Source organism: Nilaparvata lugens, chromosome 9, assembly GCF_014356525.2.
Source record: "Nilaparvata lugens isolate BPH chromosome 9, ASM1435652v1, whole genome shotgun sequence".
Lineage (NCBI taxonomy): Eukaryota > Metazoa > Arthropoda > Insecta > Hemiptera > Delphacidae > Nilaparvata > Nilaparvata lugens.
Window position 1 is genome coordinate 3,664,497 of NC_052512.1, and position 144,179 is coordinate 3,808,675.

A 144,179-nucleotide genomic window follows, 5' to 3' on the forward strand; every position below is an offset into this window, starting at 1 on the left:
ATTTGACTACATACTGTGTAAAGCCACGTTTCGCCTACACTACAGTTGTCAACAAAATTTTGTTCACAAATAGCCTAGTTTTCTTCAAATAGTAATAATTATTTTTTGTAAAAAGAACAAGTTGCTGTTTTTTAAAAAAATAGCTACAAATTTCCGAAATATGTTGAAATTTCAATTGAGAACACTGGTGCAAAAAGTGCCTCAATGGTTACAGGTTTCTATACCCTTAAAATACAGTATAGAAAAATTGCTCTTATCAGCTGTTATCTTGCTTATCTATAACTGGCTTGCATACACACTTTTTAGGATTGATGATAAAAATATTCTAATCTATTAGCTCCAATGACAATAGAGTGACCTTGATTAATCCCATGGATTTCTTGGTGTTAACCTTTAAATTTAAGTGAAAACTTGAAAATCTCCATTAAAAAATCGTTATGTAGTAAATAACCTACTGGAAATTAAGATCACCAATATTTGAAAGGTGTATAATTTGGTTAGAGATAAATAAACAACTTGGAATAATGGTGAGTTAATACATCGATTACTGATTCTCTATTTACATTCTGTACTTATTAGTTAATTACTTAATTTTCAATCATGAATTTAAATTATCTGTGAATTTATCAATATATTTTATTATTTGATTTGTTTTGCTTTTCAAAGTAAACATAACTGCAATAACAAAAATATTTAAAGAAAGACATTCCTATTTTTTTAAATACTACGAATAGCTTTGTTTCATATCCGTATTTTTTTACTAATGAAATAGAACTTTAATTTTAAAAAACACTTATGAAGTAAAAATACACTTACTGTACCGTACTAGGCTATATTGGTAGTGACGATCGTTTTGACCTGGTGTGGGTCATAATCATACTGTAGAAACTTAGTCTAGAGAGGCCACCAATAGTAGGTTCAAGTGCATTTTTACTTTATAAATGTGTTTTTAAAATTTAAGTATTATAAATTGTTTTTTAATTTATGTAGAAAAGTGAAAACTCCCTACAAGCAATTAGGGCATCTTTTCGTACAGTTTTGAAAGTACCCACCTACCTGCTTTTATGCACATATTGCTAAAAACAACTTTGTTTATACGCTATACACTGTTCAATTAAAATCAACCCTCTCATATCAACAGATAGATCAAAACTTCAGCTTTATCGCAAATATTTGCGGTGAGTTGAATATAAAAATGTTGATTATTATTTAAGCTGTGAGGAAAACGATTACAACAAACATACGGTACATAAAAAGTCAAACGTATGAATGCAGACATGTACAGACAGACGAACGTTTGCGTGTGTTGCAGAATTTGAACGCCTAAAGAGGAATGTTCCCTCCGTCTGTCTGCATAAATTCGTCTGTTATTGCTGAATGCGTCTGCCTTAAAGTGTGCGCTGTAGCAAACTGTACGCAAATAAACATTATAGGCCTACTGAGTAACTTTAAAGCCACCTTTACACCAGAGTTTCAACTAATACTTCAAAACATTTTGGCATTATGTTGCCAATTTTTCAATAAGCACAGCAACAATTAACTTGTTTTGTACTAAAAAAATTCACCACTTTAATAAAACAAAAAACTATTATCAGTAAACAACATTTTGTTGACTACTTTGGTGTATACGTGGCTTATGAGAGGTAGAGGCATTGAAAAAATCAACAGTTCTGGCTTTGGAATTAATTAGGTACCGGTAGCCTATATCGGTTTATACGGATTTTCAAGATGAATGATGTGGTGTGAATCTACATTTATCTGCCTGTTTATTCGTATCTAGATATTCTATTAGCTTGAAATTGAAATTATGTTGATTAGAACTAAAGTGAGGTCTACCCTTTAATGGCAGTAGAGAAAGATAGGAGAACAGCCAATTTTCTGCCTTGCCACTGCCTTCTATAGCTGATACCGGTATATCTGATGTGATATCAACTGCTCATTCTTGTTCAAAATAATCAATTAAATTTTTTTTTCGGCTAGAAAAAATATTTTTCAATGATCAAATCATGAACTTTCGTTATTTAGATTGGATATTTTGTCAATCAACTATATTTGTACCTACATAGTTGAAAAACTATCTGGAAACATTGCAGAGGTAGAAAAGGATAGCGCTATCTGCTTTGTTGAATGATAGAGACAAGGATAGCTACTCCAATGTTAATCAAATACTGCCATTATAACGTGGACCTCAATATATAGGTAGACCTCCGCTGTAATTCTCCGCTTCAATTTTGATGTTGTTTGGAACAGGATGAATTGGAAAACCGCCGAGAATCAACTGTTTCCGAAGGCAGAAGAACTTTGCTCAATGTTTCAAGCACTAATTTAATGATGGTTGGCCCTAACTTTAAAGTTGGTCGCAAAATTGGCAAAGGAAACTTTGGTGAAGTTCGTATGGGTAATTGACAATACATAAATAAATATAATTGTATTGCCGTTCAACATTACAATAGTTATGGACAACGTCAGAAATTATATTTCACATATACCTATACACATAAAATATATGTTTATGTATGACACAACATTAGTTGTGTATTAAACACTGTACACTACATAAACTAGGAATCACGGTATATACAAGAAGAAATCACGCTATATATAGGACTGGTAGTCTTCTTCTATATACAGTACCGTGCTAGAATTTAATCCCTACTATATTTATTTATTTATTAGGCTAGCACTTTTTTATTACTTTTGAGAATTCACTTTGAATATTTAGTTCATGAAAGATAGGGATGTGTCCTTCCCTATACTGAGGATAACGTTATAATGACATTATTCGATAAACAGTGATATTTATTTATCCATCCTCAATTTATTAGTCAACGGGTTTCCCCAAATATGTCTCCTTTACAATAAAAAGTTTACAAATACAAATGATAAAAAATGAAAGAAATGATACTTATGCAAAAATAAATAATACAGATAACAAAAATTTATTGTAACTAACTCAGGAAATACAAAGATTTTAAATAATCATGGAAAAAATATGAAGAATTCGACAAAGCAGATAACGCTATCCTCCCATACCTCTGCAACGTTGCCATATCGTTTTTTAACGATGCACATAAGCTCTGCCTTGCCACTGCCTTCTATAGAATACCTATAAGCCGATTCCAGCATATCTGATGTAATATTAACTGTTCATTCTTGATGAAATAATCGTTTATTTATATATATATATTTTTTGTGTAGTTGAGAAGTTAATATTGTGGTAATTATTCATATTGAATGAAAACGACTAAGAAATTGTCAAAAAACCACAGATTTATTGATACTTAGAAAGACTCAAGAGTTTATCAGCAAAGCAGAACATTGACATCCCATTTGTAGCCAAAATGCCACCAGGCTTCGATTTGCCTCGTAAAACATGGTCGGCATTGAATAGGGTACGAACTCATCATGGTAGATGTGCCTATCTGATGCATAAGTGGGGGAAGGCTGACTCCCCTTTCTGTGAGTGTGGAGCAGTCCAGACTGTGAGACACATAGTGGAGGAGTGTCCCAGTTCAGCATACACGGGTGCACATGAAGATTTCCTGGTGGCTGAACCAGCATCAATAGCCTACTTAAATACCCTGGAAGCATGCCTCTAATTTCCAGGTCAAAAGTGACTAAGAAATTTTCATTCGTTTTATATATGAATTTTCTATTGTTTTCTTTTTTTTCGAATTTTGTGATCATAAATGTGTTGTGTATACTGCCATACGCTAAATAAATAAAATAAATAAATATATGCTTATGCTTTTTTCAGGCCCAGTTCAGTAATAAAACACACAAACAACAACATATAGACTAACTAATGAATCAAACGTACATATAGGGTTCATAATATTCAACATAAATATGTCTCGTCGGGTTTTCTTCATTTTTGGTAGGTCAAATGCCAAGCTCTCTCACAGTCCCCTCCAGCCAAGACATGGCACGCTCATCCGCCAGGTGAATACCATTGAGTCCCCCTTATTCATAGGAATACAGTGGGCAGTCTTCGACCAAGTGCTGCATCGTCTGCACATCTCCACAGGTGCAGTGGGGCAGTGGTGCAGTGGCTATGCCCCAAGTAGTCTGTGCTTGAGCACACCTCTGCTTGACATAGCACTCTGATTTTTAGCGTCCGAAAGCGCTTCACAAACGAGAGTAGAACCATAAATAGCTTTTTATCATAGAAATCAGACTGCTATGTCTTAATTTAAGTATTCAAAAGTGAATAAAATATAATAGATTATTTCAACATGAATAAACAGTTGATCTTGCATGAAATATACCGGAATCAGCTATCTTCTATATAGTAGGCCGTGGCAAGGCAGAGAAACGCTGTTCTCCTATCTTTATTCAATGGCATTATATACTAGTAGTTCTGTGAACAGTAAACCACACGCAGTATTCTCATCCACAAGTACCTGATTGAAACTATAGACCTTATGGAAATACAGCAATAGACTGGCTTCTCCATACATCTGTGTACCGTAATCACTTGTCAGCTGATGTATGATGAATAACTCTATAGACTGATTTTTACTCTAATATTGCCGTATGAAGGAGACTCCTTTTTCCTTTTATATTATCCTTGAAATGCAAAATTTCCAAAAACCTTGTACATACGTCGACGCGCAATTAAAAAAGGAACATGCCTGTCAAATTTCATGAAAATCTATTATCCTGTTTCGCCATAAATGCGCAACATATTGCCGTGCTACCAATTTTTCCTTAAACGGTTGGATTAGCATTTAACACCTATCACCTAAGGAAAGTTGTCGGCTCCAATAAAATAGATTCTTGATAAACTGTGAATGGATCTATTGCCTATGAATGAGAAATCCAGTTTTCAGAGCAAATTAACTTATAATCTTCAGATGAAAATTTTGGCAAAACACAGAAATATACAAAGAACAATAACTTACAAGCCTAATGATTTCAAGTAACTACGAACTAAAATACTTATCTAGTTTACAGTTGAAACACAGTGGCTATTGGCTTTACTACACTAATAGCGAATTTTGCACAAAAATTTATATAAACTTCAATCTAAAACATTAATAAATTCATTTAAACAGACAATAACTCAGAGCACAAAATTATACAAGCAACAGCCAGCCATGTTTTTCAGAAGAAGATCGAACAGGAAAAAGACACAAGTTGCCAGTCACGAAGACAACGCCTCCCACATTATAGACACGTCACCAAAATATTATAATTTACAAGTTTAGAATTCATATTCTACATCTGTTCTCAATAAAACTTTATTTTGAAAATGTTATTTTAAAATTTTTTATATATATTCTATTTAAATAAACTGTTTATCCAGTAATTTGTTAACCCTGCCTCGGTGACATTATGGAACAATGCAACAAACATTTACGATAATAAATTCTCCATCAAAAAGTTTATCCGTCTATTGATAACTCTGACATTTACTATAAAGTTCCATAGATCTCGAATTGAAGATTCGATTCAAATGTGAGAAGAAAAATGTAATATTACAAATACCCCCCTCTTGACATAAAAAAATTTTACTGTTTGAAAATTTAAAGAAAAAAAATTACATTGACCCTAATGAAAATTGTTGAAATTTAAATTTGAGAACAGTAACAATTTTTTCTAGAAAAACAATACATGTCACCCTAATGAAAATTGTTGAAATTTAAATTTGAGAACAGTAACAATTTTTTCTAGAAAAACATTACATGTCATCCAAAAATATTGAAAATTATTATAAAAATTCATCAATAGCGTTTGTTATATGTTTCCAAACAATATTTCAAAATATAGAATATCAATATTACTTTTGATTTAGCTTTATAATTTAAAGAAAAATATCTCAACAGAAAGTTTAATATGTAAAGAATAGTTTTTTGAAATTGCACATAAATTTAATAGATAGAAAATTTAATTTTTATTGCATAAAAAAATTTAGTATGTTGAATGAAAAATTTATTATTATTATTATTATTTTTTTTTTTTTTTTTTAAGTGAATTGATGAATTGTTACATTTAATTTTCACATAAAAATTACAATAAATCAAAAAATGTTCATTTCTTTCACTATTGACGCGGTTGATTTTATTGATGCACATTTTGGAAAACAGTCCGTTAAGGCACTCAGTATGATTTTCAGTTAAGTGTGACTCCAGTGTGATGACGTTAGTGTTGGGCTGATCTGGATGCAGGTAGTGTTGGGCTGATACTTGTAGTCGACTGATGCATATCAAACTCGATACAGGTGACATCTCAGTTAGCATTGCTTCATGTTTGTAGTAGACGGCTGCATTCCAAACTCGATACAGGTGACATCTCAGTTAGCATTGCTTCATGTTTGTAGTAGACAGCTGCATTCCAAATTCAATACAGAGTCACATAAATTTTGTATCATGTTTGTAATTATACAATGTACATTTCAGGCTTGAAATGACAATGTAATTCGTTTTTTGGAAAAGAGATAGACGCTGCATACAGGATTAATTTAGGTGAGGATTAATTTAGGTAAGGTTTGGTTTTTTGATATTTTCAGCTTTCAAGGTTTAGAGTTCTGCATACAGGAATAATTTAGGAGAGGATTTTTTGAATCAATTCTTTCATGATACTGTGACTGTTCTTCTGAATTCAAAGTTGTGAATGTGAACATGGATGGCAATTACCTCCAGGTAATGCAGTAGTGTTGAAGTTTGAGATACAGAGTCAGCAATAAGCATTGGCATTGCTATTTGTGTATGCTTTGGTGTCGGCTTTGGCATCGGCGTTGATATTGGCATTGGCGCAGGCATTGGCATTAGCATTGGCGCAGATTTTGGCATTGGCGTAGCTATTGGCATTGATTTTTGTTGTTGGCATTGGCGCAGATTTTGGCATCAGCATTGGCGCAGGCATTGACATCAGCACAGGCATCGGCGTAGATTTTGGCGTAGGCATCAGCATTGGCGCAGGCATTGGCGTAGCTATTGGCATTGATTTTTGTTGTTGGCATTGGCGCAGATTTTGGCATTGGCGTAGCTATTGGCATTGGCGCAGGCATTGGCATTGATTGTTGTTGTTGGCATCAGCATTGGCACAGGCATTGGCGTAGCTATTGGCATTGATTTTTGTTGTTGGCATTGGCGCAGATTTTGGCATTGGCGTAGCTATTGGCATTGGCGCAGGCATTGGCATTGATTGTTGTTGTTGGCATCAGCATTGGCGCAGGCATTGGCGTAGCTATTGGCATTGATTTTTGTTGTTGGCATTGGCGCAGATTTTGGCATTGGCGCAGATTTTGGCATTGGCGTAGCTATTGGCATTGGCGCAGGCATTGGCATTGATTTTTGTTGTTGGCATCAGCATTGGTGCAGGCATTGGCGTAGCTATTGGCATTGGTGCAGCATTGGCGCAGATTTTGGCATTGGCGCAGGCATTGACGTAGCTATTGGCATTGGCGCAGGCATTGATATCAGCACAGGCATCGGCGTTGATATTAGCGTAGTTATTGGTTTAGGCTGCAGCGTAGATTTAGGCGTAGATATGTCACACTAGTTTGAAAATCACCCAAATGTTCTTAACACTCTTCATGGCGTTCACTTGTTACTGATTTCGAGATTCACATGATAACTATTTCAATGTTAATGTCTGTGCTGTACCTGTTGTCTTAAAATGCTTATAAACTAAGAAGAAAAACTTGATTAGGCTATCCATACAATCTAATACACATAAAATTAATTTTAAATATATATAAAATTGAAATTTGTTAACATCTTATTATACAGTCAGCAATACATAAATTGTGAAATATGGACATATCAATGATAAATTTAAAAAAAATCATTCATTTATTCACTGTTCAAATATCAACATTTTAATCCATTCTTCAAAATAGAAATATAATTTCATAACACCCTGTATCATTATCAAAATTGTAAAAAACAAACATCATAACAACACAACAAAAATTTAATTTCAATACATATTTCAATAATTTCAGACATTTGGTCTTCTATTCAATCATTTCATAATATATTTGCATTTCATTATTATTTAATATAACATTTCATTTATAGCATGTTCATTTCACATTTATGATTTATCATTCAGGGTTTCAAAATTATTTAGTTTTAATTTTGTTCAAAAATTGTATAAAAAGCAAATTATTTAATATTGTTAATTATCGTTTGTTGGATACTATAGTTTATTTCGACTCTTCAATGTTCTAAACACAAACTACATTTCATGACAAAACTTTACTATCAATCATTAAACAAGAAACCATTCAAAACATCAATAATATTTTGCTTCAAAGGCAAACAATATTCATAATTAATCATCATTTTGCATCTATGGCAATCAACATTATTAATCATTATTTTTGCATCTATGGCAATCAACATAAGTAATCAACACAAAAAATATTATCTCATTACTGCCTCTCTAAGTCATAACCTCTGTTATTCCTTCTTTAGGCAATAATGGGTTTCCATCTCAAAAAACAATCACATACCAGCAAAATTCTAATCAACAAACCCCACTAAAAATTCTACATACACTCCAGCATCCATTTCAAACGATAATCAATCATATCAAAATTTATAGAACAAACAGTTTTAAAATTTAAAAAAAAAATATCAATTACAAAACACTTTAGAAAAATTTTAGCCTTTAACTCATTTCAATTGATAATATAACACAACGTTTTAAATTAAACCAATTATTTTTTAAAATAATTTAAAATTTAAAGACTGTATAATAAGTATAAACATTTCAAGATTATAATACAAAGATGATCAAGATGAATAATGGGTAAATAAGTTCCCTAAAAAATACAAACAAGAGAAAAAGAAAACTGGGTAAATAAATTCCCTAAAACAATACAAAGAAGAGAAAGATTAATTAGAGCCTATCCTACATGTCAGTACTGAACTTTCATGAGGAAGTATATTTAATAAAATATACTACTATGGAATTTTGTAAATTCCAAGTATGACTCTAATTTGTTATAATTGTGAGCTATCACTCCCACAAAAACAACTGGTGAAGGAAAAAATATGTTGACTATTGTGACTGGGTGGATAGTTCCTAGATGTCTGTAAGGCAATGTGATAGCAGACTCTAGTATCGGACCACAAAAACAAAAGTATGCAAAAGGTTTTACAAACATTTGTTGTTGCAGTCATAAGGTTTTTATATCGCAAACAAGTAGGTCAGATAATCGAGTCCAGCCGTATGTGGTTCACGCCCACACCTCTAAAAAAAATCACACCTACTTGTCTACCAAAAATCCAAAGTATTGGACAGCAAAGAAAAAATAAAATGCAAAATGGGTTAAAAGCCCAGAAGAAAACTATAACCTAATTACATATGGCTTATGGCACGATATGCAATGAAAGATGAGAACATGGGACATAATTGCTCTGAAAAACCTAATTACCTAATATGATACCTGAAAAAAATAGACATGATTAAAATATGTAATACATGATGAAAAAATATACCGCAAGCAAACAATTATTTACACAACAATGGATAGATTTTAGAAAAGTTAAGTTTTATCAACAAATTAAAGATTAGGAAAATAAGCTACTATTTTAACTTCCAAAATTATTTCAGAAAAATACAAATTTAAATGACTATGGACAAGATTGGTTAAGATATGCATCATAGAAGAATTTTACTGAATATTACACAAAGACAGGAAAGAATCGAAAATTGAAAAGATTAAGGGCCAAGAAAATAGGCTACAGGAAAGAAAAAAGATACAATTATGGACTCTTACCATACGTAGTATTTACGGTCATTGCTATTCTGAATCCCGGCATGACACAGGATTCCTAATCATTGTGTGTTGGGGAATACCCTTTCATCATGTGATTCACTGTCATCATCTTGTAAGTAAGCAACTTGAAACAACCTTTGAATACTAACACATCGATGGAGACTTTGCGTTTTGTTTTCTTCAAGAACATGATTTTATTGTTCATGGGTTCATTTATTTCAACCAAGCAGTTTTGCCTACAAAAGTTCGTCATGTTCACTTGAGAATGCATTGCATACACCTTTTCAATTTTCAGTTGAAAGTTGAACTCATCAACTTGACTCAAAGCAAGATTCATTTTGTTTACATTTTTCCTAACCTCTACAGAAACCTGTCTCATGTAATCATTCATTTTATTTACTGTTTTCCTAACTTTCGATGTAGTAATCTGATCCATAGAAACATTCGATTTGTTTACTGTTTTCCTAACCTTCAATGTAGCAATAGTACTTTCTTGATAGTTGACTTTCAATGAAGACAACTCCCTACCTACTTCTTTACTCAATTCTACTATCTCATTAGGGTTGATTTTTTCAACAACAGTAACTAGGCCTACATTGTCAGAAACTTGAATGAGCTGATCTTGTATCTTAACACTACTATTATCATGCTTCAATTTGTTTTCATCTTCATGATTATCTCTCAATGTTTCAGCAAATTCTTGCTTCATATCATCAAACCTAGCATTAAACTTAGCATTTTGCTCATCAAACCTAGCATTTTGCTCTTGTTTAAAATTATCAAACAGTTGTGTTAAGGCAGCTATTAACTCATCATGTTTATTAATAATTTTTATCACTCATCGATATTAATATTGGTCAGAAAAAGAGCTACTGTACCTATCTGCGACTTTAGGTTTCTATATCCATATTTTAGATGAATCTCCTTGGTACTGTATAGATGTAGAATATTGCTGGCCGGGTTGGTCTAGTGGAAAGGAGCGTTACAAACTTCGGTCTGCTAGTTCTACCTGTTTCGTAGGTTCGAATCCTGCCGAAGGCATGGACGTTTGATCATCGCATCAATTCACAAACGCACTTTCCATTACCCACGCACAAGAAAAAATCGCATTAAATAAAAAAGAAACCTATAGGAACGCAGAACGCTCTCTGTCTCATTCACTTCATTTTTTATTCTTTATATTGATTCAAACAATAAGTAGTCTACATCATTGAAATGATAGGGAGAGAAAAAATAAGGTAACCTTGTGCTATTCCTCTCCCAAATTTAGATAAGGTTACACATAGTCCGAAATAGGTTAAGTCTTGTGGTTGTTTACTTCACAAAATTTTCAGTTCTTAATTATTTTCACAAAGTAGATTTTTATTTTCACTGTCTCTATATATTGAAATGTATGTCTCTATATAATTATTATTCACTTTCTCCATTTACTATAATTTTTTCGTTCAATCGGTTATAGTTGTAATATACCACCTACAAAGATTTTTTTGATCTTGTAGAATTTATTCAATAATTCTTGTTACTTTCTGGCAGGTAAAAACATCTACAACAACGAAATAGTTGCTATAAAACTTGTAAGTATGATTTCAGTCATAAAATTAATTTGTTTAATACCTTGAAATTAATAATAAATGAGCATATATTTCTAGTATAGATCATAGATCCATATTCATAGAATAGATCATAGATCATTATAGATATTTTATTCTATCGTTTAAGTTACGATCGAATAGCTCTGTACCTACATCGATTCTATTTTTCCATATTGAAGAGGAAGAATATATTTTGAAATAGTTCTGGTTATCTATGAATATTATAGATAGATGGAAGGAATAGAGTGAGAGAGAGAAAGAGAGAAGGAGGGAGAGGAGCGAAAAAGAGGAAGGAACGAGAGAGAGAGAAAAAAGAAAGAGGTTGATTGAGCGAGAGAGAGATACAGAGAGATAGAGAAAGAGGGATTAAGAGATTTTGAGAGGAATAGAGTGAGAGAGAGAGAGAGAAGGAGGGAGAGGAGCGAAAAAGAGGAAGGAACGAGAGAGAGAAAAAAAAAGAAAGAGGTTGATTGAGTGAGAGAGAGATACAGTGAGATAGAGAAAGAGGGATTGAGAGATTTTGAGAGGAATAGAGTGAGAGAGAGAGAGAAGGAGGGAGAGGAGCGAAAAAGAGGAAGGAACGAGAGAGAGAGAAAAAAAGAAAGAGGTTGATTGAGTGAGAGAGAGATACAGTGAGATAGAGAAAGAGGGATTGAGAGATTTTGAGAGAGAGAGAGAGTGAGAGAGAGTGTGAGAGAGAGAACGAAGATTTTCAAGCCTGTGTGTGAAAAAGAGTCTGTTCTTTATGAGGAAAATACACTTTTGGTAGCGTGAGATATGGATCATTTTTTTGAATAAGTAGGCTTAATATTATTATACAGAGTGAGTCACATGTATGGGAACCCTTCAATAATCGATTACTCTACCTTTTGACATATACAACTGGTTTTCAACCCCTCATAAAGGGGGTGACTTAAGGGTTGTAACTCGAATATTTTAAATGTATAAACACCTATTGTATGGTAGGTACATAATTTTGAAGAGCTTTTCAAAACAAGAAGAAACATCAATAAAAATGTTCTATGATATTTGTATCCAAAATGGCAGCTGATTGAAGTTTCACCAATCATTTCTTAAAAAAACTAAAACTTCAATTCATTCTGGATACAAGAATCATATAACATTTTTATTGATGCCATCTTTCTTGTTTTAAAAATTATTCACCACACGATGGGTGCTTACATTTAAAATATTATAGTTACAACCCTCATTCCATTAAAAATTAAAACATCAATGAGCCTCCATTTTGGATGCAAGTATCATAGAACATTTTTATTGATGTTTCTTCTTGTTTTGAAAAGCCCTTCAATAATATGTACCACACAATGGGTGTTTACATTTAAAATGAGGGGTTTGAAATTCAGTTGTAGTCAAACGGTAGAGTTTACGACCAATAACTTATCCTAAAAGTAACAGTATTTTATCTACAACAGTCTCCAACTTATTGACGGGTTCCCATGCATAAATGACTCACTCTGTATATACTTAGTACAGTATAGAAAGAATATAATTAAAACATGAAATTAATAATATGTGTATTTAAATACTAGTTTGTTACTAAAGTTTAGTTATTATAGGTCCACATTATAATGACAGTTCAGAAAGAAAGGATAACAGCGTTGCCGATTCTCTTCCTTGCCACTTCCTTCTAAAGAGGATAGCTGAGACCGGTATCTCTGATGAAACTGTTCATTATTTTTAAAAATAGTAAATTATATTTTATTCGGCCAGAAAATATATTTTTCAATGATTCAATAATGAATTCCATAAATGAGATTGAATATTTTGTTAATTAATTATTTCCACATTGTTGAAAAACGATCATTATATGGAAAAACGTAAATTATATTTTATTCGGCCAGAAAATATATTTTTCAATGATTCAATAATGAATTCCATAAATGAGATTGAATATTTTGTTAATTAATTATTTCCACATTGTTGAAAAACGATCTGGAAATGCTACAGAGGTAGAAAAGGATAACGCTACCTGCTTTTCGAATGATTGACAAGGATAGCAAGGGCAATAGTCTATAAATCAAATGCGGCCATTATAACGTGGACCTCATTATATTAGGGTACTTTTTGTGTTTTTGTGTTTTGCTTATTTGCATTTCCACAGGAACCATTTAAGACCAAGAATCATCAACTCCAATTGGAGCAGAAATTTTACAGAATGATTGCATCCAATGGTGAGTAGGCATAAAGTTCATTATAGTAGGCATAAGTGGAATAGAATAGAATAATAATAGAAAAAAAAACGTTTATTGAATAAATAAGCTATCTTAAGCGAACCCTAAAGAGGCTGCTTGACAAGGTATCATATACAAAAATAAATAAATTAAAAAAAAATATATATATATTTACCAGAATGTGGTATCTCAGCATGGAGTCCCAATTTATTACGGGCCATATAGATCCTTATATTCCAGGGACAGCGCGTAGCCCTTTCAATTGGGTGGGCTAGAGACATGGTAGCAAACTTCAAAGGACTAGAAATAATATCCATAAAAGGAGTAATAACTATAATAAGGGATACCTTATGTTTGACCGGAATTTTGAATTATGTAATATTGTGGAGAATTAAATTCTGAACATTCAAAAAAAAAAATCAGTATGAGGAGGATTTGTTTTTTAAACAGCAACTTCTCGCAAACGTTTTTCATCTTTATTCACACATTAACGTATTGGCAAGGCAGGAGTTCATTAGTTCAGCGCGGGAGCGTTGTGACAAGAAGCATCTATCACCCAGCATGGTGAATCCAGTTATTTTGCAAACGGATTTATTCAAGCTGGAGAAACATTATAAATTGCAAGGATATCGTCTAGCTGTGTCGTTAGAGGAGCTGCAGCGCTACTATGAACTTCCCCTTACTACATGTATCTTCAGGGATGAGGCAGTTGTGTTGAGCTTGAAGGTGCCATTAATAAGCGCAGACGGGCAGTATCAGCTGTTTCATCATATCCTGGCGCCGAATACTTCAGGAACCAATCGTGTCAGCTGCCGACGAAGGACTTCGTGCTGGCTAAGCGGGTGCGAGACGGACGGATGCAACTTATCTCCGGTCGTCATTTGTCTACCTGTCAGCCGCAGGAGGACTTCCTCTGCTACTTACCAAGGAGCCTGAGGGATGGTCACATTTCATCACGGTGTATGGAGCACGTTTTGTCGTCGCCGGATCTTCGGGAGCTACACCAATTTTGCCGGTTGGACTGTAGTCCGGCAGGAGAGGCGATGGCTGTTGTGGAATATTCACCTACGGAGTACATCATTTCCAATATTCAACAAGGATCTCGTATATCATGCGAGGATGGATCGTCTCACGCACTAGAACCTCATCATCCCGGAGCGACTTATCTGGATCTTCCATGTAGCTGCTCTGTGGAGGAGAAGAATCACGTGGTGGTACGTGCTACGTTTCCTTATGATTTAAACCTCTAGTATTCCTCAAATTCAACATTATTTGCCTTTACATTTGGTAAAGCTCAATTCCCTCAATTTTAATGTTTTCAAACCACACGGAGGGCCATCTTTCAATAACATTAGTGAAATTTTAAAGGATGATATTCATTTAATGATTCCTGAAATCATTGTTCATGATCGTATCTCTTCAAATATTTTCGAAAAAGTTGAATTACCAAATAGTTGGGATAATATAGTTAATTCTACTAGCTTTGTTTTTTATATTGTTTTCGGCTGGTTAATGTTACTGTTACTGCTCTTTGTTATGTGTTTATTTAACTATAAAATTGTATATTTTCAATCTCGTAACGTTTAACACGGCTAAGCCAAGTATCGTTATTAGGGATACTTGATTATTGAGCTTCTAACATTCGAGTTTTTAAAGAGTCTTTTGTTTTCAAAACGTAGTTTCCTCATTGAATTGTCTTATTGTATTTTATATAAATTATTCTCTTCTTAATAATAGGTACTTACCTAAGTTGTCATATCCATATTTTGTCATTTGACAATATCATTTATTTTTCTATTTTTGGAGCTGCACAACGCAGGTGCATGATTATAGGTTGAGAAGTAGATCTTGTAATGATTGTTTACCATAGTAACTATGTCACGACAAAATGTTTGTCGTAGTTTTGTGTTGTAATTAATTTGTTGTTGTGCCTACACAGAATGTTCCATGTCAATCAGTAAATGTTTTGTTAATCTAATTATTGTTGCTGAAAAATTTTGCTGTCAGCATTTTTCGAGTCAATATATGATTTTATAATTTAGTATAGATTAGATTGTGATAGCATAAAGTTGATCTGTGGTTGCGGTTTACACTATTGTTTGTAGAGCATGGATTTCCTTATGTCTTTTTTTGTTTTATTCGGAACCCGGGTTTAAGACTGAGTGTCCAGTCTGCCGGTGGGCGGCTGATATGTCATACATGACATCAAAACCTATTCTATTTTTGAAATATTATTTTGTGAATTGGAAATCTGGTCGCGGATTTCATTATTAAATGTAGATAATTGATAAAGCGAGAAGATATCCAATGTACAAAGATGAAACGTGTGTTTTATCACGTTTCGTGAAGGCAATATTATGATTTTAGCTCCATGCTATACAAACAAGATTGAGTCGACTTTTGGTCTGTGAATCAAGGCTGCATGGTTTTTCACGTAAATAGATTTCGAATTTTTTTTCGAGGCCCGTATTCTTTAAACCGTTTGTGAAGTCATTGCTTACCTGAAGGATTCTGTCTTGAGATTTCAATTATAGGCTGTCACAGTTCGGGCAGTTTAAACCTGCATAGTTGAGTTTTCAGGATTTGAATCTTGTAGGGAAATCTTTTGTTTTATTCAACAAATCCCGAATCCACGACCCAGAGTAAGAGTTTCAGGTTAGTTTTATTTATATTTTACCATTTTCCTGGTGTTTATCCGGGAACTATCATTTCCCAGTCGAAAAGACTGGGTGGCGCCCAAAAGGAGCCATATATATTGGCAGATTATTTATTGAATTTAATTAATTAATCCTTATTTGATTATTTTTCAAATTTTGAGTTTCTTTACTTAAAGAGCAAGTTGACAGAAAGTTCATCTGTAAAAATTTCAGGTGCACTGTACCATCTATGCAAAGTTTGATTTTAGATTTTCAATTATCAGGCTTGAGATGCAATTTGAACAAAAAATTTCAATTGAAAAAGATTGAGCATGGAAATTTCTACATTTTCACCTAGAATTGAAAATAAGTTCGAAATTAGAGAAAATAAGATTATTCAATTGCAAACTGTTGGCAACTGTTGATTCTATTAAATCATTCACTATGGAGAGATAGCAGACTTCGTGTGTCTCCAGCGTTATTGTCCTGTCACCAGCTGGCTCAGATCCTAGAAAACTGGACTTGAGATGCGCGGGAGCACTAGCGTCAGTTGATCAATTTTCATAACGGCAAGGAAAGTTGTGTGAGTGCACCACACCAGATTTTTTCTCATACACTTTCAATATTATTTTTTTATCCTGAAAAAAGACGAAGGAGTGAGTTGTCCAACGAACTTGACCTGTAAAAAGGTTCGAAGAATACGTGTTCAAAATTTGAAGCTGATTGATTAACTCTCTCTAAAGTTATTGTAGAACATACAAACAGACGGACAACGACTCTGCATTCAGTAAATCAAAAATGAGAACTCGCTAAAGCTCGTCCAACGAGAGTGAGATGATTAAAAAGATGTTTTTTGTGAAGAATTTGAAACTTGCCATTCAAGTATCATTGATTACAGTGATTTTGTTTGAAAATTACACCTCGAGAATGAGAATGAAAAACATAAATTGAAATTGAACACACAACACAACGGTAAAATTACACCTTTCAGATGGCTTTCTCCTTCACGAATACATTATTGAATAATTACTATTCATACCACTTGAATACTTGAATATTCTGAAGAGGGGATCCCGTCTCTCGGAGGAGACGATAAGCCGTCGGTCCCGACTACCTAAAAAGTAGTCGTCATCTCTCATCATCATTCCTCTCACTCATTACTCAAGCACAAGCCTAAGAGCTTATATGAACATCACCCTTAGTATTATTATTATTATACAGAAAATAACTATTCATTATTGAATATGAATTACTGGTTTGAAGATTCCTCATTGATCACGGCTGCATCTCAAGTGTGAGTGATATTGTAGATTTCGTACCAAATTCGTTTTGAATAAAAATACTATGGTGTGGTCCACGTTATAATGGCAGTATTCGATCAACATTGGTGTTGCTAATCTTGTCTAGCATTCGCCAAGTAGACAGCTCTACCACGAAAAAGCAAACACACTAGAAAACAAATAAGTTAGTCTTCTTTTTTTGTGGCTCTACCCTTTTCTAGATCTCCAACGTTGCCAGATTGGTTTCTGACCTTAAATGAGAAAATTTATAATTCAATCATTGAAAAATATGTTCTTGATAAATGACATATAATTGATTATTTTGAACAAGAATGAACAGTACATCAGATATACCGGTATCAGCTTTCCTCTATAGAAGGCATTGGCAAGGCAGAGAATCGGCATCGCTGCTCTCCTTTCTTTTTCCACTGTGTACGTGGACTTCACTTTGGAGTTTTACAACACCTGTTGATTTTCATTTAAATTTAATATTTTAAGTTGGTTCTTGGTAATGACGATTTACTCCTGCAAAAATAAATGTTATTCGTAAGGAAAATGAATTTTCTCATGATTGAATAATAATGATAGATAATTAAATAATTAATAGTTCATCATTGGGTGAGACATTGTTACTATTCATTATTATCATTATTATTATTATTAATAGTTCATCAATCAAAAAAAAAAAAAAAAAAAATCATAACATATGATTGAATAAAATTTAATCTCATCTTCATAAATGAGATTAAATATTCTCGTAATAATTTAGGTATGATAGAAATTGATTGAAGAATGGTTGGACGTTTTAGCAATATTGATGTACCCATATTTTTTGTTTTGCAGCTCACAAGATTCGAGCACATTCATAGTAAAAGAATTGTGTACAGAGATGTGAAACCTGAAAATTTTGTGATTGGACCGCCATCTTCAAGAAAGGAGAAAACAGTGTTTGTCGTAGGTTAGTAGGGTAAGTTTCAGTATTCGGAAATAATCTAGATACATTTTCATAATAATTACTATTTGACTGTCCTAGCATTAGGCTCAATTTACTCGTAAACTGACGGGAAAATATAACTGAACAAAATGTGTTTAGAATTGTGTTCTACATCAAAAGGGGTTATTATTCATTTTTATGTTTTCAACTCGAAAAAAATTGAATATCTCCCAAAGCGTGCGGTTGACGGGAAAATGTTACTGAACCAAAAGTGCTTAGAATTCAATTCTACATCATAACCAGTGATAAACATTGCTTGATCCTTCCTCCCTACGCCGCGGGGGTGTAAGTTGTGCCAACTGGTGCTTTGTAGGTGACAAGTTGTCGGGGTGACACCTTGACGCCAGCGTGCAAGGTGTCATGTAGACGTGAGCCATCCCCGTCTACTTGTCTCCTTTCTAAGGAGGTGTCAACTAGTCGAGGGGACACCCTGACGCGAGGGTGCGAGTTGTCAAGTTGTCGTTTACGGTCATGACTAGTTGGCACCTTTGGTCCAGTAGGTGTCAAGTAGTCGGGGTGACAACTTGACGGCAATGGTATATTTTTACGAGGGTACAAGTAGTCGTCTATGGTCAAAATGACCAGGTGTCAAGTAATCGGGGTGACAACTAGATGGCGACCCAACCTTTCAAACTCTTCAAGATTCCACTCGGTCAAGTTTTCAGTTTGTCAAGTTCCAAAACAGACCCTTGCGTAGCACTGGTTACCTGCTAGTTATTAATAAGCACTAGCTCGCCCGGCGAACTTCTTACCGCCAAAAAGTCAATGTATCTCATGTCACACTTGACTTTATTTGGTGAATCATTAAATTTATCTGACAATCAATATTTTCATTTTTATCTTAATACGGACTTCCTATGTGCTTAGTCATGCAGCATTTATTATTCCGAAAACATATTCTTCTCTATCAGTTGGAAGCAATATCTATTAGTAAAGTGTTGAATTAAAAAAATATAGGTTAAATCAGTGTTTCAAAGATGAATTCAATGTGTTCATAGTATTGTTGATTGTCAATAGATTGTCCAGGAATAATATGCGATGTACGATGAATCACAAAGAATTCCATATTCTTTCCATCTTCCATTTTAGGATAAATATAAGCTAAACTAAATTGAAAAAAATAGATTATTCTGTCATTCTTCAGTAATTAATGATGCACTATGACAGTACAAATCTCTTTCATTAGGTGGATAATTTTTCCCAACATTTTCCTGTTTCTCAATTATATGGGACTGATAATAGATTATTTGTATAGTTCTTCTCAGGAACCATTATTTACAGTTGGTACCAATCAACTACACTTCAACTCCAAACTACTGATTTAATACCCAGTACATAATTTATCACAGGGTGACCTGTTTATTACAGCTGGTAACTTTAGATGCTAAATCATATTATCACAACATGAACATCTTTCCGTTCTTCCATTGCCGCTCGGCCGACAATTTCGAAAACATATGTCTGTGAAATGAATTAATATTTAATTATTATTAGCCCCCCTATTAAAGTTTCTGGTCAGAAACTATCCCCAATATTCACACAACATATTCCCAAAGTTTCATGCCGTTATGTCAAGTAGATTTTAAGTCTATAGGGAACAAACAAACAAAGTAACACACAAACAGACATTCATTTATATATAGGGATGAACAGTTAATATTGCATCCGATATACCAGAATCATCTATCTTCCATAGAAGATAGTTGCAAGGCAAAGAATTGGCAACGCTGTTGTATCTTTTTCACTGACATTATTTTGTTCTTCCAGGCCTCATAACTCTCCAACAATTCATCGTGAAAAATAAATGCTCATCTTAGTATTAAATTCTCTTTGATATGATGTTTTATTTCTCTATTCCAAGTTTCCCTTACATTGTTATAGCAACTTTAGAGTAGGGTGCTGACTTTCTAACATGGACCCAACTAAAGACTCTTTTTCTTTTTCTTCTTCTTTTTCTTCTTCCTCTTCTTCTCCTCCTCCTCATCCTCCTAATCCTTATCCAATCCTCCTCCTTCTTTCACTCCTCCTGTCGTCTTCTTTTTGTTTTCTTTTCTTCTTCATCACCACCTGTATTCCTCTTCTCCTTCAATTTCTCTTCCTCCCGTCTCCTTCTTCTTTACTACCTCTTCCTATTCCTCCTCGTCCTTTCTTATTCTCCTCGTCGTCCTCATCCTCATCCTCATCCTCCTCCTCCTGCTCCTCCTTCTCCTTCTCTTTCTTCTCCTCCTCCTTCCCTCACTCCTGTCTTATTCTCATTCTTCACCTGTTTTCTTCTTTTTCTTCCACTTATTCTTCATCTTCTTCTTCTCCTCCTCCTTCTTCTCCTCCTTTTTCTTTTTCTTCTTCTCCTGTCTTCTTCTTCTTTTTCTTCTTCTCCTCCTCATTCTTCTTCTTAAACTCTCAAAAAACTATGTATTATGCTACTTCTTCATCATCTTCTTCTCCACCTCCTCATCCTTCTTCTTCTCCTCCTTCCTGTTCCCCTACCTTCTTCTTCTTCCTCTTCCATCTTCTGCTCCTCCTCCTTCTTCTCCTTCTCCTCCTCTTACTTCTTCTACTCCTTCTTCTCCTCTTACTTGTTGTTGTTGTTGTTCTTCTTCTTCTTCTTTTTCTTCTATTTCTTCTTCTTCTCTTGTTTTCTTCTTCTTCTTCTTCAGTTGTGTGAACTATTGTCTGTTGGCAGATTTCGGACTGGCCAAAGAGTTTATGGACGAGAACGACGAGCACATCCCCTACCGGGAGCACAAGTCGCTGACGGGCACCGCACGCTATATGAGCGTCAACACTCACATGGGTCGCGAGCAGAGTCGCAGGGACGACCTCGAGTCGCTCGGTCACATGTTCGTGTACTTTCTGCGCGGGTCTCTGCCGTGGCAGGGCATCAAGGTGGATAATGTCAAGGAGCGCTATCGGCATATCAAAGAGATCAAACGCACGACGCCCATTGACGTATTGTGTGACGGATTTCCAGGTATTATACAGAGTGAGTCATATGTATGGGAACCCTTTGGAGACTGTTGTACATAATAGTACTGTAAGTTTCAGGATAGGTTAATGGTCGAATACTCTACCTTTTGACATACAACTGAATTTCAGCCCTCATAAGGGGGTGACTTGGGGTTTTAACTCGAATATTTTGAATGTAAACACCCATTGTGTTGAACATCTTTTTGAAGGCCTTTTAAAAACAAGAAAGATGGCATCAATGAAAATGTTCTATGATACTTGTATCCGAAATGGTGGATTTAGATAATACTGCCGCCATTTTGGATAATAGAAACATAGAACATTTTCATTGATGTCATCTTTCTTGTTTTTAGAAGGCCTTTAAAATGATGTGGTACCACACAATGGGTACCGTATTCACATTTGAAATATTTCAGTTACAAACCCTCATTTCTTTAAAAACTAAAACTTCCATCAGCCATCATTTTAGATACAAGAATCATAGAGCATTTTTATTGATGCCATCTTTCTTGTATTGAAAAGGCCTTCAAAATGATTCATCTATCACATGATGGGTGTTTACATTACTTTAAAATATTCGAGTTACAACCGCTCATTTCATTAAAAATTAAACCATCAATCACCCCTTATGAGGGGTTGAAATTCAGTTGTACGTCAGAAGGTAGACTATTCGTCCAATAACTTATCCTGAAAGTTACAGTATCTTATTTACAACAGTCTCCAACTTATTGAAGGGTTCCCATACATATTTCAATTTCAATTCAATTCAATTTATTAAAAACTCACAAAACAAGACAAAACAAATGTCTGACTCTATTCTCTGTACAAAATAACTTTTGACTTGAGATGGACATGCGCAGCAGAGAAGACATAGAGCGGTAGGGATGGTAGGGAACGGCGGCGATGTTGCCGTTTTGAACCGGCCAGCGTTCTCTACTTTCTAGTGAATATTCAATCGCTCATGTTAAACTTACAAAGTTTCCTCTCTTCAAGCACTGACTTGACTGAGGCTAATCGACAAATAGGCAACTGCGCTTCTTCCTATTGCTCTATTCATCACTGTAATTGGCTGATCTCCCTCCATTTCTCTGCGCCGCATATTCCTCCAAGTTAAAAGTAATTTTGTATGGAGTATAGACTGTGACTATTATTGCTTCGCTTGAGTATTTATCACATAATATCATAAATAGAGTCCTGAAAATGCATTATATAGCCTAATCATTTAATTTAAAAATATTTTTTCTTGAGGAATAAATATAATTAATCATTTTTAAACAAGAATGAACTGTTAATATTATATGAGATAATACTGGTATCAGCTATCATCTATTGAGAGCAGTGGCACGGCAGAGAATCGGCAACACTGTTCTCCTATCTTTCTCCACTGCCATTATAATGCGGACCTTACTATAGTCTTGTTCACACCTCTACAGTGCCGTACTAATTATTCTAGTTTTTTCTTAAAGTGAGGTCCAAGTTATTATGGCAGTGTTTGATTAGCAATGGTATTGCTATCCTTGTCTATCATTCAACAATGCGGATAGTGCTATCTCTTTCTCCCTTTGCTCTGTTGCCAGAACGTCTTTCAACAATGTAGAATTAATAATTGATTAACAAAATATTTCATCTTACTTATTAAAAATCATTATGAATTTATTGAAAAATATAATTTCTTGCTTAATAAGATATATTTGATTATTTTAAACGAGAATGAACCGTTAATATTACATTAATAAACCTGTATCAGCTACCGTTTATAGAAGGCGGCATTGAAAAGATAGGGGATCGGCAACGTTGCTCTCCTATCATTCTCCACTGCCGTTATAACATGGACCTCACTAATTTTTTTAATAGGCCCAATTGAGTATTTTTTCTAATATCACTAGTTCTGTTTGCACCGTTCTAATTTCCTTTCTCTTTCATAGTACTAATTGAGATTTTTTGAAAAACTTACAGAGGAAATGGCTAACTTTTTGAGGTACGCTCGAAAACTGGACTTTTTTGACAAGCCTGACTACGATTGGCTCCGGAGACAATTCAAAGATCTGTTCGAACGACGGGGTTACAGCGATGATGGCATCTTCGACTGGACCGGACGCATTCATAATAATTCTTTCTCCAATCCTCGTGCCTCCTCTTAAAAATTTTATCTTTCATATTAGGAAAAAGAACGAATAATAATTTTTCAATACAAACTATTTTCTTTTTTTTACTTTTTGTGTAGTTGAGAAGTTGATATTTTGGTACTTATTCATATTAAATAAGAAAACTAAGAAATTGTCGAAAACCCACATTGAAAGTTAGAAAGACCGGTTTCGGTTGTTACACTATATTGTCAATCTCTGATATTTTTTTTATCTATTGCTATAGTAAGATCCACATATTTGATTGACATTGGTGTTGCTATCCTTGTCTATCATTTGACAAAACAGATAGCGTTATCCTATTCCAACTCCACAACGATGCCAGATCGTTTATTTTACGATTTAGAATGCTATTAATCAGCGGATTATTTTATTTGATGTCAATAATAAACATTTATTATATCATCATTGAGAAATATATTCTCTCGACGAATGTAATTGATAATATTTTATAAAAAAGAATGAACAGTTGAAATCATATCAGATATATCGGTATCACCTTTCCTCTGTAACAGCCGTAGATCATAGATTCAACATTGAATTTGCTACAAAAATTGTCCAGTAAAATTTTGTTATATCGACCTCAGTTTTAGATATTCTGAAATAGACCCACTTACCGTCATTAAAACGTCAATAACTGGAAAGCTATCAGTCAAAATCTGATCCTAAGGATATGATTGGAGAGAGGAAGAAATTTCCCAAAAGATTCATATCATTTGTTCCTTTGTTTCAACGATTTTGAACTTTTTATGTGTGCTCAAAGTTGAAAAAGTACATTTTATTTATTTGTCGAGTTCAAAGCCAAATTTCAAACCGGTTTTCTCAATTTTTTTTTCAAGGTAACAATAAATTTCTATCATGAGAAAACTTCATTTCAAAAGCTTTCGAATGAGTATGAAGGAGTATCTAGGGAGATTTGAACAGTAGGTAATGACAACTGCAAATATCTATGGTATTTGGCTGTTACACCTTTCGTTAGACATTCTGTATACCGTCAAACCGGCTAACTTGGGACAGTTTTCAACTTTGACTTGAAATTCAGTTCCATTATTATTTTAATAGTTTATTTCTCCTGTGCTCAAAACTTAGGTCTTCAATAATACTTCAAATATATACATTCAATTTCATCATTATTCCAACTTGTTCTGCAGAGGTTGGGTAACTTGGGACACCAATATGATTTGCCTGAAATAATACAATTGAGTGGTTGAAGGCTAACTTGGGACATTAGATTTTGAATAATATGTTTCATATTCATAATAAAAATACTTCAACTGTAAAATAATTGAATAATTGATAGAATAATTGTGTGTAATAATTGAGTGTTCACAATAGAAGTTATTAAAGGCTCAATTTCTAGGTTGGAAATAGAAGATTGTTATGACTGTAAGTCATAACTTAGATACTTAGAAAGTATCTAAGCTGTTAATCAAATGTTCAAAACGTTATTAAATATTTTCAATGATGTGTTCCCAACAAATCTACAATGCCAGAACTCGCAATGAATTGCACAGACAGCTGGTAAGTTGGAATTGGAGGGAAGGGGTTAAACTGTCCCAAGTTAGACTACTGTCCCAAGTTATCCGGTTTTACGGTACGGATGTCATTACTCAATCAGGTAATATACAGGTAATTAACAGGTAAATAATTGGATTTTCTAAATAAATTTATTTCTTTTTTCAACACAACATTATCACACAAATACCGTACATGAAGAGGAAAACATGACAGATACAACATGAACCTGAAACAAGGTTAGCTCACCAACTTAATCAGAATGATAATATAACGAATATATTTGTACACAGTAAAAGAATCAATATTATAGATTTATCAAGAACCGGAGAATGGGTGGTGTGACACAACAAGCATAATACATAGTTGTTCGAGAGTTTAAGAAAAAGAAGAAGGAGAAGAAGAAGAAGAAGAAGAAGAAGAAGAGAAGAAGAAGAAAAAGGAGATGAAGAAGAAAAAGAAGAAGGAGAGGAAGAAAAATAATAAGGAGAAAATGAGGAAGATGAAGAAAAATAATAAGAAGGAAAGCTAGGTTTGTATGTTATTTAATTTAAAGTGATATATCGAGTTTCTAGAGTCACTGTTGCTTGAACAATGCTACACATTATTTATTCTTTATTGATACAATGATACACATTACATAATAGGCTACTACACATTCATAGAGATACTAGAATGTTTAATTATAAGGAAACACTATTGTACCCTGAATCCAGTTACAGTACACACACACTTACATTGTTAGACTTTTTTATTTTTTGCCGTCCTTATGAATCAAACATCATCTGTTTAATCTAAAACAAAAGGGACGGCAAACAATCTAAAGACCCATGTGTGTATCAAATCAAACACAAATAGTTTCCGTGATATGTCCTTTCAATTTTGAAGGTATCTCCAAGGTACTGTAGTGATTATAAGAGAATATTATTTTAATATTTAACACCAATATGGATATTCTAAACTATCACTAAACTATCCTCCAGGTACAATGTAGCCATTGAATATAATAGAATGCATATTTATTATAATAGAATAAAATATGTTTGCGAATTTCTCCCATATCTTACAATGTAGGTGAGCAACTCGGTGTGTCACATTCAAGTATCATAAATATATAATAATATTTATGTAAACAGCTGTTCATGTAGTTCCCATGCTACAAAATAATTATTTTCTCCTTACTTCGTTACTAAAGATATTTTAACTTTGTTTATTCTGTGATAATGCTATTGTTAAGTTGTGTCCTTTCAATTTTGAAGGTATCTCCAAAGGTACTGTAGTGATTGATAGGACAATATTAATTTAATATTAAACACTAATATAAATATTCTTAACTATCACTAGCCTACCTCCAGGTACAATATAGCGCCATTGAATATAATAGAATACATATTTATTATAATAAAATAACATATGTTTGCCATTGTTTTGTGTTGTTTCAATTTTGAAGGTATCTCCGAAGGTACTGTACCCAGGCAGCACAGAAATGTTGAAATAACGTTAGAAACACGTAATACCTTAACGTTGAAAAGACGTTTAAATTCAACGATGAAAACACGAAAAAATGTCCGCCGTTTCCACATTATTTTCAACGTTGAATAATAGTTGAAAAAACATTGTAACAACCATTATTTTCAACTATAAATAGACGTTGAAAGCACGTCGTGACAACCATTATTTTCAACTATAAATAGACGTTGAATTAGCCATACTTTTGAACCGGTACCTTATCAATTACATGGTAATATTTCTAAAATAACTAATTATAATAAATACATATTTATTATAATAAAATAACATATTTTTGCCATTGTTTTGTGTTCTTTCAATTTTGAAGGTATCTCCGAAGGTACTGTAGTGATTAATAGGAAAATATTAATTCAATATTAAACACTAATATAAATATTCTAAACTATCACTAGCCTACCTCCAGGTATAATATAGCCATTGAATATAATAGAATACATATATTTATTATAATAAAATACCATATTTTTGCGAATTTCTCCCATATCTTACGATGTACCGTAGGTGAGCAACTCTGTTACAATGAGCAACTCTTTGTGTTACATTCGAGTATCATAAATATATAATATAACATATATGTAAACTGCTGTTCATCCAGCTCCCATGCTGTTTATTTTCTAGTTACTTCATTACTAAAGACTTTTCAACATTATTGTTTATTCTGAGATAATGCCATTGTTTTGTGTTCTTTCAATTTTGAAGGTATCTCCGAAGGTACTGTAGTGATTAATAGGAAAATATTAATATAATATTAAACACTAATATAAATATTCTGAACTATCACTAGCCTACCTCTAGGTACAAGAAAGACATTGAATATAATAAAATACATATTTATTATAATAAAAAAACATATTTTTGCGAAATTCTCTCATATCTTACGACATAGGTGAGCAACTCTCTCTCAAGCTGCGTACAGATTTACGCGCCGCGAACATGAGCAATTCACTTTTAATCAGCTGACTATATCTGTATTTTTACAGTAACGGTAAGATACAGATATTAAAAGCTAGGCATCAGCTGATTAAAAGTGAATTGCTCATGTTCGCGGCGCGTAAATCTGTACGCAGCTTGAGAGAGTTGCTCACCTATGTTGTAAGATATGAGAGAAATTCGCAAAAATCTGTACGCACCTTTACAATGAGCAACTCTGTGTGTCACATTCAAGTACGCTATCATAAATGTATAATATTATACATTATGTAAACAACTTTTTATCTAGCTCCCATACTGTTTATTTTCTGGTTACTTTTTTATTAGGGACTTTTAAACTTTGTTTATTATATTATGTTGTTAAGATGATTAACATTAAAATTCGATTTTCAAACATCTGAACATCGTCGTCAATTATTATTTTCTCACAGAGTCAATAATATAAATATATAGTAAAGAATACATTATTTTTATCTATACTGTACATTTTGTTATGATTATAATAGAATATAACTTTATTAAATTTAATCAAAAAATACATTACTATTTAATACAATACATTAGTAATAAAATAATTCCAATAATAACTAGATTCTTATAATCTTGAAAATACGTTTTTCTTTAATATTCATTTACTTTGAATTTTCTGTACCTCAGAAATAGAAGGGCGTAAGTTTGAAACGGCTGATTTTGCAGGAGAGCCCAAAAAGTATCACACTCCCAGCCGGAGCTGAAAGAGCGTAAGTCGAATCAGCATTACACTTACTTGTGAGTTCAATGCTCACTGGACGTACACTCTTTCATCTCTGGCTATCTTCAGAACAATCAACTGCAGAGGACTTACGTTATCTTGAATCTAATGCCCGGTTTCACCAACCTTGATCAAATATAGCCTAGCCATGGTCAATTAGACCATAGTCAAAATTTGATCACTCGTTCAAACATACAACTGTTCCACCAACCTCGGGATTGATCAAAACTCCGTTGGTCAAATCTGAACATGGTCAACTCTTGTAGCTGTACTTTTCTGAAGTTGGCTAACATGTTTGCTGGCTTGCTATTGGCTACATCTGATCTCGATGGATGTAAATTAATGAGATATTGCAATTTTTCAAATGCTAATGAATTAATGATTATTATTAAACGAAAATTCAAATTGAATTCTGTAATATAGTAAATATAGTAACACTCCATGAAACTTATTAATATCAGTTTCGCTGTTCATATTCAGAGGATAATTTGCGCTGAATGCTCTTTTTACTTTACCGTCAGGCCGTCAAAAATTCAGATTACTGTAGTCTACTTTTTTCTTTAATAAATTACAGTACTGATTTTTCTTCGTATTTATTATTTCGGGGCAGGCCTTCTGGGCCCCCTTCTTATATACGCCTCTGGCACAGACGTTTTGTATAGTTACACATCTACATTAATTTATAATAATATTTCAAATATGAATTGAATACTTTCGTACAAAGAGATTTACAAATCACCATCAATTTTTAATTTTTTTTATGAACAAAAGAACATTCCAATTCTAATGAGGTATATTGAAGCAGCAAGGTTGATCTAAGTATTGAATAATAAAGGCCTACTGTTTAATAAAAGAGTAAAGCAAATCTTTTTCAAAATCTTCCTTTATTTTCTATACTATAATAATTTACTAATTAAAAGGTTCCGAGAACAAACGTAATAAATAACTTACTACAACTATTCAATCGCACTAAAAACTTTTCAATTTTTCATTGTGTCAAAAACCTAGTAACCTACAAACAAGCAAGGAAATTGATCGAACCAGTCTTTTGACCGTGTTCAAATAATCTGATAATCACCTGTTCGGCGGCAATCAAACTTAACCATTGGTTTAACCGTGGTTAAACTTAACTGGTGTTGGTGAAACGAATGATTATTTCTGATTTGACCAGCTGATAGACTTTATAACCATGTTCAAATGCCTTGACCAAGGTTGGTGAAACGGGGCATAAGAGTTCGAAAATTTGAACAAGATATACTAAAAACTTACGTATCTCTTTCCTGTATAGGGCTACTTGTAATATAAATATAAAAAAAATAAAAAACACCAATAACCCCATTTTTGATAGAATCATGCGAATTTAAACCCAAAATTTACAGTCCTAGTTCATAAAAACATATGAATACATTAACATATGATCAAAATAAGAATCTTCCAGTAGTATTTATTTATTTAATTCAAATAACTTGAAAATGGCATAAATGACCGAAACATGTTGTGATAAAATATTTAAAAAAAGGGTACTGAGATTTTTATTTTCTTTATATTTATAAAAACTTACGCTCTCAAGCTCTGAGGTACATTTTTTAACACTTGAACTGTGTTCAAATCACATGTGCCAGTTCATGGACAGACACACATCTCAGTTTTCTGAAATGATCTTCTTGGCTGCACCTGGTTACGAATTTATAATATTATTATTATCACAATAATTACTGATATAGTTCCACCCCATGTCATAAAGGGCTGCTCTGATTTGTTTGTAGAACCACTTGAGTTCATCTTCAATCTAGCATTGAAAATATCCAGGTTTCATGCCGATTTCTGAAAGTAATCTGATCTGATTCCCATTTCCAAAGCTAGAAGCAGACAATCTGTTCAAAACTAATGTCCACTTTCTATTATTAATTGTTTTGAAAAATGTAGTTATAGAAAAATATTCAATCATATAGAATGGTGGATTGCTGATAGCCAGCATGGAATTTTTCCAGGCAGATCTACAGACTAACTTATTGGTTTCTGGAGTGTTTTAGCTTGTCTTAATGCAGTAACTCGAGTCGACTCTTAAAATAAATTGTCTCTTTGATGCTTAAAAGAACACGATTCTATTCGAGAAATATTCATAGTTTGGTTTTTACTGTCAAGCGCCAAAGGGTGAAGCTAATGCCTAGGAGACTGGATCCTGAGAATATCAAGTATATCAAAAGGAAATTGGGCTTCCAGGATAGGGAGGTTGGAAAGCGATCTATAGAGACTTGGATATTTTCGCAAAACTGATACCACTATGAGAACTAGCGACAAAAACTATCCTGTATAGGATCTTTCTGCAAAGATTTTCAAAACATTACGCAGAAGAAATCAATCAAAATCAAAAAAATTTGATTGGTTCTTCAACAACAATAATTATACAAGAAAAAAACAAACTTTCAGCAAAAATATAAGAAACCAATCACCTGCAAGGAAAATCCTGTGTGTAGGTGAGAGTTGCTAATACAAATATTCAATATGAGTCATTAATAACTTACATAAGATGAAATAAGATATGATATAATATAATAATAAAAGAAGATAATGATGATTGAGTGGAATAAGGGTGAAAGAAAGACAGGAGAAAGAATGAAAAGAGAAAGAAAGAGAGCTGGCAAACATACTATTGAAACAAAGATAAGAGTCACTCAAAAAGTATGTCCTCGATTAAACTGGAAATTATCCATTCAATAGTTAAGCAATGTAGCAGAATTTTAATTAATATGCTTCATTAAGCAATCTGGAATTTTATTGATTAATTTATTAGCTAGTTGAAAGTATTGTCTCCGGCAAACATTAAGATCCATTCTTATATTTTAAAACCTATTTCTGGAAGGTCGTAAATTGAGGTTTTGATTCACGGAATAGAAAAATATCTTTATTATTTCTAATTAAAATTATAAGGTTTTTAATATATAATTGACGGACTGTTAACACTTAGAACTCATTGAATAAATAGTTGGATAAAGACGAAGTTCACCTAGAATAGTTTTAATAATGTGTTTTAAAGCTTTTTAAAATGTGCATTCAAAGCACCCCCTAAGCCCAAATGCCATATTATAGTACAGATTGAGCATAATTATAAGTAGTAGATTAGCTTTGTTATTCTAAGAGTATTTAGTTCTTTGATTTGATGAAATTTGTAAATTAGAAATCTTATAGTTTTTTGCTCTTGTCAATATGGCAGTTCCACCTTAGATAAGGATCTATTTTATACCTAAATATTTAACATTATCTTTTATATTAATTCATTGAATAAATAGTTGGATAAAGACGAAGTTCACCTAAAATAGTTTTAAAGCTTTTTAAAATGTGCATTCAAAGCACCCCCAAGCCCAAATGCCATACTATAGTACAGATTGAGCATAATTATAAGTAGTAGATTAGCTTTGTTATTCTAAGATTATTTAGTTGTTTGATTTGATGAAATTTGTAAACCAGAAATCTTAGTTTTTTGCTCTTGTCAATATGACTGTTCAACTTTAGATGAGGATCTATTGTTATACCTAAATATTTAACATCATCTTTTTTATCCATCCATTGAATAAATAGTTGGATAAAGACGAAGTTCACCTAAAATAGTTTTAAAGCTTTTTAAAATGTGCATTCAAAGCACCCCCCCCCCAAGCCCAAATGGCATACTATAGTACAGATTGAGCATAATTATAAGTACCTAGTAGATTAGCTTCATTATTCTAAGATTATTTAGTTGTTTGATTTGATTAAATTTGTAAACTAGAAATCTTAGTTTTTTTCTCTTATCAATATGACTGTTTAACTTTAGATGAGGATCTATTGTTATACCTAAATATTTAACATCATCTTTTTTATTTATTCATTGAATAAATAGTTGGATAAAGACGAAGTTCACCTAAAATAGTTTTAAAGCTTTTTAAAATGTGCATTCAAAGCACCCCCAAGCCCAAATGCCATACTATAGTACAGATTGAGCATAATTATAAGTAGTAGATTAGCTTTGTTATTCTAAGATTATTTAGTTTTTTGATTTGATGAAACTTGTAAACTAGAAATCTTAGTTTTCTGCTCTTGTCAATATGACTGTTCAACTTTAGATGAGGATCTATTGTTATACCTAAATATTTAACATTATCTTTTTTATTTATTCATTGAATGAATAATTGGATAAAGATGAAGTCCACCTAAAATAGTTTTAAAGCTTTTTAAAATGTGCATTCAAAGCACCCCCAAGCCCAAATGCCATACTATAGTACAGATTGAGCATAATTATAAGTAGTAGATTAGCTTTGTTATTATAAGATTATTTAGTTTTTTGACTTGATGAAATAATTATCAAGGCTATAAAGGAGATTCCATTACTCCAGGTTCCACTGAGGACAATAATATCAAATTCGGTCTTACAATTTTGTATAATGTAAGAGAATTCATGGAAATTCTTATTCATGCTTCTTATGTTCATATGACAGATATTGAATAGATTTATATTTAATTTATCAATGTAGATATGAGGCTCGAAATCAAAAACGTTATCAATCTCTTTGGTTTCGTACGATTCCTGTGATAATTCATCATCAAAGTTGTTTACCAACACCATACAGATTTTTTTTGAAAAAGAGTGAATAGGTTTAGGAAAGAAAACGAAGGATAGAGCGAAATAGAAGATACAAGCAGAAACTAAAAGATAAAAAAAGTGATGATAGTAGAGTTTATGAAAGGAATTCAGCGCTCGGTTATCTCGTTAACACCATATCGTCGCATTTTCAACAATTGGTGGTAATTATTAAGACTTCTGTTGGAAACATTTAGGTGTACTAGTCTTATTCGAATAGTTTGAGGTCACCTTCACTCACTATTCGCTTCACAGGAGAATCTTGCTGCTTTCGAATGAGAATTTTCTTGTCTTTGACCCATACATAAGCTTACTCATCATTCATAAACTTATTCATCTTTTTTAGATCTTTCACTTTGTTCAATAGAAATGTATCATATGCAGTGAGATGATCATAAGGATAGACATTACCGGGAGGAAGTTTCCAGTTCAAGTCACTAGTTTTTAGATGTTCCAAGAATTCGTGTAGATAGACCCGCATTTTCATTATTCATCTGATCCTTAGGGGGAGCCTAGGCCCCCCCCCCTGCCACCCCTGGACATCAACTTCTTGGTTTGATATTTGTATTGATGTCTAGAATTGCATGGTTTCAATAATCCAGTGTGCAATACATACGTTCTCTCTCAATTCTTTTCTGATCCATGGATGATTCTGGAAAAAAATCATATTAATAATATTAATATAACACGTGGTGCGAATGCTATTTTTCGACACACCAGAAAATAGAATAATATATATTTATATGAGAATAATTGTTTATTAGGCACTACCGAAAGCAAAATTGAAAGGTTATAATAGCTCTAGCAAATCTCAGGTAATCTGAGTATCAGGAAATTGTCTGAGTAGTTCCAAAATTATCCACCAGGTTTAGTTGTAAACACAATACTGAGACTGGAGACAACAATACTCATTGTTTCTCAGACGTTAGAAGTTCTATTATACATGTACTCTTAAAATTGAATTTGAATAGTTTATATCTTATTTGTATTTCATGCATTCTAATAAAATGATAATAATTTTTTTATTGCAGTATACTTTATTCAATTCTAGAAGCATAAACTGATTCCGTTTTATAAACTATTTTTGTAAAAAGGTTCAGCACCAAGGAAATTGTCCAATTAGTTCCAAAATTATCCACCAGGTTCAGTTGTAAACGCAGTACTGATACAGGAGACAACTATACTCCTTGTTTCTCAGAGGTTAGAAGTTCTATTAGCCTATAGCCTACTCTGAAAATAGAATTTGAATAGTTTATAAAATCTCATTTGTATTTCATTCATTCAAATAAAATGATATCTTATTGCATAGGATTTAATTCAATTCTAGAAGCATAACTGATTCCGTTTCATGAAATATTTTTTAAAAACGTTCACATCAAAATCATCAGAAGTCAGAAATCATCAGTCAGAATCAGCTGACTTCAAGGTTATTTTACAGCCTCCATATAATGATGCACGAAAACCAGCTCACTACATCCAAGTGTGGCAAATAGTAATTTGTACATCCAGAGTGAAAAATGCCACTTTTTCTCCCTGGAGGGAAAGATTGATACCCGAGGCAGAGCCGAGGGCAACAATTTCCATGAGGGAGAAAAAACATTTTTCACTCCTGATATACACAACATTTTTCCACCAACTACATTTTTATAAAGACTGCAAATAAAATGATTTTAAAAACTTGTGACAAGTAACAATGTGTTACAACATAACCTAAGAAGTAAACAGCTGGCTTGTAATCACAGTTCACGGCTGACAGCGCTATGCGCTATCTGTTGGCAAAAGTTGCAACAACAATAGCAGACTCATAACTACAACTATGATGAAGTTCCCGTATCAAATTCGATTGGAAATTTCGATGGGAAATATTCGTTGGCTTGTATTTTAGTCCAGTCACTATATACATTGGTGCATGCAATTTATATTGTAGTTCTGATTTTTCAATATATTATTTGGGTACATAAGAGAAGTCCAGAACCAATTTATTTATGCAAAATTTCCTTGTGCTAGATACAGGGTGGCCCAAAAACCTCGGATTTTCGACTCATTTTCCAGTTTTCAGCTATTTCTGCCAAATCTCGTAATTGGACAGAAAAATTTGCTCTCACCTTTTTCTTAGATTATAAATTCTGAATAAAATGAAATCATTCGGAACTCTCTATCTCCAATCAGTACTTAGTTATTTTTCTAAAATGAGTGAAATTTGGAGAAAAAAATCAATTTTTTTTTGAAAATCCGAGGTTTTTGGGCCACTCTTTATCTAGCACAAGGATATTTTGCATGACGAAATCGGTTCTGGATTTCTTTTATGTATCCAGATAATATATTAAAAAATCAGAACCACAATATAAATTGCAAGCACACCCCCTTTCTTATGTCTATATTGACTGGACTATTTGAATAACATGGAATATTATAAAATATTTATACATTTTCATAGTATACTAAGATGGAGTACCTATGTAATAATTTCAGCATACAAACATATATTTCATATATTGATCAAATTTCTGCTTGAGGTATTGAATTTAGTTGGTTTAATGACTACTCTTTATGCTTCCTCATCTGAGCTTAGACCTTCTTACTATTTCAAATGTAAGTTTTCAAAATAGAGATGCTTCCCATGTTATTTAAATGGAGATACTTCTACGCCCTAGGGAGTTTTTCTGTTTTTTTTGTCCCGAGAGTGAAAAAGTGACACTTTAGTATTATTTTCCAGGGAGTAAAGTAAGCACTTTAGACAGTAGGTGGAGGAAAACATATTAATTCACTATAAAATCTCCGAGGATGTTTTCCGAGGGGCCACAACCATGAATTTTCTCTTGTCCAGATTGATTGATAGTCCCACCCTTTTCACATTTCCCTCTACTTTCAGGAAAAGCTTTCCCATATCCTCTCTCCTTCACGTGAAAAGATCAATGTCATCTACAAAAGCCAATATTTGATGCATCCTATTGAGAAAGTTGCCTCTTCCATTTTTACTTCTGGACCCTTTATAACTTTTTGCAGGACAAAATTGAACAGGATAGGAGACGATGGATATCCCTGCCTCAGGTTTTACCACTAAACCACGAAAACAATGAAAGATTTATGACTGACCATCAGCATTGTGAGACCAGGCCGCTCGTAGGGACTCTTCAGCAGACACAGTTCGACAAAGTCGCGGAAGTCGTCAGAGAAAATATGGCGGCAGGAGTGTGGCAGAACTGGAGGTGGTCCGGACACAATCGCGTCTATCACAGCAAACAATGACAAGCGCTGTGTGTCCCAAGCCTCTGCAACCAACAACCCATTATTCTCACAAATTTTGTCATTAGAAATGAACTCTAACCAGTGACCCAAGTTGTCAACTAGTGACTTCCTGGGTTGGAGAACTCGCTCATGAACTGTTGTATTGTAATCTTTGAAACCCGCAACTTTTAAAAAGGGTTGCTGAAAATTATGAAAGGGCTGGTTTCCGAGCTCGGGATTTAGCTTTGAGTTCTAGACTTTAAGGCTGATCGGCACACTTTTTTTATTTAAATTGGATAATATTTTCCAATATAATTTTGTTAAGATCATTATGAGAGTGAGAAAAAGTGGCATCTGAAATTTTTAAGTGGTCTAATAAGCGAGTTATGGGTTGTTGAAAGTGCTAGCTCCGTTTTCTTCCCAGATCATAAACTGTTTCGAATTTTCCATTGGAATTTTTTTAATACATTCAGTAAATCATTGGCTTTGTTCTAATATGCGTTTTTTCGCGATTTATGCCAAAATAAACAAGTTAACGAATTTACAAAAAAATGTTACTATTTTATTTATGAACGATATGGGGAATAACATTTTCAGATTGGGAAGATACATTTTTTGAATTTTTAAGAGAAGTTCTGTTAATATAGTCGAAACCGTTTATGATCTGGAAAGAAAACGGAGTTAGCACTTTAACGACCCATAAGTCCCATAACTCGCTTATTTTCATTCACTTAAATTCACTTACATTCATTCACTTAAAAAATTCAGTTGCCACTTTTTCTCACTCTTTTAATGATCTTGACAATTATATTGAAAAAGATTATCTAATTTGAATATAAAAAAGTGTACCGATCAGCCTTAAACAGCTGGAGACAGAAAATTGGCTTTCCGAAACGTAGTCGTAGTTTTTATGATAATCTTTATTTTATCATTTCTAAAATTAGAAACGATCTTCTTTATTCCAAAATATCCAAAATAGCTGAAACTAACTCTAAACTATTTCCTCTTTATTTTATTTCGTGTTAAATTTTCTAGTTTTTCGAAATTTTATTTTAACGTGGACTACGACTACGCCCCGTTTTGGAAAGCCAGTTTTCTGACTCCAGCTGTTTAAAATCTAGAACTTAGTTACATCCCGAGCTCGGAAACTGGCCCTAAATAATTTCTCCTACAAGAATAATTTGACAGAAGGTTTCATTGGGGAATCCCATTCATATTAAAAAATTACTCTTCAAATAATATTATTCTGTCACTTCAACATCTTTGTCCCTCATATGAATGAGTTTTTTCAATAGAGAAGGTGGTCATGTTATACATGATTTTAATACAGAGTTCCAAGAGAAAATGGAAGGGAGAACCGCACATTGATAAATGATAATCATAATATCAACTCGTATCACTTTGTTGATGTTAACGTTGTAAACCAGCTGAAATCATGTGTCAGTGCGTGTAATAGCTCCAGCAGATGTTATGAATGAATGAATCGAGAAACTGTAGAAATAAAATTGATTGCATGAATGAAATTTTCAGCTGACCAAATGATAAATCACAACAATTTTTTTCTTATGCTCTTTCGATATTATTTCCATATCATGAAAAAGGACGAGAGAGTGAGACAATTTTGTTGTCCAACGAACTTGACCTGTAAAATGGTTTAAATAACAAATGCTCAAAATTCAAAGCTAATATTGATCAATTCTTTTTAAATTTATTGTGGAACATTTAAACAGACGGACAACGAATTTGGCCTTCAGTAGGTCAAGAGTGAGAACTCGCTAACGTTCGTTCAATGACAACATACCTGAGTCTGATGGAGAGGGATAGGGCGTGTCCGAAGCTGCATCCTCTGCTGACATGTCAGCTTGTGGGATGCTGTAGAAATTTGCCGGCCTGCAGGATGATCCTACAACAATATCACCCATTACAATACCTGTGTATCTCGGGCGAAAACTGTAAATTTTCTCTCTCTGGGAAGCATTTATCTAAACTGTGTTCAGATAGTATTTTATATTTTGATATTAGTATTTTCAATTATTAAAGTTTTATTATTGTTATAGTTTTTATATAATTATTATTATATTATAGTTCATACCCTAAGGCTAGCTTCACACACATTCGGTTTCATTCGTTTTCGGTTCGTTGCCGAAAACGAATGGTGCTTTCATATCAGGTTTTATAGTCTGTGTGAAATAAGTTGAGACTTGGCCCTTCATCCAAAGAAATTACTGGGTTGCCAGATCGTGTAAAATTGCAACTTTCTCAAATTTCAAATTCAATGTAGAACATCATCCCCGATATCCCAGTAGTACTAAAAAAGTTCCAGGGTTGAAGGATTAATAGGAAATTTAGCTTTTATGATAAAATTGGAAACATCGCGAAGGTTCGTTTTTTTTTGAATATCACTCCTCTCAGAATCATGGGGCGTCGTAATGCGTAGGTAATAATTTTATTGACCGAACGCAGTGAGGTCTATGTTTAAACTCTGATTTTCTTTCGGCTGTCTGTATGTATGTAACGCATTTACGGCCAAACGCGTTGATAGAATTCTATGAAATTTGGCAGGAATATTCCTTTTCTAACTGCGCATCGATGTATACACAATGTTTTTTGAAATTTTGCATTTTAAGGATAATATGAAAGGAAAAGGAATTCCTCCATACTCCGATATCACTATATATAGGATGACACAGAATAACGGGAACTTTTAAAAACGCCATAAAACATTAGAGGGAAGGGCAAAAATAATTTTATTCAAACTAATGTGAAGTTCAAGGCTTGCCATTTGAGAATTATTAATAACATCTATCACTTTTTGACAATTATTTCTCTAAGATGGTTTCCCTCTGAACGAATACACTCTTAAAATCTGTGTTGACGATTCCTCATTGATCGCTGCAACATCTGCGTTTCCTGGTCCTATGATCTGTCCACCTGTGATTTTCTGTTTGTGGATCTCAAATAAAATGTTCTCACAACTTGAACAATATCTGTGTTTGAATCTTAACAGACAATTCAAAATGAAATTGACAATATCCCCGCTGAAATGTTCAGGAATCTCAACACAGATTTCAAGAGTGTATTCGTTCAGGGGGAAGCCATCTTAAAGAAGTAATTGTCAAAAAGTGATAGATGTTATTAATAATTCTCAAATGACAAGTCTTGAACTCCACATTAGTTTGAATAAAATCATTTTTGCCTCACCCACTAATGTTTTATGGCGTTTTTAAAAGTTCCCGTTATTCTGTCTCACTCGTAATCATTTACACTGAATATTAGGATTAATCAGACTATAGAATTATTCATCATAAATCAGCTGTCGAGTGGATTATTAATTGCATGCAATAGCGCATGCAATTAATATTTCAATGTAACTTGGTAAAAAATCAGCTGCTGTATGAACTATCAATTACATGCCTCATTGGATGCAATTTTTTGCACTATTAAATGAACTATTGATTGCATGCAATTGATAACTAAAATAACATAGTATTGTCTCTCGACCTTTCTCTGCTTTGAACTTGGGTTGACCTGTTGCCAGTATGTCTTGAAGGAGATTAGCTTTTGATGTTAGCATTTTTGATACACCAACCCCAACAGCCACTAGCCGTTTTCACACCGATATCTCGCCGACACGAAATACAGACAGGATTTACTCTAATAGACAGTTTAAGAGGAGGCTGTGGTTTATAACTGCGGGAGGTCTACTGCTCACAGAACTACTAGTATAAAATTAACGGAGAGAATGTCTCCTTTCTATTGGTGTATGGATAATTTTTATCTGACCTATATATTTTTTTAATTAATGATTAAGTTCGACAATGTCAAGACATTTCGAGCAGGAAACATGAAATTTTCGTCATGCTAGGGACTTTTTTGTTTCAAAAAATGAGTAGGTGGTGAAAGCGAGAAAGTTTCTCAGAAATAATTAAAATTATTTTTCCAATTGTCAAACGTACTCGAGAAAACGTATTTTGGCATTTTATGAGTTTCAAAGTCAAGGATAGCGGCTGAATAGTGTGCCACCATATGCTATCAATAGCTGGGATCAATGTACCTAGAATACAAGGTAGTGGCCAAGAAAAGATGCGCAGTAAGGCCTCTTTCACACGATAGGAGACGTGCAACTTGAACACTGAACAGTGTTCTCGTTTTTTTGTCGAAGTACATTGAGTCAAATCGTGTCTTTCACATGGTGACTCCTATCCAGGAACCTCGTTTTGTCACGTCTTTTCCCCTCGAGGCAAGCAGAGGCAAGATCTAACAACTACGCCGCCGTTTCCACAAAGTATGACTCATCACTTTTTTCTCAAAGTCTAACTTCCTTAAAAATATAGATAGAAGATTTCTGATTTCGGATTTGGATTCAGCGACCCCAAATTCTTTAAAGCGTAAGTCCCGTTTTCGAAAATATCCGAAAACAAGGAAGTTATGGCTGTTTTTAATAAAGCTTTCTATTATCATATAATTATACGGTAAAAACGAACAGGTACTGTACTATACAGTACGTAAGTACTCTAGCTATTATAATACAACTTACACTGTATTCGTGTAGGAAATTTGGTAGGTTATTTATCTTGATTTCTGGAAATACCCCAAAATAAGGGAGTAAGATAACTTTGAAAAACCAAAGTTTTCCTGCCGATTGAAGAAACATTAAAAATTAGTCTACAAGACATATTATGTCTTAGAATAAAAACGTGTAACAAATATCAGATCACTATTCAAGCTATCAAGCTTTTCATAAATTTCATAAAGCTTTTCATAAAGTTTGTGTCGACGGTATATGACATAAAAGGCAAATGCTCCCGCTTGGTCCATAGTTCTACGACTGAGGAATGAGGATTTAGGTCAGCAACTAAAATCGACAAGCCATGATTGTCAATCTTACTCATGATACAAAGCTTTGTACTATGATACATGGTTTTCATTCCGTATCATTCTTTAATAAAAATAAAACAAAATTCCGGTTTCAAAAGCATCAAAGTCGCCAGGCTGGTCTGAGCTATTCATGACTTTTTTTCAGTAGTATGCATTATCAACTCAGCAGTTCTAATACACAGACATCACTACTTGGAATGCCATGACATTTTCTATTCTTTCAATTCCTATTATTACCATAGATCGATTCAGATCAGCACAATGTTTATACTGTATGTTCATAATAGATTTTTCTGATTGTAAAAAGAAATAGTCAATAATTGCTGAGAATTTAAAGTGATATTCAACGATTTGAACCTGATAAATTGGATTGTTGAATGACAATTGAAATTCAGTGAATTTTACTGTACAACATTCCTTTTCCTCCTATTTTATTGGGTGATGAGTGGAGATGATTTATGATTTCATATTTGGATTCATCTTTTCATAGTTCAATATTTTTTTGGAAAACTAGAACTTTTAAAAATTAAAAATGTTTATGTATAAACTTCTCAGGTGTTCAAAAACTTCTTAAAACCTTTGCCTGTCCCTTTGTGAGGCAGGAGTATTATTATCTTAGTATGTACTATATAATCATATGATAATGGAAAGCTATATTAAAAACAGCTATAACTCCCTTGTTTTCGGGTATTTTTGAAAATGGGACTTTCGCTTTAAAGAATTTGGGGTCGCTGAATCCAAATCCGAAATCAGAAATCTTCTATCTATATTTTTAAGGAAGTTAGACTTTGAGGAAAAGTGATGAGTCATAGGTTTGAGCAAACGTTGGCATAGTTGTTAGATCTGTCGGCTTATTCGTAAGATCCCCATGTGAAAGTACAGGAGAGCTGCAAAATATGAAATATGATCTTCTGTAATATGATATTCCAGGAGCGAGGTCTCTGCCGTGTGAAACTGGCCTTAGGCCAAAAATACCCGAAAACAAGGGAGTTATATAGCTGTTTTTAATATAGTTTTCCATTATCATATGATTATATAGTACATACTAAGATAATAATACTCCTGCCTCACAAAGGGACAGGCAAAGGTTTTAAGAAGTTTTTGAACACCTGAGAAGTTTATACATAAACATTTTTAATTTTTAAAAGTTCTAGTTTTCCAAAAAAATATTGAACTATGAAAAGATGAATCCAAATATGAAATCATAAATCATCTCCACTCATCACCCAATAAAATAGGAGGAAAAGGAATGTTGTACAGTAAAATTCACTGAATTTCAATTGTCATTCAACAATCCAATTTATCAGGTTCAAATCGTTGAATATCACTTTAAATTCTCAGCAATTATTGACTATTTCTTTTTACAATCAGAAAAATCTATTATGAACATACAGTATAAACATTGTGCTGATCTGAATCGATCTATGGTAATAATAGGAATTGAAAGAATAGAAAATGTCATGGCATTCCAAGTAGTGATGTCTGTGTATTAGAACTGCTGAGTTGATAATGCATACTACTGAAAAAAAGTCATGAATAGCTCAGACCAGCCTGGCGACTTTGATGCTTTTGAAACCGGAATTTTGTTTTATTTTTATTAAAGAATGATACGGAATGAAAACCATGTATCATAGTACAAAGCTTTGTATCATGAGTAAGATTGACAATCATGGCTTGTCGATTTTAGTTGCTGACCTAAATCCTCATTCCTCAGTCGTAGAACTATGGACCAAGCGGGAGCATTTGCCTTTTATGTCATATACCGTCGACACAAACTTTATGAAAAGCTTTATGAAATTTATGAAAAGCTTGATAGCTTGAATAGTGATCTGATATTTGTTACACGTTTTTATTCTAAGACATAATATGTCTTGTAGACTAATTTTTAATGTTTCTTCAATCGGCAGGAAAACTTTGGTTTTTCAAAGTTATCTTACTCCCTTATTTTGGGGTATTTCCAGAAATCAAGATAAATAACCTACCAAATTTCCTACACGAATACAGTGTAAGTTGTATTATAATAGCTAGAGTACTTACGTACTGTATAGTACAGTACCTGTTCGTTTTTACCGTATAATTATATGATAATAGAAAGCTTTATTAAAAACAGCCATAACTTCCTTGTTTTCGGATATTTTCGAAAACGGGACTTACGCTTTAAAGAATTTGGGGTCGCTGAATCCAAATCCGAAATCAGAAATCTTCTATCTATATTTTTAAGGAAGTTAGACTTTGAGAAAAAAGTGATGAGTCATACTTTGTGGAAACGGCGGCGTAGTTGTTAGATCTTGCCTCTGCTTGCCTCGAGGGGAAAAGACGTGACAAAACGAGGTTCCTGGATAGGAGTCACCATGTGAAAGACACGATTTGACTCAATGTACTTCGACAAAAAAACGAGAACACTGTTCAGTGTTCAAGTTGCACGTCTCCTATCGTGTGAAAGAGGCCTAACAAATCCAAACCAGCTGGTCGGTGTGACGTCAATGGTGCTCTAAAAGTTTATTCTTTCTATATTTTCAATGTTAAATTCAGCAGTTTGTAAGTCTTTTTCTCAAAAAGTACATAGCTTTCAAGTCACATCGACATTCCCTACAATTTATACAATATTTTTCTTCAATTTTTTAAGAAATTCAATACTTTTGGAAGGCTAGATCTTTCAGAATGATCGATGTTGTAAGAGCCTGCACATCGAATACCTGTTGCTCTCTTATTGAAAATCAACATGCTTTCCCTGGCTCTTTTGTAATTCAATTACTCAATGCTAATGAATTTGATAAATCGATCATTGGATAAGGAATTAAAAACGTTAAAAAATTAATTAGAGTATATTATTATTACTGTATATTACATAGAATCAGTAGAACATCTTGCCGGTTCAACACCTTTAATCCTTTAGGAATGCACTCTTAATTCAGGAAAAAAATTATATACACATATCCACATACTATAACCAGGCCAGGTTATAATCATATACTTTAAGGTCATATACTTATCTTTATTTTTCTCGAGCAACTTTGTAATTCTTTTTCTAAAAAGTACATAACTTTAGAAATTAATCACTTTTGAACTCCTAGATCTTCCAGAATGCTCGATAATGTATTGTAAGGGCATGCCGGTTTGGAGATAGAGAACTCTCATTTGATACTAGGAGAAGGGATACTCGTAGAAGGAATGAATAGATTTAATTTGGCAACATTTGAAAAGATGAATGGCTTCAAAGGTTTTCTACTGGAGGTTTTCCATTCAAAGTTTTAATATCCCAACAGTTATAAAGTTGAAAAAAGGTTCTGAATGTAGCCTGTTTCTCCTAGTAATACTTTGAATGATGATATAGGCCTATATTTTTTCAATCACTGTTTTATCATCATATTGAAAACATATGTCTGTGAAATGGATTGATAAATAATTATTATTATTCCTTTTAAAATTTCTGAAATGGTTACCATGTGAATGGTTACCCACCTAAAGCTGTAGGTCCACTCACCTGTTATCATAATTACCTGTGCACAAGCCTGGAGCTCATGATGGCATCATCTTCAGCCAGTCTTTAATAAATAAGTTGGCGAGACTGTGGTTACCATGGTAACCATTTCAAAAAGATTAGTGATAATAATTAAACTATGTCTATTTTTAATAATATGATGGAAAAATTATCTCACCTCTCCACTTTATAGACCTACTATACCAAATAGAATAAACTTTTTGTGTAGTTGAGAAGTTTATATTGTGGTAATTATTGGATGAAAAAGACGAAGAAATTGTCAAAAACCACAGATTTATTGATACTTAAAAAGACCGGTTTCGGTTATTACACCATTGTCAATCTCTGATAAACTTAGTTTATAAACCGAAACCGGTCTTTTTAAGTATCAATAAATCTGTGGTTTTTGACAATTTCTTAGTCTTTTTCATTCAAATAGAAAAAAGTATTTTGTTTAATACCAAATTTTTATAATAGTGTCACAATATGTATAATAATTATTATTCCTTTTAAAATTTCTGGTCAGAAACCATCCCAAATATTCACACAACATTATTCCCAAAGTTTCATGCCGTTATGCCAAGTAGATATCAAGTTTATAGGGAATAAACAAACACACAAACAACATTTATTTTTACATATCTAGATAGAAGACAGTGACAAGTCAAAGACTTGGCATCGTTGTTCTCCTATCATTATAACGTGGACCTCACTATAATTGTAGCCACAGCTGGTTGATAAGTGTTGAGGCATTGCATATATTGTTTATAAATAAATAAATAGATCAATATATAAAGAGATAGATACATCAATAGATCAATAGATAAATATATATATCAATTAATAGATATATAGATAATTTAATAAATAAATAAAATACCTCGGACAGATGAGCCGGATGCTGCTGGCAAAGCTCTTGCTCCATCTTCTTCCCTTGCAAACATGTCTGCCAAGGTCATGTCATATTCATCTGATGGCGTCCCTACAACAATCACCAATTTTAATAATAATTATAATAATACTGAGGGTGATGCCCACATAAGCTCTTAGGTGTGTGCGTGGGAAATGAGTGAGAGGGATGATGATGAGAGATGACGACTACTTTTTCGGTAGTCGGGATCGGCAGCTTATCGTCTCCTCCGAAAGACGGGGAGGCCGGACTTGAGATGCGCGTGAACACTAGCGTCAGATGATCAATTTTCATAACGGCAAGGAAAGTTGTGTGAGTGCGCCACACCAGATTTTTAAATTTATTGTAGATCATACAAACAGACGGACAACGAATTTGGCCTTCAGTAGGTCAAGAGTGAGAGCTCGCTAACGCTCGTTCAATGACAACATACCTGGGTCTGATGAAGAGGTCGAGGGCCTGTCTGAGGCTGCATCCTCTGCTGGCACGTCAGCTTGTGGGATTCTGTAGACATTTGCCGGCCTATAGGATGTTCCTACAACAAAATCACCCATTACAATACCTGTGTGTATCTCGTGCGAAAAGTGTAAATTTTCTCTCTCTGAGGAGCATTTATCTAAACTGTGTTCAGATAGTATTTTATATTTTGATATTGATATTTTTAATTATTTTTATATTATTGTTCTAAGGCTTAAAACACATTCGGTTTCATTCGGTTTGGTTCGTTTTTGGTTCGTTGCCGAGGCTTTCATATCGGGTTTTTATCCGTACGGTTATAATTAGGTATTTTCTTTCCAAACACTGTTTGGATTTTCACAATTCATGCTGGTATGAAAATATAAAAGCTGGTGTTCAAATAGGAAGATGTGATTTCTTGAACAACAAAATTTTCAAGTTAATTAAAAACTGTGAACTATTGTGAATAGATTATTTTTGATTATATAAATTTTGGACGTTCAGAGTGATTGTTTTTTTAAATTGAAAATTTGTCTCAATTTTGACACATGGTACATAACGTCCATCTCTTCCCTCCATTAATGAAATCAAGTAATTTTCATGTAAAAATAGAAAAAATGAAAACTCTCCCTGAGTTTTAATTTATCTTCATATTTTTTTAGCAAACTAATCATAGAGAAAAAATGCTCCAGTGAACTAACAGAAATAAGATTGACCATTTATAATTTCGACATGAAAGATTTTCAAACAGATAATCACGATATCAGGTTAAAATAAGAACAAAAAAAGCGAGCGTGTGTAAAACACTTTGTTTTTATTTCCGGTTTCCTAACAACGAATTCGAATATGATAAAACCTATTCGTGTCCAGGGGGCGTTCGGTGCTATGCGGTTGCTATTCTGAACCGAATTCAAACTGAATCACTGTTTCACACTTATTGGAATTTGCCGAAAACGAAACGTACCGAACCGGATGTGTGTGAATGTAGCCCTTCGCTAGAAACGAATATGAACCTGTTGGAATTTATTAGAGTCAAGTGGGCATTCGGTTCTATGCGGTTTCCTTTCGAATTCGGTTTAAATTCGGTATAAATACACTTTTCGGTTGAATACACTTTTAGTATAAATTTGAAAAGGGACAGTTTTGGGCATAAGCCTGTTGTGCCTCCTCATATAACTGTTAAAATAATTGTACGACTGAGAAAATGAATAAATAAATATAAACTGTGAATTCAATCTTTCGTTACAAATTTTCTATGCTTTTACACTCCAGAGCAAAGCTCGGTCCCCCGATATTTTTGATAATAGGCTAACGATACAAAGATAAGCGCTTGACAAGTGATTGTCTGTTTATAACCACAATTCAACTACTATACTATATACCGGTGAGTAAACACAACTTCAATTTATTTATTTTATTGCATGTTGTCTTTATATATTTCCTAATTCAACATTTTCAAGATATTTTATAAATTCAAATATGAAAAATAAAGAGCATTCATACTTCTAGTCTACTGACAGATTAATTATTTATGTGACTGTGCTCCTTTGACATATTTTAAGAACATGATGACTAAATTAGGTTAGTTTTCCAATAATATTCATATTCATAACAATAATTTGACAAAGAATTAAGTTCACAATAAATTCATTATTACAAATGAATGACATTTAATATTAGATGCATAGTGGAACATTATAAATATAAGGTGAGATAATAGCAGTAGTACGTTTGCTAGGTCTACACAAACTTCACATCATAGAAAATATTTTTATTTTCCATAATTCATTTGCCAATTTTAGTTCCTTAAAAGGAGAATATCATGACAATAGGTAAATAGATAAATATATAAATAGATAAATGAATAATTAGATAAATAGGAAAATAGATGAATAGTTGAATGGATAAATATATAATTTAATAAATAAAAAAAATACCTTGGACAGATGAGCCGGATGCTGCTGGCAAGGCTCTTGCTTCATTTTCTTCCCTTGCAAACATGTCTGCCAAGGTCATGTCGTATTCATCTGATGGCGTCCCTACAACAATCACCAATTTTAATAATAATAATAATACTGAGGGTGATGCCCTCATAAGCTCTTAGGCGTGTGCGTGGGTAATGAGTGAGAGGGATGATGATGAGAGATAACGACTACTTTTTAGGTAGTCGGGACCGGATGGCTTATCGTCAATATACATCAATGGATTCGCAATGGAAGTGGCTACATAGATTATTATTTAGCTCATTTGCTTTAAACTTACTTGCTTCGAAGTTAATCGAAGAAAGCTAAAAACAGAATTACAGAGCTCCTAAATTTTTAAATATTATTTTATCCAGAAAACTGTTGGTTTTATTTGAAAAATGAATGAAACTGATATTGTAGTCCATATTGTAACGAATCGAATGACATATAATAGAACGTTTTCCGATCAATGGTTACAGAGATAATTGATTTTCCGTGATTACCTGCATTTCTCATGTTTTAGGTGGCTGGGGGGGAAAGCTCCAGGGGGATTTCTTATTGGGACTTTTGGAAGAGTGGCTCTCTGGGAGGGTTCTATCTATGGTGAGAGATTCAGCTTTTATTTAATTTTCGGATCGAAACTGCTTTTTTGGACCTTCATTGATACCTCAAACTTCACGGTGATTGTGTTGAAGAATAATCATAAGTGTGAGTAAATTTTAGTGAAAAAATTATTCCGTCATATACATTTGTCTTTTATCTATGACCAATCGGAGGTTGAAAAAATCACCCTCGTAGTTGAACGAGCATTAGCGAGCTCTCACTTTTGACTTACTGAAGGCCAAAGTCGGTGTCCGTCTGTTTGTATGTTCTACAATAACTTGAACAGAATTGATCAATCATCTTCAAATTTTGAACACGTACTCTTCGAACCTTTTTACAGGTTAAGTTCGTTGGACAACAAAATTGACTCACTCCGTCGTCCTTTTTCAGGATATAAAAATAACATTGAGAGTACATAAGAAAAACAATTGCTGTGATTTAGTCTGCTGAAGAATTAATTGCATGCAATTACAACTGTTTTTCCATTCATTCATTTATTCATTCATAACATCAGCTGAGGTTTTTTGGAAGACACAGACAGTCCTTCATGCACTTACACATGATATCAGCTGATTAATAAACATCATAATTTACAACTTTCACATCAACAAACTGATACCTTAAGGGTTGAGATATCAATGTGCGGTTTTCGCCATTCATTTTCTCTTTAAACACTGTATTGTAATCATAAATCACATGACCAACTTCTCATTTAAAAAATGGCGAAAATTGGATTGATATGAGGGACAGAATTGTTGAAGTGACAGAGTAATTTTTCATTTCAATTGAAACCTCTGGATGTACGTCCATGTTGTAAGGCTGGGGCGTCATCGGAATAAGATAGAAAAGTACTGTTTGCAGCGGAAAACACGCTAAATTTTATTTTTAATCATTTTAATAAATACCATAATATGCCAAACCTGTCAATGATGGCGCCATCTTGGATTTTCTATGATGACGAATATTTTTGAGATAACCATCATAGTCATTCTCTTTCTACACATCATGACTAAGAGATTAATACCATTTCCAAGTCTGTACCTTCATGTAGTCATTGGTGACACGGTTTTCTAATTATTGTTTAGGTTTGGCATATTATGGTGAAAAAGCGTGTTTTCCTCTGCAAACAGTACTTTTCACTCTTTCTCCGATGACGCTTCAGCCGTAAAATATGGACTTGCAGCCTTCATATGTCATTTTGAAACTTTTGAAGTATTCTACAACACTGTGGCAATAATACTAGAGTATGGCTACTGCGAAAACATATACAGGTCGGAAAATGAAATATTGTCCCCGAAAAATGTATGTTTCAAGTTCTTAAAGTTGAATAAATCATGAAAAGAGTGGTCGAACTGAGACGATTCTATCGAATATCATAGGTTGGTTAATTCTAAACACTTTGGTAGTAAAATGAATTCGATATCTCTGACAATAACTTAGCGAGCGATATGGAAATTTCTGTCACTAATGACCGCCATCTTGAATTTTTTATGATTTCGATTATTTTCGTTTTTTCCATCATCAATATTCTCATTCGGCTTGTTGTAACGAGGCCATTGCAAGTCTCTATCTTGGAGTAGTCATGAGAAATCGATTTCATAGTTCTAGCTTGTTACCTCATGCTTATGGAAAGATGCACTAGAAATCATGCAGGTTTATCTTTGGAGGGCGATGGAGAACACATTTGTTGACGTACAGCACATGAATATAAATATCGTTTTAAAGCTGTAGAAACGAATCAGATTCCATAGATTTGTACTTTCTCTGTATCCCTTGCACAATAATAAATTATAAATTTCCAGTTATAATGGAAACACATTTGAAAAAACCTTATTTTGGGCTTTTGAAGGTTATAAATAATAAAATATGCGTTTCAGCGGAATCTTCTATGGAAAAAAAATTGTAGAGGAAGATTACTTAAATTATTTTGATTCAAAAAACGGTTGAATATCTTGAACAATTATTAAAATACAAGCGATATAGCAAAACCATAAACATTTTGGCGGCCATCTTGTTTTCGAGGTGTTTGTCTGTGATTTCGACTTATAACCATTACGATCCTCATTATGCTAGACCTAACAGAGGAATTGAGACATCTTCCATGGCTGTTACCCAAAAATGACCACGGAATGCCATTTGCGCCCTAACGCAAATGTTAACGCAAACTATATTATGATTGATACCTGGTTGTGGATAGTTAGCCGGAGCATGCAGCCGCACTCTTGGCATGAGGATGGCGTCCAAAGCAGTTGACCGGGAGTAAGGGTAGACCCCAGTTGCCAACTCCACCAATGACAGTCCCAACGACCAGATCTCAGCCTTCACCGAGTATGACGCTCCCTGAAACATTCAATACATCCGTGAAATTCATATCAAAATTCCAGCATGAATCATTGTTGTTGCAGTAATCGAGGGAAACTAAGCTGAGGTCTGACTCAGGCCTGAGTCAGCCTAAGTCAGCTTACTTCTAAATTTAACTCTGCTAAGCTGAGTTTCAACTCGAAACTTAGGCCTGAGTCAGCCTAACTCAGCTTACTTCTAAGTTTAACTCTGCTAAGCTGAGTTTCGACTCGAAACTTAGGCCTGAGTCAGCCTAACTCAGCTTACTTCTGAGTTTAACTCTGCTAAGCTGAGTTTCGACTCGAAACTTAAGCCTGAGTCAGCCTAACTCAGCTTACTTCTAAGTTTAACTCTGCTAAGCTGAGTTTCGACTCGAAACTTAGGCCTGAGTCAGCCTAACTCAGCTTACTTCTAAGTTTGACTCTGCTAAGCTGAGTTTCGACTCGAAACTTAAGCCTGAGTCAGCCTAACTCAGCTTACTTCTAAGTTTAACTCTGCTAAGCTGAGTTTCGACTCAAAACTTATGCCTGAGTCAGCCTAACTCAGCTCACTTCTGAGTTTAACTCTGCTAAGCTGAGTTTCGACTCGAAACTTAAGCCTGAGTCAGACTAACTCAGCTTACTTCTAAGTTTAAACCTGCTAAGCTGAGTTTCGACTCAAAACTTAGGCCTGAGTCAGCCTAACTCAGCTTACTTCTAAGTTTAACTCAGCTAAGCTGAGTTTCGACTCGAAACTTAGGCCTGAGTCAGCCTAACTCAGCTTACTTCTAAGTTTAACTCTGCTAAGCTGAGTTTCGACTCGAAACTTAGGCCTGAGTCAGCCTAACTCAGCTTACTTCTAAGTTTAACTCTGCTAAGCTGAGTTTCGACTCGAAAATTAGGCCTGAGTCAGCCTAACTCAGCTTACTTCTGAGTTTAACTCTGCTAAGCTGAGTTTCGACTCGAAACTTAAGCCTGAGTCAGCCTAACTCAGCTTACTTCTAAGTTTAACTCTGCTAAGCTGAGTTTCAACTCGAAACTTAAGCCTGAGTCAGCCTAACTCAGCTTACTTCTAAGTTTAACTCTGCTAAGCTGAGTTTCGACTCGAAACTTATGCCTGAGTCAGCCTAACTCAGCTTACTTCTGAGTTTAACTCTGCTAAGCTGAGTTTCGACTCGAAACTTAAGCCTGAGTCAGCCTAACTCAGCTTACTTCTAAGTTTAACTCTGCTAAGCTGAGTTTCGACTTGAAACTTAGGCCTGTGTCGGCCTAACTCAGCTTACTTCTAAGTTTAACTCTGCTAAGCTGAGTTTCGACTTGAAACTTAGGCCTGTGTCAGCCTAACTCAGCTTACTTCTAAGTTTAACTCTGCTAAGCTGAGTTTTGACTTGAAACTTAGGCCTGAGTCAGCCTAACTCAGCTTACTTCTAAGTTTAACTCTGCTAAGCTGAGTTTCGACTTGAAACTTAGGCCTGTGTCAGCCTAACTCAGCTTACTTCTAAGTTTAACTCTTCTAAGCTGAGTTTCGACTTGAAACTTAGGCCTGAGTCAGCCTAACTCAGCTTACTTCTAAGTTTAACTCTGCTAAGCTGAGTTTCGACTTGAAACTTAGGCCTGTGTCAGCCTAACTCAGCTTACTTCTAAGTTTTACTCTGCTAAGCTGAGTTTCGACTTGAAACTTAGGCCTGTGTCAGCCTAACTCAGCTTACTTCTAAGTTTAACTCTGCTAAGCTGAGTTTCGACTCGAAACTTAGGCCTGAGTCAGCCTAACTCAGCTTACTTCTAAGTTTAACTCTGCTAAGCTGAATTTCGACTCAATCGGCTTTTGTCTGTTTGTTTTTTTTTGTACCGCAGTTTCAGTTGCAGCACTAACAAGGTGCAGTGACGTATATATGAGGTTTCTAGGAATTTTGCATTTCAATGATGATACAAAAGTAAGAGTTGTCTCCTTCTAATGTTTCATTCGGCAAAGGGAATTTTTCAATTTTTGGAAATGAGAAAATAAAGATTATCATAAAAACCACAGTATATAGAAGAAGAAATCTGAATACCGTGATAAAAACTACTACTACGCCCTGTTTCGGAAAACCAATTTTTTTACTCCTGCTGTTTAAAGTCCAGAACTTAGCTGAATCCCGAGCTCGGAAACCGGCCCTTAAAGAGCCTTACACACTCACGGATTTCGCCCGAGGCGAGCCAAGATAGGCCATATCCGTAGGTGTGTAGGGCCCTTTAGGTTTCTTCATCTTTCAGGTCGTGTTCATACTTTACAGTTTGGCTGTACGTCAGCTTGTGGACTTCGGGGATGAGATATTTCGGTTCTCGTGTTTTTACCTGGATATGTTCAGGTGCTAGAAAGGAGCTATACTCGGTGAATGCGTTGTTGAGGACATCCAGCTGCATGGCTCGTCGAAGCCTTGCCGGTACGCCAAAGTCGCATATCTTGATCTGGCCGCTACTGCTGACCAGAATGTTACTTGGCTTGATGAACTGATTGATGAGTACGTGCTTGCCGTGTAGGTACTCCAGAGCCCGCAGTACCTAGCAACAATAAATAATAAAACACTGATTTATCTATTCATCCATTGAGTCTATTGTAAAAAAATAATCTAGTGACTAGCAACTGATGATAATTAGTTTCAGCTATACAAATAAGACTCCAGTGTGCCCTCTAACTGTTTCTAGGTATTCATTGTATCCATTTTCCCCAGATAATAAACCGTATTGGTAAACCGTAGAGTTTTTTGTCATTTGCAGCTTTAATTGAACGAGCGTTAGCGAGTTCTCACTAATGACTTACTGAAGGCCAGAGTCGTTCCCCGTCTGTTTGAATGTTCTACAATAACTACAGAAAAAAATGATCAATCAGCTTCAAATTTTAAAGACGTAGGCTATTCTTCGAACCTTTACTTTGAACAACAAAATTGACTCACTCCTTCGTCCTTTTCCAGGATAAAGCAAATACGGTAACATTGAAAGTGCACGAGAAAAAATTGTTTTGATTTATTATTTAGTCAGCTGAAGTGAACATGCTGAAGTCATGCAAATTATGTAGAACAGTTTTTCTACTCATTCGTTCATAACATCATCTGAGGCTATTATTGAAAGCTACTTAGACCAGTTATAGAATAGACATGCCCCATTGTATATTCATACTGAAAGTCGATGAAGCCAACATCTACTGCCATATCGCCCATCGTGACGTCAGCATTATATATAATTATAAGTTCTTGATTATATAATTTTAGTTCTTTAATGATTTAGTTCCATCTGAAATAGACACAATCTGCTATGGAAAACAATGTGAACAAACTCTACAGAAAAGTTTTCTATACGATGTTGACGTCACGATGGGGCGATATGGCAGTACAAGTTGACTTCATCGACTTTCAGTATGGGGCTTGTCTATTCTATAACTGGTCTAAGGAAAGCTATAACAGCTTCTTGCGCTGACACATGATTCCAGCTGGTTAATATACAACATAATTTAAAACTTCTACAACTGATAATTCAATTTATAATATTCAATTTATAATACATAATTTGACACTATACACTAGCCTATAACACTAATACATAATTCAAAACTTCACTTCATCTACAGACTGATATGGGTTGGATATCAATGTGCGGTTTTCGCCATTCATTTTCTCTTGGAACTCTGTATCGAAATATTGTATCATGAATAATTGGACTCATATGAGGGACAAAGATTTTGAGGCTACAGAGTAATTTTTCATTTCAAATAGGAACGTCAATGAAACCCACAGTCAATATAATTCTTGTAGAAGAAATATTTAGCTGTTTCTATAATTTTCACCAACTCTGTATAATTAAAAGTTGCGAGTTTCAAGGATTACAATACAACAGTTCTTGAGTTAGCTCTCCAAGCCAGGGGGAGGGGGTTACTAGTTTATACGTTCATATTCAACTTCTTCCTATTCATACCAGCTTCAACCATCAGATGTGTACTCGTTTTTCAACTTTAATTTCTCCAGGGAGATGTTGATTCTTGTTCAATTTAATTTCCTATTCGTTTGATACCAAAAACAAACAGATGTTTTATTCATCCCTGTGGACATTTCACAAAAGTACTGTATTTTGATTATTTGATTATTCATTTATTTATACATTGTTTGATATCATTGTTAACTCATTATGAATGATTTGGAAAGGACCAAAATGCTTAAAGCCCAAAACTGTTCCTTTCCTAAAGTTGGATAGAAATTGTCCAAAAATAGGTTAGGTGTATATCACTTATTCATAAGTTTTGTCCAATTGGGTCCAACATATTTATAAATTTGGATGAATAAATGAATAGATGAATTAACTTACAGCCAATGCAATAACCCTGAGTACATACTCCGGGATCGGACCAGTTCTATTCATTATCCCGTCCAAACTTCCTCCATTCATATACTCGTTGCATATACTTATGCCGCTCAAGCTAGAAAAAACAACACAGCTCATGAATTATCAAATCTAGAAAAGAATCATAATCAGAATCGATTGAGAGTGATAATAAATACGAAAGGTGTAGTCCGTATAGAGTGAGGTCCACGTTATTAATTAATTTATTTATTCAGCTATGATGGCTGTATTTGATTAACATTGTTGTAGCTATCCTTGTCCATCATCCTATAAAGCAAATAGCGCTCTCCTTTTCCAGCTCCACCAGATCATTTTTTAACAATGTAGAGATATATAATCAACAAAATATCTAATTTCATTTGAGATAATAATTTGTTATTGATTAATCGAAAATATTGAATCAAATTATGAAAAATTATCGTTAAATATATGAGAGAATATATTTTACCAAAATATTGAATCCAATTATTATGAAAAATTATCGTTAAATATATGAGAGAATATATTTTATTGACAAATATTGTTCATTTCTCACAAGAATCATTAATGAATATTTCATCCGAAATACTGAATGATTTGAATCACATAATATCACACAGAGAAGGCGTTGAAACAAGAGATTCGGTAACCGTGTTGTTCTATCATTTCTACTGACTTTATATGGCGAATCATACAAGAGCAATATGACTCAGCACTCTCGAACAATATCCATCTATTTTCCAAAACAATTCACAGTTTTTAACGATGAGATCAGTTTTATCCATCCTATACTATTAAACGAGCAATTTCTGTTTATATGTTTAAATGTTTGTATGTCACCGGATCTCAAAAACGGCTCTAACGATTCTCATGAAATTCAGAACATAGTTGGCTTATAATAAAATTTGATTGCACCAGGTCTCATCCCTGGGAAAACTCGCTGACATTAAAAGGATAATTATAATAATGATGTATCCTTGGAAAACAGCTGATAATTTCTGTTGGTGATGGAAGTGAGTGAGCGAGTGCCTGTGTGTGGGACTGAGACAAAATTATGACTCAGCTGTTGAACTTTTGTGATCATTTGATCAGGCACTTGGTGCCGGTTGCACAAAAGCCGGTTACATTTTAATCCTGATTAATTTCAGTAGAACCAATCAGAGGAGCCATCTTTTTGAAATGGTCTCCTCTGATTTGGTTCACGTGAAAATAATCAAGATTAAAATTTAACCGGCTTTTGTACAACCGGGCCTTCGCGAGAGAAATTTTTGCATTTCTCTGGGAATTGATCTCAATCCACTGTGATTAGATACAACATTTCTGTATGAACTAAGAATAATTATCATTTCTTCTTCTGTAATACATTTCTTATGCTTTTTCACTCCAGAGCTAAGCTCGGTCCCTTGATATTACTATAATAGAGGAAAGAACTGGCTTATACACGTACGGGATAGAAAAATTATGTTTGACGCATCATCACGTCTGAACTACTGAACTGATTAACTTGCAATTTTGCATATACAGATTCTTGATTGACCGAGGTTGGTTATAGACCTATTTTCAATTCTTCAAGACTTCAGTTTGTCAAGTTTTGGAATAGACCCTTGCGGAGCACGGGCTACCTGCTAGTAATATGATAAAAGATAGCATAAAATAGCAATATCGGAGCTTCGCTCCGGAGTACAAAAGCATAGAAGCATAAAAATATAGTTTTTATCTATTTATCAATTGATACACAGGACATAATCCTTCCAATTTATTGGGGAAGGACCAACAGGCACAGCTCAAAACTGATTCTTCCCCGAATTTTTATGTATACACTATAAATACGGTAGTCCAAAAAGTAGTATATGTTCCATACACTTTTGATTTCCAGTTCTCAGTACAAACATTTGATTTAGATTTTTTACAAACCAAATTGAATAACAAAATAGCACTCACTAATCACTTAATCACTTACAGAACCTGTAAGGTAATGATCAACTTTGAAAATGTTGATATAGGTTCTCTAATTTGAATAAAAAATAATGGATCTTGAATAAAACAAATATCGTTGGTGATGTCAACAAATCAGAAAATGTTGCTCAAGTCGGTTTATCTAATTGCCAGATAGTACTTCTCGTGAGATCCGCTGATTGATTGCAATAGTTCAACAGCTGAACATAATTCTGTCTCACTCCCACACAGGCACTCGCATCTTCCGTTATCGACAGACGACGAAATTATCATCTGTTTTTTCAAGGATGGATAATTATTATCTTTCCCATGTCCTTCAGCGAGTTTTCCAAGGAATGAGACCATGTGCAATCGAATTTTATATCAAGAACCTCCTGTATTGCAAATTTCATCAAAATCGTTAGAGCCGTTTTCGAGATCCGTTGGACATAAATACATACCCATATACCCGAATAAATATAATACAGATACTGCCCGCTAAATACAGTATTATAGGATTTGCGATATTTTCTCTATGAAATTCTATTCAACAAAAATGTATTATATAATATCATTATTTACTGTATAATTATATTATAAAAGAATAATTCTATTCTGAAAATAATTTTTTTCTGCATGATGCATATGAAAATTGAAACACCTTTTGTAGAGTGAAAAATCGCAAAAAAACACTTATCACTCTTCAATTATTTATTAGTTCAAAGCCAGACTGAAGACAAGTCTGTTGAATTTCAATGCTATATTGAAAGGCTTTTGAGTAGCCGGGCTCAAATAATATAATAATGAAAATGAAAGCATGGCTCCAATACTTATCATGATCATCTTTATTTATTCTTTTTTACAATGGAGCACAGATCGGGAGAGAAATATTAAAGCTGGATCCACACCAAAGTTATTAACAAAATGTTAATAACTTAATACTTATAGATCCTATTAGATTGAATAACTTATCATACACATGATGAACATATGTGTTTGTCAAGTTCCGTTCAATCTTATATAATCTGTAAGGATTGAGTTATTAACATTTTGTTAATAATTTTGGTGTAAACCCAGCTTAAGAATGCCTTGTACTATTTCTCTCCCAAATTCAGGTAACATTAAAAGTCCAAATGAGGTTATGTCTTCTAGATTTCCAAAAAAATTCCTGTCCAAAAATATTCATACAAACCATTCTTTTGAATTTGTATGTTCCAAATAACATAATAAATTATATATAATAATCTGCAATAGAATTTATGAATAAATAAATTTATGAAAAATAATTAGCACATGAATAATAAAGTGTGATTAATGGATCATTAAAAATAAATGGATATAAACAGAAAAAATGAAAAAATATAAATAGATGAGGAAGGTGACTTTTATGGTTGAGTAGATCTAAATTAAGTGTTATCAATAAGGTCCAATCAGGACCTCCTATATAGTGCCGGACCTGAGCCTAGAAAAAAATGGTCGCCGTATGTGGTGGTCTTATAGGAATTCCTACTGAGAGAAAAATCACTAATTGGAGAGCTTCTCAGTTAATCGAAATCTCAGTTTATTTAGTGCCCGTTTAAGATATCAATGCCGTCCATCACCCACTGCCATTCTTTTTGTAGGCGCAGGTCCGGTATATGGGAGGTCCTGGTCCAATCCACACGAAGCGTTCTTTCAGAGGTTTTCAGACTAGTGGCGTTTGGGAATCAGCTGATAGGAGAGCTTCCTGCCCTACCAACTGGTCTGATAACGCCTGAAAAAAAAGCTCCGTGTGAGTTTAACTTTGTGCGTCTAGTACCTTGGGTATGCCCCGTAGTATCTCAAGAGGTGGGGGAAGTTCATCCTGTTCAGCACATCGAGTTCGAATATAATGTCTCTTTTGTTTATTTCATCCAAAAAGCTAGTACCTACATTCTGAAAAAGAAGCAAATGATTAGAAAGTGATCAATGGATTTCTACTAATTCAGTGGTCCAAAGCATAGACCTCACTAAATCCATGAATGTAAAGATGCAAACAGAACAAGTAAGTGGCGGTGAAGATCGATGCCACTTAACAGCTGTGCAATGATAAAACATTTTGATATGTTTGGAGTCTTCTTCTATGCTAGAAGATCTGTGAACAGTAGACCTCACACAGTTTTCTCATCCGCGAGAAACTGATGTCACCTGTTTGAAATGTTAGCAAACTCAGTTCACGTTTTAATTTGTAATCCATATGATATAATTCATCCAGTTCCATGATAATCTTTCCATCTGATGAAAATTAATTTTTTACAATCAAGAATATAATTACTTCAGCATTATTCAATTCATTTGATTATTTTTAATCACCTATCAAATTAGTTTTTTTCAAATGTGAGAATATTGATACTGATGGGCACGCATAATTATACCATGACTGCAAAACAAAAAAAAACCAAAGACATTGAAGATGCATAACTCTTCAAGGTCTTTGATTGAAACTATAGACCTTATTGACCGAGCGGAGTGAGGTCTAATATTCAAGTCGACGGTTTGACATTTCTCTTTATGTTTATTGACCGAGCGAAGTGAGGTTTAAGATTCAAGTCGACGGTTTGGCATTTCTCTTAATGTTTAAAAGTTTAAATTTTTTAATATTTTAATGTTTAATTATTTAATCATTCAAATGTTTAAATGTTTAAATGTTTAAATGTTTAAATGTTTAAATGTTTAAATGTTTAAATGTTTAAATGTTAAATGTTTAAATGTTTAAATGTTAAATGTTTAAATGTTTAAATGTTTAAATTTTAAATGTTTAAATGTTTAAATGTTTAAATGTTTAAATGTTTAAATGTTAAATGTTTAATGTTTAATGTTTAAATGTTTAAATTTTAAATGTTTAAATGTTTAAATGTTTAAATGTTAAATGTTTAAATGTTTAAATGTTTAAATGTTTAAATGTTTAATGTTTAAATGTTAAATGTTTAAATGTTTAAATGTTTAAATGTTTAAATGTTTAAATGTTTAAATGTTAAATGTTTAAATGTTTAAATGTTTAAATGTTTAAATGTTTAAATGTTTAAATGTTTTAAATGTTTAAATGTTTAAATGTTTAAATGTTTAAATGTTTAAATGTTTAAATGTTTAAATGTTTAAATGTTTAATGTTTAATGTTTAAATGTTTAATGTTTAATGTTTAAATGTTAATGTTTAAATGTTTAATGTTTAAATGTTTAAATGTTTAAATGTTTAAATGTTAAATGTTTAAATGTTTAAATGTTAAATGTTTAAATGTTTAAATGTTTAAATGTTTAAATGTTTAAATGTTTAAATGTTTAAATGTTAATGTTTAAATGTTAAATGTTTTAAATGTTTAAATGTTTAAATGTTTAAATGTTTAAATGTTTAAATGTTTAAATGTTTAAATGTTAAAATGTTTAAATGTTTAAATGTTTAAGTGTTTAAATGTTTAAATGTTTAATTGTTTATATGTTGCACATTTACGGCGAAACACGGTTATAGATTTCCATGAAATTTGACAGTTATGCACCTTTTTTAATTGCGCGTCGACGTATATACAAGGTTTTTGGAAATTTTGCATTTCAAGGATAATATGAAACAAAAAATGAGCTTCCTTCATACGCCAATATTAGAGTAAAAATCAGACTATAGAATTATTCATCATAAATCAGCTGACAAGTGATTACACAGATGTGTGGAGTAGCCAGTCTATTGCTATATTTCCATAAGGTCTATAGTTTCAATCAGGTACTTGTGGATGAGATTACTGCGTGAGGTCTACTGTTCACAGAACTACTAGTATATTCATATTTTCTATTCCGCATTTACGGCGAAACGCAGAAATATTTTTTCATGAAATTTGACGGGTATGTTCCTTTTTAAATTATTTCACGTCGACGTATACATATGGTTTTTTTTTAATTTCTCATTTTGAGGATAATACAAAAGAAAAAGGAGTTTCCTTCGAACGCCAATATTACTGTAAAATCAGACTTTAGAATTATTCATCATAAATCAGCTGTCGAGTGGATTATAAATTGCATGCAATGACGCATGCAATCTATATCTCAATGTAACTTGGTAAAAAATCAGGTTTCGTGTGGACTATTATTTTTGCAAGCGATGAGGCATGCAATTGATAACTCGAAGTAGCATATTTTTGAGCTCTACTAACTCTTTATTTTTCCAATTGTTTCTTCTTTCTTTGTATATAGGTACATATTTTTCATACCCCTTCACTAACTTTCCTGAATCTAACTCAAATATTGTTCTCTTCTAATATTATTAGTTGTACTGAATCATCGTGAATATTATTTAATGAAGCGCGATATTATTTTCTTTTGTTTTCCTTTTTAATTGTAAAGTTATATATAACTTTTTATTTTTTGTAAAGTTATAAGTTATACATAACTTTACGCCGACACGTCAGGACATGACATAATTCACTCTGTTGGACAGTATTAGAGGAGGCTGTGGTTTTTAACTGCGCGAGGACTACTGTTCACAGAAATACTAGTAGAAATAGACACGCATCTCCAGAACATCTGTGTAATCGACTTGTCAGCTGATTGATTATGAATAATTTCTATAGTCTGATTCCTATCTTCAGAGTAGATGATACTATATAGTTATATCAGAGAATGGAGGAATTCCTTTTCTTTTCATATTATCCTTAAAATGCAAAATTTCAAAAATCCTTGTGTATACATCGACGCCCAGTTGAAAAAGGAATATTCCTGCCAAATCTTATTGAATTCTATTAATGAGTTTAGCTGTAATTGCGTTACATACTGTGGATTCGCAAGAGCCTCTGGACGCTTAACACCTGTAATTCGGATAAAAAAATCAGCCGGCAGAGCTGCCTACACCCGTCCAGAATATCCTACAATTCCACAAGAAATAATATTTCCGCCGTACTCTGATATAAACCGCCTGAGAATCAGGTGTGATAGCCTACCAATATCTCCAGGCAATTCAAACCCGAGCACAGCGAATGTAATTTATTTCTTATGAATAACAAGTAAATTCAATATTGATATTCCAATACCTGAAATAATTCCTACAGAGGAAAACCAATATGGTAATTATAGACCGAACTGAGCAGGATCTAATTAGAGAAATTACTGAAACTGGTTAACAATTATGCAAATTTATTGATGAATTATAATCGTTAAGAATCAAATAATAATAATTAATTAAATAATTGACAAATTGGAATAATAGAGTTTTCAAAATTTGGTAATAAATGTTCTTGATATGAGATAATAATATGAATGTTCTTGGTAATATAGTGCAATTAGGATTTTAATAGGGGTTACACGGTATTGTAGGAGGATATAGTCCTGCACTCTTTCACAATAATTAATTGATAGAAAATTGTAGCTTTCTCAATTCACTGGTTGGATAGAATAAGTATTTTTCGCTCACCAACTCGATCGTGGGGCCCCAATTCACTTAATAATTTTATTTCACTTGAAGATCTGGCGTGGAATGGCGACACCCAGGATTTAGTTTCACAATTCTTCCTCAGGAATAAGCTTATACAAATTGAACTTGCCTTCCAATTTAATTTAAGAGCACAAGACTACAGAGGAGCTACACATTTAACACACTGGATATATTATATTTAACAAGAAGAGAAACCATTTAAACATTAATTTTAATAGGACAAATTAAACGGGTCCTGATAATTCGATTCTCAGAAGGCAAGTGTCTCTTCTTCCCAAAAAAGAGGAAATCACCTGGTCTTCTTCTGAGAAGAAGAACCACGTGATTTGGGCAAGAACCAATCCTGTGCCTAATAAGAAAAAGCCCACCAATGGGAATTTTTCCATGCGGTTTTAATATTTAAATTAGACACAGAGGTTCGAAAAACACAGAAAATGACAAAAAATTACGTTAAACGGGAAGACTATAAAATTAAAGCAGATAAACAGAAAATAAACAGGGGTTGCAGAAATGAACAAGCTTGAGTTAGTTTTAAAATGAAAACAGACAATATAGAGATATCACAGTAGCACAGTAGCCGGCAGTATCAACAGCTGACAGATAAGGCTTGTCATCAATTTTGGCGCAATTCACTCTAACCTAATTATTGAAAATAAGGTAGTAAACATTGGTAGGCAGTTGACGAATGACTCTGACAATAAATTGGTAAATTATACGAAATAATACTGTAAGAATTTAATAAAACTATAATTAAATGAGTTTTACATAATTTGACGTGAGTACATTTGATTTATGCCTCAATTATACATTAATTTTAGAAAATATGCTGGCATAGGCTTTGTATCCTGACATAAAGCCCCCAAATTAGAAAGGTTTTAGGCCATTAAAGGCTTTCTAATTTCAATCAAGAAGGGTACAATGACATATGCTAACTTAAAACTACGACTTAGGGTCTATCACAAAAAATTCACAGCCAAACAACAATCTGCACAAAAAAGCATGATGTTACAACAAATATGCATGGCTTTGTGCCGCAGCAGTGGTGCCAGAAACCACAAACTAAGGTCCCGGGATTTTTGCCCAGTCAGACTTACAAAGGAAGTACAGAGGTGGGATAATACCACATGCACAGAATCCAAAAAATCCCTACGGTGAGAGGATGGGTGCACAAGCCCCCCATCACTCCTCACAGAATAAAGAGCAGAGGTGCATGAGTGAAATAGACCTGCATAGAGTGCATAGAAGATGCCAAAATAACAATATCAAAGGGCCATGCCAACAATTAACAATTTTTATCAAAAATTTACAATTTAACATTAATAACAATTTTAATCCAATATTGCAGGTCTGTTAAAATATAACTATACCAAGTTTCATCAAGTATGCCAGCTTACAAAGATTGATAATATCTCTCTGTGATTCAATACATTTAACTAGTCTCCACTTGTTCAATCAAAATTTCTACCCTGTTTATTTTTAAAGCTTGATTCCAAAATTCCCTTCATTTCTCAACATTTCTATACAAAAATACAATAAGTAACATAATATTCAAATTTTCCTATAAATTAGTTGCTGAATGCATGTTTTAGATTTCTGATGCATCATATTTTTTTTTTCAAAATACTAATCACATTTATGTGATTACAATAATTTCATTAAGTTAATAACAATAATAACATATAAATTAAGAATTCTAATCTATAGTGAGCTTTCATGCTACAAATATAATATTCAAGATAATTTTATCACCAAATGATAATTAATAGTTAATAGTGCATGTATAATGCAACAGCACAAATGATAACAACAATAATATTTCAAACAAACAATACTAATAATAATGAAGACCATTTAATGGTTGATTTTCAATCACAAAAATATCCTACACCTAAAATTATTAATAAATATCACAGCAGACTATTTTTCTATTTTATCTTCAATTTTTTTTTTTTTTTAGAGTAAGTTAATAAGCTAATTTTTCCAAATTATTTTATATAATTTTTTTTTTTTTTTTTGTCTGGATAATTCAAAATAACTTTACTTTATATTTTAGAATTAATTTCAAATTCAGTTGTAATTGCGGGTAGGCTTAACTTGCCAGTGAGCAAATCTTTATATTACAATAATAAACAATATAATACAATAAATAAACAACTTGCTTTGAGTTGTGGGTGCTGTGATGATAATGTGAAGATCCAACGATGCGATGTGGAGCAGCTGGTGCGATGTGAAGCAGCTGGACCGATGTGGAGCCGGAGCATCGTGGAGCAGCTGGTGCGATGTGGAGCAGCTGGACCGATGTGGAGCAGCTGGAACAATGTGGAGCCGGAGCATCATGGAGCAGCTGGTGCGATGTGGAGCAGCTGGACCGATGTGGAGCAGCTGGAACAATGTGGAGCCGGCTTTATCAGCTTCGGGAGGCAGAACCCGCAAACCATCACTACTAGTAGCCTCGTGGGGCAGAACCCGCAAACTGTCACTACTAGCTGACGCAATAGGAGCAGGCAGATTTTTCTCTTCTTCATGACTGGATTTACCGCTGTCACGTGGTTGGGAGCAGTGTGAACTTTTTCCGCCAGACTGCAGCACCTCACGGTCGGTTACTCCTACGATCGGAATAACTTTTTTTCTGACTGTCTCGTTTTTATGATGATTGATGCCAGAGACAGTCGAAACTGGTTGTCAATTATTGTTATTACGACGCTGAGAATTATTTCCCTTCTGATTATTAGAATGGAACTGCTTTTTGTTGGACTGGGATTGTTGGTTGGGCGACGAACTGGTTGTTGATACAGATGGCTGCGGTTGAGTGACGCCATCGCTTCTGTTTATGTTTTGTTCTGGAGTTGTAGTTGAGTCGACTGATTTATTTGGAATAAATGAACTTCCCTCATTATAATTTCTCCGATGATTATCTCCAAATCCACGGCTATTATTTTGAGGTCGACTCGGTTGACTGCCTCGATTATAATTACGATGAGGAGTTTCAACTTCATTCACGACAACACCTAACCTCTCATCCTTCTGATGGTTTGTTTTGAAATTCTGTGAACCAAATTTATCGTCTACACTCTGTACTCGACTCAAACAAGCCTCAAACTTGTCATAGGATTCAAAACTTTGCGAGCTTAATGCCGTCTGAATGGAATAAGGTAACTTCCCAATTAATATTTCGATCAAATTTCCATTCTCGATTGGATTATCCATCAGATTGTTCAAATAGCGAATGTGGGCTGAAAAGGCACTCATGGATAGCCCCGTATTCTGCTTGTCATATCTGCATGTAATGATGTGAGACAATAAATTTCTCTGTCTTGCAGGAGACCAAAAAGTAGCTAAGAAGTTATCAATAAAATCCTTTAACGAGTTGAATTCAGTAATGCGACTTCTGAAGTGTATCAGTGGTTCTTTCTGTAGACATAGTAAAAGATGCATTCTCCACGTAATCCATGGTATAGTAGTAACGGAATCAATAGCCTGCAAATGCTGAATGAATGCCCGTGGTTGAATGGTGCACTCAGTATCATCAAATATTGGTAAAGATGACAAGATTTGTCCAGTATTATGATTATTACCACCAGAAACGTTAGCCAAACTATTCTTTATTTGTAGACACTCGGCTTTAGTTTGATCTAGCTGAGTTTTCAATCCCTTAATTACTTCGGGATTTAAAGTTTCAGCTGAATTCTGTGTGACATCTGCTCTCAGCTGGTTTATTTGGGCCGTGTGATTTGTTTGCTGAGCCTCCAATTCACCTAACCTCACATCATTCTGAGCTAGCTTAGCATTGGCCTGGGTAATCTTGCTCTCCAATTCACCATTTGCTTCAGTATTTTCCCGGTGTTGGTTTAGAATTCTTTCACCAAATTCACTTCTCACCGTTTGTATTTGTTCATTTGTATAATTCTTAGCTTCAATTTGTTTTTCATCCATTTTTCGATGTAAATCCTCAACGTTACTTTTGAGTTGCAAAAAGTTTGCGGTCATTTCTTCCACTTTCTTGTCCAATCTATTACTGGTTTCTTCTATTTTCTTGTCCAAACTATTACTTGTTTCTTCTATTTTCTTGTCCAATCTATTGCCGGTTTCTTCTAATTTCTTTTCTATTCCAGCAGCAGTGGTCTTGAAAACTTCAAGTATGGTTTTGATCGTCCCAGGTGGTAGATATGGCAGCCCCTGCGGCTGTTTGGTCTCCAACTCAGCAGCAGTGACATCATTGGAATACGTTTGACGATCTACCTCGCGCCAATCGACGTTGGCGATTGGTGATGATTGCACCGAATTAAGTATTGGCTGACTTTCCTCTAGCTGAGTCGATGACAAACGCTCTCGAATGCCGCGCTCAAAGTCAACTGAAGTCGCGCTGGTTGCCGGTTTTGGAGGAGCTTCGGGTGAGACAGGATCTGCCGGTGTAAACAATGTGGTAGACCCATCCAGTTCCGTGGCGGGGTTTGCCATGATTCTCCCAAAAAGTGAAGTGTAGACGAAATCCAATAAGTGAAAAATAGTGAGTGAATGATAGTGGTGCGCGCAAATTGGAATAACAGAATCAGGTCAGTGCAAATTATCTTGTAGTTCTGAAGAATTAATACCGCTGACTAATTCCCACAACTTCAAAGCAAGACAAAATCGCGACAATAATACGTTTTAGAATACAATAATACTCTACAATATAATATACCATAATGATCAACATAAAATTCAACACAATCAAAATAATATCCAGTGTATGAACAATCACAAATTAATAAATAAATTGACTACCTCAAGCTTGTTCATTTCAGGGATTAATACATCAGAGTAACACCGTGTAGCCCCCATTAGTGCAACAAAAAATACCTGCTCAATTCGATCAATAATTATTAAGAAATAAAATTGAACAACAATATTGAACAGAGTATTGATGGCTAGGCGACCCACGACTCCACTGAAAAGAAATATTTATATTTCTGCTCCCTCTCAAGCGTAGATAAGTCGATCTCTGAAATAAATTTATGATTATTAAGATGAAATAAGCTCCCTCTCCTTCACCGTCTTGAGTTCGGGCGCCAATCTTGTGGATTCGCAAGAGCCTCTGGACGCTTAACACCTGTAATTCGGATAAAAAAATCAGCCGGCAGAGCTGCCTACACCCGTCCAGAATATCCTACAATTCTACAAGAAATAATATTTCCGCCGTACTCTGATATAAACCGCCTGAGAATCAGGTGTGATAGCCTACCAATATCTCCAGGCAATTCAAACCCGAGCACAGCGAATGTAATTTATTTCTTATGAATAACAAGTAAATTCAATATTGATATTCCAATACCTGAAATAATTCCTACAGAGGAAAACCAATATGGTAATTATAGACCGAACTGAGCAGGATCTAATTAGAGAAATTACTGAAACTGGTTAACAATTATGCAAATTTATTGATGAATTATAATCGTTAAGAATCAAATAATAATAATTAATTAAATAATTGACAAATTGGAATAATAGAGTTTTCAAAATTTGGTAATAAATGTTCTTGATATGAGATAATAATATGAATGTTCTTGGTAATATAGTGCAATTAGGATTTTAATAGGGGTTACACGGTATTGTAGGAGGATATAGTCCTGCACTCTTTCACAATAATTAATTGATAGAAAATTGTAGCTTTCTCAATTCACTGGTTGGATAGAATAAGTATTTTTCGCTCACCAACTCGATCGTGGGGCCCCAATTCACTTAATAATTTTATTTCACTTGAAGATCTGGCGTGGAATGGCGACACCCAGGATTTAGTTTCACAATTCTTCCTCAGGAATAAGCTTATACAAATTGAACTTGCCTTCCAATTTAATTTAAGAGCACAAGACTACAGAGGAGCTACACATTTAACACACTGGATATATTACATTTAACAAGAAGAGAAACCATTTAAACATTAATTTTAATAGGACAAATTAAACGGGTCCTGATAATTCGATTCTCAGAAGGCAAGTGTCTCTTCTTCCCAAAAAAGAGGAAATCACTTGGTCTTCTTCTGAGAAGAAGAACCACGTGATTTGGGCAAGAACCAATCCTGTGCCTAATAAGAAAAAGCCCACCAATGGGAATTTTTCCACGCGGTTTTAATATTTAAATTAGACACAGAGGTTCGAAAAACACAGAAAATGACAAAAAATTACGTTAAACGGGAAGACTATAAAATTAAAGCAGATAAACAGAAAATAAACAGGGGTTGCAGAAATGAACAAGCTTGAGTTAGTTTTAAAATGAAAACAGACAATATAGAGATATCACAGTAGCACAGTAGCCGGCAGTATCAACAGCTGACAGATAAGGCTTGTCATCAATTTTGGCGCAATTCACTCTAACCTAATTATTGAAAATAAGGTAGTAAACATTGGTAGGCAGTTGACGAATGACTCTGACAATAAATTGGTAAATTATACGAAATAATACTGTAAGAATTTAATAAAACTATAATTAAATGAGTTTTACATAATTTGACGTGAGTACATTTGATTTATGCCTCAATTATACATTAATTTTAGAAAATATGCTGGCATAGGCTTTGTATCCTGACAATACAGACAGACAGAAAAAAATTGAATTTTTATAAAAATAGCAATCTCGTGCACGTCGAAGCCCAAATTTCAATTTTCCTTCTAGATTTTTCAGAATTAATGTTCAAATCTCATTCATGGGATGCATGGAATAAATTATAATTGAAATGTACATACCATATGTTATTATAGAACCATAATCTACAGCTGAGGAAGGTTTATGAACAAGATTTGATTTCTGTCACTTTATTAGGTTAGCACCAAGTTGGAGAACTTATCTATACTATAATTAAGTAAAGAACTAGCTCATACACGTACGGGATAGGAAAATTATGTTTGCGTACCATTACGTCTAAACTATTGGACTGATAAACTTGAAATTTTGCATATAGATTCTTAATTAACCGAGGATGTTTCTATGCCCATTTCAAACTCTTCAAGTTTCCACTCGATCAAATTTACAGTCAGTCAAAATTCAAAATGGACCCTTGCGGAGCACGTGTTACTTAATACACAACTTCAGCTACTACGTTAGCATTCTCTAATGAGATAGGGTGGAAGATGGTTATGGAGTGACTCAAGTGACTCCGTCTACAAGTTAGTAGAGCTCTGGAGAACACTCGAATATTGCCGATCGCTAATCTATGTCGATTGGGTAGCTGATATCAGCTATCAAGAGATAGATTGTGGACTCAATAGCTTGTGAGTAGGCCTATCTGACATAATTGAAAATAGGCCTTTAGTGAGGCCCACATTATGATGACAGTATTTGATTAACATCGATGTTGCTATTCTTGTCTATCATTTGAAAAAGCAGATAGGGCTATCCTTTACTAGCTCCGAAACGTTGCCAGATCAGAAACAGTGTTATGTAGATATTATATTGGCAAAATATTTTATCTCAATTAAAAATTTAATCATTGAAGAATATTTCTCCTTGACGAATAAAATATGATGGATTATTATCAACAAGAATACATTTTTATCATAAAGTAAATTCGTATGGCTTTTGTTGGTGGGGAGTCCCTTGCGGGAAGGTCCCACCGCCTGAATATATAATTTAAGCCGTCAATGGGCCTTACGACTGTCATACTTCAGCCGGGACCGACAATTTAACGTGCCCATCCGATAACACGGGAGTGATCTGGTTAAAAAACTTTCGGTATTGAGAGGGTTCGAACCCGGGATCTCTATGCTGCTACGCGAGCACTCTATCCACTAGACCACGGATCACTCCATTTTATCATATTAGGAAGTGATCATAATCATAATCATTCATTATACATGTTTATGCTTATGTAAACTCTTACATAATTTCCTACAATATTCATCCCTCAACTTTTTCTATATATTTTATAGTTCTCGAGATATCCACTCTTGAAGGTGTAACATTTTTGAAAAAAAAACACGTTTGCCTCCAGTTTTTAGGCTCTTACAACTTTTTGAAAATGGATGGAAAAAATCTATGCTGGCTATGAGTTTATAGAAAACTTGATTATCTACAATTTGATGTATAATTTCACAAGTTCACATATTTCCCTACGACTGTTGCATCAATTCAACACAGAAGCAATTCTGAAGCATGAAAACACATAGAGGCAACCCGCCATATGAAAAGCTTGATGGATATAATATGTCTCCAAAAGAGAATAATCTCAATTCTAGTTCACATGGCTTCAGATTTTTAGAACAAGATTCTCATCAATCGTTGTTCAGAACAATCATTCGTTCGTTTGGTCCAACCCCAGCTTTATATAATCTTTTCTTATATAGATAGATAGATAGATTAGATAGATAGATTTTATTTTACAATTGTTACTAGGCTTGTCGCCTATGGTAACATGGTTACAAAATTACAGTTTTACAAATTCTTACAAAAAAAAAAAAAAAAAATTATAAATTCTTAAATGATAACACAGCTACATAACATAAATTATTCTATTACATTCTCATAATAATAAGAGATATGATAATACATAGATAATAATTCTATATAACTCTAAAAAAAAAAAATTAACAAAGAATGTAAGATGCATAATAATACATACAATAAACGAAAATAAAATGCCATTGGATATTATGATTTACAGGTATTAGTAGGTGTCAATCAAACGCTCCAATACTCCAGCAAAACAAGCAAAATAATATTGTTACTGTACAACGATTATTGCAAATTTCCAATAAAATCTACAAAAAGATTGTGGCTAAAAACATATCTATGTATTCCCATTCAACAGAGCAACAAGCCTGGACCTGAACGTACCCAAGGTTGCCGCAAAAATAACATCATTGGGCAGATCGTTCCAAAGTCTTGAGGCCGTGACCGTAAATGAGTTATTATACATAACTGTGCGGTGACGAGGTATTTGAAGGAAGTATTCATGCTGTCTCGTGTTCCTGCTGTGAATATGAGCCAGGAGTGTGAATCTTTCCTTCAAATACTGAGGACCTCTCCCCTTGACAATCAGCTGATAAACAAGACTCAACATGAAGTATTGTCTCCTCTCCTTCAACTTCATCCAATTTAACCTCCTGTAATATGGAGTGATGTGGTCATCTCTTCTCGCATCAAAAATAAACCGAATTGCGTAGTTGAGCGATCGTTGTAATTTCAAATTCAGCTCCTCAGTAATGTCGTTATAAACGATGCTGCAGTAATCAATGATGGGAATTACCAAGCTTTGTACTAGTGAAACACGAAGGTGGGTTGGAAGGAAATTTTTCAACCGTTTCAATTGATGCATAGTGGCAAACACTCGCTTTGTCAGTTCACCAATCTGATTCGACCAATTCATGTTTTTATCAAGCTGTATGCCCAAGACTTTCACACAACTTTCAAAGTGCAGAGCATGATTGGCCAGCATTACTCGAGGAAGTGTATTAAAATCTATTTGGTTATACAACCGACCATAAGCGATAATGATGCTTTTGCATTTATTTGCATTGAGTCTCAAGCAGTGCGCATTAGCCCAAACAATCAAATTCTAAATGTTAACATTCATCGCGGCAATAGAGTCAGCAGCACTGTCGGAAGGAAAGTGATTGTAACACACAAGGTCATCAGCATAAATATGGTATGATATGTCATGAAAAATTCGAGGGAGATTATTCATATAAATAGAGAAGAGGAGGGGACCAAGTATTGTTCCCTGAGGAACGCCTGCTACAACAGGTAACCACTCTGAAGTCTTGCCATCAGCTCCTCTCACACGTTGATACCTATTGCTTAGGTAGGATTCAAACCAGCAGAGACATGAACAAGAAAAATTACATTGATTTGCAAGTTTATGTAGCAGAATTGAATGGCAAACGTTATCAAAAGCTTTAGTGAAATCAAATGTGACAAGGAGAGAGAACTTACGGTTGTCCATGGCATTACGAATGTCATCTGCTATTTTCAAAAGAGCTGTAGATGTACTATGCGATGGGCGATAGCCAGACTGATTCTGATCAAAGAAATTGAATGAATTCAGGTATGATGTTGTCTGCTCATGTACCACCCTCTCAAGCGCCTTAGAAATAGTGCAAACTATGCTGATAGGACGGAAGTTTTCAGGGGAGCAAGGACTACTTACTTTAGGGACGGGACATATTAAAGAATGCTTCCAAAGTGAAGGAAAAACTCCCATTTGTAGGGAAAAGTTGAAAATGTGTGTAATTGCCGGAAGGATAATGGGTAATATGATTTTATAGAACGTTATTGGAATGCCATCAACACCTTTATTATTTTTCCTAATTGAAAGGATAATTGAGGAGATTTTCTGAGGAAGGATGTAAGCAAAGAAGAATTTTTCACATGGAAGTGTGTGATTGGTTTGATTTATCATGGCATAGTTCAATAAATGGTGAGAAAATGAAGAGGGTGGCGACGGAGTGGAGAAGAACCTATTTAGTTGGTCCAAGGACACATTTACAGCTGCAGTTCTTGACTTGGGAGGGACAATCTCAACCTTCCGAATGTTCTTCCAGAGATCTGAAGTAGATTGCTTTCCATCAAATAGCCGATTATAATATTGGATTTTAGCTCTCCTACAAACTGACCTCAACTGGTTTCTCAAAGTCTTATACCTTACAAAGTCTACACTGCAGCCGGTCCTCGAATGGTCGCGCCTAGCTTTGTCTCTCTCACGCCTCAGTAGAGATATCTCCCTATTAAACCAAGGGCATGGTCTACGCTGGACCTTGAAGTCACGTTCCGGTGCATGTTGATCAAAAATTGACAAAAGCATGGAGTTGAAAGCATTCACCTTATCATCGATATCATCCAAATGCACAATATCGTGCCAAGGCTTTTCCACAGCATCAGCAAAGCAACGGGCCAGATCAATATCCCTCAGATTCCTGCCTTTACTATTTGAAGTATATCTGATGTTATGTTCAAGACTATAGATGATATAGATCAAATCATGAGCTGACATACTGAATGACATTTGACCATTCGATAGGACAAAATCTGGATCACTGACTATCGCAAGATCAAGCAACGTGTGGCAAGTCTCAGTATGGAAAGTGGGTGAACTATCGAGAATTGTCATATTCATCGACTCGAATAGGGACCTCACCTGCCTACTTTCAAATGTATCCTTCATCTGGTCTGCATTGAAATCCCCAGAGTGATTACATGCTGATACCTATGCATAACATTAACCAGGTCGCTTTCAAGGATGAACAATCTACCTGCTTTGGGAGGTCGATATACAACCACAACCAACAAGTTCTCTGAGCCAACCGTCACTTCAACCATCAGAAATTCAGGTGAACATGAGTATAATTGGGGTGACGATGCAACTACTTTGGCCGGAAACTGCGATCGAATGTACACAGCAACACCTCCGCCACCCTTACCGGTTCGGTCGTTCCTGAATAGGGTATACCCAGGGACCTCAAAATAGCTAGACAGAAGACTTGGCTTCAAAAACGTTTCACTTATGGTAATAACATCAATATTAACACGTGAGAGCATCAATTTGAACTCATCAAAGTGCGCCGGTAGAGATTGGGCGTTGATATGACACATCTTTAGTGCGTTTGAATGATCACAAAAAACTGACTTCAGCTCGTTTATGAAATCAGACATATTAATAATTAAGAAATGAGAAAATTTATATATCAGTACAAAAAACCGTATGCAATGACACTATGAATAGTTTTCCAATTGAGCAATTTGAGAAAATAATAGTTTATTTGATAATTGAGTTATTTTAGAGATATAGATGTTACGTGACTATGAAGAGTCACTGATAATTGATTAAAGTATTTTAAATGAAAAAATAAATAAAATAAAAATGAAATTAAGACAAGAAAGTTTATATTTATATGTATGTATTCTACTACATATTCAGACTTGAACAAAGTGGAGCTCCCACTAAATATCTAATTGTACAAAGATATACAATCTGAGCTATTTCCGCAAATAAATCTGTGAGAAGCAAAATGCATTAGTTTTATGAGTACTAGACATTACTGTTGTTGTGATAATATAATAAAAAAAAGGTATGACAATTCTCAACGTTGAAAAAAAAAAAAAATTAAAGATTTGAAAAATAAAAATACATTACACATGTGAGATCACTTCTTGAAACCTTCAAGCACTCTTCATTCTCTTGAATCGTTGTAATACATCATGCATTCGAGATTCATATTAAACAAAATCAACGTTGAAGAGATAAGAAAAATTAAATAACGTAAAGAAAAATGGAATAAACAAATATGAACATGTTGGAACACTTCTTGAAACTTTCAAGCATCCTTAAGTCATTCAAATTATGCTAGTAAGGAATGGATTCAAGATTCATATCTAAGATATCAGTATAATAATTGAATTAAAAATAAAAATACATTGCACATGCGAAATTCCTTCTTGAAACCTTCAAGCACTCTTCATTCTCTCAAATCGTTATAATACATAATGAATACATAATACATGATGAATTCGAGATTCATATCAACGTTGAAGAGAGAAGAAAAATTAAGTAACGTAGGAAAAATGGAATAAACAAATATGAACATGTTGGAATACTTCTTGAAACTTTCAAGCACCCTTAATTCATTCAAATTATGTTAGTAAAGAATTGATTCAAGATTCATATCTTCAAGATATCAGTATGATAATTAAACAGGAAGAATCTCCGATTGATCACATATTGAAATAAGGATTCTGGCCATATAAATCATGATCGAAAATGAAATTATAGCAGATTGAGGTATAGTAATTGAAATTCCCCCCTCCAGAAAACCGCAATAGAAAGTAAAGCATGTTTTCTTTGAGAAAAAAGATAAAATATTATTGGACTGATATACGCTATTAAAGTATTCATAATTTATTGAGAAGGATTCAAAAAAGGTATTAATGCAATTCTGTTAGAGGTGATAACTTATAATAAAATTCAAGGGAATACATATTATCACTTGATGAAGAGAATTTAAGAAATGAAGAAATTTTTTATATGGGAGCATCATATAGAATTCATGTAGAAGGCTTAAGTTTGTATCAATTTCATTCTATAAAACACGTAAAATACTAAATATAAATGAATTAAAGATTCTATACTTCTCATACGTTCAGTTGGTTCTGCAGTATGAGTTGGCGATATGGGGTGGAGCATATTGTGATGTTGCATTATGATCCCCGGAAACAGAATTGATATTTTTTCCCCTGTGGGCAGGCGAAGGATGGGCACGGAAGTCATTGAATGGATCGTTGAAAACTTTTTCTTTGACATCAGTAACATATTGTAATTTCTTATTCAATATTAACTCCTTTGTTTTCTTTTGTTTTTATATTAGCTTGATTTTGTTTTGAATTGATGCTCTCACTCAGCGGACAGGATTTTTCCTTTGCAGGGTGATGCCAATAGTGTATTTGGGCGAATCATTGTTTTGTTTTTAAATCCTCTTTTGTTTTAAATTTCATTCACATTATCGAATTATCTCTAAGGTATTAATAGAATTATTTTATACTTAATCTATTATGAAATAATGTTAACATGCATTAATTTTGGCATTAGAATTTTTTTCTCTTAGGTTTTATTGAGCCATTGAGACAATTGGAATTGGATCAATCGTAGAATCTAGTGGCCGGAGAAAGTTTGACGGACTAGCAACTTACCTTCACTCTCATTGAACGGCCAGTGGGCCAATGCTTGGCTTTAAAGATCACAGTAGCATTTCCTGCTCCTATGATCTCCTTTGAGTTGAAATCAGATTCTGAGAGGAATTCCATATCCAACATCCTTTTTGAAGATTTCTTCAGGAACTTTGATCGTCAGCGATTCACGTATGGTTGGTTGTTGCCCTGTGAAACAAACGCATATTCACTCATAATATAAAATTCGGATCACAGATAATATTCGATGCACATACAAATTAACAAAAAGAATACATGCAAACAACAACAACAATAAACAATAAAACAAAATAAAAAAGGGTGGAGGATTGAAGGGTTTTCCCCAACTATGGTTATCCATGTACTAGGAAAACCTTCAATCCTTGAGAAGGTGAAATAGCTATCAGGAAAAGTAAATAGACAGTAGATATGAAAAAAATGTGATGGGGGAAGAAATATAGGGGTTATAAAACCTAGTTTTATAATTTTAAGCTCGTCATGTTAACATACTAAACGTTCCCTATAGAAAGCAATAACTTGACTCAAAATAATCAAATGAAATCAAAAATCGAATAATTTTTTTATTGACCAAAAAACAAAGTATTAAAAACAGCTGTCAATATTCATTCAAAAATTTCAGATAACAATTATTATTACATGTTCAAAAAAATTTTAGTAAGCTTTAAAACAAATATACATTAGGAAAAAAAACTGTTTCTTGTACAATAAAAGTACTACTTGCTGAATTATATAATATAATTCGCATGCAAGTAGGAGCACAGATTACAAATTTTTTGTTATGCTTCATTCAAACACACATTCACACGACTTTCACTCCAACAATTGCAATTAGCGCACTTTTGATTCAGTTTCTTTTTTAATTATTTATACCTTTAGAAAAATTTAACCTAAAATAGCAAACAAACTTTCAATTGGATCAGGCGGTTGTGAAAACAGCCACTTGCAAATTTTCTTTCTAAAATAATGATAATATTCAATTTGTCTAATATCAAAGGTAGCTGATTGAAGAATTTTGGCCCTAGCAACACAAACGATTTTTGAAAACAGGTATTATAGGATTTTGGGAGTTTCAACATATTGTTAGTCATTCCCCTTGTTCTGTATACCAAATCACCCTCACTCATCTGATCACCACATTTACCTGACATCCTGAAAAACAATGAAAGAACTTGAAAATATATAAATGTATCGTAATGGCAAGCTGAGTTAAAAATATATAAGGAGTTCCAGTATTGTAAAATACAATTCAATCTCACCTTCAAACCGATCCACTACCATTCAACAGATTGTTCAGAGATGTAAAATGATATCAGATGGGGTCAAAGTCAGAATAAATCAGGAATGCATTATGATTTCTATAATCCTTAAGGTCGGCTGCTGCTCCACTTTAGACTGGTGACCTTATAATATCAATCAATCAATTTTTCAATAAATTTTATTAGAAAAACATTTTAACATTGTTGGGTCCTTCTAAACCCGTGGGTTTTTCAGCAGGTGCCAGATCAAAAACAAAATTATTCACAACGTTAAATTAAAATTAAGAATAAATAAAATAAAATAGCTTGTCGTGAATCAAGAGTAATATACAAGAAATGAAATAAAAGGATTACAATCATAATGAGAAATTATAATAAACATAATAATAAAAATTAAAACAAATAAGAAGTTAATCAAGAACTAAAAGGGGCTAAGGAAGGAAGAAAGGAGGAAATATTTTATACAATATTAATTATTACTAAATTATTTGTCGTTCAGGCTGGCGGCAGTGACTTTACAACAGATAAAATAATTTGGAACCAGCAAATTAGGCTAATTGAAAAAAAAGTTTATCGATCGCAGGCCTATTAGGAATTATTATTCATTTAATGAAGTAATATTAGTTATTTATTACAGAGTTCTACTATCACTGTATTTTACTCTCATTTTGATTTTACTGAATTGAAATCGAGAGCGAATCGTTTATTACATAGATCATTACATCTGTTTTCGAGTAGTCTCTTATGTTTGCAGGTAGTTTGTTGAAAAGGAAGGGTAGTATGTAGAACAGAGATCTTTTTCCATAAATATTATTAAATCGGGGAATTTTGTATATCATTGGTGACCTGAAATTGTAATGTGCAGGAGGAGTTAAAAATCTATAATGGAAACTATTTTTGAAATTTGTCAGCTGTTGAATGATTACAAATGAAAATGAGCTTTCTTTTTTTAATTATAGTGTCCAGCTGTTAGATTGCATAATTATATCACTACTTACTAGGAAAAATCCATTTGTCTGAATAGGACTATAGAGTTGAATTTAATTTTTATTCAGTTTTGTGTAAAATTATTGTAAAGTTAGGGTAGAGAATTTACTTCACATTATATTGTGGTTATTCAAAAGTTTTTTAAGATTTATAGATTTTAATGTAAAAATAAAGAATTAAAAAGGTTATTTATTCAGAATAATTAAGGTAATCCTTCTCCATCTTTTCACGATAAAATATTGTAAAAATGTATTTTAAAAACGTTATTTTCATGTGAATTTTTGGAAATTTTCATGCGAAAGAAATGACCAAATGTGGGACAAGAAATGTAGAAAAAACAGTTTTATTCATGTTCTTTTCTGATAGTTCAGTATACATGTTCAGTATAACGTGAAAATGTAGAAACAAAAAAAATGTTATTTTCAAGTTTTAGTTTCACGTACTTTTCACGTGAAAAGTTGGAACATTTACACTTTTTTCACGTGAAAAAATGTTATTCTCTCGACTTTTCCACCAGAATATGACGTTACAATGTAAAACTGTGAGGATATAATTTTCACGTGAAAAAAACGCTCTTGTGTTATCTTGGACTTTCCTTTCAGGAGAGGGAGAGTCATGCATATTTAAATACATTTTTAGGTTATTACATAAATTTGCTAGCAGATTAATTCAGGAAATAAAATCATTAATTTCTAATTTGTAAAGATTGTATACTTTGAACTGTTATTTGTTCTAGAAATGTTCAAACACCGGATCCTGGAGGAAAATCTGAATGCTACAAAAATTGAGATTGAATTGAGGTACAGTAACATAAACCATTATGTAGCTCAAAAAATTGCTACTTCAAACAGGAAGAGATTAAAGTATTCTGGAGCACCACAATGAGGACCTTTCTTAATAGATGAATGACATGCACATGAGTTATTTTAATAAACAAACTTCTCACATTATTCATGTCTTAACTATTTACATCCCTTAATTTTTCATCAATATGTCAATAGACATCTATTCACTGAATCCAATTCACTTATATTCATTATAAATAATTAAACAGGTATACTCTCTTGTCTAATGCCAGTTGCAGCTGGGTTGAAATATTATAATCCTTGCAAATGTTATCTTCATCCTAAGCTGCTCTCCTAGCTTTAAAAGAGGATTTTTTCTATAAAGGAGACAGGCTGCTTATAGATGGCTATTGATCTGTATTGATATCAATACAGCTGGTTATGTATTGATATCCATGGCTACCTATTGATGTGTATTGATATCATTAGGTATTTGGGCCAATACATATCCATGGAAATGTATTGATGTATATTGATATCAATACAGCCGGTTATGTATTGATATCCATGGATATGTATTGATTTGTATTGATATCAATAGGTATTTGGGCCAATACACATCAATACATATCCATGGATACCTATTGATGTGTATTGGCCCAAATACCTATTGATATCTTCTCTTCTTTAGCGAACCCTTCTGCCTCTCAGCGTCGGGTGGTTTTGAGCCTCGGTCCATCTTCTCCACACCAGTCTATCCCCCATCATTCTCCGCATCTCCCACCAGCTACTTCCTCGCACCTCCCCCAACCTCACCATATACTCCTGGTATGCCAGTCGTGGTCTGCCTCTTGGTCTTTTTCCCTCCGGTTTGGCTTCAAGGAACTGTCTTATCTTCTTTGTTTCGTCCGCCCTACTTGCATGCCCCAGCCACTTCAACTGTCTCTCTTCCAGAATCCCGCTCACCGGCCCTACTTCCAAGTCCTGCCTCACAGTTTCATTTCTTATACGGTCCCTCCTATTTTTACCCACTATTCTCCTGAGGTATCGCATTTCCGCTGCTGTGACCCTGCTCATGTGCTTATCCAAAGTGGTCCAGCTTTCTGCTCCATACAGCATTGTGGGCAAGAACACAGTTTTAAATATTTGCAGCTTTGCGCGTCTACTAACCTCTCTCTTACCCACAAACCTATTGATATCAATACATTTTATTGATCTCTATTGATCACTTCCACTAGGGCATGCATTTCTCTGCTCCCAAATACATTATAATGGAGTCCATTATTTGTAAACAACCTCGTATTCAGCCATGTCTGTTTACGTTCAGCTACTCTATTTACATTCTTTTCCGTCGGTGGAAAAGTACGATTAACTGATCAGTGAACGAACCGGATATGACGTTTTTCTCTCTTATCAGTTAGACCAAAGATCTTGAAGAGGTATAAACGCACAATACCTATGCCTTCCCAATGCTAGCTCTTACTTGAAATTAAAGGTTCCATTGAGGTATTTTAGCGCGAGATATTATATAATATATATTTTTTGTAATATTATATATCACAAAAATCTTCAAGATCTTTAGTATGTAATAATCTTCCAGGCTCTCCCCCTAATTGCCGATTTCAATTCCAAATATTCTAGCGCTGCACGTGAGTCTATGCATCGTTTAATGACAAAACAGTACTTCGTTCAGAGCCACGTTCACTCACCGATCTCATCGTTCTCACTCACCGATCAGTGGCTTTGAACTCAACCAATTTATGGTGAATGTGAAGCAGCTTCATCAAAGAAATTATCTCAAAAACATCTGTTTAGAAAGACATACTTTTGAAACTTCGTTTTCCTGATGCAATGTATATGCCTACACGTGGCATGGATTAGTAATTTTTCAGCTAGAACAGTTTTTTGAGACAAAGTGCTAAATAAACGTATACAGTCTTATTAATGCTGTATCGGCAATATGAATACGCATGCAGTTAATATGGTTTTGAATGAAGGTGGTGATATTCTTACATAAATAAATTATTCTCTTCCATTTTGATTTAACTTACAGTCTCAAAATTATTCGAGCCCTGATAGAATGATTGACTCACTGTACAGTCAGTCGAAAATTTTAATATTGAAATGAGGGGTATTTTGGCAAGCTGAACAAAAAAATAAGGTCCTATGCACCTTTTCGATGTTTCTTCAAGTGAAAAATGAGTTTTGTGGGTTGTCAAAACTCCCCCTGAAAGGGAAAATATTTAACTTATCCTATCTTTCAAAATAACAATGATTTCTGCGTTGAATAACATGTTTCTTGCCAACAACAATCAACTCTTTGTGCATTTAGATATGACCCACACTGTAGATTTATATAATTCTATCAATTAAATACATGGAAATTGAAGTATTTATTTCAGTCAGTTTATGGTTAGTTGATGAAATTGTTGATTAATTGTAGAGCGAACTGCACGGAGAATTGTAATGGAGGACTCTGATTGACTGAAAAGTTCAGCGTTCGGAGTACGGTACGGCGAACAATTAAAACAGAGGCGAGCGGCACGGTGAACGGTTCGGAGTACACGGCGAATGTTGATTTTTAACTTTATGTTTATTTTTAACTTTAATCACAGCTGATTTTCAACTTTATGAAACATATGCTCATGTTCGCTGAGAGGTGTGATGTTCGGCGGAATGCACGGTTTGCTGCGCGGTTCGAGGTTCGGTTCAGCTTGTGTAGTCGCACCCTTAGATGATACAAGACACTATCTTATACTGATCACAGATCAAAACAACATAATAATCTTCTTCTTCCGATCAGGAGCACAGGGGTGCTCAGGAGAGGGCTTTTCTCGGAAATTTTTATGTAAAATCACACTACAGCTAAAACTGATTGGCCTACAGACTTAAAACTTTGCACAAATATTCTTCAAACATGTTAGATGCGACTAAGAACTAATTTTGAGATATTTTGCCTCTAAGGATTTCAAAGGATGAAAAAGGATCCTATTAAGTAAGGTTATGAACATGGTAAGGTGAACGCCATATGAAACTGAGTTAATTGACACATGATATTCTAATATATGTTGTAATCATTGGAAAGCTTCAAATAATCTTATCAATCAGCTGATCGAATTAAATTTTTTTAAATCACTATTCGGAATAGGAAAATTATGTTTTGACACATAATCACGTCTTAACTGCTGGACTGATTAACTTCACAGTTTGCATATAGATTCTTAATTAACCCAAAGTTAGTAGACAGTCTGTCTACTAACGTTGTAATTAACCAAGGATGTTTATAGGCCTATTTTCGATTCTTCAAGATTTGATCACATCAAGTTTTCAGTTTGTCAAGTTTTCTATTTGACATGCTTCCAGTTGTTGTATGGAAGCAGCTGAACATTTTTTCAAAAAGGAAAATTAGAAGATAGGTATGATTGGGAATCCTATTCGAATAATAAAAACAGGTTTTTCGTCACACCCAAATTTCGTTCACCATTTCCGAAACGCCATTTTGAATCCAACTTCATTTTTTTAAATTGGAAGGTGGTCATATGATACATGATTTCGATACAGGATTTCAAGAGAAAATATGGTGAAAACCGCACATCGATATCTCAAACCTTCCAAAAGTTATTCTAATTCAAAGATACTGATAATCCATCTTTCTATCATCTTCTATACTGTAATGAAGGAAAGAACTGGCTTATACACGTATACACGTGTAAAGGATAGGAAATAAATATACACGTGTAAATATGTTTGACGCATCATCACGTCTGAACTACTGGACTACTGATTTACTTGAAATGTTGCATATAAATTCTCAATCAACCTAGGATTCTTATAGGCCTATTTTCAATTCTTCTAGATTCCATTAAGTCAAGTTTTCGGTTTGTTGAGTTTTAAAATAGACCCTTGCGAAGCACAGTTTACCTGCTATTATCATATAAAGTAATTTTCATAATTTAGTTATATATACTATATATATAGTAAAGTTATATATACTATATTATAATTATAAATAACTATATTAATACAGAATTTGCTCGCTAAATATAATAGGATATCTTACAATAGATATTGATTTGAGCTCTACATTGAGACGATTAGAAAATTGTGCCATCACATGTCGTCGAAGTGAGCACACGTCACGCCACCAACGCCCTAGCATGGAATATTTATCTAAGATCCTTATTTAACCGAAACAACAACGTTAGACAAAAACGTTACTCGTCATGTTTTTCAGTAGTGAATTATCTGCAATGTTGAATCATTGAATCATGCTGTACAACAACAAGGTATTCTATTTTTATCCCTTTGAAGTTGAAAAACTGAGTTGATGGAGAACAAGATGCAGGGAGACGTTGAAGAAGCGGGGAGGAGAAGAAGAAGAAGAATAAGAAGGAAAAGAAGAAGAAGAAGAAGAAGAAGAAGAAGAAGAAGGAGAAGAAGAGGAAGAAGACGAGGAAGAAGAGGAAAAGGAGGAAAAGGAAAAGATGGAGGAGGTGAGAAAGGTAGAAAAGGAGGGGAGTGGGTGGTGAGAAATGTAGAGGATGAGGAGGCGGAAGAGGAGAAGGTATAGGAGAAGGAAGATGACAGTGGACTGGTTTTGGTAAAGACTGTGGAGATGAAAGAAGAAGAAGAAGAAGAAGAAGAAGGAGAAGAGAAGGAGGAAAAGGAAATGGGGGTGAGGTGGGAAAGGTAGATGAGGAGTAGGAAGGGGGTGATAGGTAGAGGAGGAGGAGGAGGAAGATGAGAAAGAGTGGAGGAGGAGGAAGTAAAAGAAAATAAATACTTACTTCGATCTGTCATTTCTCAGTCGAATGAATCTATGAAAAATTAATTCGATTTGACCCTTCTTTCTCCCAATGAGCGCTTGGTAATATTCGAATTATTATTCGATTCTGATTGTTGATCGACCTTTTTGTTGAGTCATCCGCAATTAATATGTCTGCGACTGTAGCCAGGAATCCGGGAAAACTCTTTGACTTTTCCCTTTACTGATAAATGCTGAAACTGTTCAATGTTTCGAATAAGCTATGAACGAATGTCTCTCTTGGACCAATGCATTCAATGCTGTCTAATCTTGCTGACGGCGAATCAGGTGCGGGCATTTATTGTATTTTTCTGTTTGTTTGTCACCAAAGAAGTAGGATAAAGATAGGAGGGAAAAGCTTTCAAAGTATTACGACTTGAAAATTGTTATTAACAATACAGTGTTGGAACAAGTATCGCAATATACAAGTTAAAAAGATGAATTAGATATCGAGAATAGAATAGGAAAGTTCCAAATGATAACGAGTTGAAATACCAGCTGGACTACAGGTAAAAAAGCTATAGTGAGCTCCACGTTATAGGCTAATGGCAGTGTTTGATGAACAATGGTATTGCTATCCTTTTCTATCATTCAACAAAGCGGATAGCGCTATCTTTTTCTCGCTTTGCTCTGTTGCCAGATTGTCTTCTAACAATGTAAAATTAATAATCAATTAACAAAATATTCCATCTTAATTATGAAAATTTAAAATGAAATTATTAAAAAATACAGGGTGATTCTTAATTATGGTAAAATAATTTAATACGTGATAGTGAAGGTGAAAATAAGAAAAAAAGTTCTTATAAACATATATCCATAAACGCTTCATTAGCGAGTTATACAGCGTGAAAGATTTCGACCGGAATTCAGTTCCTCTTGTGAAATACACCGATGCTGTATTGTTTGGGGACTAGTTTTTAAAAGATGTAAGGTGGATTAATACGGAAAAATATCTGAAAAATTGAATAAAACTAGTATGGAAGCTGTAGTGTGAGTAGATTTTGAGAAAAAAAGTTAAAATATGCAAAAAATCTAAGTAGAAAAACACAGACTTCTACGTTTGATGCCCAATAACTTTCTTTAATGACCAGTAAACAGATAATTTTTCGCAATAAAAATGGTAGAGAATTTAAATCTGAAAAGAATTATGTAAGCTGGGTAAACTAAATTTCAAATAAAAGTTGAATGAAATGTATTCTTATGTAGTACATTACACCACAAAAATTTGCTGTTTTATGAGGATAGAACTAATAACTCATAGGTTGTAGCTGATTGCAAATAAAACATGGATTTGAATAACAGCTGTTCCAAAACAGTTGATTTATTTTATTTATTTCATTGGCAATTACAGATCATAATTGTAATAAATATAAATATGTTATAAATATAATATAACCCAAAACTGTCTTCTCCCAAATTTTTACAAATAAAAGTTTCAAAAAGAATAAGGTTAAGATTTCACTTTCACTTCAAAAAGTCCAATTTCCACTTCAAAACTAATGAATAAACTAGAAATTTTGAATTTTGATATTCAAAAACTGATTAAAAACAAAAATATTCCACTCAAATCTCTACAAATTAGAAATTTTTGAGTAATTTTGCAAAATTTTGAGCCAGAAAAGAAACACAACTTCACTATTAGCACAGCTGATATTAAATAAGAAAACTTTTTTTTAAATAAGAAAATATTTGAAGAAATTATCAGGTGAAAAATTTTTTCAGTAATATTTTAGCTCACTGTTGAACAAAACAACAAACTGTAAGTTAGGCTTACTGTAGCCTCGCTGTGTATTTTGTTTAATCTTTTAACCAGTTATTTGTAACCATTTCACTTTGCTTTTGTGTTAAGTGTTAAATTTTCGAAAAATGGCAGGTAATTTTAGACATTATTCATAATCCGAATTAGCTGACATGCATTTAATGTATTGGATGGGACACTGTAATACTGTAGTACTGAAGCAAGACGTTTGTATCAAGACAACTTTTCTAACCGAGTAAGTCCAAGATCAAGATTTTTGGCCACTACTCATCAACGTCTGTCAGAAACAGGCTCTTTGATGTCCAAAGAGCACATTCATGCAGGCAGACCACGAATCATAGGAGATCATCTACTTCTGTTCGAGCTTCCTCCCAGGCTTAATGGCATAATCTACTTGAACTTTTTGAGAGAGGAGCTATTTATCTTGAAGATTACCTCTTCAGTTGTGCCAAAACATTTGGTTTATGCATGATGGAGCTCCAGCACACTTCAGTGTTGCTGTTCGTGAACATCTAAATCATGGGTTTCCATATCAATGGATAGGCCGAAGTGGGCCAGTACCATGGCCAGCTAGGTCACCTCACTTAAATCCTTTGGGGACACTTGAAAACCCTAGTTTACAATACTCCGATTGATACCATTGAGGAACTCCGATTAAGGATTCTGAACGGAATAGAAATGATAAAGCAGACTCCTAGAATATTTGAACAGGTCCGACAATCGATGAGAAGACGTCTGAACATATGCATTCAGAACAACGGAGGTCACTTTGAACATAATTTTTAGTCTTTTGGTATAAGTTTAATGACATCTAGATATGTTACTTTCATATGAAAATAAAACTTTTCATAAAAAACCGAATATTTTATTTGCAATCAGCTACAACTTATGAGTTATTAGTTATTAGTCATAAAACAGCAAATTTTTGTGGTGTGATGTACTACATAAGAATAAATTTTATTCAACTTTTTTTAAATTTAGTCTACACAGCTTACATAATTCTTTTCAGAATTAAATTCTCTACAATTTTTATCGCGAAAAATTATCTGTTTACTGGTCATTAAAGAAAGTTATTGGGCATCAAACGTAGAAGTCTGTGTTTTTCTACTTAGATTTTTTACATATTGTAACTTTTTTCTCAAAAACTACTCACACTACAGCTTCCAGACTAGTTTTATTCAATTTTTCAGATATTTTTCCATATGAATCCACCATACATTTTTCAAAAACTAGTCCCCAAACAATTCAGCATCGGTGTATTTCACCAGAGGAACTGAATTCCGGTCGAAATCTTTCACTCTGTATAATTCGCCAATGGAGCTTTTATAGATATATGTTTATGAGAACTTTATTATTATTTTTACCTCAACTATCACGTATTAAATTATTATACCATAATTAAGAATCACTCTGTATAATTTCTTGCTTAATAAAATAATATCGGGGCACCGAGCTTCGCTCTTTATTTATTTATTGACTTTTGATAAACCAAACACAATTCTTTAAAATGATTGGGGAAGGACTAACAGGCACCGCCCAAAACTGTTTCTTTCCCGAATTTTGATTTATACACTATAAATAGTCCAGAAAGTAGATTATGCTCCATACACTTGAATTCAGGTTCAATTTTCTGTTCAAACATTTGAAAACAAAAAAATTATAATTTAGATTATATACAAACCAAATTGAATAACAAAATAACACTCACTTATCATTTGAAATTGTCAAATAATGATCAACTTTGAAAACTAGGATATACTCTAGTTTAGGAGGATTATCATGTCATGTCAACAAATCAGATTATGTTGATCAAATCGATTAAATTTTCTAGCTAGATAAAATTTCTCGCTGATTGATTGTGTTTACACAGTAATTGTGATTATGATTACACAGCTGGAAATAATTCTGTCTCTCTCCCACACAGGCACACGCATCTTCTGTTATTGAGAGACGACGAAATTATCATCTGTTTTCCAAGGATGAATATTATCCTTCTAATGTCGTTCAGCGAGTTTTTCAAAGAATGAGACCTAGTGCAATCGAATCTTTATATCATAGACCTACTATGTTCCAAATTTCGTAAGAATCATTATAGCCGTTCTCGAGATCCGTAAGACATAAATAACCAGATATAAAAATAGCCAGATATAAAAATAATCAGATATATGAATGAATACAGAAATTGCTCGCTCAATATAATAGGATAATTGATCATTTTAAACGAGAATGAGCAGTTATTATTACATTAATAAACCTTTTTCAGCTACCGTCTATAGAAGACATTAACAAGACAGAGGATCGGCAACGTTGTTCTCCTATCTTTCTCCACTGCCATTATAACGTGGACCTCACTGTAGAAGAGATACAATGATGGAATTTTATAAGGTAATGACCGCTTCACTCCTCTTCTACGGTAGTGAATCATGGGTGACAACAAAGCCACTTGAAAGTAGAGTACAGGCAGCCGAGATGAGATTTCTCCAAAGAGCCAAGGGGTGTGATAGGAGAGATCATTCCAGGATTGAAGATATTGGGGAAGAATTGGATATCTTCAGCATGAGTTACGGTGAATCAACATCAATGGAGTGAGAATGTTTAAAGAATGTCAGCTGAGAGAATACCATCGAAATACTAATTGACCGAGCGAAGTGAAGTCTAAGATTAAAGTCGACGGTTTGGCATTTCTCTCAATGTTTGTATCTTGCGCATTTACGGTGAAACGCGGTAATAGATTTTCATGAAATTTGACAAGTATTTTCCTTTTCAAATTGCGCGTCGACGTATATACAAGGTTTTTGGAAATTTTGCATTTCAAGGATAATATAAAAGGAAAAAGGAGCCTCCTTCATGTGCCAATATTAGATTAAAAATCAGACTATAGAATTATTCATCATAAATCAGCTGTCTAGTGGACTATAAGCTGTCTACCCGTTCAAAAACATCGAACATCTTGAAAATGTATCTTTCCATCAACAGTAGACAGTTACAGCCAGACCTGATATCAGCGCTCACACTCACATTCCGTGACAACACGTCACGGTACGATAGGACAGAAAGCTCTATGTTTATTTAGGATTTTTTCTAGACATTTTTAATTGATAAATTATTTATTAATTTTTGAGAAAACATAACAACAGGTCAATGTATCTTACTTAGCGCGAGGTCTACTGTTCACAGAACTACTGGTAATATTATCAGTCAGTAGGTAGGAGAAATGTTGGCAGACCGCGCAAATGATGACAATAATTGACCGAGCGAAGTGAGGTCTTAAGGTGCGTACAGACTTTCGATCTGCTCGAGTGACGTTCGATTGCAGAGCAGAGCTCTGATGATCGACCGCGGAGCAAGAGTGGAACGCGAGAAGAGCTAACATCTCCCGTAACGTTCATTATCGAACCGAGTATGGAGCGTGCGTGGACCGATTGCGGAGCGAGTGCGGTGCGTGCGCGGAGCGTGTTGAGGGCGCGTATATCTGTACGCACCTTAAGATTCAAGTCGACGGTTTGGCATTTCACTTAATGTTTAAATGTTTAAATGCTCAAATGTTTGAGTGTTTAAATGTTTATATGTTGCGCATTTACGGCAGAACGCGGTGATAGATTTTCATGAAATTAGACAGATATGTTCCTTTTTTAATTGCGTGTCGACGTATATACAAGGTTTTTGGAATTTTGCATTTCAAGGTTGATATAGAAGGGAAAAATCTGGTGTGGCGAACTCACACAACTCTCCTTGCCGTTATGAAAATTGATCACCTGATGGTAGTGTTCACGGGCATTTCAAGTCTACTATTCAGAGATCTGAGTCAGCTGGTAAAAGGAAAATAACGCTGGAGACACACGAGGACTGCTACCTCGTCATAGTGAAAAATTGAGCGTAAATTGTATTTTGATAAGTGAAAGTGACATAACCAACATTTTGATTTGGACATTATAGTATAAATTGGAAATGGGACAGTTTTGGGCATGAGCCTGTTGTGCCTTTCCTCATGTTGAGTATTTGTACACAATGTGATAAATTAATAAATATTAAATATACGATCGAAGTAATAATCTAGCGATGAGTTGATGCTGGAGTCGATACTATTTTCCTGACTTCGGTAATGTAGCTTTATGATGTGTATATAATTTGAAAGAAAATTAAAATTTAATAAATTTACTCTAACAAAATTTCTTCAAACTCTCAAACATCATGGAATAAGAATAAGAATGAGAATACTTCATTTGCCATTGAACAAAAAAATTGCAATAGACTTCCTATTGGAAACCGAAATAGGAGTCAACTGATCTCTATCTTAATAGTAATATTATAATTATATCAGTATAACTAATACAATCTTAGGCTAGGTGCACACCACCACCAGTTAGACAAGACATGATCAGACACGTTTATGAAGAAATTTTTATTGTCATTAAGCAACATTAGCAATAGACCATTCAGTCACAGTACTTCACATAGCTGCTTGTGACGCAACTCACACTGATTAGTCATTGCGATTAGACATTTCTTTATAAGCAACTATGTAAAGAATTGTGACTAAACGTGTCTGATCATGACTTGTCTTCACTAACTGGTGAGTGCCCTGGCCTTATAACTCTACAAGATGAATTGATACATTGGTGGTTTTCATTATACAATCCAACAAAAATTGAGAATTTATTCATCCATTTACAAATAGATAATTCCATGATTCGATTAATGTATGTTTATAGAGATTCAATCTTCTCAGCCAATAATTACAATTATCCAAAATTATTGATGTTAAAAGGGTCATAAAGATTTGTCGATTCGTCATTAATCAAACAGTAAAATTTTATTTATATTCTTAAACCTCCAACTTGAATTTGTAATGATTTGATATTTGGGTTTTCTGTAAAGCGTGAAGTTCTTAGCTCAAAAATTCGTAGTTTCATTCAAAATTTAGACTTTATGAATAATTATTAAGTTACTGTTCTAGATTTTTTGATTCTGGACATTAATAGTATCTATTTGATTCAAAATTTGCTCGTTTATCTGAGTATTGAAGAGTTTAAATTGTATTTTGATAAGTGAAAGTGACATAACCAACATTTTGATTTGGACATTATAGTATAAATTGGAAATGGGACAGTTTTGGGCATGAGCCTGTTGTGCCTTTCCTCATGTTGAGTATTTGTACACAATGTGATAAATAAATAAATATTAAATATACGATCAAAGTAATAATCTAGCGATGAGTTGATGCTGGAGTCGATACTATTTTCCTGACTTCGGTAATGTAGCTTTATGATGTGCTAAGTAACTCATATAGCTTACATCACCAGAGGACAATAGCATCCCTGTTGAATGTGGTTGTTGGCGAAATGAAGGTCACGAAGTTCTGGAGATTTTACCAGCCGCCATGCTTCAATTATATACCCATATGAAATTGAAATAATCATACAGCTACATAACCAAAGCAATGCAACTGGAAGTATTCTTGTAGATATTCAGGCGTAGATTCAGCAATCTCAGCGTTTATTTTTGTACTTCAGACATTGATTCAGTAATAACATAATATCACTTTATTACAAATAGGAAGAAAAATGAAAATCTTAGTACACTTTTTGAAATATTCAATCACTTTGATAGATTCAGGCCATAATTTTGCAGATATAAATTCCAATATGAAAATACTAAATTATGGTAAAAAAAGTGGTAAACTGAATGTTAAAGAAGAATTTCATATTTATAAAGCGGCAAAATTAAACCCTCTCTCTTACTGGTCTTGTGTTGATGCAAGTATATTATTTGATATTCTTTTCAGAGAATCGACAATCATTTGATCAAACACCACGAATTAATGTGGTTCAATATTATACTATCGTTATTCAAATTCCATTCAATCTTTATCTTCAGTATTGTATTATTTATACATGTACATTGATCATGATTATTGTTCCATACTTCATTAAACTCTTTTGAATAATCAGCAATCCTGTTTTTTTAAGTAAATAATGCCAGTATATATTGTACATACATATATAAAAAAATCCATTCTCATCTCATCTAATATATTATTATGGATGGTAATGTATATAGAACGCATAATTAAATAAATGAATGTATTAAATAAATGAATAAATACTTTCCAATACAGGTATAATAATTATGTGAAAATCTGGTGTGGTGCACTCACACAACTTTCCTTGTCGTTATGAAAATTGATCACCTGACGCTAGTGTGCACGCTCATCTCAAGTCTACTATTCAAAGATCTGAGTCAGCTGGTGACAGGACAATAACGCTGGAGACACACGAGATGTTCTATCTCCTCATAGTGAATGATTTAATAGAATCAACAGTTGACAACAGTTTGCAATTGGATAATCTCATTTTTTTCGAATTTCAAACTTATTTTCAATTTTAGGTGGAAATGTTACTGGACATTAATTGTAGAAATTTTCATGCTCAATCTTTTCCATTTGAGATTTTTTGTTTAAATTGTATCTGAAGCCTGATAATTGGGAATCTAAAATCTAACTTTGCATAGATAAGGCGGAGCTCCTGAAATCTTTACAGATATGGGACTTGTGGCAGTTGATAGAGCTTATCGATGACTATTTTAGTTATGAATTTGATCGAAATCGTTGGAGCCGTTTTCGAGAAAATCACGAAAAACGCTGTTTTTGACAACATTTTCGTCATTTTAGCCGCCATCTCGAATTGCATTTCATCTAAAATAACACTTCTACAAGTGGGTTACTGGATCTACTACTGAATCTGAATTTTTATTTTCATAGCTTTCATTACATTTTTTCGGCAGACTGTAATGTAAGAGATATTTTAATGCTTTCTTCTAGTGTTAGTGTCTTATGTTCAATCAAAGTCTGATTCGAAAAGATTAAATTCCTGAAATGAATGCATCTCCAACGAAATTATCCCTGTTTGTTGCGGCAGTAACGTTTTCGAAATTACAATCGATGCTTAAATTTTTTTTAGTTGAAGTAGATATTCGACAATCGATTCTCTATAATGTACAGCGACCAATGCAACCCCGCTTGAGCGAATGATTCTCCACCTCGACGTTCTCAGACCAGCACATCCCTTTCTTCTTGGTTTTCAGCCCCTGGCACTGTCTGGTTGAAGAAGATAGTTGGATTATCAAAAAGCGACCCCTTAGTTGAAGAGGTTAAACTCATTCAAGCCAATCTCGAGTATGCATTCATCCGTCATCAAGATGTACGTGAATCCACAGTATCTCTCCGCTATTTGGCACCTGAACCTCAGAACTCTCGAATTTGAATCCTCTCAAACGGGGAAGAATGTAGTGATGCAAACATTGCAACAGTTATGTATTCAGTTTGTTGATTCCTCCTTTTCAACTATTCATGTTTAGTTCTATTTGATTGAAGCCTTCATATCTGAAAAGATCTCTATTTCTATTTCAATATGGAAACCCAAATAATGGTAACTTCATACTACCCCACCTCCTTATCATAGAGGATGAAGACTTTTGATATGATCGCCCCCTATGTAACCCAAAAAGAACTGCGGGGTCTGAAATATTGTTCTCTTTACATTTCCTTCTGTGAACTTTAGTTGACTGGACTATAGTAAGGTACACGTTACAATGGCAGTATTTGATTGACATATTTATTGCTACCCATGTCTATAATTCGACAGAGCACGACTATCCTTTTCCAGCTCTGCAATGTTGCCAGATCGTATTTGAACAACGTAGAAATATAATTCATCAACAAAATAGTGAATCCCAATCATGAAAAATTATTATTTTTAACAATGAAAAATAAATTCTCTTGACAAAATAAATGTAATTCGTAATTCTAAAAAATATGATGTGACGCACTCACACAACTTTCCTTGCCGTTATGAAAATTTATCACCTGACGCTAGTGTTCTCGCGCATCTCAAAACTACTATTCAAAGATTATGAGACAGGTGGTGATAGGACAATAACGCTGGAGACACACGAGGTCTGCTATCCCTTCGTAGTAAATGATTTAATGGAACCAACAGTTGCCAACAGTTTGCAATTTAAAAATCGCATTATCTCGAATTTCAAGCTTATTTTCAATCTTAGGTGAAAATGTTACTGGACATTAATTGCAGAGATTTTCATGCTCAATCTTTTCCACTTGAATTTTTTTGTTTAAATTGTACATGAAGGCTGCTAATTGAGAATCTAAAATCAAATTTGCATAGATGGGGCAGAGCTCCTTAAATTTTTACAGATATAGGACTTGTCACAGTTGATAGAGCTTATCAATGACTATTCAGAAGAACTACTCCAATCTCGTTATGCTTGGTGACCAACACGACTTCAAGGTTTCCAGACAATTGATTGGTATTTATTTTATCATTGATATAACCGATTTGACTGTTTTGCCTTTCTGGTTTATGTTTTTTTTTCATTCTCTCTTCTGAGAATTTCTGGAATCCCTGTCACTGCGGTCTTCAAAAAAATATTGTTATTTCTTCTTTATTTATTCTTTTATCAATCAAGGTATTAAGTATACTTATTCCTACATACATATTCCTACATACTCATTCTTAAATATACATCAGCACATATATTATCTATTTTATAATCAGAATATTAATAATACATCCATAATATAAGTGTATTCTCTATTATTTACTTCTATGAGCAGATTAAGCTTATTATGTATAAAGTGGAACTCCCCCCCTACACACAGATGGATAGTCTAGTAGGGGGATTCCAAAATATGTTGTATATTGTATTTCTTATTCGTGTAATATGTTTTTGGAAATAAACTGAATTGAATTGAATTGAATTGAATATTCCAAGTATGAATTTGATCAAAATCGTTGGAGCCGTTTTCGAGAAAATCGCGAATAACCCTGTTTTTGACAATATTTTCGCCATTTAAGCCGCCATCTTGGATTTAATTTGATCGAAATTGTTCGTGTCGGATCCTTATAGTGTAAGGACCATACGTTCTAAATTTCAAGTCATTCCGTTAACTGGGAGATGATATATCGTGTACACAGACGCACATACACTAATACACACACACACACACACACACACACACACACACACACACACACACACACACACACACACCACACACACACACACACACACACATACAGACCAATACCCAAAAAACACTTTTTGTACTTAGGGGACCTTGAAACGTATAGAAATTTAGAAATTGGGGTACCTTAATTTTTTCCGGAAAGCAATACTTTCCTTTACCTATGGTTATAGGGCCAGGAAAGTAACATGAATGAACTGTTAATATTAAATGAGATTCACTGATGATCTTTTTATCTGTACTCATAGAATTCGTATCTCACTGACACACTCACTCACTCACTCACTCACTCACTCACTGATCACGATTTCTGGAATAATAGATGATTGGTCATTGCACAGTCGTTTGCCAAAGCCCAATAAGCTCTATCTCGAATTAGCATCACACATAGTCCAAGTCACACTGCAGCTCTATTCACTTTTTTCCGTACATTTCTGTACATGCTTCTATCCAACCAATGTCTTGGCATTGGGGGAAGTTCAATCGACATCACTGTGAACAGACCTATAAAATACCTCACATAAAATAGATAAACAATATGGCGACTCTTGGCTTTTGGCGAGATTTCTCACCATATTCAGCGATATGGAGGTAAAAAACTACTTTAAAAAACCTTTGGACAGGAAAGATAATTTACTTATATACAGATGGTTTTTCGTAAACATCTTTCGAAATAGCTATTATACAACATCTGAAATGCATTTGGTGGGAGTAGATTATTGGATTTAACAGCACGACTGCGGGCCCACATCTTGACTGACCACGAAAAGCAGCCACGAAATAGATAATCCACGAAAAGCAACCCACGCCGTTGGATGTTTTGTAAACCATTGCATTTTATTCATAACCAATCAGCTGACAAGTGGATTATTTATTGCATGTATTATTATCATTACACAGATTATTGTTACACAATACAATTTAATGAATTTCATCAATATATCAATAAATTATTTTCCTACTTGAGATTTACAACTATTTTTCTTCTGATTTGATTTGAATCGAAAATAATTATTTCTATATCACTGATTGCATTGATGTCTAACAATAGATCTCAAAACAGCTGCACATTTACTAATAGCAATTAGTACGGATATGAGATGAAGCTTATCTACAAGTACATGTTCTTCAGAAATTTGATTACAAGAAGTGATACAGAAATACTACATCTACCAGTATTGAATGATGAAGTCATCGAATTTACATGAGTTATTAATTTGGTAAGATACCAAACAGCCACATTATTTTATCCACATAAGTTCAAGCTTCAAGCACAGCTGAATGTCTTCCTCTAGTAGTAAGATGATGACTTGAAGTGAAGTTCAGATGGATCATATTCATCCACAGGGTGGTAGCAAGCACACCATCACAGAATTGAAAACTGAGATAAATGTTGTTGCTACGTACCTGTAGATGAACTTCTTGATGATGACAGGACGTGTAGAGAGGTTACAGCTTTTGAAGAATGTAGTTACCACACGTCACATTTCAGGTTCAATGACACAACTTTAATGTGTTGCATGGTAAAAGCAATTGTAAATGAGAAATTACATCCCAGAAAGAGTCTGTGGAAAACATAGAATTAATTATATTATTGAATGAATAAGACTAAGAAATTGTCAGAAAACCACAGATTTATAGATACTTCGACAGACCGGTTTCGGTTATTACACCATTGTCAATCTCTGATAAACCATTGAGAGTTGATTTGAGTTTACCAGAGTCTTAATCTTATCACAGAGTCGACACATAAAGTTAAAATCAGGCATTTAACTTATTATTATAAAGCCATTACCCCATTTTTCGTTGCACAGATGTCAAAGTGAACTATAGCTCACTCAGGCCCACCGCAAAGTAGACCCACGCTAATCAACGAAAAGCAACTGTCTCTATAATGAACAGCGACCAATAAAATCCCGCATGAACGAATGTTTCTCCACCCTCGACGTTATCAGACCAGCACATCTCTTTCTTTTTGGGTTTCAGCCCCTGGCACTGTCTGGTTGAAGAAGATAGTTGGGTTATCAAAAAGCGACCCTTCAGTCGAAGAGGTTAAACTTATTCAAGCCAATCTCGAGTATGCATTCATCCGTCATCAAGATGTACGTGAATCCACAGTATCTCTCCCCTATTTGTCACCTGAACATCAGAACTCTTGTATTTGAATTCTCTCAAACGGGGAAGAATGTAGTGATGCAAACATAGCACCAGTTATGTATTCAGTTTGTAGATTCCTCCTTCTCAACTATTTATTCTCAGTTCTATTTGATTGAAGCCTTCATTTTTGAAAAGATCTCTATTTCTATTTCAATATGAGAACCCAAAAAATGGTAACTTTATACTACCCCACCTCCTCATCACAGAGGATGAAGACTTTTGATATGATCGCCCCCTATGTAACCCAAAAGGAACAGCGAGGTCTGCAATTGTTCTCTTTACATTTCCTTCTGTGAACTTCAGTTGACTGGACTATAGTAAGGTATATGTTACAATGGCAGTATTTGATTGACATTTTTATTGCTACCCATGTCTATAATTCGACAGAGCTGATCTATCTTTTTCCAGCTCTGCAACGTTGCCAGATTGTATTTGAAAAACGTAGAAATATAATTCATCAACAAAATAGTGAATCCCAATCTAAAAAAATTATTATTTAAACAATGAAAAATACATTTTCTTGACAAAATAAATGTAATTCGTAATTCTAAACAAGAATGAAATGTTAATATCAAAAAGATTCACTGATGATCTTTCAATCTATACTTATAGAATTCTTATGTCACTGACTCACTCACTCACTCACTGATCACGATTTCTGGAATAATAAATGATTGGTCATTGCACAGTCGTTTGCCAAAGCCCAATGTATCTCGGATTAGCATCACTCATAGTCTAAGTCACACTGACCGTACATTTCTGTACATGCTTCTATCCAACCAATGTCTTGGCATTGGGGGAAGTTTTAATCGACATTACTGTGAACATACCTATAAAAGACCTCTCATAAAATTGATAAACAATATGGCAACTCTTGACTTTTGGCGAGATTTCTCCACATATTCAGCGATTTGGAGGTTATAAACAACTTTAAAAAATATTGGGACAGGAAAGATAATTTACTTATATACAGATGGTTTTCCGTGAACATCTTTCGAAAAAAGCTATCACACAACGTCTGAGATGCATGTGGTGGGAGTAGATTATTGGAGTTAACAGCACGACTGCGGGCCCACTTCTTGACTGACCGTTTTTAGCTATTGAAGACAAAAATAAGCTCTTCTGACGACTGTGCAACGAAATCATGTGTCTAATTGGCGGTTTTTAGGCCCGCCGCAAAGTAGTCTCACGCTAATCCACGAAAAGCAACCCACGCCGTTGGATGTTTTGTAAACCATTGCATTAAATTCATAACCAATCAGCTGAAAAGTGGATTATTCATTGCATGTATCATTATCATAACACAGATTATTGCTACACAATACAATTTAATCAATTTCATCAATGTATCAATAAATTATCTTCCTACTTGAGATTTACAACTATTTTTTTCTGATATGATTTGAATAAAAAAAAATTATTCCTAGATCACTGATTGCATTGATGTCTAACAATAGATATCAAAACAGCTGCACATTTACTAATAGCAATTAGTACGGATATGAGATGAAACTTATCTACAAGTACGTGTTCTTCAGAAATTTGATTACAAGAAGTGAGATAGAAATACTACATCTACCAGTATTGAATGATGAAGTCATCGAATTTACATGAGTTATTGATTTGGTAAGATACCAAACAGCCACATTATTATATCCACATAGGTTCAAACTCCAATCACAGCTGAATGTCTTTCTCTAGTAGTAAGATGATGACTTGAAGTGAAGTTCAGATGGATCATATTCATCCACAGGGTGGTAGCAAGCACACAATCTCAGAATTATAAACTGAGACTAATGTGGTTACTGGACACCTGTGGATGATATTCTCACATGTTGATGGTGACAGGATGTTTAGAAGAGATGCTACAGCTTTTGAAGAATGTAGTTACCACACGTCACATTTCAGATTCAATGACACAACTTTAATGTGTTGCATGGTAAAAGCAATTGTAAATGAGAGATTACATTCTAGAAAATGTCTGTGGAAAACATAGAATGAATTAAATTATTGAATGAAAAAGACTAAGAAATTGTCAATTATCCACAGATTTATTGATACTTCGAAAGACCGGTTTCGGTTATTACACCATTGTCAATCTCTGATAAACAATTGAGAGTTTATTTGAGTTTATCAGAGTCTTAATCCTACCAAATTAATAACTCATGTAAATTCGATGACTTCATCATTTAATACTGGTAGATGTGATATTTCTATCTCACTTCTTGTAATAAATTCTCTGAAGAACATGTACTTGTAGATTAGCTTTATCTCATACCCGTACTAATTGACATTAATAAATCTGCAGTTGTTTCGAGATATCTATTATAAGACATCAATGGTGATGAAGAATATATTTACTGTATTCAAATAATCATTTTATTCCATTCTTTCTAATACTATTTGTGTTTTCAAATGAACATGAAAACTTACCAAAACTATTTACTCTTATTAAAAAAGTATCAGGTTGTTAATATATAGCATCTGGGAGAGAGTGCTTTAATGTTCTGTTGATTTTTCTAGAATGTATCTATTTTGAATTGATATTCCACCTGATTATCAATTTGTCATGCTTTGAGATTTGAGTTAATCAGTGATTGACAATGGTGTAATAACCGAAACCGGTCTTTCGAAGTATCAATAAATCTGTGGTTTTTTGACAATTTCTCAGTTTTTCATCCAATATGAATAATTACCACAATATCCACTTCTCAACTACACAAAAAATTAAATTATTAGATATAGTGTGCAGTATACACTAGTGCAAGGTTGCAGGAAATTCATTCTTATCAGAATCAATGAATATCAAGGTATTACTTAACTAGAGACTTAGTTAGGAAATTTTGAGAATCGGTATTTCCAGTTAATAGTAATTCGATAATAATTCCATATTCTTGATAATAGAATACATTTTTAAATTTCAGTCTTTGGCTCAACTCACACTTGAACGACTCATGCACGGTTGCAGAGTCATCACATAAAGTTAAAATCAGGCATTTAACTTATTATTAAGAAGCCATTACTCCATTTTTCGTTGCACGGATGTCAAAGTGAACTATAGCTCCCTCAGGCCCACCGCAAAGTAAACCCACGCTAATCCACGAAAAGCAACTCTCTCTATAATGTACAGCGACCGTAGCGAAACGTAGAAATATAATTCATCAACAAAATAGTGAATCCCAATCATGGAAAGTTATCATTTAAACAATGAACAATAAATTTTCTTGACAAAATAAATGTAATTCGTAATTCTAAACAAGAATGAACTGTTAATATTAAATAAAATTCACTGGAATCAGTTATCCTCTATAGAAGGCAGTGATAATCGGCAACACTGTTCTCTTATCTCTTACGTGGTCAATTACGTGGACCTCACTATAATAATATTATAGAAGTAATACTGTTTATAGAGTAAGCGAGTCAGGCGTTATATAGGCAGACCGCTTAACATAGTTTAACCATACTAGACTGTACTCAACCGTATTAAGCGGGCTGCCTATATAACGCCACGCCTGATTCACTTATTCTATCAATATATTATTACTATATTGACCACGTAAAAGATAAGAGACCAATGTTGCGGATTGCCACTGCTTTCTATAGAGGATAGCTTATACTGGTGAATATTATGTAATATGAAAAGTTCATTTTTGTTTAAAATTACCAATTATTTATTTTGTCAGTCTCAGTTAAGGCTTTTCGTTACACTTCTTTTTTATCAAAATTGTATAATTTTTTTCAAATATAATTGATAAGATCTTTATAAGAGTGAGAAAAAGTGGCAACTGAAATTTTTAAGTGGTCTAGTAAGCGAGTTATTGGTTGTTGAGAGTGCTAACTCCGTTTTCTTTCCGGATCATCAACGGTTTCAAATTTTTCATTGTAGTTTTTTTTTAATACATTCAGTATATCATTGGCTCTGTTATAATATGCGTTTTTTAACGATCTATGCCAAAATAAACAAGTTATTGAATTTACAAAGAATGTTACTTTCTTATTTATGTATGATATGGGAAATAAAATGTTTTAGTTTGGAAAGATACATTTTTTGGCTTTTTAAGAGAAGTTCTGTTAATATTACAGTTGAAACCGTTTATGATCCGGAAAGAAAACGGAGTTTGCACTTTAATGACCCATAACTCGCTCATTAGACCACTTAAAAAATTCAGTTGCCACTTTTTCTCACTCTCATAATGCTCTTCTTCTCACTCTTATAATGATCTTAACACTTTTATTGAAAAAGATTATCCAATTTAAATAAAAAAAGTGTACTGAACAGCCTCAAACCATACCAACCAACTGCCTATATAACGCCTGATTCGCTAATTCTATCGACATTTATTTCTCTTCAACAATAAATCATTATTCTCTGTCATTCAACTACCAGTCTACTCCGCCATCGACATTCCTGGTCCTCCTCCTCCTGCTTCACCACCCACTCCTGCTACCACGGTTCCTCCTCCTATTCCTCAGAATAGGAAAAACAGAAGACATCTAGACGCCCAGACAAGCTGTTATAAGTTCTTTGCATCCTATTCAATAGTGCATAGAAATTGTATTCAATGAGGCATGCGATGAGGCATGCAATTTATAGTCTATACACAGCTGCTGATTTTACCATATTACCATAGGTGAGGAAAGTATTGCTTCCCGAAAAAAATATGGTCCCTCAATTTCTAAATTTCTATACGTTTCAAGGTCCCCTGAGTCCAGAAAAGTGGTTTTTGGGTATTGGTCTGTATGTGTGTGTGTGTGTGTGTGGTGTGTGTGTGTGTGTGTGGTGTGTGGTGTGTGTGTGTTGTGTGTGTGTGTGGTGTGTGTGTGTGTGTGTGTGTGTGTGTGTGTGTGTGTGTGTGTTGTGTGTGTGTGTGTGTGTGTGTGTGGTGTGTGTGTGTGTGTGTGTGTGTGGTGTGTGTGTTGTGTGTGTGTGTGTGTGTGTGTGTGTGTGGTGTGTGTGTGTGTGTGTGTGTGGTGTGTGTGTGTGTGTGTGTGTGTGTGTGTTGTGTGTGTGTGTGTGTGTGTGTCTGTGTGTTTGTATGCGTCTGTGTACACGACATCTCATCTCCCAATCAACGGAATGACTTGAAATTTGGAACTCAAAGTCCTTACAGTATAAGGATCTGACACGAACAATTTGCATCAAATGCAATTCAAGATGGCGGCTAAAATGGAGAAAATGTTGTCAAAAACAGGGTTTTTCGTGATTTTATCGAAAACGGCTCCAACGATCTTGATTAAATTCATACCTGAAATAGTCATTGATAAGCTCTACCAAGTGCCACAAGTCCCATATATGTTAAAATTTCAGGAGCTCCGCCCCTTATATGCAAAGTTTGATTTTAGATTCTTAATTATCAGGCTTCAGATACAATTTGGACAGAAAATTCCGAGTGGAAAAGGTTGAGCATGAAAATTCCTACAATTAATGTTCAGTAACATTTTCACCTAAAATTGAAAATAAGCTCGAAATTCGAGAGAATGTGATTATCCAATTGCAAACTGTAGACAACTGTTGATTCTATTGAATGATTCACTGTGAAGAGATACCAGACCTCGTATGTCTCCAGCGTTATTGTCCTGTCACCAGCTGGCTTAGATCTTTGTTAATAGGAAGACTTGAGATGCGCGTGAACACTAGCGTCAGGTGATCAAATTACATAACGGCAAGGAAAGTTGTGTGAGTGCGCCGCACCAGATTTTTACCAAGTTACATTGTGATATTTAATTGCATGCGTCATGAAATGCGATTTATAATCCACTCGACAGCTGATTTATGATGAATAATTCTATAGTCTGATTTTTACGGTAATATTGACGTATCATTTCATTTTGAGTACCGTTTTCGAGATAATATGACGTCTCTAAAATTGGAGAGCCTGACAGCTGCTTCTCATAGTCCTCTACCCTTGGACTGGACTGAATTGAATTGAATTAAATTGAATTCATTGCCAAAAATTACAAATATATATTTTTACACTACAATATAGATAACATTGATTGTATATTAAACTTGAGTGCAACAATAACATGTATAACACTGTTATACTTGGCAATGCCAACATTAGATTCCTTGGGAGCATATCCATCGCCTCCTTTTTTTAGTAACAATTCTTGTTGTATACAATATTGATTACAAGAAGTGAGATAGTAATACTAAATCTACCAGTATTGAATGATGAAGTCATCGAATCTACATGAGTTATTGATTTGGTAAGATACCAAACGGCCACATTATTATATCCACATAGGTTCAAGCTCCAAGCACAGCTGAATGTCTTTCTCTAGTAGTAAGATGATGACTTGAAGGGAAGTTCAGATGGATTCATCCACAGGGTGGTAACAAGCACACAATCTCAGAATTATAAACTGAGATCATGTGGTTGTAGGGCACCTGTAGATGAAATTTTATTGTCACATGTAGATGATGACAGGATGTGTAGAAGAGATGCTACAGCTTTTGATGAAAATCATCCACAAAAGTAATTACCACACAACAAATTTCAGATTCAATGACACTACTCCAATTTGCTGCATGGTAAAAACAATTGTAAATGAGAGATTACATTCCAACTTTAATGGGCTGCAAGCCAAGAGTCGCCATATTGTTTATAACTTTATGTGAGGACTTTTAGGTCTGTTCACACGATGTCTATTGAAACTTTCCCCAATGCTAAGACATTGATTGGATAGAAGCATGTACGGAAATGTACGGATAAAAGTGAATAGAGCTGCAGTGTGACTTATGTGTGATGCTAATTGGGCTTTGGCAAACGACTGTGCGATGACAAACCATTTGTGATGTGGAAAGCAAATAGGGACCAGTTGTCTCAAAAATCAAATTTGTGATATCATGTTTCCTCGATAAAGGAGACTATAAAGAACAATAAAAAAAAATCAGATTGATATCTTGAAAAATTACTGACTTATGCCTATTCAAACATAAAAACAGGGCAATGTTCTAGATCCATAACAAAGGAGATGTTACTGCATGATAATCGATTGAAAACTCGAAATCGACATTTTTGACCCTAGTCTCTATTATTGTCTGCCCTGAACAATTTACTCTTCCGACAACTAGTCCCTTTTCGCTTTCCACATCACATTTATGTCAGTGATTTGAAGCTATGTCTGACATGTTTAAGTTGGTGTAACGACTCTGCAACCGGGCATCAGGTGTCGAAAAGAATAATTGACTTTAGTCGATAGCATGTGTTTTCAAATGTTGACACTCAGACCAGTCGATTCTAGTCTCCGCTACTTTACTTTTTGAAAACACATGCTCCCGACTAGAGTCGAGTAAGTGTGAGTTGAGCCTACTAGTTCATCAAAATTTCAAACAGGAATAATAAGGAGAACTCAACAAACATCCATATCTCAGCCTCTGAAACATGAATTTTCATGAGTAATGTGGGAAAATGCAAATGAAAACTCAATAAGAAAGTTGAGAAAAGAAACACTCTTAAGAAATGCTGGGGAATGCCTGTATATGTTGAGTATATCTTTGGCATCATTTTGCAAGTCCTCTCAAGACAAAACTTCTAGACTATAGCTGAACTTATAAAACGAGTTTATAATTCTCTCTCAAATCATTCTTCAAAAATGAGTGATTTTAGATGAGTCGGAAATTCAAATAAATGAGTCATTTTTGAATAAACTTGAATTCGGGTCAACCATGGATCAATTTGTTAAACTATACCAGCTATGAAGAGGAACTATAGCTCAGAAGAGGTTTGCTTTTTGTTGCATTATACTTTGTAAAGTTGATAATTTTTTTAAAAATCATCTTCATTTTGATCACAGATCATAGTCCTGGGAACATTATCGAGAGCAGTGGTTGCACTGATTCTGTATGGACTCTCCACATCACTGATCAAAATGCTAGAGAATATATCATCAATAAAGGCTATTATTGGAACTTATCAGTTTCAACTTCAATAGTCATATTATCAAATATTACTGATCAAATCTAACATTGAATCATATTCAATCCAAATGAGTAAACTCCATTTTTTGGTTTATTAAACAGTGATATCTGATATGAATAGTATTGTGGCATTTGATTGGGATAGACAATTTTGCAAAACCGTTGTTGTATATACTGTAACATAATGAAGTCGTACACTTGTATAGACAGCTGCCACCGTCACAATTACTTACACAATTCATAGAGATATGCATATGGAATATGATATTATTTATATCATATATAAGTATCATTTCTATGAAGGAGCATATTGATAATAGAACTATTAATCAGGGAATCTAACAATTATCAGGCGAATGTGTGGAAATAAATTACTCCAATAAGTGGGCCATAAACTGTTATCTATTGTGACTGCTGCAATATCAAATGGCTTCTACTTGAAACCAACGTTTCACAGTACAATTATTATTCAGAGATACCTTATACCCTGCAAATACAAAATAGCTTATCAATGGATATTCTTCTTTTACGTTCATTATCATTCATTGTTATCCCTTCTCTTTCGCTCTTCAGTGAAGTCAAGGATGACAATGGTATCCTACCTGGTATACTACCTAGTGTAATGCTATTATGATGAGATTTTGTTTTATACGAACTCAGTTATCGCAAAGTCGGAAACAACAATAGATAAAATGGTGGAAGCCCGAATAGCAATCTGGTATGGTCAATGATTTTTTCTGACAATATTGTTATAACCTAGGTACCTGGCCTTATCAATAGAGTGGCTCAGCTCAGTGAATGCATACTGTATAACAGTTTCATTGCCATGCTTTTCTGTTTTGGTGTTCATCATATTCTCTTTTGCCTTGAAGGATTATAGGAAGCGATTAAAACAGTTTATTCAATCTATTATGTTTGACTGATACGATTGCGGTATCAGCTGATTCTATTCCAAACTGTATTAAAACCGGATTTATTTCTTTGTTATTTGATTAATACATCAACGAGCTGCTAGAAAAACACAGAAGAACTCGGGGAATCCGGTCTCACAAGGTGTCAAACAATCAAACGATAAACCGAAAAACTTCAATATTGATACTTATCAATCAGTTAAAAAACAAATCTACACCAGGACCCGATAACCTTTCATAAAAAATTTGCTCAATACATAACTGGACCCTTGGAACATATATTCAACAAATGTTCAAATAAAGGATATTTCCCAAAAAAATCAGAGAAGCCAGAATCATCCCAATACCTAAAACCGGGGATTTAAAAAAACCAGAAAATTATAAATCTATAAGATTAATGAGTATCCTTTTTCAAATATTGAAAAAATAATAGAAAAACAGAATGATGAGTTTAAAAGAAATGGATAAAAATCAATTTGGTTTTAAAAAAAATCTACTAAAGATTCAGTCATTCACTTGAATAATATAATTTTTGACAATCTCAATAGCAATAGAAAAACTCTTGCTGTATTCATATATCTATCAAAGGATTCTGATACCAAGCCTCATAATATATTATTAAACAAATTAGATAGGACTAGAACTAGAGGCGTAGCAGATTTATTTGCATACTTAACTGAACGTGAACAATACCTACATCTCCATGGTCAAACTGATATTAAATATAGAGCAAGTTTCGGCTTGCCTCAAGGTTCGGTGTTATCACCAATTCTTTTTCTGTTCTATGTGAATGACCTACTCAAAATAAACCTACATGATTGCACCACTCTGTCTTTTGCAGATGATACTGTATTGATCTTCAGTTGCAAAAACTGGGAAGAAACCTTCAATCTAGCAAATAGAAACATAATTACAGTTGAAAAATGACTGCAAGACCATATCTTGACTTTAAATGCTGACAAAACTAAGTACATCACTTTTTCACCCAATATAACCGGACAACCAGCAACAGATTCAAGTCTTACAATAGGAGCAACAAATAATCGCAATGAAAACATTACAGATAATACAGAAGTTCATAAAACATTAGAAATGGTGCAAACGATTAAATATCTGAGTATACTATTAGATCAACATATAAAATGGAACAAGCACATCAATTATTTGTGCTTAAAGCTTAAATACCTCATTTTCATTTTCTACAAGATGAATAAAATAAAAAACATTGACATAATACGAAAAATTTACTTAGCATATGCTCAATCACTATTTCAATACATTAATGAAGTATGGGGATGTGCATATGATATACATTTAAACAAATTATTTATCCTACAGAACATATTATAAGAGCAGCATTAGGAAGGTTATGACTCTATCCTAGTAGGAAAATTTTTCTTGAATTCAAGGTACCGACAATAAGACAGAATTATATTAAAAGCATTATACTCCATATCAATAAAATAATACTGATTTTGCTACTCACATTTCACCCCATAATACACGTCCTAACATTAGATTTAACACAGAACTCATTAAGCTAACCAATTTATAAATTTTTACATCAATTTACATATTATTATAACTACATTATAGGCTACTACTATTATACTATATTACTATTATACATTATACTACTAGTAACTACATTATAAATTAAATTCCAAACGATTTTATAGATAAAAAATCTGGTGTGGTACACTCACACAACTTTCCTTGCTCATTGAACTGTAAGCCTCATTCTTAGACGAGAATAATTTAGGGCAATAACATAATGACGACTGGCGGAAAAATATTTGCAACTACAATCAGACTACTGTGTATGTGTATAATTATATATATAATTGTTTTCAGAGTACTTTTTCCTTTGTGTAAATTGTGAAATTCGATTATTTTTTTAAAAGTCGTCAAAACAGCTGCTCTACAGATGAAATATCTCGACTATGAGTGTGTTCTTTTCATAAACTGCTCTACCTACCTACCTCATGCACGAGAAGGAGGTTACAAAGTCCATTTCTCAAGGATGGGGTGGACCCCCCATTAGTTTCCCAGGAAAAAGACTCATGCCAGTTAATAGAGCTGATGAATATGAAAAAAATCGGTCAAGTAATTTTTGAGAAAATCGTGAAAAACATGTTTTTTTGGTAATTATCTGCCATTTTTCTCAAGAATATTACGGAGCTCCTGCAATTTTCTCAGAAATGAGACTAATGTCAGTTGATAGGGCTCATGAATAGCTATCTATGGTATAAATTTGAAGAAAATTTTTAAAGCCGTTTTCGAGAAAACCGTGAAAAACATGGTTTTTTAGTCATTATCCGCCATTTTTCTCAAGAATATTACCGAGCTCCTGCAATTTTCCCAGAATTGAGACTAATGTCAGTTGATAGGGCTCATGAATAGCTATCCCTGATATAAATTTGAACAAAATCGTTGAAGCCGTTTTCGAGAAAACCGTGAAAAACATGTTTTTTTAGTCATTATCCGCCATTTTTCTCAAGAATATTACGGAGCTCCTGGAATTTTCCCAGAAATGAGATTCATGTCATTTTATAGGGCTCATAAATAGCTATCCATGGTATGAATTTGAAGAAATTCGTTGAAGCCGTTTTTGAGAAAAACGTGAAAAACATGTTTTTTTAGTAATTATCCGCCATTTTTTCCGCCATCTTGAATTGAATTTTATTGATTTTCTTATTGTCGGATCCTTCATTTATATATTTATTCATTCATTCACAATGGAGACAACGGGTTTCCCCGACATATCACTCCCCAACAATAAAAATTGTACAGATACAAATGAAAGAAGAAAATAATGATAAAAATAATACGAACTTATGCAATAATAAATAATACAAACGACAACAATACCACCTAATTCAAAAATGAAAAATACAAAGATTTCAAATACTTATGAAAAAAGTGAAAATAAAACAAATTGAGAATTCAAAATTCCAAAACTTTTGAAAATAAAAGAATATAATAACAATTAATGAACAAAAATTTTATCAATAGAATTAATAACACTTATAACTGAACGACGTCCCAAACCATATCCACATCCTCACTGATACACCAAGTATTTATTTTTTGATCAGATCATTTCATTTCATTACATTTATTCATATAAATTTATTTATTTATTTTCCATTTGTCATGCTTACACAAGATTCAATAATCATATAACGCTTCCCGGAATGTAGCGCGAGAAAAACAGAAGACATCTAGGCGCCCAGACAAGCTGTTCTTTGCATCCTATTCAATAGTGCATAGGAATTGTATTCAATGAGGCATGCGATGATGCATGCAATTTATAGTCTACACAGCTGCTGATTCTACCATATTACCATAGGTAAGGAAAGTATTGTTTCCCGAAAAAAATTATGGTACCCCAATTTCTAAATTTCTATACGTTTCAAGGTCCCCTGAGTCCAGAAAAGTGTTTTTTTGGTATTGGTCTGTATGTGTGTATGTGTGTGTGTGTGTGTGTGTGTGTGTGTGTGTGTGTGTGTGTGTGTGTGTGTGTGTGTGTGTGTGTGTGTGTGTGTGTGTGTTTGTATGCGTCTGTGTACACGATATCTCATCTCCCAATCAACGGAATGACTTGAAATTTGGAACTCAAGGTCCTTACAGTATAAGGATCTGACACGAACAATTTGCATCAAATGCAATTCAAGATGTCGGCTAAGATGGAGAAAATGTTGTCGAAGACAGGGTTTTTCCTGATTTTTCGAAAACGGCTCCAACGATCTTGATTAAATTCATACCTGAAATAGTCAATGATAAGCTCTACCTAGTTCAGGAGTTATAATTTTTTTCTGTTCCTCATATAGTACATGAGCATACTATGAGTGGGAATTTCTCGAAAACTGTGATGGTTTAGAACGTCAATTTCTGCTGAGAGCAGAATATATTTGTATATTAAACTTGAGTGCAACAATAACATGTATAACACTGTTATACTTGGCAATGCCAACATTAGATTCCTTGGGAGCATACCCATCGCCTCCTTTTTTTTAGTAACAATTCTTGTTGTATACAATATTTATTACAAGAAGTGAGATAGTAATACTAAATCTACCAGTATTGAATGATGAAGTCATCGAATCTACATGAGTTATTGATTTGGTAAGATACCAAACAGCCACATTATTATATCCACATAGGTTCAAGCTCCAAGCACAGCTGAATGTCTTTCTCTAGTAGTAAGATGATGACTTGAAGGGAAGTTCAGATGGATTCATCCACAGGGTGGTAACAAGCACACAATCTCAGAATTATAAACTGAGATCAATGTGGTTGTAGGGTACCTGTAGATGAAATTCTATTGTCACTTGTAGATGATGACAGGATGAAGAAGATCATCCACAAAAGTAATTACCACACAACAAATTTCGGATTCAATGACACTACTTCAATTTGTTGCATGGTAAAAACAATTGTAAATGAGAGATTACATTCCAACTTTAATGTACTGCAAGCCAAGAGTCGCCATAATGTTTATCAATTTCATGTGAGGTCTTTTAGGTCTGTTCACAGTGATGTCTATTGAAACTTTCCCCGATGCCAAGTCATTGGTTGGATAGAAGCATGTACGGAAAAAGTGAATAGAGCTGCAGTGTGACTTATGTGTGATGCTAATTGGGCTTTGGCAAACGACTGTGCGATGACAAACAATTCATGTCAGTGATTTTAAGCTATGTCTGACATAGCTATGTTTTAGTTTGTGTAACGACTCTGCAACCGGGCATCAGGTGTCGAAGAGAATTGACTCTAGTCGAGAGCATGTGTTTTCAAATGTTGACACTCAGACCAGTCGATTCTAGTCTCCGCGACTTTACCATTTGAAAACACATGCTCCCGACTAGAGTCGAGTAAATGTGAGTTGAGCCTACTAGTTCATCAAAATTTCAAACAGGAATAATAAGGAGAACTCAACAAACATCCATATCTCAGTCTCTGAAACATGAATTTTCCTGAGTAATGTGAGAAAATGCAAATGAAAACTCAATAAGAAAGTTGAGAAAAGAAACACTCTTAAAAATGCTGGGGAATGCCTGTATATGTTGAGTATATATTTGGCATCATTTTGCAAGTCCTCTCAAGACAAAACTTCTAGACCATAGCTGAACTCATAAAACGAGTTTATAATTTTCTCTCAAATTATTCTTCAAAAATGAGTGATTTTTGATGAGTCGGAATTTCAAATAAATGAGTCATTTTTGAATAAACTTGAATTTGGGTCAACCATGGATCAATTTGTTAAACTATGATTCTGCTGTTATAAAATTTTGTAATTATTAGTCAAATTTAACTTTAACTTTCTGCATTATTTCGAAATATTATGTTTTTATTTTACTGTTTTGCAACTCTCACCAGCGGGCAAAGATTTTCTTTTTGCTGGTGATGCCTAGATTTTATATTTTATTTTTATTTTTATTCAAGTATATGTATGAGTAATTATGCTTATTCATTTATATTTTTAATGATATGTCATATTATGAAGATTTAGTAATATGTTTTGAATATTCTAATTGGCAATAAATGAAATTGAAATTGAATTGAATTGATCACAGATCACAGTCCTGGGAATATATCATCAATGAAGGCTATTATTGGAACTTATCAGTTTCAACTTCAATAGTCATATTATCAAATATTACTGATCAAATCTAACATTGAATCATATTCAATCCAAATGAGTAAACTCCATTTATTGGTTTATTAAACAGTGATATCTGATATGAATAGTATTGTGGCATTTGATTGGGATAGAAAGCTTTGCAAGATCGTTGTTGTATATACTGTGACAGAATGAAGTCGTACACTTGTATAGACAGCTGCCACCGTCGCAATTACTTACACAATTCATATAGATATGCATATGGAATACTATCTTATTTATATCATATATAAGTATCATTTATATGAAGAAACATATTGATAATAGAATTGATAATCAGGGAATCTAACAATTATCAGGCGAATGTATGGGAATAAATTACTCCGATAAGTGGGCCATAAACTGTTATCTATTGTGACTGCTGCAATATCAAATGGCTTTTAGTTGGAACCAACGTTTCACAATACAATTATTATTCAGAGATACCTTATACCCTGAAAATACAAAAGCAGCTTATAAATGGATATTCTTCTTTTGCGTTCATTATCATTTATTGTTATCCCTTTTTCTCTCGCTCTTCAGTGAAGTCAAGAATGACAATGTTATCCTACCTGGTATACTACCTAGTGTAATGCTATTATGATGAGATTTCGTTTTATACGAACTCAGTTATCGCAAAGTCGGAAACAACAATAGATAAAATGGTGGAAGCCCGAATAGCAATCTGGTATGGTCAATGATTTTTTCTGACAATATTGTTATAACCTAGGCATCTGGCTTTATCAACAGAGTGGCTCAGCTCAGTGAATGTATACTGTATAACAGTTTCATTTCCATGCTTTTCTGTTTTGGTGTTCATCATATTCTCTTTTGCCTTGAATGGATTATAGGAAGCGATTAAAACAGTTTATTCAATGTATTATGTTTGACTGTTACGTTTGCGGTATCAGCTGATTTTATTCCAAACTGTATTAAAACCGGATTTATTTCTTTGTTATTTGATTAATACATTAACGAGCTGCTAGAAAAACACAGAAGAACCCGGGGAGTCCGGTCTCACAAGGTGTCAAACAATCAAACGATAAACCGAAAAACTTCAATATTGATAATTATCAATCAGTTAAAAAACAAATCTACACCAGGACCCGATAACCTTTCATAAAAAATTTGCTCAATACATAACTGGACCCTTGGAACATATATTCAACAAATGTTCAAATAAAGGATATTTCCCAAAAAATTCAGAGAAGCCAGAATCATCCCAATACCTAAAACCGGAGATTTAAAAAAGCCAGAAAATTATAAATCTATAAGATTAATAAGTATCCTTTTTCAAATATTGAAAAAATAATAAAAAAACAGAATGATGAGTTTAAAAGAAATGGATAAAAATCAATTCGGTTTTAAAAAAAATCTACTAAAGATTCAGTCATCCACTTGAATAATATAATTTTTGACAATCTCAATAGCAATAGAAAAACTCTTGCTGTATTCATATATCTATCAAAGGATTTTGATACCATGCCTCATAATATATTATTTAACAAATTAGATAGGACTAGAATTAGAGGCGTAGCAGATTTATTTGCATACTTAACTGAACGTGAACAATACCTACATCTCCATGGTCAAACTGATATTAAATATACGGCAAGTTTCGGCTTGCCTCAAGGTTCGGTGTTATCACCAATTCTTTTTCTGTTGTATGTGAATGACCTACTCAAAATAAACCTACAAGATTGCACCACTCTGTCTTTTGCAGATGATACTGTATTGATCTTCAGTTGCAAAAGCTGGGAAGAAACCTTCAATCTAGCAAATAGAAACATAATTACAGTTAAAAAATGACTGCAAGACCATATCTTGACTTTAAATGCTGACAAAACTAAGTACATCACTTTTTCACCTAATATAACCGGACAACCAGCAACAGATTCAAGTCTTACAATAGGAACAGCAAATAATCGCAATGAAAACATTACAGATAATACAGAAGTTCATAAAACATTAGAAATGGTGCAAACGATTAAGTATCTGAGTATACTATTAGATCAACATATAAATTGGAACAAGCACGTCCATTATTTGTGCTCAAAGCTTAAATACCTCATTTCCATTTTTTACAAGATGAATAAAATAAAAAACATTGATATAATACGAAAAATTTACTTTGAATATGCTCAATCACTATTCCAATATGAAATTATATGAAAGGATACAATGATTTATGAAGTATGGGATGTGCATATGACACGCATTTAAACAAATTATTTTTCCTACAAAACATATTATAAGAGCAGCATTTGGAAGGCCATGACTCTATCCTAGTGGGGAAATTTTCCTTGAATTCAAGGTACCAACAATAAGACAGAATTATATGAAAAACATTATACTCCATATCAATAAAAATAAAACTTATTTTGCTACTCACATTACACCCCATAATACACGTCCTAACATTAGATTTAACACAGAATTCATCAAGCTAACCATATATATATATTTTTACATCAATTTACATATTATTATAACTACATTATTCTACTATTATACTATATTACCATTATACATTTTACTACTAGTAACTACATTATAAATTAAATTCCAAACGATTTTATAGATAAGAAAATCACACGCGATTTTATTGGAAGTATAGAATATTGGATTAACCAAAATGTATTCTTTAAACTAGTGGTATAAAGTTATAATATTGTATACAACAAGAATTGTTACTAAAAAAAGTGAGCGATGGGTATGCTCACAAGGAATCTAATGTTGGCAGTGCCAAGTATAACAGTGATGTTATTGTTGCACTTAAGTTTAATATACAATCAATGTTATTCATATTGTAGTGTAAAAATATATATTTGTAATTTTTGGCAATGAATTTAATTTAATTCAATTCAATTCAGTCCAGTCCAAGGGTAGAGGACTATGAGAAGCAGCTCTCAGCAGAAATTGACGTTCTGAACCATCACAGTTCTCGAGAAATTCCCACTCATAGTATGCTCATGTACCAAATGAGGAACAGAAAATAATTATAACTCCTGAACTAGAGGTGCTCAAAACGTGCACAAGGGTAGAGGACTATTCTCGAAACTGAAATTACCATTCCTAGTTTGCACCAGTTACTATATGAGGATATAGTACATGGAGTAAACTCCATATAGCCATATAAGTTGGCTCTACAATTTTAGAGACGTCATATCTCGAAAACGGTGGGTTCTTAAAAAAAATTAAATTTGCTTGAATCAGCTCAAAACGAGATCAAAACGATGGAGTTGAGAGATTTCAAAAAAATTGCAGTGGAGAGCCAACTTAATGTTGGTCCATTTTATATCATAGTATTGTAGAATAGTATATAGTCCAGTCAATATAGACATAAAAAAGTGTGCTTGCAATTTATATTGTAGTTCCGATTTTTCAATATATTATTTGGATACATGAGAGGAGTCCAGTACTAATTTCTTCATGCAAAATATTTCCTTGAGCTAGATACAGAGTGGCCCAAAAACCTCGTATTTTCGGCTTATTTTCCAGTTTTTAGCTATTTCTGCCAAATCCAGTAATTGGACAGAAAAATTTGGTTCACCTTTTTTCAGACTATAGCATTTTGAATAAAATTCAAACACACTCGAAACTCTCCATCTCCAATGAGTACTGAGTTATGATTTTTCAAAAATGAGTGAAATTTAAAGAACAAAATCAATTTTGATGAATCTCAGTTTCTGATCAACAATATCTTTCGATTGTTACCATTTACATGTATAATTCAAAATTCCTCTGGGCGTATTTTTTGCTCTACAATCAAAGATCAAGTAGAGCGCTCTATCTTGACGAGCCAAGAAGAATGAAATGTGGTACGATCAAATCTGAGCATTGTGTCAAAAGTTATAAGTGTTTGGAATGTTGATCCTTGAGGTGTCCTTATGCGCGCCTCTTCACTAGGAAATACTGAAATGAAGTGCATCTAACGAGTGATTCTCATAGAACATTATCTCATGATCTCATATTATTGTGCAAAATATCAGGACTATGAGTTGGACAATGTGAGGACAATGTGGTTAATGATGGTTGAAGCTGAAAATTAGGTGTATTTCACAATAAAAAAAGCATTGTTGTCAGGTTTACCTGAAAATCAAGGCCGTCCAAATTTCCAATTTCTATATTCAAAGTTATGTCGGTAACCCGTTATTATAAAAAAATATTACTCGATCTTGGAATGTACAATAGGATCTTCTCTTTCATTTACCATAAACGTTTCATGAAAATATATGTTCGTGAAGTGAGATTCGACTGTTGAAAAAAATCCGATAATTGTAGATATTTTGCTCATATTGACGGTTTTGGCAGTTCTATTATAGGGAAATGTGATTCAAGATGGATTTTAGGAGACTGAGCTCGTAGAAGATGGATTAACCTACAATTTGGAATCAATAGTGAGTTTCTATGATGTATCAGACTCGTTTTAGAAACTCTTGATAAACAGTAGAATCATGAGAAAAGTAACAAACTGAAATCGCCTTTTTTAAAATCTCCTGTAACTTAAGAATGGTATTGGGATCAAAAATATTATTTATTGGAATAGGAAGAGGGGAGAAGTTTCACATTCTCACTAGATTTAGAAATTTTATCAGATAAGATAAGATAAGATAAGATATAAATGCATTCAATACAGTTAATCATATGTAATACAATAAAATTTGAACATCGTCATAGAGATATAATTAATACAATGCGCTTATACTTGTATTTATACAATAATTTGTAAGTGCTAATATACATCTTGTAAGTGCCAATATCTACTAGCTATCACAGGAATCTATAACTCTGTACTAGGCTTCACAGCAAGAAAGCTGTATAAACTACTTTTGATAATGCTTATTGACTTAGATTTCGGCTCTGCAGGCAATTTGTTGTATGATTTAGAACCAATATAAGAAGGTACTTTCTCATACAGTTTCAACCTATGCTGTCTTAAAGCATATTGTTTCTACTTCTGGTGTTATGATCGTGTACTTCTGCATTCGTGTCCAGTTTCGAGATATGTTTATGGGTAAAAATTAATAAATTGTATATGTAAACAGAAGGTAAGGTGAAAATATTCAAACAAATGTTGAAACAAATGCCTCTCTACAGGACTCATCATACTTGAGACTAGCCATGTATCGTAAAGCTCTCTTTTGCAGTTTAAAAATCCTTTGGAAATGAAAATCAGCGGTGCCTCCTCACAACTCTATACCATAAGCAACATAGGAGTTAGGAGTAGAAAGGAGCATAATATACCATTTTTGACACCAATAATGGCACAAATTTCACGATATTACTTATAACAAATAGATCCTCACTCAGCCTAGTAACTAGTGCATCCACATGCTCATCCCACATAAACTTGGAGTCGAAGTGTAAGCCAAGAAATTTAACAGAGTCAGTATTGCTAACACATTCGTCACCTATATATATAAATACGGTTCAACCGTATTGTGTCTCAAACTAAAATTCACCAATTTACTTTTTTTAGAATTGATTGTCAGGAAAAGTGTGTTGAAGAACTGTACACCCTGATTACTCACCAGATTACAATTTATTTCAAGGTCCTCCAAGTTTTTGTCTGCAAATATCAGTGACGTGTTGTGCCAAGCACTATTTTTTAATTCAGGCCTTCTCCCAAGTTATGATAGTAAATTTAATACGCAATAGACTAGAGCCATTATTGTAAGTGAGTTAGCGAAATAAATTATTTTCTCTCTCTATCATAAACGGCCATGACTTCGAGTTTCCCAAAATAGATATTTGAAAATTGTGGCTCCGAGTCGTCGAGGAATGGAGATTATGGAATTATCTCTAAAACTTAGCCTTCCTAACGCGACATAGAGTGCGATAAGTTGGAAAACAAGTATTACAATTATAACAAACCAATGATTTTGCAGTTACTATTTTGTCCTAAGGCTCTAGAAGCCACGCGACGATTGGCCAAATTGATTTCCTTCGCCCAATAGTAGACCTGTTTCTAAATACAGAAGTGGGGCGATTCCCCAGCCGAGAGACCAGATTACGTTTCGGAGGACACTTTACTAGGAGCACTACGAGAGTAAAGATGTAGTCATTATGTTTCGCCCTTTTCGGGCAAGTTTATAATATTAGACTATTAATAGGAGTTAGTTTTATTTTTATTAAAGTTTAAATTTTCTAGTAGTGCCATGTCCTGAAAAGTTTGATTGTGTTTCTTCATCATGTAGGGATAATTGTTTCTTCAAATAACCGCTAAGGTACGTAAAATAAGGTTAAAATATAATTTGGGGAATTTAATTAATTGAAACTTCCATCAGAGTATTGTTACAACAAAGCCTGTTATTTTTCAAGTTGATAATATCGATTGAGAATAATCCTTTTGATTTTATTAGTGATGGGAGATAATTATAATTTTTTCCCAAAGAAGTACAGAAAATAGAGAAGAATGTTTTCATTTATGTTAAATTTGAGCTATTGTTTCTGAAGATATATTATTGTAGAGTATTGCTGAAAGTCAGAAAGGTAGTCTTCAAATTGGAATGAAATTTTTAAGATTATGTTCATATTGAGTTTAAGACTATAAAGTTTATATTTAGGCTAAAGTTTTATATTTTTCCTGACTGTGTTTTCTCATGGCGTTAAGGCTTTTAACTGAACGCTAATTTATTAAATTATGACAGAACCTTTGAATTATTTGTGCAGGAAGATCCATTAATTCTGATATATAGTTTAAAGGTAAAAATCTATATCAAATGAGGATTCAAATAGAATGAGAGAATTTAAATAATCTGTAATCAATAGATAACTCCTGTTTTAGCTCTTGATGAATTGTAGGAAGAGTTAGAAATTGATGCTGTAATACATTTTATTTACAGCGGTTCATGTGTGACTCCAAACCAACTTCATGTTTCACCCCTTCAAAATCCAGCTCTAAGACACAACTTCATTCCATCATTGACTCCACGAGCAAGGCATGTCGTAAGAGGTCCCGAGGATGATACCTGACCAGAATTTATGTAAGGGCGTTTCGGGAGACGGAGGTTCCACATCGCAAGATGACTTCCCAACATCATCAACTCAACTTTAAGAAGAAAACGCCAAAATAACAGAATAACATCGAAAGGAAACACGACGGAAACCATCAACAAAGTGCAGTTCAGTGAAACAAATGGTCATACAAAAATGTCAATCAAAGTGCGGGTTTGAAATTGGTGTATGGGGTTATCGACGAAATTTGGGTTTTTCGGTTTTGAGTTTTGTTCTAAAATTATTTTTTAATATTAATTATTAATATTTGCAACTGATATTATTTGGTTTGGTGACGTATTAATATCTAACGTAAGAATACTAATGCCCCAGATGTTAAAATACCTGAAATGACATTTTAAAAGTTGATAACTAACCATCCTATACTCTATCCATGCTTCAGTTAGGCTACACGTATAGGTTAGACCTACTCGTACCGGTATAAATAATATTGAAAGGTTATTTCAGAATTATTTCCATTGAAATTACTTTTATGATAGGATTACTATTTTTCTATTATCTTTAAATGAAATTAGAGAAGAATACCTACCAAATAACCTAATTTCTGTTGTTTTAAAATTCAGATTCTTGTACAACAGCTTTTTAAATTAGCCGCCATTTCAGATTTGTATAAAAATAAAAATCTGATCTCAGTTATGAGAGCAAATTTTTGAATCAAATTATGAAAAAATATATTTCCTTGATTAATTTGACATTAAATTGATTATTTTATCAAGGAAATGATAATTATTATTAGATCAAATTTAATGGGATGAATTGAGTAACAGCTGTGTACACTCAGTGGCAAAAGAGACTTGGCAACGTTTTTCTCCTATCTTTCTTGTTTGCAGATTCACGTCTGAATCCTGATGAGCAATAACAGATTACAATAGACATCACCGTAGCGGGCAGAATATAGAAGTCAACACTCTCCGTTTCATATTGAACGAACTTTCAACGTTCAATAAAATCAAATCAAATCAAATCAAATCAATGGTCAACGGAGTGCAGGTGTATAGCGTCAAGGCAGTGCAAAGGCTGAAAATAAACTTCCTACTCGAGATATTTTTCAAAGTTTTTTGATTATTATATCATCAAGCTAACAAAATGGAAAAGTTTTCTCAGGAATATTTTTTCTCTAATCATTAATTTTTGAGATATGAGCGCCTAAAGTTTAAATTCTTGGGACAGAACATTTCAAAATCGATAAGAGATAAATCCATGAGATTTAGAGGATTGATTCTTCATGGTATTGTTGATCTAGTAAAACAAAAATTTTCTGAAAATATCAATTTTTAAGATAGTTAATCAATTTACTAAAAAACACCAAAACTTTTAGTTGAGTTATTTTTGGTAAATTGAATAACTTTTCCAAAAAATTATATTTCCAGGAAACTTTTGTTTCTCTAAATCAAAAATACCATGAAGTATCCATCCTCTAAATCTCATGGATTTATATCGTACCGAATTTGAAATGCTCTGTCCCTTGACAGAAACAAAACTTTCAAAATTGAAACTTCAGGCGCTCATATCTCAAAAAGTAATGATCGGAAAAAAATGTTTTCCTGAGAAAAATTTTTCATTTTGATAGCTTGATGATATACAAATTGAAAAACATTGGAAAATATCACCAGTAGAGGGTTTATTTTTAGCCTTTGCACAGTCTTTACGCGTGAAAACACACTCACATATGCTAATACTCTTAGGTTACCTAATCACCGAACCATCTATTCTAAATCGTTCCTTGTCAGTGCTTGTCATGAAGGGAATAAACTTCCCAACTCTATTAGATGCATTTAGAACCGTGCAGACTTTATTCTGTCTTTGAAAAAATATCTTATAGAGAAAATTACTGAAACTCTCCAACCATAAGTGCTTTTATGCGTCATTTAATGTAAATTAGTGTATAAACCAGTAAATGTTGTAACATGCTTAAATAAAGAACTCTCATCTAATCTAATCTCAACTCATCGTCCTTCTTCTTCGCCTCCTCCTCCTCCTACTCCTCCTCCTCCTACTCATCCTCCTCCTCCTCCTCCTCTTACTCCTTCTCCTCCTCCTCTTCCTCCTCCTCCTCCTCGCCCTACTCCTCCTCCTCCTCTTTTACTTCTTCTCTTCATCCCCTCCTCCTCCTCCTCCTTCTCCTCTTTTCCTTCTTCTCTTCATCTTCCTCCTCCTCTTCCTCTTCCTCTTCCTCTTCCTCCTCTTCCTACTCTTCCTCCTCTTCCTCCTCCTTCCCCTCCTCCTCCTCCTCCTCCTCCTTCTCCTCCTTCTCCTCCTTCTCCTCCTTCTCCTCCTCCTCTTCATCTTCCTCCTCCTCCTCCTCCTCCTCCTTCTTCTCCTCCTCCTACTCCTACTCCTCATTCCCGGTTTTTTGTGATTGGAAGGATATTATTTTATAACCTTTTCAGAGAATCCACAATATTATTTGTTGAAACACTGCAGATTTATGAAGTTACATCACAATATAATACTATCGTTATTCTAATTGTATTCAATCTTCATTCTCATTGATTGATCTTTCATACTTTGTGAAATTCGTTGAATAATTAGCATTACCGTCATTTGATGTAAATCAGTGTACAAACAATCAAATATTGTAACATCAAGAAAGAACTCTTATCTAATCAGCCCTCACCGCAAAAATGTCCTCCTCCTCCTCTCTCACCACTATCACCATATTCTCCTCATCCTTATCACTCCGCTCTTGTCCCCCTTCTCCTGCCCTTCTCACTCAATAACGTGTTAAGGGCAATTTTTCTATATCCTAACAGCGCTTATGTATGTAGTCACAATACATTAATATCGGGGCACCGAGCTTCGCTCGTTATTTATTTATTAATAAGCAGAACACGATTAATTAAAAAGATTGAGAAAGGACAAACAGGCTCAGTCCAAAACTGTTTCTTCCCCGAATTTTGATTCATACACTATAAATATTCCAAAAAGTAGGCTATGTTCTACACACTTGAATTCCGGTCCAATTTTCAGTCCAAACATTTGAGAACAGAAAAGTTCTAATTCAAATTGTTAAAAACCAAATTGAATAACAAAATAACACTCACTAATTTCTAAAAACTGTAAAAAATGATTTACTTGAAAAATTATAATATATTCTTATTTAGAATGATATACCATGTCATGTCAACAGATCAGATTATTCTGATCAAATCGATTAAAATTTCTAGATTAATATTTCTCGTGAATGAACTGATTGATTGGTAATAGTTGAACAGCACTCGTATCTTCTGTTATCGACAGACGACAAAACAGTCATCTGTTTTTCCAAGGATGAATTATCCTTTTCATGTTCTTCAGCAAGTTTTACCAGGGATGAGACCTAGTGCAATCGAATTTTTATATCATAAACCGACTAAATTCCAAATTTCGTGAAAATCGTTACAGCCGTTTTCAAGATCCGTTGGACATACATAACCATATAACCAGATATCCAGATAACCATATACAGAAATTGCTCTCTTAATATATAGTCCGGGCGAAAAAGTCATCCCGTGGTCATTTTTGAGTAACAGCCGTGGAAGATGTCTCAATTTCCTCGTTAGGTCTAGCATAATAAGGATCGTGATGATGATAAGTCGAAATCACAGGCAAACACCTCGGAAACAAGATGGCCGCCAAAATCTCCAGGGTTTTGCTATATTGCTTGTATTTCAATAACCGTTCAAGATATTCAACTGTTTTCTCAGCCTAAAATATCTCAAAAATCTTCTACAATTTTTGTCTCATGAAAGTTACCTCTAAAACACATATCTTTTCAGTTATAACCTTTAAAAGCCTAAAAAAACTTTTTTTCCAAATTTGTTCAAATCTAATTCCATTATAACTTTTTTGTGCTTAAGATACAGAGAAATTTCAAATCTATGGAATTTTAGAGCATTCTTTCAACTTTGGAACGATATATCTTCATGCGCTGTACGTCAAGGAATAAGTTCTCCAGCGCCCTCTACAGAAAACCCTGCATTATTTCTGGTGCGTTTTTCCATACGCATGAGTAACAAGCTAGAACTATAAAATCGATTTTTTCATGACTACTTCAAGATAGAGACTTGCAAATTGTCTCAATCTCTCCGTTACAACAAGATGAATAAGAATATTGATGATGGAAACAACGAAAATATTCGACATCATTGAAAAATACAAGATAGCGGTCATTATTGACAGACATTTTTATATCGCTTGTTATTCAATTATTGTGAGAGATATCGGATTGTTTCTACCACCAAAGTGTTCAGAATTAACCAAACAATGATTTTATAGTGGATCATACAATTTCGACCACTCTTTCCATTATTGATCAACTTCAAAAACTTGAAACATACATTTTTCGGGGACAATATTTCACTTTTCATCCTGTATATGTATTCGCAGTGAACAAACACTAGTATTATTGGCACAGGGTTGTAGAATATTTCCAAAGCTTCGAAATTACATCTGATTATGGCTGTAAGTCCATATTTTACGGCTGGAGCGTCATAGGAAAAAGAGTAAAAAGTATTGTTTGCAGCGGAAAACACGGTTTTTCCACCAAATGCCAATCGCAACAATTAGAAACCGGTGTAACTCATGACTCCTTGAAGGTACAGACTTGGGAATGGTATCAATCTCTTTATAATAATGTGGAGAGAGAGATTATCCATGATGAGAACCTCAAAAATGTTTGTCATCATGAAAAAAACATGATGGCGGCAAAGATATGTCGATTCAAGAAGTCAATTTAGTTTCAAGAAATCGTCTGTTAATTATTAGAATTACAGACGTTTTCTTGAAAATCGACATATTTTTGCCGCCATCTTGTTTTTATCATGATGAAAAACATTTTTGAGATCCCCCTCATGGATAATCTCTCTCTCCACATCATTATAAAGAGATTGATACCATTCCCAAGTCTGTACCTTCAAGGAGTCATGAGGTACACTGGTTTCTAATTGTTGGGATTGGCATTTGGTGGAAAAACCGTGTTTTCCGCTGCAAACAGTACTTTTTACTCTTTTTCCGAAGACGCTACAGCTATAAAAAATGGACTTACAGCCTCCAATCAGATGTCATTTTGAAGCTTTGGAAATATTCTACAACCCTGTGCCAATAATACTAGTGTTTGTTCACTGCGAATACATATACACGGTGGAAAGTGAAATATTGTCCCCGAAAAATGTATGTTTCAAGTTTTTGAAGTTGAATCAATAATGGAAAGAGTGGTCGAAATTGGATGATTCTCTAGAAAATCATTGTTTGGTTAATTCTGAACACTTTTGTGGTAGAAATAATCCGATATCTCTCACAATAACTGAATAACAAGCGATATAAAAATGTCTGTCAATAATGACCGCTATCTTGTATTTTTCAATGATGACGAATATTTTCGTTGTTTCCATCATCAACATTCTTATTCATCTTGTTGTAACGAAGAGATTGAGACCATTTGCAAGTCTCTATCTCAAAGTAGTCATGAAAAAATCGATTTAATAGTTCTAGCTTGTTACTCATGCGTATGGAAAAACGCACCAGAAATCATGCAGGGTTTTCTTTGGAGGGCGCTGGAGAACTTATTCCTTGACGTACAGTGCATGAAGATATATCGTTCCAAAGTTAAAAGAACGATCTAAATTCCATAGATTTAAAATTTCTCTGTTTCTTATGGACAAGAAAAGTTATAATGGAATTAGATTTGAACAAATTTAGAAAAAAAGTTGTTTTAGCCTTTTGAAGGTTATTACTGAATAGATATGTATTGTAGAGGGAACTTTTATGAGACGAAAATTGTAGAGTTGAAATACAAGCAATATAGCAAAACCCTGAAAATTCTGGCGGCCATCTTGTTTTCGAGGTGTTTGCCTGTGTTTTCGACATCTCATCATCACGATCCTTATCATGCTAGACTTCACGGAGTGAACATAGCATCTACACGAGTCATAACATGAGTCTAAACATCTTACATGGCTGTTACTCATAAATGACCTCGGAGTGCCTTATTCATGACATTTGCGCCCGGACTAATATTAGAATTATAAAATCATCGATATCTAAATTGCATCCATTCTTCTTTCTAATTAATAATAATTATTCTTCATACATTGTAAAGTTAGTTGAATAATTAGGTTCATGGTCTCTCAATGTGAATAAGTATAATTGTAACATCAAAAATACTAGTAGTTCTGTGATAGGAGACCTCGCGCAGTTATAAACCTCAGACTCTTCTAGTACTGTCCGTCAGAGTGAATTCTGTCCTGTCCTGTCGTGTCGGCAAGATATTGGTGTGAAAACGGCTAATGGCTGTTTGGCTTAGTGTATCGACAATGCTAATCAAGTGTTACAAACAGATACTATCATTTAGAGCTGATACCTAAATATTGGCAAGACATAGTAGCTTATTTGCCCGAGTTGAAACACTACTTCCGTAAACAGAGCCGTAGTGCATTCGTGTGACGTCAGCACAGGTAGGGCTCCTATACCAATAAAAATTCGTTGATTTCAGCTGATCTATATCAGCTAGTGTTTCTATTGGGGTAGGAGCCCTACCTGTGCTGACGTCACACGAATGCACTATTGCTTAGTTTATGGAGGTAGTGGTTGAAAGCAGGGAAACGTCAATAGAGCTGTTGTTGCTGTGAGTTATTATTGCATGCGTCTTGCATGCAATAAATAATCCACTCGTCAGCTGATTATCATAAATTATTCTATAGTCTGATATTCACGGTACTATTGGCGTATGAAGAAACCTCTTTTTCCTATTATACTAGTAGATCTGTGAACAGATACCAAAGAATACCCAACCATCGAGCCACTATTTTCACAAAATCCATTTTAGGCATTGTCTGTCGTGCATGGAATGGACTTCCTGTTTCTATCAGGTCCATCGAGAGCCGAGCGAGCTTCATCCTGACTTTAAAAAAAAATCTTTTGGAACAAATGACTGAAACTGTCCGGCCCTAGAACGATCACATGACAACCATCCCTCACTCACCCCACCAATACAAACCTATAAACCTGTGATAGAATAAATTTAATATATATATATATATATATATATATATATATATATATATATATATATTATATACTCATGTTATTTTAATTATCCACTGCATACTGCTGTATATTACTGAAAGTTGATTACCCTGATCTACTTTCAGCCTACTACATTTTATTAATCAATGATTTGATCTTATCTAGCTATATAATTATTTTACTTTATTAATTTTTTCTGTTTTTTTCTCTTAAATATTCATATCAATGAAAACTTTCACAATATCTCCATTTATAAATAAATCCTTAGTTGAATTAATGAAATTAACGTTTTGGTAGAGAGTTAGTGGGAAGGATATGTTTAATATTATTTCCGAAGAATGGACATTGATATATCCAAAGCTCCGCCAATTTATGTAGATGCATAACAGTATAATTATCTATAGTTATTACAAATTGCTCTTTTCGTATCATATCTTACAGTTCAATAATTATTTTCTTAGTCTATATTATGTAAATTCATCTATAATTTTGCTGTATTGTGAGCTATTTTATATAAGTATATAAGCCAGTATATATTGTAATCTACTCAAATAGAGTACTCAATCAATTAATCACTTAAACAGTAGACCTCGCGCAGTTATAAGCCACAGCCTTCACTGTCCATACTGCACATCACAGTAAATTCTGTCATGTCCTGTCGTGTCGGCGAAGTATTGGTGTGAAAGCGGCTAATGGCTGTTGGGGTTGGTGTATCAATAATGCTAACATCAAAAGATAATCTCCTTCAAGACATATTGGCAACAGGTCAGCCCGAGATGAAAGCAGATAAAGGTCGAGAAAAAATACTATGTTATTTTAAGTCATTAATTTCATGCGTCATTGCATGCAACTGATAGTTCACACAACAGCTGTTTTTTTTAATAAGAGACATTGAGATATCAATTTTGAATGTGTCATTGCATGAAATGTAAAAAGTCCACTCGACAGTAATTGATTTATGATGAATAATTCTATTGTCTGATATTCACGTATAATATTGGCGTATGAAGGAAACTCTTTTTCCTTTCATATTATCATTAAAATTCAAAATATCTTATAAAAAAGGAACATTTCTGACAAATTCAATGGAAATCCATCGTCCCGTTTCACTGCAGATGCAGAAGATGCATGCATAAATACATGAAGAGAAATTCAAAACTATCGACTTGAATCTTAGACCTCACTTCGCTCGGTCAATAATAAAAAAAAAAAGAATCGGCTTATACGTACAGGATAGGGAATATATAAATGACGTCTGAGCTACTGAACTGATTAACTTCAAGTTTTGCATAAAGATTCTCAATTTACCGAGGATGGTCATAGGCCTAATTTCATCGCTATGAATTAATTCGTTTTGATTGAATATAAAATTGATTAATTACCCTATCAGACCTCAATTATATAGTAAATGACTTCCTTCCAAATATTATCTTATGTTAATCAATTGTTGTATTTGTAATGACAAAGCATGAATCTCTGTTATTTGATTGATTTGATGTTGAAATGATCACATACATTCATTTAATTATATTATTTGAGAATAATTTGTACATCTTTAGACATATTCGTCGTAAACAATTCTATACTGAATTATATTCTAAAAAATTATATCCTATACACGTTCTCAATCCTATATTATCATAATGCTTTATTGTTCAATAAGCCTATATCAATAACCATAATTCTTGATTCGGCTAATCTATATAATGAGAGAGAGTAGGGTTGTGTTTGTTCGTGTGCTCATTTGTTCGTTTGTTCGCATCAAAACATGTCAACTTGTGGATTGCATACCGGAGAAACGGGAATGATTTAGATCCCCAAATTTTGAACATAGATTCTAAAAATATCAATCTCGTGCACCTGGAAGCTCAAATTTCAATTTTCCTTCTAGATTTTTTAGGATTAGTGTTCAAACTACATTAATCTATACCTATAAAATTCTTATTTCACTGACTCACTGATCACGATTTCTGGAAAACTACTGGATGGATTGCAACAAAACTTGGAATATAGCTTCCTTAAACGTCCTAGATGCTCACTAGGAAATCTTTTGACGATATTTCAATTCTAAGGGTGGTTTTTAAGGGTTAAAAGTTCGTCTTTTAGCATATATATTCTTCTTCTCCCAATCTCCTTATTATAATAGAAATGTCCATATCATATGTTATTATAGATCTATAATCTAGAGAGTACATCTTCGAAACCGTTGTACACTGGCAACTTAATTAATAATTTTGACAGGTTGGCATTAAGTTGAGATGACTTCATTAGGTTGACACCAAGTTGAAGAACGAATCAAAATGCATTTATCGAGAACAAATTGATTGGGCACTGCTGCTTCAATCAGAGCTATTCCTAGGAGATAGTTTTTATTTTTCATAAAACAAACTTTTATGACGGGAGTTGCTTCTATCAAGTGATCCTATTCTATCAAGACTAATTCAATTGTTTGTATATCCGATCGCGATAACTGCTTAAACAATTTCGATGAAATTATAATAATTCAGTATGATATATGGAAGGTATTTTCAAAACTTCAGAAGTGTCCATTGTGGAATCTGTTTGCAAAGAATGTGGAAATTCGGCCAAAATTTAACTTGGGCGGAAGAAAGGGGTCATTTATTAAAACGGCCAAATATTTGTAGTTCCTTTTCCCAATATTCTAGAAAATTCGCTGCAATTGGACTACTATTCTACAGAGCACTTCCAACACATCAATGATTGATCGAATGATTTGACTCAATAGTTTTCATGCCAAGTTGTTTCCTAATCTCAAAAACGATTATAACAATGTTGGTAGAATTTAGATTATAAATGGTTCACAAGAATAATCTTATTTTTCAATTCCCGAAGCGAAGCACGGGTGCCCTGCTAATCGATTATATATAAAGATGAGATCCAATAATTCACTAACTATAAGGAGAACAAATCTTAATATTATACAATAATCTATGATCAGAAGAAGTAAATAGACTGAACCTGGAATAGTCTCTTCCTTTTTAGATTGAGTGTAAGACAGGACTTTTCCCAACTTCGCCGATCCTGTATATTTCCCATCCTTTATTCCTGTATATTTTCGACTACTGTTCCACTACTATATGTTACTATTTGAAAGAGCGTTAGTGAGTTCTCACTTTTGACTCGCTCAAGGTCAAAGCCGTTGTCAGTCTCTTTCTATGTTCTACAATAACTTTAGAGAGAATTGATCAATCAGCTTCAAATTTTGAACACGAATCATTCGAACCTTTTTACAGGTAGAGTTCGTTGGACAACAAAATTGACTCACTCCTTCATCCTTTTTCAGAATATTAGAATAACATTGAAGGTTCATAAGAGAAAATTCATATGATTTATCATTTAGTCAGCTGAAGAATTCATTGCATGCAAATACAACAGTTTTTCCATCCATTCATAACATCATGTGAGGCTATTCGGAAGCTACATCATAACTTACAACTTGACATACGGGTTTAGATAATATCAATGTGCCGTTTTCGCCATTTATTTTCTCTTGGAACTCTGTATCGTAATCATGTATTATGGATTTGGATTCATATGAGGGACAAACATATTGAAGCGACTGAGAAATTTTTTAAGGGTAATTTTTCATTTCAAATAGGATCCCCGATGAAACCTACTGTCAAATTATTCTTGTAGAAGAAATATTTAGCTGTTTCCATAATAATTTTCATCAACTCTGTATAAAGATTGCGGACTCCAAAGAATACAACTGAACAGATCTTGGCCGAGTAGTCCAACCCAGGGGGTTGATAAAATCTTGAGAATTATTTCATATATTCCTGAAATTTAGAAACAATATTGGAAATGCATATGATACTTACAGGAGAGTGGCTGTGGTGACTCAGCTGAAGCGTTAGCAGCGTGAAAGAGGGGCACAGTGCTAGGCTGGATAATCTGCCACGGTCAACTGTCGGATGAGCTTCGCGGCCGATGTTCAACGAATTTATAGACTACCTATTTCTCTACACCCCTCTGTGATTTACATCTCCACTCTTTAATCAACCAATCACCTGTCACCATCCATTGCGACTGCTCAAGAGAGTCCTTCTCCTCCTCCTCATCTTCCTCTCCCTCATCCTCCTCTGTGTATAAGCCAGTATTTATTGATAATCTACATAAATGAAGTACTCAATCAATAAATCACTCTCTCTCTCTCTCTCTCTTTCTCTCTCTCTCTCTGAGAGCCGAGCGGACTTCATTTGTCTTAAATAATATCTTAAAGAGAAAATGACTGAGTCTGTCCAACCCTAGAGCACTCCATGACAAATATTCTATTCTTCCTTCCTTTGCATTCTTCATTCCATTCATTCATCCATTTTCCATATCCCATCTCCATTTTACATAATTCATATTCATCATCTATGTATGCTGAAAATAATTAGCTATATTGTCATTTATTGTGGCTTAGTGTAAAAGCCAAAATATTGTAGGTTCATTTTTTATTTTGGGCCACTTTTGAATATAAATAAAAATTGAAATCCAATTGATTACCCTTTTAAAGTTGTTCAATCACGACATGTTTCGGCTGTATAATTCCATTACCATGACTCGATGATGTAGCCGAAACATGTCGTCATTGAATAATTTTAAAAGGCTACTTGGATTTTAATATTTATTTATATCTAAAGCTCTATATATTGTAATTCACATAAATAGTGCAATCTAATCGTATCTTCCTCCTCTTCACCATTCTTCCCAAACAAATGCCTCTCCTACTCCTCCCCATCCTTATCCTCCTTCCAAACTCCTCCCCCCTCCAGTACCTACTTCACCACTTCATTCTCCTCCTATGTCTTCTCTCTAACATCCTTCTCCACCTTCTCCTCCTCCTCCTCGTCTTCGTCTACCTCCTCCTCCTATTTCTCCTCCTCATCACCCTATTTCTCCACCACCCACACACCCTCCTCCTCCTCCTGCTACTCGGCCTCCTCCTTCTCATCCAACTCCTGACGATTTTTTAAAACTTGAAATGTGCGAAATCTTGAAAAGTAAACTACGCAACACTGTATTTTATTGCATTCGTAATTACAGTTCAGGATTACTTTAAAATCAGATATTAATCTATTTTTCTCTCTTTATATACTCATCTAGTCTGGAGATACTAAAGTAGGTTCAATATTAGCACAGCTTTCTAGAGTGATGTGGGAGTTCTAATGGCAGTATTTGATTTACATTGGTGTTGCCATCCTTGTCTATCCTTAGACAAAGCAAATAGCGCTATCCTATTCTTGCTCCACAACGTTGGTATTGTTTTTTGAATGAATTTAGAAATATGGTTCACTTCCTAAATATTCAATCTCAATAATTGAGATTATCAGATGAAAATCTATATAATAAGAAAGAGTAGGGTTGTGTTTGTTCGTTTGTTCGCATCAGAGCAAGTCAACTTGTGGATTGTATACCGGAAGAACGGGAATGATTTAGATCTCCAAATTTTGCACATAGATTCTAAAAATATCAATCTCGTGCACCTCGGAGCCCAAATTTCAATTTTCCTTCTAGATTTTTCGTAATCAATGTTCAAATCTCATTCATGAGACATACGATTTCATAAAAATTCACCAAATCATATGATAGGACTTGGAAAAAAACTGCTGTTCTATTATTGCTTTCTACTTGATTCCACTTAACCTCAACAATATTGTTTTGATAATTTATAGATATTTTTAATGATAGTTATTAATAATAATAAATTAATGAGAAAACTTTCCTTCTAGATTTTTCACGATTAATGTTCAAATTTAATTTATGGCACATACGATTTCATACGGAGAATTCACCAAATCATATGATAGGAAAAAAACAGCTGTTCTATTATTGCTTTCTACCTGATTTCACTCAACCTCAATAATATTGTTTTGAGAATTGATAAAATATTTTTAATAATATTTATTAATAATAATAATTATTCAATTGAATAATTCAAATATTTAAACAATAGTATTGTTTTGATAATATTAATAAATATTTTTATTTTCACAAACTCTTCCTTTTATTATAACTTTCCTTATCAAACTTTTCCTTATTATTATAATATGGTGAATGTGAAACAGGTGCATCAAAGAAATTATCTCAAAGTCATCGGTTTAGAAAAAACATACGAGTAGTTTTGAAACTTCCTTTTCCTTTTCCTTTTCCTAATGCAATGCATAGGCCTACACGTGGCATGGATTATTGATTTTTCAGCTAGAACAGTTTTTGAGACAAAGTGCTAAATAAACGTCTACAGTTTCATCAATGCTGTATCGGCAATATGAATACGCATGCAGTTAATATGTCTTTGAATAAAAGTGTTGATATTTTTACATGAATAAATTATTCTCTTCCATTCTTATTTGATTACAATTCCAAAATTATTTGAGCCCTGATAGAATGATTGACTCAGTGTACAGTCAGTCGAAAATTTTAGTATTGGAATGAGGGGTATTTTGGCAAGCTGAACAAAAAAATAAGGCCTATGCATCATTTCGATATTTCTTCAAATGAAAAATGAGTTTTGTGGGTTGTCAAAACTTCACCTGGAAGGGAAAATATTCAACTTATCCTATCATTTAGTAAAATAGCATTGATTTCTGTGTTGAATAACATGTTCCTTGCCAACAACAATCGAACTCTTTGTGAATTTAGATATGACCTACACTGTAGATTTATATAATTATATTAATTAGATACATAAGAATTGGAGTATTCATTTCAGTCAGTTCATGTTTAGTTGAAGAAACTGATTTTCAATAAAAAAATGATTAAAATTCTATCAGTACAGAATTAGTTGAATGAATTGTCGTTGTACTGAATTCTTGGTCAACAATATTCTAATATTGATATTCATCCATTCATCCATCTATCTATCATCTTCTATACTATAATGAAGGAAAGAACTGGCTTATACACGTATAAACGTGTGAAGGATAGGAAAATTATGTTTGACGGATAAAATTAATATAATTGATAATTATTATAAACAAGAATTAACAGTAAGTTAATATTACATCAGAAACTGGTATCAACACCATCTTCTATGAGGCTGTGGTGAGCAAAGATTCGGCAACTATGTTCTCCTTCCTTTTTTTTACTGACATAACCGGGACCTCACTATAGCACAATTCAGTACAGATGCAGACTTGTTTGACCGTGAAAAGCTATCTAAATGCAGGAGCTATATAGGCAACCTGCTTAACACCATCAAGTACAGCCTTTGTCAAAGTTAGCTCTTAATTAGCTCAAAGTCTAAATACAGTAATATCGGGGCACCGAGCTTCGCTCGTTAAACTATTGATAAACAGAACACAATTCTTTAAAATGATTGGGGAAGGACTAACAGGCACAGCCCAAAACTGTTTCCTCACCGAATTTTAATTTATACACAATAAATAGTCCAGAGAGTAGGTTATGTCTCATACACTTGAATGTTTAATTTTCAGTCCAAACATTTTAAAACAAAAAAGTTATAATTTAGATTATTCATAAACCAAATTGAATAACAAAATAACACTCACTAATCACTTAAAATTGTCAAATAATGAATAGCTTTGAAAATTATTATATACTCTAGTTTAGAATGATTATCATGTCATGTCAACAAACATCTGTTTTTCCAAGGATGAATAATTCTTATCCTTTTCATGTCCTTCAGCGATTTTTCCCAGGGATGAGACCTAGTGCAATCGTATTTATATATCATAAACCTACTATGTTCCAAATTTCGTGAAAATCGTTGGATCCTTTGATCATAAATAACCAAATATAAAAATACAGAAATTGCTCGCTTAATATAATAGGATAAGAATATACTGATACTAGCCGTCAGGCTCGCTTCGCTCGCCATATCCGTCTGGACCCCCGACTGGATCGTCCAAGAATGAGATCAGCAGGCTCGCTTCGCTCGCCTGAATTTTTCATTTGAGCATTTTTATCATATGTTAGGACGATCCAGTCGGGGGTCCAGACTAAACGTCTGGCTAAACGGATATGGCGAGCGAAGCGAGCCTGACGGCTAGTAATATAATATTCCCAGGAATAGCTCTGATTGAAGTAGTAGTGCCCAATCAATTTTTCCGCGATAAATGCATTTCAATCTTCAACTTGGTGCCAACCTAACAAAGACAACTCAACTTAATGCCAACCTGACAAAATTATTAATTTAGTTACCAGTTAACAACTGTTTCGAAGAGGTACTCTCTTCAGATTATAGTTCTATATTAACATATGGTATGACCATTTTTCAATTATTAATTAAGAGAATAAGAAGAACATACATGCTAAAAGACGAACTTTAAACCCTTAAAAGCCACCCTTAGAGTAAAAAAAAATATTGCAAAAAGATTTCTTAGTGCGCCTCTAAAGGCTACTGAACATACCAAATTTGAACGTTTTTGGTCAGGTAGATTTTTAGTTCTGCGAGTGAGTGAGTGAGTGAGTGAGTGAGTGAGTCAGTCAGTGAGTGAGTGCCATTTCGCTTTTATATATATAGATTGTAATACAGTTATATAGGAAACGTGTGTTTTTTATTCTTCTAGGAAATGAGGAGGAGGCGATAAAGAAGAAGAAGAAGAAGGAAGAGTAGGAAGAGGTGGGGGATGATTTCGATTCAGACTTTCCTATCCATTAAGTTACAATACATGTATCAATATTATTACTTGTATCAATACATGCAGTCTTATAGACCAATTGACAGTGAAACAATATAGCTAATAATTCAACGAATTTTATGATCTCACGAATTATAAATGTGAAGAATTATCAATCAGAATGAAGATTGAATCAAATATACAGAATACTTCAATAAGTATGATAATTCTATATTTGTACTTCAAATACCTGGATGATATGATATTGTAATGAAACTCCATGAATTGGCGGTGCTTCATCTAATAATAATTGTCGTCTATCGGAAAGTAATCTATACTATAATGAAGTAAAGAGCTGGCTTATATACGTACGGGATAGAAAAATTATGTTTCACTCAACATCACGTCTGAAACTACTCGACTGATTAACTTCAAATTTTACATAGAGAATCTTGGGGCCTGTTTCCGAGCTCGGATTTAGCTCCTAGTCTTAGTCCTAGTACTAGACTTTAAAAAGCTGGAGTCAGAATATTGGGTTTCCGAAACGGAGCTAATGAAACATTTCTAAATAATAAAAAAAAGCTGAAACTTTACACTATTCTCTTCATTTTATTTTGTGTTTAATTTTCTAGTTTTTCGAAATTTAATGTGAACGTGGACTGCCCCGTTCCGGAAAGCCGATTTAGAAAGTCTCGAGCTCGGAAACCGGCCCTTTATTAACCGAGGATGGTTATAGGCCTAATTCAAACTCTTCAAGATTTCATAACGTCAAGTTTTCAGTTTGTAAAGATTCAAAATAGACACTTGCGGAGCACGGGTTAACAGCTAGTATAAGATAATATCTTTCTCATCAACTCACGACCGGTGGAGAACGTAATGTCGGAAACGGTAGAATAATAGAAGGAGGAAGAGAACGATGTTAAAGAGAAGAAGGATGATGAGGAAGAAAAGGGGAGGAGTGGAAGGAGTTGGTGGAGGGAGAGATGGAGGAGGAGGAAGAGAATGAGGGGGAGTTGGAGGAGGAAGAGAATGAGGGGGAGTTGGAGGAGGAAGAGGAGGTTGATGTTGCATTTCCAAGGTGCATCGAGGAGAGAAGGATGCATTTCCAGAGTGCATCACACTGAGAGAACTCAACAGGTGTGGAGTAGGGAGAGAGAGAGAGAGAGACAGAGTGAGAGCGTGCGTCAGACACCTACCACTAATATCACTAACCCAACCTCACTTGCCAGTCGATATCGCTCTTGTGAGTTCAGCTCAAACTGGCATCAAAATTCAGCTCGATTCAAAATTGTTATCTATTTATTTATTTAAATAAATAAATGAATCACGATATCCTTGTCATTGCCGATATGATGTTTTCTCGGACCAGAAATTTGAAGTGCTTGACAGACAAAATCTGTTGGACTTCATTAACATCAAAATTTGGAAGAGGAAAAGTACAATATTTAAGCTTAGGGTCGGTTTCCGAGCTCGGGATTCAGCCAAGTTCTACACTTCAAACAGCTGGAGGCATAGTCGCAGTCCACGTTTAAAGTAGATTTCGAAAAACTAGAAAATTGAACACAAAATAAAATAAAGAGTAAAAAGTGTAAAGTTTCAGCTATTTTGAATTATTTAGGAATGTTTCATTCCGTCAAGGAAAATCGTTTCCAATTAAAGAAATGAGAAAAAAGATTATCATAAAAACTGCGACTACGACCCGTTTCGGAAAGCCAGTTTTCGGAAAGTCTAGAACTTATCTGAATCCCGAGCTCGGAAACTGGCCCTCACTTTCCCTCTTTCGAATAATAATATTTATAATCATATATCATTCTATTTCATTTTCTATTTTGTCTATTTATTCCTCAAGAATTACAAAAGGGAGCGATGAACTATCCAATATGAAAATAATTTAATAATGTAAATATTCTGCAAATAAAACATTAGGAACTAAATCCCCAAAAGAGCATGCTAGACCTCGGGAAAGAAAGTTCAGCAAGCTATTATCAACACTGAGAATCAGTGAACATGATAAAGGAAACAAAAAAAATGAACATTGAAAATTTAAGAATATCAGATCAGAATAATATGCAGGAGTTTCAATACAAGTGTAAGTTTAATAATAGAAAATTATGAGAATTAGGTCCGTTTAGACAGTACTATCAGTTTAAACTGAATTTCATTTAAAACTGGATTAAATCCATGTCAAGTCTCGTTCGTTATAATGTGTTTCATTTCCAGTTTAAGCCACCAGCTGATTGAATTGACAGCAAGCATACAACAAACCATTAATTTTCATCAAGCAGTTTTAAAAGATTGATAAATAAATTATTGATTGATTCATTCATTATTGGCAGCACGGGTTCTATGAGTGAAATGCTGACAGGTTCACGTTAATCTCACTAGTAGCTTAACCACGCACAAGCCTAGAGCTCATATAGGCATCATACTCAACTTATTTCAATCACTCTTCAACTTCGCCTTTTTGTATTTCCTTGACTCGATTCATAGTCGAGATATAGTGGAATTCACGTGAAAAAAATATCAACTGATAAACATTGGCTGCATGTCTGTCATCAGACACTACAGATAGCTCTTTCCTTTTCCATCTCCTCCCTGTTGCCAAATCGTTTGTATGCTACGCTATCAGAGGTTAAAAAGGGTGATTGATTCACTCTTGCGTCTTCTTTGTAGTCCAGTCAAATGATCGTTTTTCAGAAAACAGCCCCGAAAGAATTTTTTTCGACGGTTCTATATGTATTTTGGGGCGCTGAATTCGAATCTGAGATTTTCTGACACGCCAGAGGGCGGCTTCACCCCCAAAATTCTCAAATGCCCCCCAAATTTTCGTACTTTTTTCAATTTTCCCATTTTATCTCGTAAACCTTGAGTTTCTCAAGAAAAATTATACGTAACAAAATTAAAGAGAATACAATTCCAATAATTTGAGTGGTAGTGCATGATTCTCCTATTTTTGGTTCTGGAGCTACGAATTTTCAAAAAAGGGGTATTTTTCAAGGGGTTTTCAGAATTATGCAAACCTACCACTTCTACCCTATACAACTTGGATATTTTTCTAGTATAGATGGAAAACCACACGTGAAAGAACAATTCATTATGAACAGTATTCCTTAGGGATTTTCGAATTTAGTAGTGGGGGGGGGGAGTACACCCAAAAATAGAAAATCATGTCTTACAGCCAAAATACAAATTCTTCATTATAATACCTTTTCAAGGCCTTCACAACAAAAAATACATATTTCGGCTGAAATCATCTCACAAGGGTTATTCTCTATGAGAATCACCCGTTCGTTAGAAACATTTGATTTCAGTATTTTCCTAGGGGGGGGGGGATTTTTTATCTGAAGTGTTCCACAACATACGCAAATTTGAATATGCGAGACTGTGGGAATGATTAACGTATCAAAAATTTTTCGCATATCCAAAGTTGCGTACCTTGTGAAACACTTCAGATGAAAAATCGGATAAGTAGTCAAGGTTGTAGAGAATTTTTTTCTTCTTTCCGCTCACATAAATTGTTTTTCTGATTCCGATACCGTTCAAAACTTACAGCTAATTGAAAAAATGATTTTTTTCATTTTCTCATTTTTTCTGCGATTTTACTGTTATTCAAGAGTCTTTTAAACGAATAAGATACATGATAGAAACTTTCGATTGGTCTCAAATGGAAGAGAATTACATGCTCTATAAGTTATGTTGCCTTAAACCTATCTTGCATTACTGTTTATTATCGAAAAACTGTCAAGACTGTGAAAATGAGGTAAATATCGCAAATTTCTTGATTTCTTGAACCAAACGTATCTTACCTCAGGATTATATTTTTACAACATTCATTCACCTCACGTGGAAGAGGAGATTCTGTTCTTCAAACAAGGAAGGCCTTGGAAAGGTATTATAATGAAAAATTTGTGTTTCGGCTGTAAGACATGATTTTCTATTTTTGGGTGTATTCCCCTTCCCACCACTACTAAATTCGAAAATTCCTAAGAAATCCTGTTCATAATGAATGGTCGTTCATCCCTTTCACGTGATGTGTGGTTTTTCGTCTATACTAGAAAAATAATAATAAATAAATAATTTTATTTACATTATAAAATTCACTTGACATTCATTTTAAGTTTTGGAAATTATATGACCACTTTGACCAGTTGTGTGGTCATTGTTAGTAATGTATTTAATTGTAATTACTAAATTGTTAAGACATAGATTAATTTTTTTGTTTGGAGTTCAGTTCATCACTTTACAGACAATATCCAAGTTGTATAGGGTAGAAGTGGTAGGTTTGCATAATTTTGAAAACCCCTTAAAAAATACCTCTTTTCTGAAAATTCGTAGCTCCAGAACAAAAAATGGTAGAATCATGCACTACCACTCAAATTATTGGAAATATTATTCTCTTTAATTTTGTTGGGAATAATTTCTCTTGAGAAACTCAAAGTTTACGAGATAAAATGGGACAATTAAAAAAAGTCCGAATATTTTGGGGGTTTTGAGGGTTTTGGGGGTGAAGCCGCCCTCTGGCGTGTCAGAGAATCTCAGATTCGAATTCAGCGCCCCAAAATACATATAGAACCGTCGAGAAAAATTCTTTCGGGACTGTTTCCTGAAAAACGACCATTTGACTGGACTATTGGGGATGTAATGGGAAAAAGAGAATAGTTTTGACTTATCATCCAGCTGACTCCAGAATGCAGTACAGAGAATGAGAAATTTGAAAATCCTCAACCTAAGTCAACGAGAAATTCAAGAACGAAACAGTCCTTTCGAATTCCATGAAAATCTATTGCCGCATTTCGCCGTAAATGCCGAACAAACATACATACATAGAAAAACATATAATAAGAGCATACAAACATGAAGAGGAATGCAAAATCGACTTCACGAATCACTTTAGTTCGCTCGGTCAATTATGTCGTCGTAATCCAGAAGTGAATACTAATGTCGATTTGGAAGGAAATGAAATTAAGTGTTACATGTTCATCTACTTCCTAATTTTCATACTTTAGACTTTGTACATTCTAGCGAAGCTCCGTTTTCCCGATATTACTTCATATTATGATCACTTTCTTTTACGGGAAAATTTATTCTATATTCAATCCATATCTATGTGCCAGTTGCAAAAAAAAACCGGTTAAATTTTAATCGTGATTAATTCTACGAGAGCCAATCAGAGACGTCTTTTTGAAAAGACGTTCTCGTGAAATTAGTCAAGATTAAAATTTAACCTGTTTTCATGCAACCGGGCCTAAATCTAATATCAATGTAGCCTATATTATGACCACTTCCCAATGGAGGGAGAGTTGACTTTCGAATCTCCAACGCGTCCATGAAATGTAAAGCTTTGATGATAAAATTGTCATCCAGCTGAAACCTGTGAGTGGAAAATTGAATATGCTGGCCTGATTTAGTCAAAGCAATTTCGGTGAGATCATGTCATGTATGACAGTGACGTGAAAGATAGGAGAACAGTGTTGCTGACGCTGCCTTCAATAGAGGATGGCTGATACCAGTACATCTGATGTAATATTAACTGTTCGTTAAAACTGATCAATTTCGTTTTATTCGTCAAGACAATATATTTTTAATTATTCAATAATAAATGTCCACTATTGAGATCAAATATTTTGTTGATTGATTATATTTCTTATTGAAAACGATCTGGCAACGTTGCTGAGCTGGAGAAGGATAGTGCAATGGAAGACAAGAATGGCAACACCAAATCAAATACTGCCATTATAACGTGAGCCTCACTATAATTCTCATTTTTTCAAATCGTATATTATAAAGATTAATAAAATAATAATTAATGTATCGACTCACTCGCATAAACGACTGACAGTCTGTGTGATAACTCCCAGAACACAAATCAGCTCGATGTTAAGTCACTACAAATCTTTCTATTATTATAGTGTACTTCCAATGTTAACCTGTTATATCCTCAAAAAGGACAAAGAATGATGATGAGGGGGGGGGGAGAGTCAATTTCGTTAGCCAACAAACTCGGTCTGTATAATGAGACTCGATTCTGTGTGCTGCTCGATTCTGATTCTCTGATCAGTCATCAAAACTACTGAAGATAAGAAGCTTTTTGGCGTCGATGAAGAACTTTAATGGTTTAGAGAATAAGGGCCAAGCCAAACATTGCGTTTTTGTGTGTTTTCAGACAGCTTTTTTAGAGTCGACAGCGTTCAGGAATCAACTGATAATCAGCCAATCGGAGAGCTTCCTGCCCTGCGGGCTCTAAAACGCTGTCTGAGAACGCATGGAAAAACGCTTTGTATGGTTTGGCTCTATGTGTTAAAAATTTGAATTTGATTCGTGAAACCAATCAAAAGTTATCGTCGAACAAATATACAACTCAAAAACCCACAAACGTATAACGACTCGAGGCTCTAGTCATTGATAAGAACTCACTACGGTTGTTCAATCATTGTTTTAACTTATCATTACAGCATTCACGTACAATCAGAACAGTTGCAAACTGTATATAAAACTTTTGGATAACAGATACCATGATAAACTTAATATCTTCTTCTAGGATTGGCAAAGATATAAATAGATCGTCAATATCTTGAGATTGAATTTCAGTGAGTTGTTTAGCACGTCGGGCTCAGGCTCAGCTTACAGTAGAGAGATTAAAGTTTAGAAGACAGCATCTGATTACTTTGGTGTACATTTTCCATATAGAAATATACAGTAACTGTATATGAAATAAATAAATGAATAAATTAATGCTCATTTACCATAAAAAAACTAAAACTACTATGTCAATTACGGAAAGTATTAGATAGTTTACAATTAAATAAAATGGTAATTGTATTAGTTTCAGAAATGTCTTATAATGTGTCTTCTACATGTTTAGTGTTTTCTGTATGAAAATTGACCTAATCCACTATGGCGTACCATGCTCTAGAGTAGGTTACTTTCAAAGAGTACAAACATAAATATTGGTGTTGTTGTTTTTTCAAATTCAAATTCACTTATTTTGCCATAAAATAATACAGTTTGATAAAATAGATTCTAACTTACAAAATGGCACTAGTGGCAAAGAACAACTTGTGCGCCGGCAGTGAGTTCGAACAGCTAGGTTCAGCAAACATGTCAATAGAAAGAAAAAGAGCTTATTTAAACCACTAAGGCCGGGTTTCACCAAGAACTAAACTTGTTGTTAGAGGAAGCGTAAACTCCAATCAGCCCTTAACTCACAAAATCGGGTTTCACCACACGCTGTTAGAGCTAATGAGCCATTATAGAGTTAACCGACCAAATTTGGTCAGTCAACATCTGTAATCTGTCGTTAAGAAAAAATTGCGGCGTTCTGTTTACTGTCTTGTTAAAAGTAGTTTGTTAAGGTTATGTTTAATTATTTATTCTCGGCTTTTACGAATATGTTATATTAGATTATATTATATTATATTCTATATTGTTGTTCCAATATGGAAACGCCAAATGCTAGAAGTAGAGCATACGAATTGGCATTTGAGAGTGACAGTGATGATGATTATGTTGTTCGCCGACCTTGATGGATAAGAAAAAGAATTGATGATTTTAATAATTTGGACGAAATCGACTCATTTTTCAATAAGATTGACAAGATGCGTTCTTTCACTGTTCATAAATGTTGGGTCCCTTCTTCTTTTGATAGCTTTAGGCAACACAACATTGACAGAATTGCTAGAATACTTACTGTGAAATTAAAAATTTTACTTATTTACAAAAAAAAACAATCTATAGAACAATAATTATTAAAATACTACAGCCTGAATTAAATTTAATAAATCATACAACTAAAAATAACTGCACGATAATTATTATCAATTACTTAAATTTGTAGGCCAATCTCAACTCAATTTGGTAAACAAAACTTGTGGTTTCTGAATCTAGTTGGATTTTCATTTTACATGTTTACAACGTGAAACAAGTGTCATGGCGGCTCACTGCCACCCTGATCCACTCTAATCTGTCGTTTCGTAATGTAACATTAGTTCTCGTTTGAAATCAAATTTCTTAATCGTTCGTTAAAGTCATCAGTTTGTGTTAACTGGAGATTACTAAGCGGAGCGTTAACGTGATTCTAGTGAAACTTACCCTAAATTGAATAAAATTACGGAAACTAGGTCACATCTCAATCTTTACAAACGATTAGACAAAGTAACAAAATTTCCAGCAAATGAAAAATTCAAAAATCTGGTGTGGCGCACTCACACAACTTTCCTTGCCGTTATGAGAATTGATCACCTGACGCTAGTGTTCACGCGCATATCAAGTCTACTTATAAAGAAAGACCTGAGCCAGCTGGTGACAGGACAATAACGCTGGTGACATACGAGGTCTTCTATCTCTTCATAGTGAATCATTCAATGGAATCAGCAGTTGCCAACAATATTGCAATTGGATAATTACATTTTCTCGAATTTCGAGCTTATTTTCAATTTTAGGTGAAAATGTTACTGAACATTAATTGTATAGATTTTCATGCTCTATCTTTTCCACTTGAATTTTTTTGTTCTAATTGTATCTGAAGCCTGATAATTGGGAATCTAAAACTTTGCATAGATGGGGCGAAGCTCCTGAAATTTTTACTGATATGAGGCTTATGACAGTTGATAGAGCTTATCAATGACTATTTTAGGTATAAATTTAATCAAAATCGTTGGAGCCGTTTTCGAGAAAAACGCGAAAAACCCTGTTTTTTGACAACATTTTCTCCATTTTAGCCGCCATCTTGAATTGCATTTAATCGAAATTGTTCGTGTCGTAGTAACAAGGAAGCTATGACAAATAAGTTTTAAAATTCATAATACAAGATTGAAACACTACATAACGGAGATAAATAATTTTAAATAAATATTAATCTTAATCCAATCCAGTATAAGATTTTGTTATTCTATTTTATTTGTGTTGCTTTCCTTGTTTGTCATTTTATTATAGCGAATAGCTCTATCCTTATCAAGCTCCGAAATTTGCCGAATCGTTTGTATGATATGAAGAAAAATAATAAACTACAGTATGAAAATTCATTATTAAATCATTATTCTTTCTTGACTAAATGAATATGATTATTAATAACAAGAATCAGATATACCGGGATGAATATTGCACCATGCTGTCTACTCTAGGACGCGGTGGAAATATCAGAATCAGCTACTCTGTAGACCTATCATTCGAACTGACTCCATATCGTGAAACTCACTCAGGTAAAATCAATACACGCAGAAGTGTGTCATTGTTGGAGAGGTAGGGAGGGGTGGTCTCTGGCGCTCACCCGCTTCTTAAACTTGTTGATTTCCTTGTCTCTTGGGAAAATCTCATTAAATTAATAATAGAAAAAGTTCATCTACTATTATTTGTTTTACAACAAGACGAGCAATGATTATTTTGTACCGGTCTGCAATTGACGGAATGAACGATAATTAAGAATGTCTATCCTCTAAACAGAAGTGTTATTATGTCACCTACAGGAATGAATTCAATAGGTTGATTGAATAGAAGCTAGAATCTATAGTGAGGTCCAATCAATTAAAAATTCAATTAAAAAAGTTCATTTAAAAAAAGAGTAGAATTGGGACTTGAGTAATCTTGCATTTGAATTTTCTTTGTGAATTTTTATCGTGAGAAATTTATTTTCCTGTTGAAAAATGATTTTCTCACATTATGATTTTGCTAACTTGCGTCCGGGAAGACTGAAATTTTATGCAGGGTTGAAGTATTGTCACGGAACTGTATTTCCATTAGCGATGGAAAGTACCGTACACGAGTATAAGGGATTATTTCAAACTTGCACTTTCCTTTACCACTGAATTATGCTCGTCTTCACGAGGACCGTTGTCTTGTTAATTAAACATAATTTGCGTGGAAAAGATCAATTACAATCAAGCCGCGAATCGAAACAGATTAAAAGCCAGAGGTAGCCTTGGGCCTCGAGGGCCCTGAATTAACATGTTTGTTGTCTTAATTTGTTTAAAAGCATTAGATTTCACCGCGGGATGGATTGAAATATTTTAATTGTTTATAGTGAATGTGTAATTTTCATTGAAAATATTATTTATTTATGTTGACGTGGCGAAGTTTGGACAATAATGTCCACTCTACCACTTAACCACGTCGTTAGCAAACAATACAATGTAAAATATGCAGAGATAACAAAAAAATTGAAGCAAGAAATGACAATAAAA

The 144,179-nt window shown here is 33.9% G+C and overlaps 4 protein-coding genes across 4 annotated transcripts; 1 reads left to right on the forward strand and 3 right to left on the reverse strand.

Annotated features, from left to right (window-relative positions):
• The first annotated feature begins 316 nt into the window (after nt 1-316).
• LOC111046930 (casein kinase I-like) lies at nt 317-23,845 on the forward strand. Its single transcript, XM_039435420.1, has 6 exons — nt 317-527; nt 2,251-2,398; nt 11,270-11,310; nt 18,280-18,394; nt 21,114-21,401; nt 23,354-23,845. The coding sequence occupies exons 1-6, from the start codon at nt 525-527 to the stop codon at nt 23,536-23,538; spliced, it is 780 nt and encodes a 259-aa protein (XP_039291354.1). The 5' UTR covers nt 317-524; the 3' UTR covers nt 23,539-23,845.
• A 9,202-nt stretch (nt 23,846-33,047) lies between these two features.
• On the reverse strand, nt 33,048-52,966 carry LOC111059431. Its single transcript, XM_022347086.2, has 8 exons — nt 52,898-52,966; nt 50,586-50,742; nt 47,773-47,874; nt 45,813-45,914; nt 45,350-45,451; nt 37,912-38,013; nt 35,979-36,154; nt 33,048-33,534 (listed from the first exon to the last, which is right to left on the reverse strand). Exons 1-8 carry the CDS (start codon nt 52,964-52,966, stop codon nt 33,457-33,459), a joined length of 888 nt encoding a protein of 295 aa, XP_022202778.2. The 3' UTR covers nt 33,048-33,456.
• A 5,830-nt stretch (nt 52,967-58,796) lies between these two features.
• Nucleotides 58,797-76,218, reverse strand: LOC120353109 (dual specificity mitogen-activated protein kinase kinase 1-like). The gene is made up of 2 exons (XM_039435759.1): nt 76,086-76,218; nt 58,797-58,919 (listed from the first exon to the last, which is right to left on the reverse strand). The coding sequence occupies exons 1-2, from the start codon at nt 76,206-76,208 to the stop codon at nt 58,797-58,799; spliced, it is 246 nt and encodes an 81-aa protein (XP_039291693.1). The 5' UTR covers nt 76,209-76,218.
• A 3,600-nt stretch (nt 76,219-79,818) lies between these two features.
• LOC111055686 lies at nt 79,819-80,250 on the reverse strand. The gene has a single exon (XM_022342947.1). The coding sequence runs from the start codon at nt 80,248-80,250 to the stop codon at nt 79,819-79,821; it is 432 nt and encodes a 143-aa protein (XP_022198639.1).
• Between the last annotated feature and the right edge of the window lie 63,929 nt (nt 80,251-144,179).

Bases quoted from the DNA above. Each gene is read 5' to 3' on its own strand.
- LOC120353109 (XM_039435759.1), bottom strand. From the start codon at position 76,208: ATGTTGGATATGGAATTCCTCTCAGAATCTGATTTCAACTCAAAGGAG. The intron at 58,920-76,085 runs GTAAGTTGCTAG...CTTCTTTTTCAG, and splicing joins GCCGTTCAATGAGAGTGAAG to AATGTAGGTACTAGCTTTTT.
- LOC111059431 (XM_022347086.2), bottom strand. From the start codon at position 52,966: ATGAAGAAACCTAAAGGGCCCTACACACCTACGGATATGGCCTATCTT. The intron at 45,915-47,772 runs GTATTTTTTTTA...ATTTTGTTGTAG, and splicing joins ATCCGGCTCATCTGTCCAAG to GAACATCCTATAGGCCGGCA. The intron at 36,155-37,911 runs GTATGTTGTCAT...TGTTGGTTGCAG, and splicing joins TCCCTCTCCATCAGACTCAG to AGGCTTGGGACACACAGCGC.
- LOC111046930 (XM_039435420.1), top strand. The intron at 11,311-18,279 runs GTAAGTATGATT...TTTGTTTTGCAG, and splicing joins AAATAGTTGCTATAAAACTT to CTCACAAGATTCGAGCACAT. The intron at 21,402-23,353 runs GTATTATACAGA...AAAAACTTACAG, and splicing joins ATTGTGTGACGGATTTCCAG to AGGAAATGGCTAACTTTTTG.
- LOC111055686 (XM_022342947.1), bottom strand. From the start codon at position 80,250: ATGCTGTATGGAGCAGAAAGCTGGACCACTTTGGATAAGCACATGAGC.